General features: G+C 47.9%; 1 protein-coding gene across 3 annotated transcripts; it reads left to right on the plus strand.

The window, feature by feature from the left end:
* The first annotated feature begins 4,983 nt into the window (after nt 1–4,983).
* On the plus strand, nt 4,984–121,650 carry eva1ba (eva-1 homolog Ba (C. elegans)). 3 transcript variants are annotated; one of them, XM_072501940.1, is made up of 5 exons: nt 4,984–5,252; nt 27,758–27,866; nt 81,086–81,255; nt 108,103–108,234; nt 120,139–121,650. In XM_072501940.1, the coding sequence occupies exons 4-5, from the start codon at nt 108,168–108,170 to the stop codon at nt 120,594–120,596; spliced, it is 525 nt and encodes a 174-aa protein (XP_072358041.1). In that variant the 5' UTR covers nt 4,984–5,252; nt 27,758–27,866; nt 81,086–81,255; nt 108,103–108,167; the 3' UTR covers nt 120,597–121,650. The 3 variants fall into 3 exon arrangements, with proteins under 3 accessions (XP_072358041.1, XP_072358050.1, XP_072358057.1); XM_072501949.1 differs by lacking the exon at nt 27,758–27,866; XM_072501956.1 differs by lacking the exons at nt 4,984–5,252; nt 27,758–27,866 and adding an exon at nt 28,003–28,243.
* The last annotated feature ends 246 nt before the right edge of the window (nt 121,651–121,896 follow it).

Here is a 121,896-nt window from a genome sequence, read left to right on the forward strand (position 1 = left end):
ACGTTGCCGCCGGAATTGGGGGTGGCGCCCCTTTTGGGATGCTCTGCCCCCTCCAAGACTGCATACTCTAGGAGTACGCCGCACGCCAAATCCCTGTCCCTGCCGTTCTTGTGTGCGGCGTACTTTTGCGCCAATGTCCGGGATAACCATACTAAGGCGGGTGCGAAGTCTCCGGCCCATTAGTTCTGCGGGAGCTACCCCAGTCACTGCATGGGGGGTGGTCCTATACGTAAACAAAAAGCGAGCCAGTCTCGTGTCCATTGATCCGGAAGACTGCATCTTTAGTCCTCTTTTGAATGTCTGCACTGCGCGCTCTGCCAACCCATTTGAAGCCGGGTGGTAAGGGGCAGTGCGGATAAGGCGGATGCCGTTCATCTTCATGAACCTCGCAAACTCCTCACTCGTGAATGGAGTGCCATTATCCGTGACCAGCACCTCGGGGAGGCCATGCGTGCTAAAGGACAAACGCATCTTTTCAATTGTTGCGCAGGACGTTGTCCCCTGCATCTTATGCACCTCTAGCCATTTAGACTGGGCGTCGATTAATAGAAGGAACATGGATCCTTGAAAAGGGCCTGCGAAATCTGCATGTAAGCGTGTCCAAGGCCACCCTGGCCATTCCCAGTGATGTAGGGGCGCGGCCGGCGGAAGCTTCTGATGCTCCTGGCAAATGGAGCAGTTTTGGGCCACCTTCTCAATGTCGGTGTCGAGGCCTGGCCACCAGACATAACTCCGGGCCAACATTTTAATTTTGGTCACACCTAGATGCCCATTGTGCAAGTCTGATAGTATCAGCTCCTGGCCTTTTTCCGGGATAATTACACGCGTCCCCACAAGAGGATGCCGTCTTCCACGCTGAATTCTGACAGCTTGGAGGAAAATGCCCGCAACTCGCCTGGGAGCTGTCTATGCTGCCCACCATACAGGACTATGTGCCGAACCTTTGACAGGACTGGTTCCGTCTGGGTCCACTCACGGATCTGTGATGCCGTGACAGGCAAGGTGTCCATAAAATTTAGGGTTGCAACCACCTCATCGGTCGTGGGGGTCGACATGGGGCCTGTTGATAAAGGCAATCGGCTCAGTGCGTCGGCATTTGCTATCTGCGTTCCTGGTTTGTGCTCCAGAGAATACTCGTATGCAGCAAGCAACAAAGCCCAGCGCTGGATCCGTGCGGACGCAATGTGTGGTATTGGCTTATCCTCTCTGAAAAGTCCCAGCAGAGGCTTATGATCAGTCACGATAGTGAAATGGCGGCCGTACACGTACTGGTGGAAGCGTTTCACTGCAAAAACCACTGTCAGGCCCTCCTTCTCGATCTGCGCGTACTTGTTCTCCGCTGCAGTCAATGTGCGGGAGGCGAAAGCTATCGGTCGTTCGGCCTTGTTCTCCATCTTGTGGGACAGGACGGCCCCAATACCATACGGGGAAGCATCACATGTGACGAGCAAAGGCTTTCCAGGATCATAGTGGGTTAGTAACCCAGACGACGACAATTGTTGCTTTACCCGCCGGAAAGCAGTTTCTTGCGGCTGACCCCTAACCCAGGTGTGATTTTTCTTTAGCAGAAGGTGCAACGGGGCCAGCGTAGTTGCCAGATTGGGGAGGAACTTCCCGTAATAGTTTACGAGACCGAGAAAAGAACGAAGATGCGAAGTGTCAGTCGGGACGGGGGCCTGTTGAATCGCACGCACCTTCTCTGCGACGGGGTGCAAACCTTCGCGGTCCACCCGATAACCCAGGTAGACTACTTCCTTTGCCTGAAATACGCACTTTGTGCGACGTAAACGGACTCCAGCCTCCGAAAAGCGTCTAAACACAGCCTCCAGATTTTCCAAATGTTCCTGCTCCGACTTCCCTGTAATCAAAACGTCATCTAAGTAGACAGCAACACGTGGTAAACCTCTCAAAATGCCCTCCATAACACGTTGAAAAATAGCACAGGCAGAGGATACTCCAAAGGGCAACCGTGTATATTCATACAGGCCCCGGTGTGTATTAATCGTTACATATGATCGGGAGGCAGGGTCCAGCTCCAACTGCAGGTAGGCGTGACTCATATCTAATTTTGTGAACGAGAGTCCACCTGCAAGCTTCGCGTAGAGATCCTCTATGCGAGGCATTGGATATCGGTTGAGTCGGGAAGCCGTATTCACTGTAAGTTTATAGTCGCCACACAAGCGAACTGTGGCATCTGGCTTCATTACAGGTGCAATTGGTGCTGCCCAGTCAGCAAAATGGACGGGCCTGATAATACCCAAACTCTCCAAACGAGTGAGCACCCCTTTAATCTTCTCGAGCAAAGCACCGGGCGCGTCCGGAAATAGCAAGGCGTGGCTCCTGGTTCGACTTGGATATGGGCAACGGCCCCTTTTATTTTCCCCAAACCAGGCTGGAATACATCTGGGTATCGTCCTAGCACCTCAGCCAATCCTTCAGAAACTGTTTGGAGGATGTGCTGCCATTGCAACCGCAAATGGTGCAACCAGTCCCGACCCAACAGGCTGGGCCCATGGCCACGCACCACGATAAGTGGGAAACGCCCCTCCTGGTGTCCATAAACAACAGGGGTCATTGTAGTTCCTGCAATGTCCAGTGGTTCCCCCGTGTAGGTGGCCAACCTGGCCTGTGAGTCAGTTAATGTAAGGGTCTGTATACCCTGCTTGATGCGGTCGAATGTCCTCTGGGCAATCACGGAGACCGCTGCGCCAGTGTCCAACTCCATCTCAAGCGGGTGACCATTGACCCGTACTGTCACCTTAATGGGGGCCACACGGGGAGCTGCCACACAATGCAGCTGCAGGCAGTCGTCCTCCGTCTCCACGACCTCAGGAGTAGTCACCGCAGGTTCATCCACATGGAAGGTACGACCCCTGGGCTGGTCCCAGTTACGGCCACTGGGCTGGTCCCAGTTTCGGTTGGAACGACGGTGCGCCCCCAGGACTGGCGTCCGTGACGGTGTCGGTGCCTACAAGTTTGACACGGACATGGCTCCTCACCCATTGGTTCTGGAGAAGGCTCCCTTCGGGGAGGAATGTCCGACGGCCACTGGCGTCGGTCCGGACGTTGCCTCGCCCAAGGTACCGCAGGAGCGCGGGGGGACGTTTTCGGACGGAAGGGGTTGCGCCCCAAGTCATGCACTTCCATTCCCTGTAGCTCCTGCACTCCTCGTTCTGCGCTCTCTCGGGACAATACTATTTGAATTGCCTGTTGAAAAGTCAATGTTGGCTCAGCTAACAACTTTCCCTGGGTGGCTGCATTGTTAATACCGCAAACCAAACGGTTGCGTAACATTTCTGACAAGGTCTCACCATAGTCACAGTACTCCGCAATCCTGCATAGCCTGGATAGAAAATCGGCAAGGGATTCTCCAGGAGTCCTCTCAGCGGTATTAAACCGGTAACGCTGGACTATCGTGGACGGGGTTGGGTTAAAATGTTGCCCCACTATATTCACAAGTTCATCAAACGTTTTGGTGTCAGGCACAGCTGGGTACGTAAGGCTCCTAATCACCCCAAATGTATGCGGGCCGCAGGCAGTGAGCAATATGACCACCTGGCGCTCGTTTTCGGTGATATTGTTTGCCCAGAAATAGTAACGCATCCGTTGTGCGTACTGGTTCCACCTTTCCAGCGCAGCATCAAAAACATCCAAACGTCCGTACAGAGGCATGGTATAATAGAAAACAACTTCCAACCTGTATCCAACAAAAATCCAGGGAGGTGGCTTCAGCAGTGTAGACAGCTATTCACTTTTACCCTGGTATGGAGGGCATAAGCTATGAGGAGCGATTGAATAAACTCGGTTTGTTCTCACTGGAACGAAGGAGGTTGAGGGGCGACCTGATAGAGGTATACAAAATTATGAGGGGCATAGACAGAGTGGATAGTCAGAGGCTTTTCCCCAGGGTAGAGGGGTCAATTACTAGGGGGCATAGGTTTAAGGTGAGAGGGGCAAAGTTTAGAGTAGATGTACGAGGCAAGTTTTTTACGCAGAGGGTAGTGGGTGCCTGGAACTCACTACCGGAGGAGGTAGTGGAAGCAGGGACGATAGGGACATTTAAGGGGCATCTTGACAAATATATGAATAGGATGGGAATAGAAGGATACGGACCCAGGAAGTGTAGAAGATTGTAGTTTAGTCGGGCAGTATGGTCGGCACGGGCTTGGAGGGCCGAAGGGCCTGTTCCTGTGCTGTACATTTCTTTGTTCTTTGTTCTTTGTTCTTTGTACCCTCTTCGCCAGTTTTGTAAGGGCCACGAAGAATCCAGCACGAGTTTAAGGATACAAAGTAATAACATTTATTTACAATAACATATATATATATAACAGCAGCAGCAACTTCCCTTGCTGCACACTCCTTCCTGCTGGTTCCTAAACTGGCCAGCTTTATTTCTACTTGGAGTTTACTAATGGTTTCTCCGCCCCCCTCATTGGGGAAGTTCATACCCCCACAGGATTGTGGGATTGTCATTAGTCAATGGTAAGCAGGCAGGTTATAACACATTGGTTCGGAGTGTTTGGAATGGCAAATCCTTGAAAGAGGGAATAACTTCATGAACAAGTGAGTGCTCCTTGTGTAAAAATCATACTACACATTTGGATGTAAAATACGTTTGATGTTTTAATTCCTACTCGTAAGAGTATTTGGAAAAAACATTTCTAATTTAGGATCAAATGGTTCCTTTAAATTGAACTCGGTGTGGATTCCATTGCACGGGGTGGCGGAGCAGTTTTACACTAATTGCTGAATTAGGTAAATGCAGTTGCTCTGTTATAATAGCGCTCCATTGTCCCTTACAACAAACTGGGGACAACCTGGCAGGTCTGTATTCTGTCAATAAGAATTCAGCTGCGTCATTTTCTCATACTGGAAACAGAGAGCATTGAACTTGTCATGTGGAACGTGATGTTCTGACTTGCATTAATCATTTACGAGCAACTCTTGGGTTGAAAGGGTGCTGACAACATTGTCAAAGTCTTAACGTCTGTGGACCCAAGCCGATGTTAGCCACTCTCAGCAGGTACAGTGAGGCCAGGGTCCTGCTTCGTACCCTGAGTGAGGCAGCAGCTGGTCCCGAATTGGCTGGCGGGTCCTAAAAGGGAGGAGGTGGGGCTACACTAAGGAGCCTCGGGTGCAAACATTAAAAACCACTCGTGTTCAGGGACAGCTGCTTCACAAAGCTGAGAATGCAGCTGTGGCTACTACAAGACACAACTTGAAGGGAGCCCGAGAGAACAAGAAACACTCAGGTGAGATGTCAGGGGAGAAGGGACAAGGGAGATTCACTGGCTGGGAATGGCTTGGTTTGGTAACAGCATTTGAAGGGAAAGGGCAGGAAGGGAAAATGATTTGGGTGTAAAAGGGAATGAGAGGATCAGATGGGGAGTGGAGAGATGCAGCAAAGTGGAAAAGGACAGAGTGGGGGGAGTGTGAGATGAGTGAGAGAGAGTGCGAGACAGGAGAGGGTACTGGCAATGCAGAGCCTAGTCATAGGTCAGGGAACCTGTTAGCCAGGATTACAAAATAACCTCAGTGATATTCGTGTTTCCAGCTGCATTAATGAACGGCAGGATGTTATTTTAGTTTAAAGTTTTAAGACAGTCAGCATTCTGTGCTTTGAACCCAACTGAACGCTTGAACCCAAATTAATTTGCTTTACTTTTCAAAAATTTGACTAAGAAATGATTAAAGGAAATACTTTGCCCTCCTAATTGTTGTCAGCTGCAGGTTTGTCACTGTTGATGGTATCTGTTGTGGGGACGCGTCCTGTGTTGTGAAGGAAGTTGAACTGTTTTATTTATCAGTATATTGTATGGGACTGGTAGCTGTTCCCTTCCCGTTACTCCCATTCCCTAAATCCTGAGCTTTATTTTCTATTGTGGTCTGCAGCTTCATGTTGGGCATGGGTTCAGAGTGCCCATGTAAGCCACACCAGGTGGGAATGACAAATTCCCTTCCCGAAGGGACATTAGTGAACCAGATGGATTTTGAACAACAATTGACAGTAGTTTTCAATTCTAGATTATTAATTAATTGGATTCAATGTTCACCAGTTGCTGTGGTGGGATTTGAACCAATGTCCCCGGAGAGTTAGCGTGGGCCGACGGGAAAACTATTGCAGTGACATCACCACTATGACACTGTCTATTCAACCACAGGACTTCACAACTTGTCCTCAGTTGACATCCAAGGAGCCGAGCAGGATGGGAAATAGGTGCAGGAGCTGAACCTTATTTTTTCCCCTCCACTGGCATGGGGGCACTGAGGCAAATTATGGCAATCCAGTCATTGGTTGGATTTGGATCTGTTATCTTGGCAAAGGTCAGGGATCAAACCTTGTCCAGATAGCTCTGCAACGGATGATAGAGTGCTCTGAGTCGTTGGGTAGGGGGCCAAGATCTGCTTGACAGTTTTGAATTCCACAGTCATAAAATATGGCACGCTTCAGGATGAAAATGTGAATGAGTGATTCAATGAGTAAACCTGTTAGGCTGCAATATTGAGTTTGACTCACCAGCTCTATTTACTCAAGAGGGCTGATGATGTTTGCTTTTGCTGGCTGGGTTAAACTCAGACAATGGATATCCTCCTGGTTCCCATGGTGTTAGTCCTTTGTGATATTCGTGCTGATAAATCCGGAGAATATCAATGGGATTTCTGTCTTCAAGAGTGCAGCAGATGGCAGGAAACCCCAACCTTCAAGTGACTGAACTTGGGGCAGGCACCAGTCAGTCTACTGACACGTGGGCTGCAGGTTTCCGGCCGTTCTCGCTGGCGGCATTGGAAGATCCCACTGACGGCGAACCCCGCCACAGATTTCCTGGCAGCATAGAACGGGAAATCCGTTTGACAGTGGCGGGATAAGAAGATCCTGCCACTAGCCAATGGTGAGCCACCTCCGTCGTGGCAAAATATGCGGCTGGGAAGGGGAGGGGGGGGGGGAGCTGCGGAAAATACTGCCCCAGGCTGAATTTAGGCCCAAATTGTCCTGAGCTCCGAGAATAGAAGGAGATGAACCCTTGTCATTGGTGGCAGCCATGTTTGATTCTGGTTTACGTGACTGAAAAAATGAATTTGACTGATCGAGCATTTTGAAAGAGCTCTGTAATGAATGTCGCTTCCTTGCTCTTTCCTCATAGCCCTGCAGGGCTACATACATATTTGATAAGATGGTGGTGTACTGATAATACCACTGGACTAGTAATCCAGAGGTCCAGGCTAATGCTCTGGGGATATAGATTAAAGTCCTATCATAGCAGTTGATGGAATTCAAATTCAATTAATAATCTGGAATTGAGGGCGGCAAGGTGGTGCAGTGGTTAGCACTGATGCCTCATGGCGCCGAGGACTCAGATTTGATCCTCCATACCTGCCCTGCACAGCTCCACTTTTCAAACCCTCCTTTCATGGGCATGGCCCCCCTCGGGCCCTGACCCTTGGCACCAAGGCATCCTTGAACTGGCACCCCAGCACCTGGGCAGTGCTCCTGCCAGTTTGGCACGGCCATCCGGTCACCTTGGCAGTGACCAGGTAGCAGTACTAAAGTGCCAGCTGGGAAGGGCTAAGGTGCCCACGTTCTAGGGGGAGGACCGGGGACCACCCTGCATTGACCCTGACCACCCAGGGATCTACAATGGCTCAGGAGACCCCCCGGGTGCTGTTCCCCCTGGTCCACGTTTGTGTGGACCAGTGCTGAACGACGCCCGGCTGCAGTCTACCTGGGGATGCCGGAGAATCGAAGGAGGCCAGTGTATCCCGGGTGAGTAGGTCCTAAGCAGGTTTACGATATACTTCCGGGAGTGCCGTTTGGTCCCGCCCCTTTTGGATAGAATTCCAACTCCGACGTCCCGTGGGACTTGGGTGAATCCGGTGAGGCACGAAGGCTGCCGGGGGACCCGCTGAAGGGCTCTTCTGAGATTCTAAAAACATAAGGCTTTGGTATTTCTAAAACAAAACTTTATCTGAATACAATATTGAATTTTTTACTTCACACCCAAAAAGAACAGCCTACAGTTACCCCTTAACACAACGATACAATTTCCCATCAAACAACAAGAAAAGAAACATACCGCTCTCAATCCATTTTAAGATTATCAGGGCATGGAGTAATACTTGCTTTATAAAACAGATCTGGCTGAGGTTAGAACCCGTTCAGGCTCTGGCAGAATGTCTTCAAATAGCTGTTTCAACTAGATTGTTTCCGCCTCTTCCTTGACCTCTGACTAGACTGTTCTGCTTTAAAATAGTATTACTCTTTTTTAACTATTTCACTTGGAAAGAATTGTGGACTCAGAGTCAGGCAGAACAGAACTCAGCTCCTCACTCTCTCTCAAAGATTCTCCAAACTCACTGCCTCTCTGGGCTCCACCCAACAATGACCTCATCTCCCCAAGCTGAGAAACAAATGATCTCTGCAGGCTGCAAAGGCACATTAACTCCCCATGTACCTCCCCAGTTGAGTTCATTAACCTGGACTGAAAAACACATTGCTTCATCAATTTCACCTGCTATTCCCTAGAACCAAAACAAAATCCTTTTTAAAACCATGATCACTGCAGCCACACATTATACCCCCAGGCGTTTAACTCTTAACTTGTCCCAATATTCCTCAAGCCCTCCCGTCATCACACAGGGTACTAAAGAAGGTGGACCTGGGAATAATGGCTGCTTTGGCTGTCATCTTCCAAAATGATATAGATTCTGGAACAGTCCCAGAAGATTGGAGGGTGGAAAATGTAACCATTTTATTCAAAAAAGGAGGGAGGGAGAAATCAGTAAATTACAGACTGGTTAGCTTAACATCTGTATTAAAGTGTATTGTAAAGGATGTGATAACAGGGCACTTAGAAAATATTACCGGGATTAGGCAAAGTCAACATGGATTTATTCAAGGGAAATCATGTTTGACAACCCTACTGAACTTTTTAAGGACTTAACTAGCAAAATAGATAAGGAAGAGCCAGTGGGCCAATTGGATTTTCAGAAAGCTTTTGACAAAGTCCCACTGTTATGAATGTAAGAAATTGATATATATTGATATGTTGTATTTTATATCTGTTGCAGGAATGCTTTTAAAAGTCTGGATTCAGGAATATGTATTTGTTGTAGTAATATTATTAAAGAACCTAGAGGAAGGTATCAAACTCTAGCTGGAAAGGGGGCAATTGAGATGTCATAAAAGTGAGTTCATCCTTCATTCCAAGCATGTATGTGTTTACAAAGAGAGGCTTAATGGACTTTCGCTTATAGAAAAAGTAAATAATTTGAGACATTGACTTAGGTAAGCACGTCTAGACATTTGAGTGGAATAAAGATGATGCAGTTAATGGGAGGAACCAGTGGCAGAATTCTTTGACAATGGGCCTATGTTCCCCACGCCCGCGAGAAAACAGGCACGAATCACTCTGGACTTTCCTGGAGAAAGACCAGAATGATTCTCCATTTTGAAGGGGGCTAGCAGAGCCCCGGAGCAGCCAACGCAGCTCCGACTGCCGATACGGGGCCCTGCACTTCCGGCCACGGGTCCGCACATGCGTGCGTCGACGGACCTGTGCAACATGGCGGACCAACACAGCGGGCCGGCCCCGACTATATAGGCTCCCTCCCAGATCACCGATTGGTGGTCCCTGATCGCGAGCCTGGCCGTCCTGCAGCCCCCACTCCGAGCTCACGCCGGGTGGAACCATGAGTGAACCACGCCGACGGGAACTCGGCCAGTTGTCGGCGGAGAATTGCCTCAGGGTCTCTTTCAATGGCCCTCGACCGGCGCCACGTGATTGGCGACGATTCCCTGGTCCCTGGAGAATCGCGGGAAGACTTCGGACCTGATCGCGGGTCCCACGCCAAATTCTCCGCCTCCGCGCCGAGCGCGATTGGCCCAGGTCTGTGGCAGGCAGTTTAGCTTTTAGTTTTGCTCGGAGTTTGAAGCTGAGCAGCTGCTTTTGCCAAAGGCTGTAAAGTTTAATGTTAGTCTCGAAAAAGACTGCCAGTCTTGCAGCTGGTGCCTGAAAGGATTTCTCTCTCCCCTCAAGCAGTATTTCAAAAAAATCTCTATTCAAGTATACTTCAAGTAATCTTGTGTTTGCTAAATTTACAAGTGGCTTTTGACCTTGAATCATAAATTCTACAGTGCAGAAGGAGGCCATTCAGCCCAATAAGTCTGCACTGACCCTCTGAAGGAGCACCCTACCCAGGCCCATGCCTCAACCCTGTCGCATTGCATCGCACCACAGCCCCAACCTATTTACCCCCCCATTTCTCTTCCCATTTAGTCTTGATCCTCACTACTTGAATCACATGGCTATTCTGTGGGAGATGTGGGTTGCTTCCTCTTTCTGTCAAGGTGAAAATCCCCAGAGTGATTCTGTCCAAATCTTATTAAAGGGCCAACAATCAAAAATCAGCTCAGCCGCATGTTTTTATAACTCCCATGACTGAATCCAGAATAAACATACTTCAGTCTGTATTTCCTGGTGTAAGTAAATCATTGCTTTCACTCATTCTTGTCACCTGCTTCTTATTTGAAAGTTAAATCCATGTGAAGTTTCCATGCACCCCAAAAACTGGTCACTCCCAAAGTCATTAGGAGGATGTGTGTGTCTGTAATTTCTTACAGCACAAAGTTCAACTGCTGATAGAAGCTTCATGTTGCAGCCAATTCTCCAAGGCTCCATCAGTTCTGCTCTTCAGCAGTCCAGGTAGCAACTCCAATCAAAGTAGCTTTCATTCAGGAGGGGTGCCTGATTTCTTCTCATTGCCAGGGGAGATTGCCCGCAGCGGGATTCTCAGCAGTGCTGCTGCCCATAATGTGGCCGATTGTGTCAGTCAATTGCCCGTCATTCCCGCCCCCCACTCCCCACCAGCAATTTATTGGCGCCGCGAGGGGCTGCAATCCTGTGGGCAGACCATTGGGTAAAAGCTGGTAGCCTCCCAGTGGGGGAGTTCCTGGTGGGGGCCTTGCTTTATGGCCCCTTCCTGGCCCAGGGGATGGCTTCCTGGCAGCAATGGCTTCCCCCGCAGCTACAGTGCTGCCACTGGAAGGTAAACCCGCACCCTGATCTGTGGGGACGATCAACCTGGTTCCAGCATGGAAATATAATAAACCTACCTGTTTTGAGGGTGACTATTTGAGGTGCCAACTTCATCTTCCTGTAGCATCAGCCCTGGCCACCTCTAACAATGGCACTGCCAAGGCTGCAGTGCTGCCAGCCCTCTGATTGGGCAGGCAGCTCTGGGAGGTGTAACACCATCCTCAATTGGCCAGCTGCCACTGGTAAAATGCCACCCAGGGTCCTAGCGCTCACCAGTTTCAGTTTGGATCCCATCTCTGGTCACAACATTAGTTCCTGACCTTTTATATAAAACTCAGCCCAGGGTTGCGAAGATAGGAGTGAATTTGACAAACACAGACAATTGCATCCATTCAACTGTAACAACCTGTACTGATTTAATATCTTCAACAAAGTAAACAATTTCAAACAGCTTCACAGGCATCATTATGGGACAAAAATATTGACACTGTGTTAAGGAAGGAGAGATTAAGGCAGGTGACCAAATGCCAAAGGGGCCGATTATAATCAGCATCTTATAGGAAGACACAGAAGTGGAGTAGTGGAGGGAATTCCAGAGCTTTAGGCCCAGGCTGTAGAATCCAAGCTGGCGGATGAAGTCAAAACAAAGGCGTGGAGAGGCTGGAGATTTCCGGCTGGTCCTGGATGATGAAATCCCGCCCCACCTTTCTTCATGGAGAGCATTCATTGATTTTATCCAGTTTCATAACTCTCCCCTCATTCACCTAGTGTCCCAGCTGTGCCCTATTTATACTAATTAACAAATCAAATTAAAGTGATAGCCCCTTAAAGAGACACTGCAACAAAGGACATCATCTTTAAAGGAACATTTTGAATTGCATCAAAACATCTTCCAACTAAGGCAGAGTTGATTTTAAGGAAGTTGGGCTGCGATGGAGAGGGGCATGGGGACGGACATTGAGGCCATTTGTGGCGATGATCCTCTGTCATCTAATGGGCAAATTGGCACACTCAGTATCTACAATGTCGGGTACAGGAACTGAGCCAGCCTGACTGCTGGACTAGGTTAAATCATTGAAACAGGTTGGAGACGAATCAGTCAGATTTTCTAAGTGGGCTGTTTTTTATTTAAATCTGGTTTTATGTCTCTCCCAGCGAACTACACGGCTTCCAGGTTTTGTGGGAAGTGTCTGTATTGAGAGGCACTGTCAATTGCAGTTTTGTGGGGAGGGCCGAATGCACCATTGGGTCTTTCCTGTCCGTCAATGTTCGCCTGTTTATCAGGGGCTCCAGGTTCGGTCCCATGTTCCTGAGAAATTGCCAAATGGCAACTGAGGTGGACTTCCAGGTGCTATGAGTGTCTCAGGCTTAAGTGGGGAGAGATTCCATTTTCTCCAGATTACGATCCAGTAATGTGCAGTTTGAAAGAGTGCGTGGATATTAGATGAACATCTTGTTTGAGTGATGCCAATAAGATCCTGGTAAATGCAAGCATGGAGCTCTGTGAAGGAGCATCAGGGTTTTATCAGGAATCTGAGACTTGGACTGTGAAGGCTTGGCAAAGATCCTCCATCAGTAGTGATAAGCAGAACGCAGACAATTTGATGTTATCAACTCTCTCTGCTCTCATTCAGTGGTGTCTAAATACAGGCCAGACAGCTGCAAAGTGCAGTTGTAAAAATAGGCTTGTGTGACTTTACACATTTCCTGCTAAATGGTCTCAGACTTGTTAATTATGCTCCATTTTAATATGCAACTGTGGAGAGGAAGGAAACTAATTCCCACAGCACTCCATTAGATAGCAATGATGCTGTCATGGCAACATCTTTTAACAGGAGTGACAATTTTTGACCTGGAAGCAGTACAGAAAGGAAAAATTGTAATTTCTTTAAAATGTGTCAAGAACCTGAATTGTTTCTAAGAATGTTTGAAAAGATTTTGAAGGGTTTGCATTAAAAGTAAAGAGACCAATTGCAATTTTATTGGATAATATAAAATATTGGTCCATGTGACCTGATTGCCATGTGGCTGGCTGACACAAAGGAGAGCCGCAGACACAAAGGAGGACTACAAGCAGGGGTGCTGGAGGGTGAAGGCAATCAGCATATAGATGCAGATTCAAAGAGAATGCAAAGAGAGACTGAAAGAGAAATACAGAATTTGTCTGAGGAGAAACAAGCAAAGCTCTATTAAAATATTGATTTTCTGTTTAGCAGTAAAATGAAAATAGAATTCCAGAAGTTCTTAGGGGAGCGATGCATGAGCAAGCTAAAAGGGCTAGTCCTAAAAGTTGGTTGAATAGCTCAGGAGTGTAAAGGTGTTTGTATCAAACAACAAGATTGTGACCCGGGTGTAGGTTGATTGGTTGAGGAGGAACTCTGGGAAGCTCCACCATCAGATCTGAGGTGACCTTAGTGAGAGAGGGTGGGTAGATGTGCATGAAAATGGTGCTAACCGTATCCAGAGATCTCAGATGGAATAACCTGCCAGTGAATGCAACTGGAAGGCCGCATCAATTGAGTTGGAAAGAGGGAGATTGCATGTGGTGTTACATATTGATGAGGGTGCTTGTGGTTGTGTAAGGTGCATTTTTGTTGGATCAACTATTTAAAAATTACCTTTTCATTTTAAGTATCTCTTGCCTGCTAATTCATGTTTAATTTATGTTGGTTCTGACTTGTTTGAAGTATAAGTTGCAAAACGTGAAATCTTGTCGCTAATTTCTTCATTTTGGGGTCCTATTGTAACTCGGGTTATTTTGGTTTACGGTTCCATCACGGTATCATAACAAGACATTCCTTTGGCACATTCATGACACGGATTGAAAACAGTGCTGCTCAACATGGTGACTATGTCAAGTGCATCTGGTGCTGAAATGTGTCACCGCTAATGGCTTTGTTAGTTTACCCAGTGGGTAGTTGGCTGATACTGACCAGAAAGGAACCAGCTATGATCCCCAGTCTCACCCTGTTGGTCTGTTCACTGCTCCTTCATCCTCCCTCCAGTACACTTGTTGCTAAATCACCACCATCATCCTGGTTCATTCTTTGCTCTCAAGTCAGTGGGTTGCAAGTTCTGACAAAAAGCTAGTCGAATTGTTCACTGCTTTAACCATGTTCAACAATACCTTTGCCTTAATTCTCAGCCAATTTCTGACATTATACACTACAGAATGAAACTCGAGTATCCATGTCTCCTCTTCCGCGCCCCTCCCCCTCCCGCCCCCCCAGGGTTTGGAAATACCACAATGGTTTATTTGTTATTGTGATTGAAACCATAGTGAAGCTGTTGCTATAACACCCCTTTCTATAACCCCTAGTGTTCCATTCACTTGTCCTCCAATCTCCTGTCACGCTGCATTTTCTGTCCCATTTCACACCCTTCCCTCTGTAACCACATTGCTTCCATATGACACACCCCATGTTTGTTCCCCCAATTACCCAATTCCTCACTGCATAACTATTTCTCCAAGCTCCCATGTTTTGCCAACATTGGTAATGGCTCCCTCTGTTGACTTCTTTCTTTCAAAACCTTTCTGACCGAAGCATTCCTCCTCTCTTCCATGGTACTGCCTTGATCACTCAAACTTACCAGAACTCAGCCAGAGCCTATTGAACAACTCCTCCCGTTCTGCCTTTGCTCAATCATCCTAAAGTCCTTCAAGAATCTACCGTTGACCTCCTCTTCTTTCTGAACTACATGCTGCCCCTTCATAACATCACCTGCAGACATAGGACCAGGTTCAAGGCATATATTGTTACATTTGGCTTTAATTAACCATATTCACCTCTCACCTTTAAGGTTGCCAATATAACTTGGGGCCATGGATGAAGAATTTTACCCAGATGAATTTCAAGAACACCAAAGGCACTCTCTTCAGTTACCACTTTAAAATATACACCTCTAATATTAAATCCTGCCCTTCTCCCAGTCGCTCAACTAGCCTCAATCAGAATCTCCAAAATGAACCCAAAGTGCGGCTACAAATTCTAAATCCCATTCCGCACTGAAGCAGCCCATTTATACATGCATTAAGACCTGAATAATATTCAGGCTTGGGTTGGTAATGGAAAGTAAAATTCACGCCACACAAATGCCAGGCAAATGACCATCTCCAACAAGAGAGAATCCAACCATCTCCCTTGACATTTGTTATGGCATCCTGGGAAAATGCACGGTCAATTCCAGCCCCACTCGCCTTCGAGTCATAACACAAGTGAATTCACCAATAATTCTTATTAAAATTCCCCAAGTCTTTGGCCTTTGGCTGCCCCCAAATTACAGTCACCCGGTTTGTAAGTTGAAACACAATTACTGTTTATTTATAACAAGAATAATGATATATGCAGTAAACACAATTGGATAACAACAAGCTAACCTAATACCCCCCCCATTAACTGTCCCACCCTCTACCCAACCACACAAGACAGACAAACACAGAGTGGGGAAAGGGTGAAAATAATAAGGATGAAGGTCAAAAGATAAGAATCTTCGCTTCAGATGGTGTTTCTTTAGTGCGCCTTCCTCACAGCATGCTGTTGATCAAAGTCCCTGGTTTTCAGCTGGTATTGATCTTCTCTATGGTTTATAAATGTATTGCCCATAGCTTTTCCTGGAGAGGCCCCATTGCTTCACATCAAACTTTGCTTCCAGTGTATTTCCAGGCCGCGGCCTTTTCTGTATCGAGAGTGGTCAGTTCAGGACTCTGCTGCAACAGCCTGTAATGGGTCTCCTGCATATAAATTCATCCAGGCTCCCTGTCAGTTCAGAAACACATCCATTCTGGAGAAAAATGGAAAAGGGAGAGGGCAGCAGCCCTTCTTCTGAGCTGCCAGGAGTCAAGCTGAAACAAAAACTCAACCCTTGAGGCTCATTCCAGTGGGATCAGACCCAACCACCATTTGTTACCAGGCAGAGCACAGCCATTTGGGTTCATTCATTGGCCTCCAGCTAAATCAATCAGCCAAATCAATCAAACCGAGTCATCATTGATGTCAGTCAGCCTAAAACAGCACAGCCTTCTGGATCCTACTATTTAAATTAAAGGTATCGGCTTTTGACAGGCTGTTTTGCCTTAAAGTCACAGGTCCATTAAGCATCCATGGATTAGCTCATAATTGTCAGCCATAATTGTTGCCTGCCTAGCAGTCATCGCTCTGTGGTTTTTAGCATGGCATATTACTATAGGAGGTAGGGAAATCATAAGAGAATGAAATTTCTGAGAGCCCCTTAGGTAGTTTCAACTCCCAATGCTCGTTCCCACCTATCAAAGTTTTTAACCCTTCCAAATCCTGCATAAGTCTGTCCCGGCTGTCTTGTTAAATTCCAAAACTTTTGCCTATATGCTTCAGGAACCAATTCATATGCATCCAGAATAGCCTTTTTACCTCATCATAATTCTTAGACCACTGCCTCTGACAGTGAAGTTGTCCTGTGCCTGCCCTGTCAATTTACTCTGCATGGGTAATGGCCACTTTTGTCTGGACCACTCCATGACTTGCTATTTTTTCAAAAAAGGGTTTCTACCTCCTTCACATCGAACTTTGGGAGGGCCTTTATAATTTTAAGCATATTGCCATTGGTTTCTGTTCTAGGATGACATTCCCCTCTACTTTCTGGCAGCTTCCCACTCATTTCCAGTTCCTTCATCTGGAACTCTCTCTCTTCCGCTTTTTCCTCCATTTCTAGTTCCAACTTCCTCATTTCCATCTCCATTTCTCTCTGCTACATCTCCATTTCTTTTTCTCTTTCTTTTTGCTTCAGATCCATTTCTCTTTGTTTTTGCCGCATTTTGAATTGTTTCATTTGGAACTCGATTTTAACCAATTCGACTGATTGTTGCCATGACCCAGGCTGGGTTTCTTGTTTTTCTTTCAAATTTAAATGTTGAGCAATCGTTTCAACTGTCTCCACCTTCTTAACTCGAGCTATGTTTATAATGCACATACCAATTTGACTTACTTGTCTTTCCGAAGCTCTTTTAAATAATCCGGAAATAAGCCTTCCATCTCAAGAAAGCTCTTACAGCTTCCAGAGCTACAAACCTGGGGCGGGGTTCTCCGACCCCCCCGCCGGGTCGGAGAATCGCCGGGGGCTGGCGTGAATCCTGCCCCCGCCGGTTGCCGAATTCTCCGGCACCGGATATTCGGCGGGGGTGGAAATCGCGCCGCGCCGGTTGGCGGGCCACCCCCGGCGATTCTCCGGCCCGCGATGGGCCGAAGTCCCGCTGCTGGAATACCTGTCCCGCCGGCGAGAATCAAACCACCTCTCTTACCGGGAGGACAAGGCGGCGCGGGCGGGCTCCGGGGTGTCCTGGGGGGGGGCGCGGGGCGATCTGGCCCCGGGGGGTGCCCCCACGGTGGCCTGGCCCGCGATCGGGGCCCACCGATCTCCGTGCGGGCCATTGCCGTGGGGGCACCCTTTTCCTTCCGCCTTCGCCATGGTCTCCACTATGGCGGCGACAGAAGAGACCCCCTCCACTGCGCATGCGCGGGGATGCCGTGAGCGGCCCCTGATGCTCCCGCGCACGCGCCGCACGGCAAAGTCATTTCCGCGCCAGCTGGCGGGGCACCAAAGGCCTTTCCCGCCAGCTGGCGGGGCAGAAATCAGTCCGGCGTGGGCCTAGCCCCTCAAGGTGAGGGCTCGGCCCCTCAAGATGCGGTGAATTCCACACCTTTGGGGCGGTGCGATGCCGGACTGATTCGCGCCGTTTTTGGCGCCGGTCGGCGGACATCGCGCCGATTGTGGAGAATTCAGCCCCTGGTGTCTCCTGTAATTGACACTGTAACCAGAATTCACTGTCTACTGTTCCAAAGATCCTGGACCTGAACCCGCAAATTATGTTTAAGTGTATGGTCAATTCCAGCCCCACTCGTCCCGGAGTCACAACACAAGTGAATTAACCAATAATTCTTATAAAAATTCCCAAAGTCTTTGGCCTTTAGCTGCCCAATAATTAGAGTCACCAAGTTTGTAAGTTGAAACACAATTACTGTTTATTTACAACAAGAATAATGATGAAATATGCAATAAACACAACTGGATAACAGCAAGCTAACCTACTACCCCTTTAACTGTACCACCCTCTACCCACACACACAAGACATGACAAACACAGAATTGTGGGGTGGGGGCGGAGGGAGGTTGAAAATAAATAGGATGAAGGTTAAATTTAAGGGGCTGGTTTCTCCGTTCCTGAGTCTAAGTACTGACGCCAATGGAGGATACGTGGAGTTCCACATCAGAAAAATTGGCGCTAAACCCGCACCAATTACACGACTGGTGAGGGGCTAGTGCTGGCGCCGTGTGGAACACCAGCAGAACACATGGAAAATGATGGACACTCGCAGGGTAGACCAGCTGCAGCCGTGCTTAAACTATACAGCCTCATACACACTGATCATGGCCGAAAAGATGGGATAGGTTGTGCTGGAGCACCCATACAGCTGATGGGTTGGCTGGGGCCAGAGGGCACCCAGGGGGTAGTCCCAGGGGGGTCACCTATACTACGACCCAGGGCACCAGGTTGAGAGCGGCTGTCAGCGGCATGTGCGATTGCATGGTTGCTCTGCCAGCAGCGGTAATGGTGTTACGTTCCCCTCCACACCGACCCCACAGCCCACCTCTTGGCCACCCTCACTGCTCCCCCCGGCCCTGGCAGAAGTCCTCCCGGTCAGCGGCACGACTGTCGGCGAAGTCTGGCGGTGTTGGACAATGTCTGTATGCCCTCTCTCTCTCTCTCCCTTTCAGCAGCTACCATGCCAAGTTCACGATTGGTGAGAGCATACGTGGACCATGCTGTCGGGAACACGGCCTATCGGAGGCGGAGCATCGGGGGTGGGCCCACCAATGAGATGCAAACAGAGTTTCAACTACGTGCGGCGTGTGGTGCAATGGCGCCGTTTTTGAGGAGGCAGAGCATCGCGATTTTTGCCTCAGGAGCTATTCTCTGCCTGATCGCACGCCCCAATTTCGGCACTGGCCAATGGAGAATCCCACCCAAGAGTTTTTGTTTCAGGTGGTGGATCTTTTTTTAAAATAAATTTTGAGTATCCAATTCATTTTTTCCAATTAAGGGGCAATTTAGCGTGGCCAATCCACCTAGCCTGCACATCTTTGGGTTGTGGGGGCGAAACCCATGCAAACACGGGGAGAATGTGCAAACTCCACACGGACAGTGACCCAGAGCCGGGATCGAACCTGGGGCCGTGACGCCGTGAGGCAGCAGGGCTAACCCACTGTGCCACCATGCTGCCTTGATGGTGGATCTTTATCACACTTTCCTCACAGCTTGCTCACTGATCAAAGTCCTCAGTTTTCAGCTTGTAATGATCTTCTCCATAGTTTGAAAATGCATTACCCACAGCTTTTCCTGGAGAAGCCCCTTTGCTTCATATCAAACTTTGCTTTCAGTTCATGGTTTATTTCCAGGCCTCTGCCTTTTCTGTCTCTCCTAGCACAGCCTGTAAAGGATCCTCTGCACATAACTTCATCCAGGCCCCCTATACTGTTTCAGTCAAACTGAAATCAAAATTTAACGCTTGAATCTCTGAAATATTCCATTAGGATCAGATCCAACCACCACCTGTTTCTGGGCAGAGCACAGCCTTTTGGGCTTATTCATTGGCCACCAGCCAAATCAATCAAACTGAGTCATCACTGACATCAGCCAGTCCAAAACAGCTGTTTGAATTAAAAATACAGGTTGCTTTGCCATAAAGTCACAGGTCCATTAAAGAACCATGGGTGAAAAATGTAACAGCAAAAATAGAATAAACAAGAACAAACAGGAAGGACGCTTACGCATTCAGTGGTATTACTGTCATTGAATCCTCCACTATCAACATCCTGGGCAGTTACGATTTACCATAAACTGAACTGGATTAGCCATATAATCTTTTATTGGTGTCACAGGTAGGCTTACATTAACACTGCAATGAGGTTACTGTGAAAATCCCCGAGTCGCCACACTCCGGCACCTGTTCGAGTACACAGAGGGAGAATTCAGAATGTCCAATTCACTTCTCAAGCACATGTTTCGGAACTTGTGCGAGGAAACCGGAGCACCCAGGGGAAATCCGCACAGACACGGGGAGAACGTGCAGACTCCGTACAGACAGTGACTACCCACTGTGCTACCATGCCAGCCGATGATTATACATACTGTGGCTACAAGAGCAGGTCAGAGGCTAGGAATCCTACAATGGGTAAATCATTTCCTGGCTCCCCAAAGCCAGTCCACTATCTAGAAGGCACAAGTCAGGAGTGTGATAGAAAACATTCCACTTCCTTGAATGTGTACAGCTCCAACAACACTCAAGGCTTTGACACTATCCAGGACAAACAAGCTGTTTGAGTGATACTCCATCTACCTTCGAAATTCACTAACTCCACCACAGATATACAGTGGCAGCCATATTTAAAATCTACAAGGTACATTACAGCAACTTACCAAAGCTCCTTCAACAGCACCTCCCAAACCCGGGCCCTCTACACCAAGGAGGACAAGGGCAACAGACACATCGGAATACCACCATCTGGAGGTTCCACTCCAAGCCACCAACCATCCTGATTTTAAACTATATCGCTGTTCCTCCAGTGTCAGTGGGTCAAAATCCTGGAACCCTCCCCAACAGCACTGTGGGTATACCTACACCACATGGACTGCAGCAGTTCAAGAAGGTGACTCATCACCATCACCGCGATGAGCAATAAATGTTGGCCTAGCCAGCGATGCCCACACCCCATAAAAGAATAAAAAGGTATCAATACTCCAATCTCTAATCACTGCCCATTACTGTCCTCCATCAGCTCGTTGCCTCAAAATCCACTTCTTACACTATTTATCACCCAGCAGGAATTGTTTACACCTATGCTATTCTTGCTTGTTTCCATCGTTTATTTTCCATAAAGATGAAACCGTAACAAGTCTGCTGTTTGTATCCTTCCCGAGACACACTGAGCTACAGAGCCTCTCTGTCCACAATCCATTCAATTCATAATCCCTAATCTTTTCAAGTACCTCTCAGTATTGCCTCACCTTATCCCTGTAACCTCCTGCAGTCTTCAAGCTCCTCTTGTGCCCTTCTGCCCCTGACCTCTGGTCTTTTGTTGAACATACCCTTTAGCCCAACCAGTATATTCGAGTATTCAGCAGCTTGGTCACTGCTGTTTGGATGGTGTCGAAATTTCTTCACTTCCTGCTGCACTTTTATTTTGGGAAAAACCTCTCAAAACTTCAATTTTCAAGCAAACTGTCAGTCACCTCCTATATCCATTGCTTATAATCAGAGAATCATACAGCAATTGGACAACATTTGACTGAATATTCTGGCTCTTTGAAAAATTTATCCAAAGAGGCCCAATGCCTTAATCATTATTGTTATTATATTTCCCACTCCCTCTCGGTTTCTGCACAGTACAGGGTTTGTTTCCCTTCAAGTTTTTACCTAGTTTCCCCATTGAAAGTTACTACTGAACCCTTTCAGAATGAGCATTGCGGATCACAACACACTGTTATATTTTCAGCTTCCCATAAGTTAGTCACAATCACCCTTTAGTCTCAAAATGCTGGATCTTCATAGAGTGTATTTCCTGCTGCTTTTAATTTGACTGGCAGACAGGGAGATTGATACATTATTTGGAGTTTTGGAGACTTGGGAGGAGAGATGGCAGCTGGAGTTTGAGCCGGACAAATGTGGGGTAATGCATTTTGGAAGGTCTAATACAGGTAGGGAATATACAGTGAATGGTAGACCCCTCAAGAGTATTGACAGTCAGAGAGATCTAGGTGTACAGGTCCACATGTCACTGACAGGGGCAACACAGGTGGAGAAGGTAGTCAAGAAGGCATACGGCATGCTTGCCCTCATTGGCCGGGGCATTGAGTTTCAAAATTGGCAAGTCATGTTGCAGCTGTGTCGAACCTTAGTTAGGCCACACTTGGAGTATAGTGTTCAATTCTGGTAGCCACACAACCAGAAGGCTGTGGAGGCTTTAGAGAGGGTGCAGAAGAGATTTACCAGGATGTAGCCTAGTATGGAGGGCATTAGCTATGAGGAGAGGTTGAATAAACTTGGTTTCTTCTCACTGGAACGAAGGAGGTTGAGGGGCGACCTGATAGAGGTCTACAAAATTATGAGGGGCATAGACAAAGTGGATAGTCCGAGACTTTTTTCCAGGGTAGTGGGGTGAATTACTAGGGGGCATAGGTTTAAGGTACGAGGGACAAGGTTTAGAGGAGATGTACGAGGCAGGTTTTTTACACAGAGGGTAGTGGGTGCCTGGAACTCGCTGCCGGAGGAGGTGGTGGAAGCAGGGACGATAGGGACATTCAAGGGGCATCTTGACAAATACATGAATAGGATGGGAATAGAGGGATACGAACCCCGGAAGTGTAGAAGATTTTAATTTAGACGGGCAGCACGGTCGGCGCAGGCTTGGAGGGCTGAAGGGCCTGTTCCTGTGCTGTGCTTTTCTTTGTTCTTTATTATTGCTCAGCAGTGCAACATCGAAAACCGCAAGCTGGGATTATATTGTCACATAACAATTAGCTCTTAGCTCTTTAAGAGTAATATAAAAATATAATGCCATGTGCAAAATTCCTCTTTATTTTCCCACTGGTTCCTTTGATAATTATTTTATACCATTGGCTTCTGGTCAACGAACATCATGTCAATGAAAATTGTTTCTTCTTATTTACTCAATCAAAACCATTCATGATTTTGATCACCTCGATTAAATCTCCTCTTAACTTCCTCCAGTCTTTTCACATAACCAAAGTTCCTCATCCCTGGCACCATTCTGGTAAATATCCTCTACATCTTCTCCAAGATCTTGACATCATTCCTAAGATGTGGCACCCAAATTCGATGCAGCACTTCAGCTGAGGCCTAACCAGTGTTTTGTAAAGTTTTAGCATACCTCCTTTGCTTTTGTATACTTTGACTTATAAAACTCAGGGTCCAGAAGCTATTTTTTTTTAAAGCAGCCTTGTCAACTTATCCTACCATCTTCAAAGATTTGGATTTGGATGCATACACCCCAAATGTACCCCCTTTAAAATTGTACCACTTTTATCTACTTTCCTGTCTTTACAATTGTTTGGCATTATAGGGACTGTATAAAAGCTATTTGTTGTGACAGCTCAATACTGGATAGATGTGTGTTTTACATAAGACAGACAAAATTGGAGCAGAAGTAGGCCATTCAGCCCCTTGAGCCTGCTGTGCCATTCAATTAGATCATGGCTGATCCGCTCGTTTCGAATTCCACCTTCCTATTGACCCCGACAACCTTTGATTCCCTTTCCTAATAAGAATCTATCTATCTCTACCTTAAAAACATTCAATGCCATCGCCTTCTGAGGTTGAGTGTTCCAAAATCACACAATCCTCAGAGAAAATAATTCTGTTCATCTCTGTCCTAAAAGAGCGACCCCTAATTTTGAGACAGTGTCCCCGAATTCTGGGCTCACCCACATGAGGAAATATCTTGATTTGTATTTATTCAGAGTTTCCCTGGCACCATCTGCTTATGAATTTGAGAACTCATGGGGAAATAAGCCAATATGAATGGAAACTTAATTTGATCACATCTTACAACTATAGGGCAAAAGTGTTTAAGCTTGTGACCCTTGACGTCTTAAATCAAAGTTGTCAAAAAGTGGCTTTGTGCTTGCAGACCTATCATCTACCATGTATGTGATTGTTGCTCACTGATTTATATGACTCCCAAAGAGCTATATAAATTGATTCTGCATGTGTTGGGATGATGTGTCTCTTCTTTGAGGAATTCAGTTGCTGAACTTCAAACTGAAAATCACAAGCTCATCTGTGTCCAATGTGTGCTGCTTCTGTTCAAGGCTCGAGTCGTGTTTGGCTCCTCATTTCAATATGTTCCCGTAGTGTGCAAGGAAGAAGTTTTCATTTGTGTCTCCATACATATCCCAGGTCCCAGCATTAATGCATTCCTATGAGGGGCAAATATGACAGAGGGAGAAATTAGTTCTGAGACCTCCTAGAGTCTTGCGCACAAAACCCAGACTGTTCCTCTGGTGCAGAACTGAGAGGGTGCTACGCTGTTGGAGATGCCTTCTTTGAGATGAGGCAGTAAGCCAAGGTTCCATCTTTCATCTCAGGGAAAAGATCCTCTTCACTATTTCAAAAAGAGCAGAGGAGCTCTACACAGTGTCCTGGTCAATATTTGTTCTTCAGCCAGGATCTAAGAAGACAGATTGCTTGGTGATTACCGTATTGCCATTTTGTCAAATTTCCTGCTATTTCTTTGGGGTCCCAGGCCACAATTCTGATGTTCCACTTTTCAGCATGGTATTCTGGGACTGACCAGGTATGACGACCCATGTGGTGTTCCCACTGAGGACTGGGAAAGCTGGTATTCACAATGTGTGAATGCCCCACCTGTGTCAATGGCCACATTCCGTCATACGTCAATGCCTGTACTGGAGATAGGCAAAAGCCTCACTCTTAAACGATCAATCAGGGATTCTAACTAAAGTCATAACCCAGGGTATTGGGGCCATGGCCTAACTTGTGACTCTTCTGGTGGCGTCCTGTCACGGTCACCTGTGGAGTGATACAGGAGCGAATCTGGACAGTAGTGGCCCACTTGGTTAAGTATTCATCATTGCCAAGGCACACGCATGAAAAATGGTCCCATGGGCAAAATATGAGTAGCTTCTGGGAACCCAGAAAATCAGATAGCAGTAGAAGAAAAAAAGAGAAACTAATTAAGAAAATTGGAACACTGCTGACTCTCTGTTTACAATATGATAATGATCTCCTGATAAAGTGTGTCTCTGAGCCACAAAGTGATGGTGCACAACCCCATCATGCACAAGAGCCAAACTCAGTGAAGCTGATTCGTGTCAAATCATGCTGTGACATTCAAGGGAAAATTCCACACAGGAACCCTCAGGGAGTGGTGTTGGAATGCACCCAAGAAGAACGGATTTTGAAATGACCTTTCATCAAATTATTTTTGGGGCCTTTCCTGCATCAGATGGGAGACAATGAAGTGAAAATGTACGAAAGAACCAAATCAAGATTTAACTATGACCAGCTAAATGGAGAAGGACGGCTTCTTTGAGATAATCAGGAGAAAGGAACTCTAGTGATCTATTTCCAGCTATAAAAAGTCACGACTATAGGCTAATAATTTAGTAGAAGCTAGTGGCCATTACTATATGGAACAAATAGCCTTGCCAAAATCGAAAGCAAAAGGATTTTGAGTAGTATCAACGCATTGTACTGAACAACATGGAGTGTGCATTGCATGCAAAAGGTTTAACACCACCTTTAATTATCCTCCATAATCTATGATTTCTTCTCAACCTGGCAATGTATTTCAGTCAATTAGCACTTAGTTGTGTCAAGCCCACAATCTCTGACAACTAGAAGATGAAGGACAGAGAACCAATGTTCTCTCCAAAGCTGAACAATTGCACAGCAACCCAAAAACTTCCCCCTCACATGTCAGCGCCCTTTATGTTAAGATGTATGCACGGCTGCGCAAAAAATGTAAAGGGTTTGTATACTCAAACAAGTGAATTGGGACACTGAGTGAGCTACATTGTAGCTTTCCAATTAGAACGCCACCACTGCCAGGTTCCCCTTGAAGCTGCACACCATCCTGACTTATAGTCATAGATGTCTACAACACTGCAATTGTGAACTGATAATGTGCAGTGAGGGAGATAACATCTGGGAACTGAATGAATCATAGCGGGTGAATTCAATCTTAAGTCAGATAGGAAAAGATAAATGGAAAGAGGAGTAAAAGTTGGATTAAGAGAGCGGGAGATTAGAGAGGCAAAGGAAAAGTAAGAAGAAATGTATAAAATTAAAATTTCATATTTTTAAGTTCTCCAACTATTTATAACCTGAAGGAATGAGAGTCCACACATGCAGTAGTCAATTTTCAGAGCCAGGGAGGTTAATATGTGGTAGTTAACATATCACATTGTTGAAAGGTACTTTCACGTATAATTACTAGACTTAAATATCGGCTGCAAATTTAATTCATATTTCTCATGCGAATACAACAACTTCATTTGTTCTGCGCATGTTAGTCATGGGGCAGTCCAGTTCTGCCAGGAACTTTGGATATTTGCACTTAAACTTTCATTTCCCCTCACCTGAAGATGCAGCATTGTCTATGCATCAAAAATGGCGAGCAGCATTAGTCTCACTGTTATTTTGACGGAACAATCTAATGATGACGGGCTGTCTGAAACAGTATTTTTTTTTTCTCCTCACAGGTGATGCCTGACTTAGGAGTTAACCCCAAGTTTCCTGATTTTGTAATAAACACTGATAAAGCTTCCAGCGCATATGTCTCAACCTCAACAGCACCATTGTGGCATTATTCCACTCTCCACCATCTGCATCAGTCTGAGTGAGGCAGTCAACTTGCTGCCAAACTAAGGCACTTCTTACTGCATTATGGAGCCATGCTCACGCGGGAGAACCTGAACCTTCTCAAATGCAGTCACAAGAAAGGGAACTTTGTCCCATCAGTTTCAGCCCAATTTAAACACAGATCATGGAAGTTTGAATGAGAATACATTAAATTAAAACAATCATTTGTACCAGTATTTAATTAAACATCACTTAGGAAAACTGCACAAAAGTTTAATAATCTTTATTATCACAAGTAAGCTTACATTAACACGGCAATGAAGTTACTGTGAAAATCCCCTAGTCGCCACATTCCGGCGCCTGTTCGAGCACATTGACGGAGAATTCAGCTAAGTGTCCAATTCATCTAACAGTACGTCTTTCAGGACTTGTGGGAGCAGCTGGAGGAAATCACGCAGGCACAGGGAGAACGTGCACACTCCGCACAGACTGTGACCCAAGCCGGGAATCGAATTTGGGACCCTGGCGCTGTGAAGCAGCAGTGCTAACCACTGTGCTACCGTGCCGCCTCGCGGAGGCAAGAAATATGTCTCTCATAGGGTTGTGAGTCTTTGAAACACTCTTTCCCAAAAGGTGGCCCAAAAATGTGCCGGTTAGGTGGATTGGCCATGCTAAAATTGCCCCTTGATGTCCAAAGATGTGCAGCTCAATGGGGTACGGGGATAAGGTGGGAGTGGGCCTAGGTAGGGTGCTCTTTTGGAAGGTCGATGCAGACTCGCTGGGCCAAATGGCCTCCTTCTGCGATGTAGGGATTCTATGGCAGAAGCAGTCTTTGAATATTTTAAAGGCAGAGCCAAATAGATTTTTTATTAACAAGGGGGTGAAAGGTTATCGGGGTAGGTCAGGAATGTGGGGGTTGAGGTTACAATCAGATCAGCCATGATCTTATTGAATGGGAGAGGGGGCACGCACGAGCGGCCGGGTGGCCTACTACTGCGCCCAGTTCATGGTTAACTGAAATCATTTGTTGACTTGGAGCTGCAGTATTAACAGCGCTGTACAAAGTGAATCTATAAACATTTCCCTAACTTTCTCTGTGACGTCTTCTCCTCCCGCCGCCCCCCGCCCCCTCCCCCAAATAAGTAGAAAATGTTCCAGCGGCTGTGGGTTAAAATAGACATTAATTACACTCAGTACCAGGGCTTGGACCTGGGGAGACTATGAAATAAGACACAGTGTGTGAGCTGCACTCAGCACAGGGGAATACAGCAAACCCCTTTGGCAAGTATTTCCTGTTGCTGCTGCTGCCTTAATGCTAAACAGATCTCTTCTCTTCCCAATTGCCAGCCAAAGGGCTCCTGTCAACTGATTCCCCAGCTCAGCCGACACTATAAGCAAGCGAGGACAAGGCAACAAGCAAGGGGGAGAGGCTCCGGGGGAAGCTGCTTCTAACCTGGTGAGTGGATACTTGAGCCCTTTTTTTTTTGCCTAGCCCCCCTCTCCTTTTCCTCCAAGTTATGTGGAGTCAACATTCCTTCCTTCCTTCCCCACTTCCTCCCTCCACTCTCTGCAATTAGCTAATGGGTGTCTGGAACATCTGGAAGGAAGTGGGTCCACCTTCAGTTTGCAAGCTGCTGTCTGGGAGAGAGAGTTTCCTGCGGGCAGTGTGAGTGCAGGGACACTTTTTTGCTTCACTGTAAGCCTTTTTGAGCATCACAGCCTGCACACTGCCAGGCTGCTGAGGTAGAGCAGAGAGCTCCCTGAACTTGAAGATCGAACAAGAAGTTGCTTTGGGGTTGCTGAGCTGCAGACGGGGCTGTGAATTTTTTTAAGGTAGGTAAACTGGGAGATATTTTTGACTTTCCTGTCGATTTCTTTTAGTAACCACTGAGTGCTAGTTGAAGACTTGGGGCGGGGGGGAGACATCCAATCAGAACTAACATCGCGTCAAAAAGAAAAATCTCAGTCCAGCATGAGTTGAAGGAATGAATGGTGTCTCATTATTTTTGGTCTGTGATGTGTTGCCGGGTTCGGTGTGAGGTGACTGCGCTGGTAACAGCTCTCGTTTACTTCCCTTTGCCGAGTTAACTCACCGTGACACCAAAGTCTGATTTTAAATATCGTTCAGATTTTGTTTAATGGTGAGAGCTTCCACATGGAACTGAGAGGATTCAGAGTGGAGCGAATTATTGACACTTCTGTCTGAGACACTGACACTGGATTTTAAGGTTACAGTGGGTGTCTGAGAAACTGACACTGGATTTTAAGGGACAGGGGTTGTCTGAGAAACCGATACTGGATTTAAAGGGATGGGGGGGGGGGGGGGGTCTGAGAAACTGGATTGAAAAGGAACCAATTTTGAGTGAACGTGGAATCGACAGGGAGAGGGCAAGATTTTAGCTCTGGTGTAAATGAACGGGTTTTGAGTGAGTTAAAATCTCACTCGATGTAATTTGCTATTTAAATGTTGCTACTTCATACCTCTTCACTACCTGAACAGAGCGGGCTGGCTTGCACAATCTGCCTGAAGGAAGAAAGAGTTCTTGCTGTGAACTGAAATTTGCAGAATTTCGGGAAGGGGAAACAGGAAATATCAGTGCAAAGAATATTCCATGAATTTGATGCAACAGTGAAATTTACTGAGTCTTGTACAGTAAAATTAATCATTTCGATGTTTCAGTTGTCTGCTTGGAAAGACCTTCCAATTTCCAGTAACTGTCCTGCATTAATCAGTAAAACTTGATATTAGGTAGCATGGTGGAGAAAAGCAGCAGTGATGCTTCAGATTGACAGACTGGCAGAAAATCAGTCATGGTGCAAAGACTGACATGTATTCCACCCATCGAGTCTGCACTGACTCTCCAAAAGAGCACCTTACCTAGGCCTATGCCCCGCCCTATCCCCGTAACTCCACCTAAGCTTTTGGTCACTAAAGGGGCAATTTAGCATGGCCAATCCAACTAGCCTCCACATCGTTGGACTGTGGGAGGAAACCGGAGCACCCGGAGAAAACCCACGCAGACACGGGGAAAATGTGCAGACTCCACACAGATAGTCACCCAAGGTCGGAATCGAATCCAGGTCCCTGGTGCTGTGAGGCAGCAGTGCTTATCACTGTGCCACCGTGCCCCTCTTATAGGCCACCTGATAGACAAACACTAATGCAACTTGTTTGCGGGAAACATTAATTGTTTTACTGACTAGCCTTTCTAATTCTGCTACTTGGGATACGGATTTTGGTGTGCTCCTCTTCTCCAATGCAGCCCCCTCCTCCTGTCCCCACCCCAATCAATGCTGCACCAGCCTCCCCTGCTCTGTTCGCATTGGAAGATGTTCCCTGCACTTGTATTGGACTCTGCTATACATAGATTGCCCTCACTTAACTGCACTGAAATCAGAAAGCCTAACCCAAAGGTGCATTGACAGCTCTACACATGTCTATGTTGCCACTGGTTCCAAAATACCCCAGCATTGACACTGCAGAGTATCAGTGACAGTGGAAGGATTATGCATTTGTCATTTGTAAAAACAGTTTTTATTGGTGCATCCATATAAAAGGTATTGTAGCAGAGTTGACACCCTCAGATGAATTGTGACCGATCTGTTACTGATATAGTCACTCAGTTCATTTTCATGAGTTTGAAATATTTAATTTCTCACCTCCATAATTCATAAGCGCAGGGAACTAAGACACCAACTGAGCACAGGCTGCTAGAACTGAGCTAGGTTCAGACATCTGAATGATTGCTACTGCTTCAAAGATTCCCAAACAATGATGTTCAACAGGGCAACTCCTTTGAGATAGTAGACCGCAAAGTCATTAGACGCATCCTTCCTTTTTCATTTCTGCCAAGAAATACAGTTTGACTCACTGCCTTGGATCTTCTTGATGTTTAACTTACCTGCAGGACTGTTGAATTTCATTATCGCGAGGCCCCAAAGTAGGAACATGGTTAAGATGCCAGTTGTGGCCCAATGGGCACCACTCTCTCTTCTAAGTCAGGTGATTGAGGGTTCAGGTCCCAGTCCAGAGACTTGGACACATAATTCAGGATGACGTTTCAGTGTAATGCTGATGGAGGGCTGCACTGTTGGAGATGTTGTCTTAGAGGTGAGACATAAAACAAGGTCTGGCTTCATTCTCATGTGGTTATGAAAGATCCCACCGCATTACCATTAAGAGTTGGGGGGAATTCTCCTGATGTCCTCAACCTACATCACTAAAAGCAAAATACCTATTCTCATTATTTCATTGCTGTTTGCGAGAATTTGCTGTGTGGAAATTGGCTGCCACATTTCTATATTACAGCAGGGCTAAAGTTCAAAATATAAATGCTTTGAATCATTCTGAGGTTGTAAATACACTATTATTTCTTTCTAAACAGTAACCTTCTGCCAGTTGCCTGCCAATAGTGCTCAGATACTCTCCTGATATTAGGCACCAATATGTAGCCTGGAGTCACTTTTTTGTGTTGTCTGAAAGCACTGGCTCCTCTTTTGACTCAGTATTTACATAAATAATTTGGACTCTGGAATCAGAAGGAAAATACCACATCTATGGGGTGTGGTTAATACTGAGAGACTGTGCTGAAATACAATTAACAAAGACATTAATAAACTTGCAGAATAGATGCGTCAACGGCAAAAGAATTTGAACATAATTATGAGGTGGTTGAAGGAAAAATGGGACTACATTGTCCTTAGAAAATATACGGCTAATTGGAGCAGTGGTGCAAAGATATTTAGAAATACAGATTCACAAATTAAAAGTAACGATGAAGGTTAAAGGCACCAAATTCAATAGAAGCAAAGCAGTGTGGTTCAGTTCAAGATTATCAGATTGCAAAAGCAGGAAAGTTACTTTAAACTCAGTTATGTACCACACTTAAAGTACTGTGCAGAAGGTCCCCATATTACAAAAATGGTACAGGAGCACAATTCTCAGTGTAATAAAGATTTATAAGGATAATAACAGGACTGGGAACGTGCAGCTGTCAGGAAAGAAAGAACAAGAGGGTTCTTTTCTATAGAAAAGAGAAGACTGAGAGAGGTCATTGGGATATGAAAGGGATTGATAGGGTAGATGAGGGGAAGATCTTTCTGCTTGCTGGGGAGATGAAAACGAGGGCCATAAATATTGATAAAATCAAATTAGTGCGGATGCTGGAATCTGAAACAAAAATTGAAAATGCTGGAAAATCTCAGCAGGTCTGACAGCATCTGTTGAGAGAGAACTGTGCTAATGTTGTGTCTGGGTGACTCTTCGTTAAAGCTCGAGAGAATTGGAAATAGAGAACTGGCACAGCATAATGATTAGCTCTGCGGCCTCACAACACCAGGGACCCAGGTTCGATTTCAACCTCGGGTGACTGTGCGGAGTTTGCACTTTCTCCCCATCTCTGTGTGGGTTTCCTCCGGGTGCTCCGGTTTCCTCCCACAGTCCAAATATGTGCAGATTAGGTGGATTGGCCATGCTAAATTGCCCCTTAGTGTCCAACGATGTGCAGTTTAGGTGGGGTCATGGGAAGAGGGTGGGGCATTGGCCTACATGAAGTGCTCTTTCGGAAGGCTGGTGCACACGCAATGGGCTGAATGGCCTCCTTCTGCACTGCAGGGATTCTATGGATCCTATGAGTTAGTCACTCATAAATCCAAAAGGAAATTTAGAAGAAACTTCTTCACTTTTAGTTAAAGCCAAGTAACGCTGATGCATTCAGGGAAAAGCTACATAAAATAGAGGGTTAAATGAGCATCAGCACTGGCATAGGTCAAGTTGGGCTGCCTCTGTGTTATAACGTTTATGCAGTTCCACAAAGAAAACTTTTCAGAACAAACCAATTTGGCACTGAACTTCGTCACCACCCCCTCAGTTGTGCAGCCCTTGTGAAAGCTTTGACTGTACTGTAGAGGCTAGAATGCAGTTTTTAAAAATATTTTATTCCTTTCTCAGAGTTACAAAGCCAATGTCCAGAGTGGACAGGGTGAGCCCTTAATCCACCTCCTTGCTTGCTCCAAAAAACAAATTCAAATTCAATCCTATTCATGGTCCCCACAAAAGGGACAAACTAGGTCCAAGCTGACAACAGGCATTGTATCTGATCTTGGGCTTGATCCTACGTTTGATCTTAGCCAAAAGGCTGAGAAGGGATCTACTCGATACCTAGCACGGTAGCACAAGTGGATAGCACTGTGGCTTCACAGCGCCATGGTCCCAGGTTCAATTCAGTGTCACTGGCCACTCCCTATAAATGGATCCAGTGTTAATGTTCCAGAGTTCTTTGTCCCATTGAATCCCTGCAGTGCAGGAGGCCCTCTGAAACCTAACCTGCACATCTTTGTACTGTGGGAGGAAACCGGAGCACCCGGAGGAAACCCATGAGTTGATTCACACTGCAGTGTCTGTTTACATGACAGTCCAGGAAGCCTAATGATGTATCTTCCTTAACATACAAATGGGATGGACTGTACTTCACAGATGTCCTTATGTGCTTTCAGCAGGCAGGATGACTGTCAACTTTAGTGAGATAGAGGTTAAAATGAAACCTTAAGCGGTTTTATCTAGCAGTAAGTGAACATAGAGAGTAATGGTTAAAGATTGGGGTTCGATTTCACAGAATAATACAAAATAGTGAACCTTCTCGGCCACCTCGATTAGCTTAAACAATATTCCCCATTAATTTGCTGAATCCTGGCTTTTTCTGAGACTGCATGAACTATCATTTGAAACCTAATCTTTCAGTGTCTTTACCTTGTCTCCATGCTGGCAGTTAGAGGAGTGGGCTTGTGTCAGACAATTCCTGCTGAGGGGCAGGGGCCAGAGACTTCCCAACGCAATAAGTGTGATTAAGACAGGTTGGCGAATCATTTCTGGTTTTCAATGTTGGCCAAACAATCCCAATGGTTTGACCATTAGCATTTTAGCCACCCCTTTTCCTGTTTTTAAAAATAAACTTATATGGACATTTGCTTTAAAACCACAACTTTATAAAATACAACACATTCCCAAACCTTTCTGTGGAAAAATGGTCCCAAAATCCTGAAATATAATAGTTGCTTCTGAAGACTCATTCCAAGCTGTGCAGAGAGGATTTATCCCCAAAATTAGGAATGCTGCAAAAGTTAAATTTACATGTTTTGCCATATTTACCATGACTTACGGCCATTGTTACTAGGATAACCTGCCCTAAATGCTTGTGTTTAAATTAGCAATGTCCGGTGGGTCTGCAGTTGCTAATCGTGAATAACCTAGTGGTCCACTTCTGTAGTTCTGCACATTCTGGTGCAAGGTATTAATGGCATGATGGCAGTAGTACAGCGAGCACAGGAAGAGGCCAGCCAGCTTCATGATTCTGTTCCACAATTCGGTTAGGTCATAGTTGGTCTACATCTCAACACCATCTATTGGCGCATGAGCAAATCCTGTGACACTGTTAGAAAAATCTCCTGACCTTAGTGTTGAAGATTTTAATTGAGCCCCAGGCACAGACCTTCAGGGAGAGAATTCCAGATTTACACTTTATTTGAGTTAAATAAAGTCCTTCCTGATTTTATTCTGGAACAGCCGAGAGTAGTTTTAACATTATGACCCCTTATCGATCCCTGCAACCCCCCCCGCCCCCGCCCCCCCCCCCACCATCACGACCACCACCGACCACCATAAGAAATAGTTTCTCTGTCTTTACTGCATCTTTTCATCATTGTAGACATCTTGATTAGATCAACCCTGATTAGATCAGCCCTTAATCTTCTGACCTCAAGTGAGAAGACGCCAAGTTTATGCAACCTGTCTTCATAATTTAACCCGTTAAGGCTGGATATCATTCTTGTAAACCTGCAATGCACCCACTCCCGGGCTAATATATGGTGCCCTGTTGAGGTCTGAGTCACTCCGAGCTCACACTCTGTCAACTAATGCAAAGTTATTTTCTAATTGTGTCACTGCAATTTGCTCAATGTTTAACAAAATTATAAACAGTTTTATAAGGAACAGTTGTGATTTTATCTTGAATTGCAGGCAGAGCATACCCCTGCACCCCAAAAGAATATCATTTTGAATTGCTTTTGTGTGCATTCTGGCACATGATCTGTGCAATGCATTGCTGCAACCTGGCAACCATAGCATAGTGTTAACATTTCCCAGAGAGATGCATACATCTTGCATAATATAATTGTAACATCCCACATGGGACTTATGGGGTGGGAATGCTTGTCTTCCCTGTGCTCCGTGCAGAGTACATGCTCCCCTGCTAGGAGCGGGGTACCTCAATTACCAGGGTATATAAAGTTGGCCAGTAAGGCACCGACGAGAGAAGTACCCAGTAGGGGTCTACCAGAGAGTATAAAGATACTGTTTGTAAATAGAACTTCGTTCTTGCTTTTACTCGGTTTTAACCCGTGTCCTTGTTAAAATATTGATGTTTGTTCAGATAACCGGGGTCCAGGGAGTGGTTTGCTCAGCTGGAGCCTGGTGAGAGGTTGGGACGGAGAAAGAATGCTTCTTGTCCATTCCATTGATGTCCATCTGATTCTTCCAAAGTCAATCTGAAATCGCCGAGCGCGAGGAAACAGCAACCTGAAAACCATTGTGTTATTTTATTATTGATTCATTTTTTGTTTCATTAATCACATTTGACATCTGTCAACCTGATCACAAAACGCCACTGATTTTCTACACCCACTGCCAACTTCCAGTAATCCCTGTCGAGTACAGCCTGCACCACTCACAGAATAGAGATAGAGTGCGGTTTTGTAGGCTCAGTGCAGATCTGATGGCCTTCTGCACTGTAAGGATTCTATGGATGCAAAGCCACTGTTAGCTGTATTTGTATTCTCATCTCTAGGTCAGAAGATTGAATGGTATCTGGTGGGCAGCATGGTAGCACAGTGGTTAGCACTGTTGCTTCACAGCGCCAGGGTCCCGAGTTTGATTCCCGGCTTGGGTCACTGTCTGTGCAGAGTCTGCATGTTCTCCCTGTGCTTGCGTGGGTTTCCTCCGGGTGCTCCGATTACCTTCCACAAGTCTCAAAAGACGTCCGGTTAGGTGAATTGGACATTCTGAATTCTCCCTCAGTGTACCCAAATAGGTGCCGGAATGTAGCGACCAGTGGATTTTCACAGTAACTTAATTGCAGTGTTAATGTAAGCCTACTTGTGACAATAATAAAGATTATTATTATCCACATGGACCTGTTTCTTCTTGTGTGAGATGAGGCTCAGCTAAAGAACTGAAAAGCCCCTGAGCTGCAGGATCTCTGAGTTAACCTGCGGCCTATGTGGAGTTAACTGATCTCCAGCAGGTTGGCTGAAAGAATGGCCCTGGTTAGTCCGTGGAAGAGCCAGGCAGGGTTCCCACTGCTTTACATCTAAGCATTACCCTTGCTGGAAACCACCCACAGATGTGGATGTTGAGTGAGGATAACAAAATGGAAGCAGGTGTGATTCACCAGCTTCCATGGTCAGGCACCGAGCTGCTGCCTTATCTTCTCGACTCCATCTCTTTGGTGAGATATTGCTGACTGGCAGTGCTTGCACGAGAGAAGGAAAATACAGACAATAGCTACTTCTACAGGCAAAAGACCAGGTCAGGAGTGGAAACAACAACCTCAAACCTTGTCCTAATCTCAGCGCACTTTTATGCTGTTAAAAGAGGTTTCTGTTACGCCACCCTGGGCAAGTGCACGGTCAATCCCAGCCCCATATGCCATGGAGCCATAACACAAGTGAATTAACCAATAATTCTGATAAAAATACCCGAGATCTTTGGCCCTTGGCTGCCCAATAATTACAGTCACCAGGTTTGTAAGTTTTAACACAGTTACTGCTTATTTATAACCGGAACCAATATGAAATATACATTAAGCACAGCTGCTTAATGTCGAGCCAATACCTGACTCCCCTTTAACTGCCCCACCCTCTACCATACACACAAGACAGACATGGGGGAAGGTGAAAAAGTAATAAGCATCATGAGAAGCCAAGAGTCCTTGCTTGAATCCCTCACTGCACTTCCTTCACAGTATGAGTGTGGATTCGTCTATGGAATACAGCATGTAATGATCTTCTTTGCAGTTCAGCAGGATATCTTACAGCTTTTCCAGGAGAGGCCTCTGGCTTCACAGCAGCCTGACCTTAGAGTTATCAAATTCTGGCCCCTACTTGCACATCAGCCTCTTGTAGAGAGAGTTATCCAATTCTGGTCTCTGCTTCACATTTTGTGGAGAGAGAGAGAGCTCTTACTCTGGATTTCTGGAGAGAATTAATCAGATCTATGAGAGAGAGAGAGTTAGAACTCCTCCATCCAGGTTTCAGAATCATAATGAAACTAACTCCAGCCTTGTGACACTGAGAAACATGTCAGTGAGACCAGAACCAATCACCATTGGCCACCAGGCAGGACAGACATTTGAGCCAATTCATTGACCATCAGCCAAGTAAATCAAAGCAAGTCATCAATGACACATTCTGGATTCTTCCTGCTTAATTCAAAGATACAGGCTATTGCTTCTGCTTGAGTTGAAGATACAGATTGCATTAAAGTCAAAGGTCCTGTACTCATCCATCGATCAAAATGGTAATAGCAAAAATAATAAAAAGGACAAATAAGGGAATAAAGAAGAAGGACCCTTACATTTCTGTCATGGTTATGGCAAAGGTATACCAGCAGAGCGGGAGAAGCCTTAAGGAAGTTCGCTCTCAGTTGAATGTGAAACAGGTGATACTGGAAACCTTCCTTTGGCATCTGTGGTGAGAATTTGACCTTATTGCTGCAGGCTTTCTTTAAAAAGCAGAGCATAAGGTACACGTGATGACATGTCAACCCCTCTGTTCTCACTCCACAAGTGCTGCTGGACTTGCTGAGAGTTTCTAACATTTTCTGAGTTCTGGGGCTGGATTCTCCGGTTCCCCAGGTTTCCCGGCGGCGCGCCTTTGAACCCACCCTATGGTGCCGAGAAACCCGCGGGCGAAGGTGCGCTGCCTGCGGGAACAGAGAATCCCAATGGCCGGAGAATCCTGGGCCTGATGTGCACCATTTCTGTGTTTTTGTTGAAATGGAACCTTCATTGTTGGCTTTAATTAGACGTGGGCAGCAGGGTAGCACAGTGGGTAGCACTGTTGCTTCACAGCTCCAGGGTCCCAGATTCGATTCCCGGCTTGGGTCACTGTCTGTGCGGAGTCTGCCCGTTCTCCCTGTGTCTGCATGGGTTTCCTCCGGGTGCTCCGGTTTCCTCCCACAAGTCCCGAAAGATGTGCTGTTAGGTGAATTGGACATTCTGAATTCTCCCTCTGTGTACCTGACCAGGCTCCGGAATGTGGCGACTAGGGGCTTTTCACAGTAACTTCATTGCAGTGTTAAAAATGCCTACTTGTGACAATAAAGATTATTATTATTATTATACGGGGTGGTAGAGGCCTGTGTTATATTGAGAATTCTTACCAGGGTGTTTTTTAAACCAAAGTTCAACTTATTGAAGATTGTGCCACTAGGTCTGGAGGGGGCACCTACTGGAAACACGTCAATCACACTCCCAGCAAAAAACTAGCCTACTGCAAATGCAAACCAGAAATCGGGTCAGGCCAGCCCACATAGTGTGTGACCAGAGTTTTGACACATCCTGCCTGATGGGTCAGTTCCTGAATGAAATCAGAAACTTCCTCTCCGTCCTAGAATAAGGCAGCCATCAGGACTCATAAAATCAGTTAGTGAGGCGAGTGATCAGTATCGTGTTAATGTGGTTGGTGAAGTCAATGTCCAATTACAAGAACTTGCAGATGAAATCAAGTTGCTGCCAAGGCCTGCAGTTGGGGAATTGAACTTGTAGGCCAGTGAGGACATGCCTCTTCCAGACATTTCCTCAGCATTGCTGCACCATGAGATCACTGCCTGATGAGTGTAACATTCTGTTGCAGGACAGTGGACTTTCACGTGGCGCCGTCCACACACTGCCCCTTCTGCGTTTGCAGAACGATGCAGAGGAATTCAGCTCTTCAGACAGGAAACAAAGTCTGACAACTTGTGCGATTTAAAAGGTGTAAGAAATCCTGCTCCCAAGCCTGCCTTGCACTGCGACACTTACAAATTTGCAAACATGGAAATTACAAACTGAGACGGGTGATGCAACCCCACCAGTCCCTGTTGGCATGTACCATCCACGTGAGCAGGTTCTGATCACATTAACCTGCCCTGCTTCCATATCCCTTCCATTCCTATTTTTCTTCATCTACCTATCTAACCTATTCAGGAATGTTGACCTGGAAAGAGCTTGCATTTGCATTGCACTTAATTTGTCCCGCCTCATTCCCCAAAGTACTTTTTTGTTGTTGTTTCGTTTAAAATTTAGAGTACCCAATTCATTTTTTACAATTAAGGGCAATTTAGCTTGGCCAATCCACCTAGCCTGCACATTTTTGGGTTGTGGGGGCGAAACCCACGCAAACACGGGGAGAATGTGCAAACTCCAATGGTAACCAATTTGCACACACAGCAAGGTCCAAGTGTTATGGGCCAGGGTTTAGAGAACCCCAAAGTGTATCATGGAGTTCACCTGACACACAACTTTTACTAGATTGTGGTATGGGGAGCACACAGCCCACTCTACAGGTGTGGTACAGCAGAAATGGAAAAGTGTTTTTTAAAGCAAAACAGTGTTTATTCTATGAACTCAAGTTAACCTTTTTAAAACATACAGTGAACATCTTAGCAACCATTAATTCAAATACAACCCCCAAAGAATACAACACTAAGTAATCCTTTAAGCTTTCCTTTTAACATCCATACGACTTTAAAAACAAAACCTTTTTCAGAAACACATCAGGTTAAAGCCACTACTGAAAACATTTATAATTCTGAATTCACCAAATGATCAAGAGATAGTCTTTTGATAGCAGAGAGAACAGCAGTACACCTGCTTAGTCTGGCTTCAGCTCCAACACTGAAAACAAAACTAAAACACGCCCTGCAGCAAACAGCCGAAAACAAAAGTAAAAAGCTGACAGACAGCCCAGCTTCGCCCACTCTCTGACATCACTGCAGTAGTAAACACCCATTTCTTAAAGGTACTCTCACTACAGATATTTATATACATACCTATTTATAAACACCCATTTCTTAAAGGTACTCTCACATGACACAAGGCTGCACCAACAGCAATGAAGTAATTAACCAGGTAATTTGTTTTTAGCTCTTGTTTGAGGGCTAAATGCTATCCAGGACACTTGAGAATGGCACCCCTCTTTAGACAATGCTGGGGAGCCTTTAACTTCTACCTGAGTGGAGTGAAGCCTGACGCATCAGCTTGGGGTGGAAGTTGAACACACAATCCTCTGACTCTGGCGAGATGGTGACCAGCAGTACAAGATTCACACTTTCATATAATTTCTTCCTCCGCCATTAACTGTGGAAGTGATTTTCAACACCTTCCTACTCTTTATAAGGAAGTCTCCCTTGCACTCTGTTCTAAAACTCTTAAATTGAATCTAATATCCATGCCCCCTTGTACCTGAACCTGCAACTACTTGAAACGATCTACTTCTAGCTACCCTTTAGTACATTAACATTTCATATTGTTCCATAATTTGTATGATTCTAATGAGGGGACAAAAGTCTTTGTATTTGTATTATTCCTCCTAGACAGAATCCCAGTAATTCTACATTGTACCCCGAATGAAGCCACATTATCTTTCCTATCATGTAGAGCCCCTCCTCTGTCATTGCAGGATATGGGTTTGTACTAATGTCATGTGAGAGTACCTTTAAGAAATGGGTGTTTTTTATAGAATAACTGTAGTGGGTGTACCTTTAAGAAATGGGTGTTTATTACTGCAGTGATGTCAGAGTGTGGGTGGACCTGGGCTATCTGTCAGCTTTTAGTTTCACTTTGGGAAAAAGCTTGGGTGTGTCTGTGTTATTTTGGTTTCGTTTCAGTGTTCTGGAGCTGCAGTCAGCCAGAGAAGGTGTAATGTTGTTCTCTCTGCCATGTAAAGACTATCTCGAGATCATTTGGTGAATTCAGAGTGATAACTGTTCTCAGTAGTGAATTTAAACCCGATGTGCTTCTGTTAAAAGTTTTTTAAAATGTCTTACGGATGTTAAAAGGAAAGTTTAAGGATTACTTAGTGTTGTATTCTTTGGGGGTTGTATTTGAATTGATGATTGCTAAGATGTTCACTGTGTTTTTAAAAAGGTTAACTTGAGTTCATAGAATAAACTTGTTTTGCTTTAAAAAGTACTGCCAGATGTCTGCTGCACCACACCTGTAGAGTGGGCCGTGTGCTCCCCATACCACAATCTATTTAAAGTTGTGGGTCAGGTGAACTCCATGATACACTTTGGGGTTCTCTAAACCCTGGCCCATAACACTAAGAATAGGATTTTACTCTGGCCCTTGTCTTTCATTAAAAGACGCAATTAAGATTTTTAGAACTGCAATATAATGAAGAGTGAGTACTGGCTGAAATGGTACTGGAGAACTGTTTAGGAAAGAAATTCAGGGGGCAGCACGGTGGCAGAGTGGTTAGCATTGCTGCCTGCGGCACTGAGGACCCGGGTTCGAATCCCGGCCCTGGGTCACTGTCCGTGTGGAGTTTGCACATTCTCCCCGTGTTTGCGTGGGTTTCATCCCCACAACCCAAAGATGTGCAGGTTAGGTGGATTGGCCACGTTAAATTGCTCCTTAATTGGAAAAAATAATTGGGTACTCTAAATTTTAAAAAAAGGAAAGAAATTCAGCGGGAGGGGTTTGACTGACTTGGTCTTTTTTTGTGGCTCTGACTCACGCATCTCGGGGCATGGAAGAACGATTTATCACCAAGGTGGGAGATGGACACGGGCCTTTGGTCGAAATGTACAACTCCTTCCAAATGCTGCCACGGCTACCAGCTGGAAAGACAGTTTGACATTAGCAACATGCTTTAAATAAAACAGTAGGCATTCATCTGACAGTCTGCGTGAAAATTCACCAAATAATGTAGCATCAAACTACAAGATGGTTTTAAGTTATTTTGCTCAATCAGTTGACCACGACTGGATGAAAAGTTTGACCGTTACAATCGCTAAATCTTCTAATGGTACCTGCTACTCCTCCTCTGCATGCTCCATATAGACTGGTAAATTCTCTTTTCCACTGTAACTGTGGTTGGAGAGTCGTAGACACCTTGCTACTCATTTCCTTATGGCTGGTAAGGGGCTCTCTCCTGCGACACAAACACACTGTGATTGGACAATCAATCACGGGTTTCCAGGTCTGTGTGGCATTTGTCGAGTGAATCTTTATGGGATCTAGATATTGGATGGTGTTGGCAGCTCCAAGAGGCAACTGGGCAGGTAATTGTCAAAAATGGGAGATCCAGTCGTGTATGGTATCCTTTCAGGTTTGGAAATGGCAAGCGGAGGTTGGTAAAAATATTTTGGGCTGTGTATATAGCTGATTAATGATACTTAACATCTAGCACTGCCATTGAGCCATTTAAACGAGAGTCACTCTGCCCTCTCTGAATGACATAAAGGACCCCATGGCACCCTTTTGAAGAGGCGCATGGAGCTTTCCTAATGTCCTTGCCTATCTTCCAATAACATCGCTTAAACAGATAATCGAGTAGTTATTGTATTGCTGTTTCAAGGATCTTTTGGTGCTTAAATTGCCTGCTGTCTTTCCTTTGTTAGAACAGTTTAAAAAAAAAAAATTCTTTCATGTGATGTGGGTGTCACTGGCTAGGCCAGCAATTATTTTCCATCCCTAATTGCCCTTGAGAAGGTGGTGGCAAACCACCTTCTGGAGTCGCTGCAGTCCATGTGATGTAGGTACACCCACAGTGCTGCTAGAGAGAGAGTATGAGGATTTTGACCCAGTGACAGAGGGCGAATGGTGATACAGTTCCAAATCAGGGTGAGGAGAACTTGCAGTCGTAGTGCTTGTCCTTCTAGGTGGTAGAGATCGTGGGGTTGGAACGTCCTGTCGAAGGACCCTTGGTGAGTTGCTGCAGAGCATCTCGTAGATGGTACAGGCTGTATTCACTCTGCGTCAGTGGTGGAGGGAGTGGATGTATAAGGTGGTGAATGGGGTTCAGATCAAATGAACTGCTTCCTTCTGGATCACACTTCAAAGGTAAACTTTAAAAGTGAACTGGCTGTAAATATTCTTTCCTTCCCATGACTTCAGACCCATGGTTCCCAAGTATTTCCCGGCAGGTTTCGCTCCCTTCATTCCTGCATTTGTTGTGGATGATTTGATAGAGATTGATTGCTCTGATTCACCAACAACTTCATAGTGCTTTACCACGTGGCTACCAAGGTTGTGGAAAGCAAACTAGATGGAATCTCGCCTTTGTGCTGTCTACAAATTCCTAGAACTGTCGCCCCAAGCTCCGCAGAGTCCTTTGTTCATTTGTGTGTTAACTGAATTGAGTGGAGTTCCCCACATGCTTGACCTAGTGTGCCGTTGCAGGATTTCTTCTACAATGATGATACTGGGTTTCATATTAATAGTTTCATCAGGAACTGTGCACAGGATTTTCCTGTGAAGTAACAAGCTGTTATATCTAACTATTTTCTTTGTTTTGGGCTTTGGGCAATATTCAATCATTTCGAGGGTCAGATGACTCACTCCACAGTGGATCTGCTGACCTCAACCAGTCTGGCTTTGAATGTTCATGAATGTTGATGTTTTGTATGAATACTTTGAGCATTGTTTATTTTTCTCCATGTGCCTCACTCAGCAACTCCCCTTCAATACCACCCCCCCTCCCCGCCACCACCTTTTTTCTGTCACGAGACTCCATAAAATATGAATCTATTCCTCAGAAGGCTTCAGGTCAAGGATCAAAGCAGCACGAGTAAGATTTTCAGGAGCCCTTCAGACTGTAAAACTTTATTTCACTGTGGAGCTCTGCATGAATAGCCTCAAGACCTCGTTTTCTCTGAGGCAGTGAATTAGTGTTTTCAGGCAGACTCTGCTCGTGGCTCATTTCCAGCAATGAAACCTCTTTAGCTCTGCCAAAAGAACTTATGTGGCACCTTTCAGTGCGTTTGACTCTTAACCGCCCTCTGAAATGGCTTAGCAAGCCACTCAGCTCAAGGGCAATTGGGGATGGGCAACATACGTTGGCCTTGCCAGTGACGCCCACATCCCATAAATGATTTTTTTCAAAAAGGTCGTAAGCCATCCTAAAGTGCTTTACACCCAATGAAGTGCTGTTCTTGTAATATAAGGATGGCCGTGACAGAAGCAGGAACCTGCAATTTAAACTCCTCTCTCTTGTTGGTACAAGACTTTCCATTTTATGTTTAAGTGAACTTTCTGCACCAAGACATCGCTTTATTAAATTGCCTACACCATTCACTAGCTAAGAAGATGGTTGCGTGTCTGGGTTAATTGGACACCAGAGCATTTTAATGGACCCAAATAGCCTTCTCTCATCCTTCCAATAATAATAATAATCTTTTATTGTCACAAGTATGAAGTTATGTGAAAAGCCCCTAGTCATCACATTCTGGTGCCTGTTCGGGTAAGCTGGCATGGGAATTGAACCCGCGCTGCTGGCCTGCATTACAAACCAGCTGACTAGCCCACTGAGCTAAACCAGCCCTGTCGATTTTGGTGATCTGAACTAAAAACAGAAAATGCCGTAAATACTCAGCAGATCTGGCAGCATCTTTGGAGAGAGAAACAGAGCTAACGGGCGGGATTCTCCCATTTGGTGACAGAGTGTCCACGCCGTCGGAAATGCCTTCGCATTTTACGACGGCGTGAACGGGCCGCTGGGAGTACCGATTCTGGCCCCGACAGGGAACCAGCACGGCGCTGGAGCGGTTCATGCCGCTCCAGCCTCCCATTCCGACGGGAACTGTGCGCCGCGGGATCCGCGCATGCGCAGTGGTGCCGCCGTCAACGAGGACATGCGCAGTGGCACCGGCGCCAACCCGCACATGCACGGTGCCCTCCCTCAACGCGCTGGCCCCGACGCAACATGGCGCGGGAGTTCATGGGCCGGCGCGTAAGAAAATAGGCCCGGGGAGCGAGAGGCCGACCCACCGATCGGTGTGCCCCGATCGCGGGCCAGGCCCAATCGGAGGCCCCCCCCAGGGGTTGGAGCCCCCAAATCCCCTCCCCCCCCCCCCCCCCCCCCCCCACAGGCTGCCCCCCCCCGGACCCTGCGCGCAGAGTTCCTGCCGGCTGCGACCAGGTGTGGACGGCGCCGGTGGGACTCTGCCTTTTTAGAGCGGCCGCTCGGCCCATCCGGGCCGGAGAATCAGCAGCCCGGCCGCGTACAGCGGCCCGTGACCGGCGCCGCGCCAAAAGCGCCGGTGCCAATGGTGGCGATTCTCCGCTCCGTGGAGAATCGCGTGCCGGAATCAGGGCGGCGTGGCACGGTTGGGGGGATTCTCCGGTCTGGCACGGGGCTGGGAGAATCCCATCCAACATTTCAGGTCTATGACTTTTCTAATGGAAGTTTCTAATGAAGGTAATCAATGTGGTTAACTCTGTTTCCTTCTGCACAGATGCTTCTTAGCCTGTATTTCCAGCATTTTCTGTTTTTATTTATTTTCTCATCCTTGATTTTTTCTTCTGTTATATGGACTCTTTCCAGACCTTTCCATCAAGGCAAAATACTGGACTCGTAATCTATTCGCCTGGACTTAATCCCGAGAATATAGGCTGAATATTAAGAGATCCGCAGTGACAGGACTGAGATGGAACTAGGAAAGGTTAAATCTGCTCAGTGGCCCAACGCATTCCTGAATCCAGGTGATCTTGCTAGCCACCTCTCCTGGTAAGGCTGCCAGACCTCCAATTGGATTTGCAGCCTCGTAAACCCCCTTAACTGGAAGCAGAAGCCAATCATGGGAAGACCTCATATTTGGTGTGGGGGTGGTAACGGTGAGGGATCTCACTGACTTTGGGAAGGGGACTTGCGTTTGCTCTTGATGGAAGGACACTTTCAAAGGCAGTAAGATTCTGCTCTATTGGTTCAGAGCCAACCTGGCAGTTTACGAATTTGGATTCAATTAAAAATATACCTGCCAATAAAAAGCTGGTTTCAATAAAAGTGACTATGAAAACTTTGGATTGTTGTAAAAGCTCAGCTGGCTCATTATGTCCTTTGGGAAAGGGAACCTGTTGTACTTAACTGTGTGGCCAACGTGGCTAACTTTCAGCTGCCCTTTGAAGTGGCAGAGCAAGCCACTCCATTGTATCAAGCTTGTAGTGATTCAAGAAAGGACTATCACCGCCACCTTGGGACAATTAGGGATAAGCAATAAATGCTGGCCTTGCCGCACGACCAAATCCACACTAGAATGAGTTAAAAAAACAGACACTGTTGGATGTCTGGGGGATTCTCGTTTGCTTTCTGTGAGGGGATCTTTGGATTCCGATCTGTGTTTCTACACCAGCATGGTCAAGCTGGACAATTCATTGACAACTGGAGATACAAATGCAGAATCTACCTCCAATCTTTATTATTTTTTAAACGGTGCAAAGAATTGGCTGCAGCCTTTGACAAAGACAGCAAGAGAAAACTGCTTTATTAGAAAGGGGTGCTATCCCTTCAATAAAAATACATTTGCTTTCCACTTCATCTTTGGTTTTCCTTTGATGAGAGGCTGAGTAAATTAGACCTCCACACCCTGGAATTTAGGAGAATGAGGTGTTGTTAGTTAGTTGGTTAGTCAATTGGTTGGTAGTTAATTAGCATGCAGAATTCCTCATGAGAAAGCAGTGGAAACACCCAACTCTCTGTAATCATTATTTTAGCTGTTAAATTGGGCTGTTCAAGATCTGGACTTGCCGATACCGCTGGAGGTTAAGACTGTTGGTGAGGGCAGCACGGTGGTGCAGTGGGTTAGCCCTGCTGCCTCACAGCGCCGAGGTCCCAGGAGCCCGGCTCTGGGTCACTGTCCGTGTGGAGTTTGCACAGTCTCCCCGTGTTTGCGTGGGTTTCGCCCCCACAACCCAAAGATGTGCAAGGTAGGTGGATTGAACACGCTAAATTGCCCCTTAATTGGAAAAAAATGAATTGGGTACTCTAAATTTAATTAAAAAAAGACTTGGTGAACTCAACCTTTTGTTTTGAATATTATTCAAGAGAATCAAAGGTTATCGGGGTAGATGGGAATGTGGCACTCAAAGCTAACAGATCAACCATGATCTCATTGAATGGCAAAAAAAGGCTCGAGGGGCCAAACAGCCTCCTTCTGCTCCTATTTCATATGTTCGTATTATACTATGTACAATACAGGCTCAGCACAAGGCTCGACATGGAACTGTCTCTCTCCATGCTCTGTTGTCATGTCACATTACGTCACTGATGATGTAGACTATATAATTTGCATATTTAACATTAACCCTTTATACTACATACTCCAGCTCCTAATTTGTATTTTTGGACATATGTATGAAAATTCTACTTAAAATAAAGGAGCTTTATAAAATATATACCCCCTCTGAAGGGGCTTTATTGGGTAAACATTGAGAGGTTGTTTTCGCTGGTAGGTACGTCTAGAATGGGGGGTGGGGGTGGGGGGTGGGGGACGGGTGACAGAGTTTCTAAGCAAGCGGTGATCACTTAGAATGGAGATGACAAGAATTGTCTTCACTCTGGAGCAGGGATATAGATGCTGCATTGTTGAGTATATTTAACATTGAGATCAATGGATTTTTGATCTGAGGAAATCGGCAATATGGGGAGCAGGCAGGGAAGTGTATTTGTGGCAGAAGATTAGCCATGGTCGTATAGAATGGCAGAGCAAGCTCGTGGGGCTGAATGGTCTTCTCCTGTTCCAACTCACATTCTTATGTTCATTCTTATATTCTTATGTTCAACAGAGGTACAGTCTCACTCAAGTGACTATTCCTTATGAATGAGGCTAAACAATTGCCCGGATCTTCTGCAAAGCGGTCGTGTGATTGGCTCTCCATTCTAACCTTTCCACACCTAGACACTGCTCCATGTTTCTTGCCTGTTCTTTCAAGCCAAGCTTCTCCAGAAATGAGGCATGCAGTGCCCGTCAGAGAGCTCCATTCTAGCACTGTAGTGTTGGAGGAAGAGGAGACAAGCCCTCGTTTTACAGCACTAAGGGGAGGGGGGTGGGGGGCGAAGGACGGGGGGACAGTTTCAGTCCCATATCCAGACTCATGCACTTGGCAGCAGAAATGACTGGTGGTGGAAAAGGACCGCAAAACGTTCTCTGCCTCGTGCTCCAACTCCGACCTTTAGAAAATAAGCCAATTCTTTCATCTCCATAAGCAGGGTGAACTAGCTTAACTGAACACAGACCTGTGATTGATGTTGGGACCCTCCTGCTAGTGTATTTGAATACCACACCTACTAATACATCTTAATGCGTGGCCATGATTTTTCTTCACTCAGCTTTACATGTCTACCTGTTGAAACTTATCTTCACTGGATCTTTCCACATGCCCTATTTGAGTCTAGACAATAATTGCAGAGTCTGCTGCCTGATGCAAATCTGATGCTGGTGGTTGGAGGAAAACCCATCAACTAGTTGGAGCCTGATTTTTTTTTAAACATTCCGACCACTTAAAATGTAGTTCACCATAGATGGCAAACTACAGGGAAATGTTTTTGGGAAGTTTTTCAGGATTGGCTCAGTTTTTGCCAGTCAGTCCACCCTGTCCTATATCGGCTTCAGTAGCCGATGGGTTTTCGAGCCTGCTCTTCCATTGAGGAAGATCATGGCTAATCCCCCTACCTCAAATACCCCTCGATTCCCTTGATAACCAAAATCCTAATGATTTCTATCTTGAAGATACTCCACGGCTGAATGTCCACCACACTCCAGGTTAGAGAACTCCAAAGATTTACAACTTTTTGAGTGAAGAAATTTCTCCTCATCTCAGCCCTAGATGCCAACCCCCCCCCCCCCCCCACCCCCTTCCCCATTCTGAAACATTGATACACAATCCAGGGGAAGGAATCACTTAAATGCAAAAAGAATGTTGAACATGTTCAACAAAAACAAATCAAACATTATTTCCAAAATTCCAGGAGTTGGGAAAATTGGCTGTTTAACAGTTAAGAATCATTTAATTGCATTGTGAAGATTCTGTTGACTTTCCATTTGGTGTGGGAAGATTGTGTATGGTGACGAGGGATGTGTTGGGTAGATCAACAGAGCAAGTGCGGGAATATGCAAAATATTGCAGGAGGCTTCATTCCATTAGAGTTGGCAACCTTTGCTTATGATGACAGTCCATAACAGCCCTATTCAAGCAACTGATTGATTGGGTCCAAACGGCCTTGTTGGTACTTTTTCTACAAGATCAATTATGAGTTCTTATTTATACAAAATCTTGGCCTCAACTGCAATATGATTATCATCTGACATTCAGCAGGGTCCCTGAATGACCCAGCATAATATCAAGCTAGGGTAGCGTTCACTGAATCATTTGCTGAGGAACAGGAACAAAACATTCAGCTCCTTGGGCCTCTTTTGGGTCACTACTCAATTAGATTCTGGCTGATCTACACCTCACATCCATTTTTCTGGTTTTGCATCCTATCCTTTAATATCCTTACCTCCTGAAAAGGGTATTCGAGGAGCCTTGAGAAAGAGATGTGGATTTCTGTCCGGCATGGTTTTATATCTCAGTCTCACGATACGTTGAATCTCAGTAGGGGGTTATTCGCACCCTGTTACCCTTCCCTCTTTCCACTCACCTCTCTGTAACCCACAGGAATGTATTGCCAGTTAGCTGCAAGAAGGCTGCCTCCCTGTTCTCTCAGGTTGGGACAAGTACGCGCTATAAAAACACCTGAAATAGGAAAGAAAGAATAAAACCTATCACCCGCTCCAACAAGAAACAGTTGTGTTGGACCCAAGTTTCTGGGTGGAAACTCTGCCTTTGCTGTTGCTCTGTACTTACTAAAAGTAGCTGGAGCCTGAGCTTTGACCTTTTCCTCAGGAAGCTGTGGGAGCCAAACCAAACAGTCCAGTCACAGTAATTCATTTTAAAAATATGCTTTGCAACATTAATTGCTGTGAGCATCTTTGCCATTGCCTCATGAGGAGGGGGAGAGGATTCTGTATTCAGTAAAACTTTGCAGCTGATGACACAAAGCCAGTCTCTTTAACACTTTCCATTTTCTCGGTTGAACTGATTGCTTTCTGTTGGAGCTATTTTTGGGTTCTAAGTCGACTCTCAAAGATTTGCTTGAGAATTAGTTGCACATTTTCAAAAATACACAAACGGTCGTGATAGCTGCTTGAGCCAAGTACTCGTAGGCCGTCGATGGCGTCATGATTTTCCCATAAACTTGCTTCCAGTGCGGATCACCAAACAAGGGACCTTAACACAATCTGACAGCCCTGAAGCTGTTTCCTTTCAACCTCTCTCTCCACCTCATTACAATAAAATCAAATCAGTGCAAACTAAGCTGGACAAAGAAAATGGAAAGTTTGTATGGTTACAGCGCCTTTCACAACCTCCTTACTTCCAACAACGGGTTACAGCTAATGAGGTGCTTAGAAGCGTGGTCAGTTTTTGATGTAGGGAATGGGACGGCTTTTTTACACACCGGAAGATCCCACAAATAACAATATCAATACATTTTGGATTGAGGGATTAATATTTGTTGGGACAGTGGGAAGACATAATTTTGAACACCTATTAAATCTTCCTTGACCATTTCTGCTCTAAGGAGAACAACCTCAGTTTTGCGGGTAGCACGGTAGCACAGTGGGCAGCGCAGTTGCTTCACAGCTCCAAGGTCCCAGGTTTGATTCCCGGCTTGGGTCACTGGCTGTGCGGAGTCTGCATGTTCTCCCCGTGTCTGCGTGGGTTTCCTCCAGGTGCTCTGGTTTTCTCCCACAGTCCAAAGATGTGCGGGTTAAGTGGATTGGCCATGATAAATTGCCCGTAGTGTGCAAAAAGGTTAGGTGGGGCTACTGGGTTTGGGGGGGGTGGGAGGGTGGAGGTGTGGGCTTAGGTAGGGTATTCTTTTCAAGGGCCGAATGGTCTCCTTCTGCAATGTAAATTCTATGATTCTGTGATTCTATAATAACTGATGTTCCTTACCTTCATGCTAAGATGGGATTTTTTTTATCTGTCTGGCTGGGAAAGCAGTTCTAACCCAATTTCAAGCTTACCAATCCATTCAACAGCTTCACCTTGCACAGTGTGAATGGTGCACAGCGTGACGCCACCAGGAATGGATCTCCCGGGGCAGAAGTTCAGAAGGGTGGCACAGTTGTTAGCATTGCTGCTTCACAGCATCAGGGATCCGCGTTCGATTCCGGCCGTGGGTGACTGTGTGGAGTTTACACTTTCTCCCTGTGTCTGCGTGGGTTTCCTCCAGGTGCTCCGTTTTCCTCCCACAGTCCAGCGATGCACAGGTTAGGTGAATTGGCCATGATAAAATTGAGCCTTAGTGTGCAAAGATGTGCAGGTTACGGGGATAGGGTGGGGAGTTGGCGTAGGTTGGGTGCTCTTTTGGAGGGTCGGTGCAGTCTCGATGGGCCAATTGACTTCCATCCGCACTGTATGGATTCTCTGGATTCTGTGAATGTGGATGATGGTCTGGCTTGAATGGTCACAGTCACAATCTGAGCAGTTCCTCATGTTCCATTTGTGGAGTAAGTGCTCACATCTTCCCTTCACCGGCCTCAAACAGCTGAGGGTAGTCCAGATTTTTCTGTGGAAGGTTGAAGCCTGGGAATTCACCACGCGAGTCAGGTACTAGGTTGTGGTTGGTGATGTTTTCAGTCAACCAGGAGGTGTGCTATTTGAGAGGTGGGGTTGTGATCAGTTTGTTAAGGTGTGGCGTGTGTCCCAGGAGGGACTATGAGAGTTCTAACAAGCGCACCCCATGTCAATGGGAGTGTTTCATTAGTCGGTGGTGCTCTTTGAGGAGGATATTTTCCTGGCGGATGTCAGGAGATTCAATGGGCGAGATTCTCCGACCCCCCGCCGGGTCGGAGAATCGCCGTGGGCTGCCGTGAATCCAGCCCCCGCCGGTTGCCAAAGTCTCCGGCACTGGAGATTCGGCGGGGTCGGGTATCGCGCCGCGCCGGTTGGTGGGCCCCCCCGCTCGATTCTCCGGCCCGGATGTGCCGAAGTCCCACCGCTAAAATGCCTGTCCCGCCGGCATAAATTAAACCACCTACCTTACCGGCGGGACAAGGCGGTGCGGGCGGGCTCTGGGGTCCTAGGGGGGGCACGGGGCGATCTGGCCCCGGGGGTGCACCCACGGTGGCCTGGCCCGCGATCGGGGCCCACCGATCCGCGGGCTGGCCTGTGCCGTGGGGGCACTCTTTCCCTTCCGCCTCCGCCACGGTCTCCACCATGGCGGAGGCGGAAGACACTCCCTCCACTGCGCATGCGTGGGAAGCTGTCAGCGGCCGCTGACGCTCCCGCGCATGCGCCGCCCGGAGATGTCATTTCCGCGCCAGCTGGCGGGGCACCAAAGGCCTTTTCCGCCAGCTGGCGGGGCGGAAATTAGTCCGGCGCGGGCCTAGCCCCTCAATGTTGGGGCTTGGCCCCCAAAGATGCGGAGCATTCCGCACCTTTGGGGCGGCGCGATGCCCGTCTGATTTGCGCCGTTTTGGGCGCCAGTCGGTGGACATCGCGCCGTTTCCGGAGAATTTCGCCCCATATGTGCCAGCACTGGAACTGTATTTGTCTCAACGTCCCAAAAATAATTCTCATACTTTCTGGGGGTGTATATCTACCAGGTTTGTGTAGCGGCTCCTGAGCCAGGCTGGGCCGCCGTACTCTGCTGTTGGGTGGACCAGGGTAAGTGAAGCAGCGCAAAGTTTGTTGGTTCCGCCTGCCCCAGGTGGTATCCACCATTTCTATCTGAGATTCACTCATGACCTAAACTTGACTCTCGTTTCTGGAGGTGCTGCTGTAGGGTAAAGAGTGGATGCCAAGGTATTTTGCGGGGAGACAGCTACCTTTGTGTGGACCTCCTGTTAAAGTAAGCTTTCCAACCTGAAACTCTGCAAACTAATGCTGTCAAGGTGACCGAAACCCAAAACTCAGACACTTAGCTCCTGTCCAGGCAATACAAACCCATGTTAATTTGTGAACTCTCTTTAATCCCCATGGAACCATCAGTCTGACTTGCTGGTCAGTTAATAGGTTAATGCAGTGTGTTATGAGTCGGGTATAACCCAGGTTCGATTCCAGCCTTGGGTGACTGTCTGTGTGGAGTCTGCACATTCTCCCCATGTCTGCGTGGGATTCCTCCGGGTGCTCCAGTTTCCTCCCAAATTAGGTGCATTGGCCTTGCTAATTTGCCCCTAGTGTTCAAAGGTGCGCAGGTTAGATGGGGTTGTGGGGATGGGTGAGGGTGTGGGGCCAGATGGGGTGCTCTTTCGGAGGATCGGTGCAGACTCAACAGGCTGAATGGCCTCCTTCTGCCATGTAGGGATTCTATAGGAGATGAGTCAGCCCAGGTATACAATTTGTCGGAACCATTGCGATGATGTTGCAAGGTCTTCCTTTCCTCCGAACTATCTGAATTTTGGATCCATCATGCCCCCATGACCTCTTCAATAAATGGATCTAGAATTCATTTGAGTTAAATAGTTATCCTATCATTAAGATGAAGTTTTAGATGATCTGCTACTGCAGTTGCACTCTTCTTTCCTACAGTAACATTGTTAGCAAAGTAATTCAGAACTTGATTAACATTGAAAAGAGAAACCTTTTGTTGAAGCTTTTCATTTTGCACTTATCAGGCAAATACAAGGATGCCAAATTTCAAATGAACACAATTGAGTACTTCTGAACAGAACGGTTCTGAAACAGAGAGGCATCTGAACAGAGTGGCTTAATTGGGAATTTAGAGGCAGCAGGAATTTGGAGGAGAGGGGATAGGACCTAATATGTAGAATCAATATATATAAACAGCTGAGGAGTATGGATAGTAGCTGACTTGTGAGGGAGCAGTGGGGCAGAACAGAGCACTCCTGACACTCGATGGCACTGGAAGAGTTGACATCAATTTCTGAAAAGTGACGTCAGCACAAGGGAGAGAGCTGACTGGTAGGTAGTAGGTAAGTTGTTTTCTCCCCTTTGAATCTACATTAAGATTGTTTAAAATAAAAAACTTAAATACATTTTTACTAGCATAAGTTTAAGGCAAGAGTCTTTTAACTAGAGTTATGGCAGGGGAGCTTAGTCCTTTGTGTTGCATCGCCTGCAGTATGTGGGAATTTGGTGACTCCCCTTGCAGCCTGGATGGTCACGTGTGTGGGAAATGCCACCGGTGTCACCAACTTGAGCTCCTGGTTCCAGAGCTTGAGTATTGGCTGAGGGAAAAAAGGTGCATCCGTGCGGCTGAGAGGTTTGTGGATAGCACGTTTTTGGAAGTGGTCGCCCCGTAGCTTAAGGAAGTGCAGGCAGAGAGGGAATGGGTAACCACCAGTCAGACGAATGGGGCCAGGCAGGTTGTTAGTAAAGCCCCATAGTCAATCTCACTGAAGAACTGTTTTTCTGTGTTGGAAAACAGTGAGACCGGTTTCCTCTGGGGAGCATGCCAGAGCCAATGTCACGGCACTGCGGGTGGGTCAGCTGCACAAGGGGGAGGAATAAGAGTGGAGAGCAATAGTGGTAGAAGATTTGATAGTGAGCGGTGCAGACAGGTGTTTCTGCGGCTGCAGACGTGACTCCAGGATGGTGTGTTGCCTCCCTGGTGCCTGGGTCAAGGATGTCACTGAACGGCTGGAGGACGTACTGAAGGGTGAGGGTGAACAGCCAGAGTTCATGGTTCACATTGGTATAAGTAGAAAGAGGGATGAGGTCATAGAATCCCTACAATGCAGGAGTCCATTCGACCCATCGAGTCTGCACCAACCCTTTGAAAGAGCACCCTACCTAGGCCCTAGATCCACTTCCTCGCCCTATCTCCACAACCCCACCTAACCTTTCGACACTAAGGGGTAATTTATCATGGCCAATCCACCTAACCTGTAAGTGTGGAAAGAAACTGGGCACCCAGAGGAAACCCACGCAGACACACGGAGAACACACAGACAGTCCTCCAACGTTGGAATTGAACCCAGGTCCCTGGTTCTGTGAGACAACCGTTCTAACCACTGAGCCATCCCTATTTTTGTCTTTTCCTGTACTAACAAGCTCAGCACGTCAATGCACAAAGAGATTGGGGCGCCTACAATAGGTATGCAGGGAGCTAGGTAGCAGATTGAAAAGCTGGACCACAAAGGTTGTAATCTCTGGATCACTCCCAGTGCCATGTGCCAGTGAGTGTAAGAAAAAGAGGAGAGAGCAGATAAATGCATAACTGAAGAGATGGTGCAGGAGGTAGGGCTTTAGATTCCTGGATCCTGGATCAGTGGGTCCTTCTCTGGGGAAGTTGGAACCTGTACAAGTTGGACAGGTTGCACCTGAACTGGAATGGGACTAACATCCTTGCGGTGACTTTTGCTAGTGCTGTTGAGGGGTTCAAATTAATTTGGCAGGGGGAGTGATATGGAGTGGATGTAGAGTAGGGTGTGACGCACAGCCACAATAGAAGAAAAAACAAGTCAGTCTGGAAGGCAGAGTGATTATAGACGAGTTAAGGCACAAAGGAGTAGTATGGCTAGATTGGATTGCATTAGTATTGGGCTGGTTTAACTCAGTGGGCTAGACAGCTGGATTGTAATGCAGAACAAGGCCAGCAGTGCGGGTTCAATTCCTGTACCGGCTTACCCGAACAGGTGCCGGAAAGTGGCGACTAGGGGCTTTTCACAGTAACTCCATAGTTGTGACAATAAAAGATTATTATTATTATTTATTTTAATTCAAGGAGTCTTGCAAGTAAAGCAATGAGGTGAGGGTGATGGGAATTTGATATTATTTCTATCACAGGGACATGGTTGAATAAGGGGCAGGATTGGCATCTCAATATTCTGGGGTGTAGAATCTTCAGGCAAGACAGAGTGGGGTGTAAAAGAGATGGTGGTGTTGGAATATTGATCAAGAAGTCAATTACTGTAGAAAGGAGGGATGATATCTTAGAAGGTTCCCCAAATGAGGCCATATGGATAGAACATAGAAACAAAAAGGGGGCAATCACATTCCTGGGAGTATACTAAAGGCCCCCAAACAGTCAGGGAGAGATAGAAGAGCAGATTTGTAGGCAAATCTCAGAGAACTGTAAAAATAATAGGGTAATAACAGTTGGGGCTTTCAACTTCCCAATTATTAACTGGGATAGACCGGGTGAAAGGCTTAGGGGTGTGTGGAATTCTTAAAATACATCCAGAAGAGTTTTTTATACCAGTCGGTAGAAAGTCCGACAAGCGAGGGGGCAGTGCTGGATCTAGTTTTAGGGAATGAAACCGGGCAAGTGGTAAACTTTTCAGTGGGCAAGCATTGGGGTGACAGTTACCGTAATTCAGAAGGATTTAAGGTAGTTATGGAACGAGACAAAGGTGGACTGGAAATAAACGCTCTGAATTGGGGGAAGGCAAATTTTAATAGGATAAGTCAGGATCTTGCCAAAGTAAACTGGGAACAGCCACTTGCAGGAAAATCTACATCAGAACAGTGGGATTCATTCAAAAAGGAAATAGAGAGTTCAGGGCCAACACATTACTGGAAAGGTGAAGGATAGGAGCAGCAGGTCTGAAGAATCCTGGATGTCAAGGGTGTATAAACAAAAAAAGAGAGGGTTATGGCAGATACTGAGGGCTCAAAAAGTGAAAGCCCTAGTGGAGTATAGAGAGTGCAGGGGGTTGCATAAAAAGAAATTAGGAGAACCAAGAAGGGTCATGAAAAAACACTGGCAGGTAATATAAAGGAAAATCTTAAGGTGTTTTACAAGTATATTATGGGCAAGAGGATGACCAGGGAAAGAGTATTAGGGACCAATGTGGCAATCTGTGTGTGGAGCTGGAAGATGTAGGTGAGGTTTTAAATGAGTACTTTGCATCTGTGTTCACTATGTAGAAGGGTGATGTAGGAATAGAAATTAGAGAGGGGGACTGTGATGTACTTGGACAAATTCACATTGAGAGGGAGGAGGTATTAACAATTTTAGCGGGTTTAAAAGTGGATAAATGCCTAGGTCCAGATGCGATGTACCCCAGGCTGCAGTAGGAGGCAGGATTGCAGAGGCTCTTGACAATATTCAAATCTTCTTTGGCTACTGGAGAGGTGCCATGGGCTGGAGGATAGCTAATGTGGTACCATTATTCAAGAAGGGAGGTATGAATAAACCAGGATATTACAGGCCAGTGAGTCTAACTTCAGTGGTAGAGAAACTATTGAAAAAGAATTCTGAGAGACAGAATTAATTTTCACTTGGAGAGACAAGGATTAATCAAGCACAATCAACATGGCTTTGTCAAAAGAAGATCATAGTGTACAAATTTGATATAATTCTTCGAGGAGGAGACTATGTGCATAGATGAGGGTAGTACAGTTGGTGTAGTCTGCATGGACTTTGGTAAGGCTTTTTTTAAAAAAATCTTTTTTATTGGCATTTCTCATATTTATAAACAGTTTGGTAAGGCTTTTGACAAGGTCTCACATGGGAGACTGGTCAAGAAGGGAAGAGACCATGGGATCCAGGACAACTGGGCAAAATGGGTCCAAAATTGGCCTAGTAGCAGGAATCAGAGGGTGATGGTCGAAGGTTGTTTTTGTGACTGGAAACCTGTGTTCAGTAGTGTACCACAGGGATCAGTGCTGAGTGTCTTGCTGTTTGTAGTGTACATCAATGCTCTGGACATGAATGTAGGAGGTATGATCAGCTCGTTAATGGGTGGAACAGTGGTAAATGGAATTTAAGCTTGTGTGAAGTAGTGCATTTTGGAAGGACTAACAGTGCAAGGGAATATACAATGAATGGGAGGACCTTCGGAAGTACAAAGGATCAGATGGCCCTTGGTGTGCATGCTCATAGATCCCTCAAGACAGCAGGTCAGTTAGATAAGGTGGTTGAGAAGGGGTATGGGATACTTGCCTTTATTAGCTGAGGCATAGAATATAAGAGCAGGGAGGTTATGGTGGAGCTGTATAAAATACTTGTTGGGTCACAGCTGGAGTATTGTGTTGCAGTTCTAGTTGCCACTGATAGGAAGGATGTTATTGCACTAGAGAGGATGCAGAGGAGATTCGCCAGGATGTTACGTGGGCCGGAGGGTTTCAGCTATCAAGAGAGACTGGATAGGCTGGGATTGTTTTCTTTGGAGCAGAGAAGGCTGTTGGGGACCAGATTGAGGTGTATAGATAGGATGGAGAGGAAGAAACATTGCCCCTGAGTGACGGGGTCATTAACCAGGTAGATTTAAGGCAGGAGGTTTAGAGGCAATGGGAGGAAAACCTTTTTCACCCAGAGGGTGGTTGGAATCTGGAACTCACTGCCTGAAAGGGTGGTAGAGACGGGAACCCTCACAACATTTAAGAAACATTTAGATGAGCACTTGAAATGTCATAGCATACAAGGCGACGGGCCAAGTGCTGGACAATGAGGTTAGAATGGAGAGGTGCTTGATGGTCAGTGCAGATATGATCGACAGAAGGGCCTCTTTCCGTGCTGTAAAAAGCGATAGCCTCGGCCAATCAGAGTCAACTTGCCAACCAATCAACACCCTTTTCTCCTGTAGTATAAATTGTTGTGTGAAGGTTTGAAATTTGGCACTCTTGTGTTTGTCCTGATGATTGCAAGAACCTTTAGCATGAGAATTGGGGTTCTCATATCACAATACCAAAGTAATTTTGCATGTGGAGCCAATAACCTTCGAGGAGAAAATCACACTCAGGTTTCTGGTTCCTTAATACTGTGTCATGTAATCCTTTAGTGATGCACTTGTTCAGGGCAACACGGTGGCGTAGTAGTTAGCACTGCTGCCTCATGGCACCGAGGACCCGTGTTCTATCCTGGCCCCGGGTCACTGTCCATGTGGCATTTACACATTCTCTCCGTGCCTGCATGGGTCTCACCCCCACAACCCAAAGGTGTGCAGGGTAGGTGGATTGGCAATGCCAAATTGCCCCTTAATTGGGGGAAAAAAAGAATTGGGCACTCTAAATTATTTTTTAAAAAGGTGATGCTCTTATTCAGCTAAAATTGCTTCCATTGCTATCTCCCCATGGTAGATAGCCCAATCTGGCATGGCTGATCTTCAAAACCAGCCAGGTTTGAAAAGAAAAAGTCCACACTTGATCACGTTTACACTGAGGCAGCAAAGGTCTTGAGTGTTGATCAACCATAACTGCGTTGCCACGTTACAGTTGGCAGAGAGTCCCACTGGATCTTCATCAATCAGATATCTGCAGGTTTAACCAGGGTGACTCTGTCACCAACTCCAATCTGGAGACGGTCGTTTCTCGTTAATAACCTCGATCCAAGCTTGAGTGCCATGTTGACAGGAGCTCGCCCATCTCGGAACCCGAGGTAGATGAAGCCATCATAGAATTAAATAGAATTAAAGAATCCCTACAGTGCAGAAGGAGGCCATTCAGCCCATCAAGTCTGCACCGACCCTCCTAAAGAGCAGTCCATTTCCCTGCCCTATCCATGTAACCCAGTAATACTGCCTAACCTACACATCTTTGGCCACTAAGGGGCAATTTAGCATGGCCAATCCACCTAACCCGCACATCTTTGGACTGTGGGAGGAACCGGAGCACCCGGATGAAACCCACACAAGTGCAAGCTCCACACAGACAGAAGGCCAAAATCGAACCCAGGTCCCTGGCACTTTGAGGCAGCAATGCTAACCACTGTGCCACTGTGCGGCCCCTTATTGAGCTGGGTATTTTCACACTTCAATATGTGGAAACGATTTGAACAGAAACGGACTGACACACGACTGTACCATCCCATCTCTTGGTCAGGCTGAATTTGTTCTTAGGATTTTAAAACAAGAGAATTTGCATTATTCTGTCCTCCATTTTATTTTTGTAAGGTCATCCTGATCTTGGCAGCATGACAACAGGGTACAAAATAACCTTGCTGCTAGGGAGCTGGCGGTCGTTCATTTTTTAACCACTATATGGGGAATTGTTTAAAAGTCACGTACAGTCTGGTTGGTGCGAAGGCTTTTGGAGTTGCTGATGACCTTTTGTGATTTGTTCTCCTTGGGATCAGCTTTCAATCCTCCTGTCTCCTGATGGTAACATATCAAATGTCACTCATATAAAAGGTAAATTGAGTGCAAAAGGAAAGCAGCAAAAGAACAGGAATGGGTCATTTAACCGCTCAAGCCTATCCTGCCATTTAATGAGATCATGGCTAACCGGTGACTAAATCTGTGTACTTGTCATTGGCCCAAATCCTTTGAACAAAAATGTATCAATCTCAGTTTCAAAGTTGGACCCAGTATCAATTTCCAAGGAGAGTTCCAGGTTTCTCTCATTTCTTTGTAGAAGTGATTCCAAACTTCACTCCTGAAAGGATCGGCTCAGTAATGTATAGCAATGTCCTCTCATCCTAGAATTCCCAACCAGCAGAAATGGCTTCTCTCGATCCCAAGTGTTCCTCCAACACATCGTGAAAGCTTTGATCATGTCACCCCTTTGCGTGTAAATTCCAGGGAATGCAACCCTACTTTGTATAATCTCTCTCTCTTAATTTAAGCCAGGTACATTCATGGTAAATCTACATTACAGTCCCCCCCAAGGTCAATATATCCTTCCTGTGATGGTGATGCCCAGAACTGTTCACAGAACTCCAGGGGCATTGTAACCAAGACTATTACGGAGCTGAAGCATGACTTCCAGCTCCTTGTATTCTAGTCCTCTAGATATAAAGGCCAACATTTCAGATTATTTATGCACCTGTTCATGACATTGTCATGATGTGTGCACCTGACTTCCGGTTGCAGCTATGCTGAGCTAAGCCGCACGTTCGGCAGCTCCCGCCCAAAACGGACTTTTGGGCTCCTTTTAGGGGCCCCAGCGGCATTTGTTCGACGGTTCCCAGTGTGGGAAGGTGACAGTATGATTCCCCCGGCACTGTATGGATTGGACCAGGGGTGGAGCGGTGAAAAAAGTAATTCTGGTGCAGCGAAAAGTGCGAGGGAGGAAAGCCAAGATGGCGGTGGGTGGAGACCAGGCAGCATGGGCGCAGTGGTCGCAAGGGGGGCAGGAGTTTCTCAAGCGCTTGAGAAACTCCTGCTGCTCTTGCGACCACTGCGCCGACGCTGCCTGGTCTCCACCCGCCGCCATCTTGGCTTTCCTCCCTCGCACTTTTCGCTGCACCAGAATTACTTTTTTCACCGCTCCACCCCTGGTCCAATCCATACAATGCCGGGGAAATGCTTCACGGAATTGAAGGCAGAGCTGCTGGAGCCAATGAAGGCTTCGATCAACAAGCTGGTCGAGACCCAGAAGGCCCAAATGGGCGGCGATCCGGGAGGTGCGGCAGAAGGCCTCGGAGAATGAGGACGGGATATTGGGCCTGGCGGTGAAGGTGGAGGCGCACAAGGCGCTGCATAAGAAATGGCAGGAGAAGTTTGAGGACATGGAGAATTGGTCGAGGAGGAAGAACCTGCGGATTCTGGGTCTCCCGGAGGGAGTGGAGGGGTCGGATGCTGGAGCATATGTGGTCACGATGCTGAACATATTGATGGGCGCCGGTGCCTTCCCGAGGTCCCTGGAGCTGGATGGGGCCCACCGAGTCCTGGCGAGTGTGTGGGCGTCGGTGGTTGGAAGGACGGGGCCCCATTGGGGGGAGGGGATATGGGAGGCCCGAGGTGGGGGAGCTGGGATTAGGCCGCAAAAGGGAGCAGCGCCAGAGAGGGCGCGGCCTGTTTGATGGAAAGCGCGGGCTTTTTCCCGTGCTAGGGAAGGAAAGGGGCGGGGCTGGGGGGAAGGGCGGTGTTGGAGAGGAGCGCCCGCTGATGGACAGGGGGGGGAGACTACCATACTGGGGGGTCGATGGAATGGCTGGAGTGGCCGAAGTCAGCAGGAGTCAGCTGACTTACCGGAGTGCTATGGGGGGAGCAACACAGCTAGGGGGGGGACCTAGCTTTGGGGGTTGGGGGGGGGGGGGTGGTGGGAGCTTGGTTGCTGCTGCATTGGCCAAAGGGGAGGTGGAGCTCGGAGAGAGAATCGGGGCGGGGGTCTGCCTTTGGGGGAATGGAGAGTGTGGGAGGCGCGGGCATGTGTGGCTGGCCTAGAAAAGGGGATGGCTAATCGGCGGGGGCGGGGGGGGGCAGGAAGCCCCCTGATCCGGCTGATAACTTGGAATGTGAGAGGCCTGAACGGGCCGGTCAAGACGGCCTGTGTGTTCGCGCACCTGAAGGGACTGAAGGCAGATGTGGCCATGCTCCAGGAGACGCATTTGAGGGGAGCAGATCAGGTTAGGCTGAGAAAGGGGTGGGCAGGGCAGGTTTTCCACTCGGGGTTGGACGCAAAGAATCGAGGGGTGGCGATTTTGGTGAGGAAGCGGGTGTCGTTTGAGGCGCTGAACAACGTGGCAGACAATGGAGGTAGGTATGTGATGGTGAGTGGTAAGCTGCAGGGGGTGCGGGTGGTGTTAGTGAATGTATATGCCACGAATTGGGACGATGCCGGATCTATGCAGTGCATGTTGGGCCGGATTCCGGACCTGGAGGCAGGGAGCTTGATAATGGGGGGGGGGGGGGGGGGGGGGGGACTTCAACACGGTACTGGATCCAGCATTGGACCGCTCCAGGACCAGGACGGGTAAGAGGCCAGCGGCGGCCAAGGTGCTGAGGGGGTTTATGGACCAGATGGGAGGAGTGGACCCATGGAGGTTTGTCAGGCCGGGGGCCAGGGAATTTTCTTTTTTTTCCCTCGTCCATAAAGCCTACTCCCGGATAGACTTCTTCGTTATGAGCAGGCCACTAATCACAAGGGTGGAGGACACGGAGTATTCGGCCATAGCCATCTCAGACCATGCCCCGCATTCGGTGGAGCTGGAGCTAGGGGAGGAGAGGGACCAGCGCCCGCTGTGGCGCCTGGATGTGGGCTTGCTGGCGGATGAGGAGGTCAGCGGGCGGATTCCGGGGGTGCACTGAAAGCTCTCTAGAAGCTAACGATAGTGCAGGTGGGGGTGGTCTGGGAGGCGCTGAAGGGGGTGATTAGGGGAGAGCTAATCTCCATTTAGGGCCCACAAGTAGAAGAAGGAGAGGAGAGAGAGGGAGAGATTGTTGGGGGAGAATTTAAGGGTGGATAGGAGGTATGCAGAGGTCCCCGAGGAGGGACTACTCTAGGAGCGACGAAGCCTCCAGGCCCCCAAGCGTGGAAGCCTGGATCAGCGACATGGCAGGGTTCATTAAATTGGAGAGGGTAAAATTTGCCTTGCGAGGGTCTGTGCAAGGGTTCTTCAGGCGGTGGCAACCGTTCCTAGACTTTCTAGTGGAGCGTTAGGAGGTGGTCAGCAGCAGCAACTCCGAGGGGGGGGAGGGGGGGGGGGCGGGGGTGGTGTACTTTGTGTTATCTACTGTGTTTATTATTGCTAAATGGGGGGTTTGTATATTGGCGGAATTCGTGGTGTAGTTGTAAAATGTTTATTTATGTGTTCTTTCTTTTTCATTTTTTTGTAAGGGGGGGTTTGTTGAAAATATTAAAATTTGAATGAAAATATTTCTTTAAAAAAATGATGTGTGCACCATGGCCACTCCTCTCCCGCGATCAACACCCACCCCCCCATATTTCTTTGGTCCTCCACTATTACCAGCTTTCCACCATTTAGAAAGTACAATGAACTGCTGTATTCTTTTAATGTCCCAAGTGAATGACTTCACAGTTTCCTGCACTGAAATCCATTTCCCGCAAATTTGCCACTTAACCTATTGGTATATTTAATAATAATAATCTTAATAATGTTTTTATTGTCACAAGTAGGCTCACATTAACACTGCAATGACGTTACTGTGAAAAGCCCCTGTTCGGGTACACCGAGGGAGAATTCAGAATGTCCAATTACCTAACATCACGGCTGGGATTCACCGGTATCCGGCGGGCGGGCCGTACAGGCGCCGAGGAGCGGCGTGAACCACTCCGGCGTCAGGCCGCCCGGAAGTTGCGGAATCCTCCGCACCTTCGGGGGCTAGGCGTGCGCCGGCGGGATTGGCACCATGCAAACCGGCGGCAAAAGGCCTCCACCGGCCGGCACGAGTTGGCGCACGCGCAGGAGCGTGATCCCAGCTCATGCGCAGGGGGTTTCTTCTCCGCGCCGGCCATCGCGGAGCTTCACAGCGGCCGGCGCGGAGGGAAAGAGTGCCCCCACGGCACAGGCCTGCCCGCAGATTGGTGGGCCCCGATCCGGATCGCGGACCAGGCCACTGTGGGCCCCCCCCCCCCCCCCCCGGGCCAGATCCTCCCGCGCCCCCCCCCCCCCCCCAAGAACTCCGCAGGCCACCCACAGAGCTAGGTCCCGCCAGTAAGGACCTTGCGTAATTTACGCCGACGGGACTGGCCGAAAACGGGTGGCCACTCGGCCCATCGCGGGGCGGAGAATCGTCGGGGGGGGCCGTTGCCAACCTCCGCCGACTGGCGCGGCGTGATTCCCGCGCCCGCCCCGCCAAAAAACCAGTGCCGGAGAATTTGGCAGCCGGCGGCAGGGCGGGATTCACGCCGCCCCCCCCGGCCATTCTCCGACCCGACGGGGGGGCCAGAGAATCCCACCCCACGTCTTTCGGGTCTTGTGGGAGGAAACCGGAGGACCCGGAGGAAAACCACGCTGACACGGGGAGGATGTGCATACTCGGCACAGACAGTGACCCAAGCCGGGAATCGAACCTGGGACCCTGGCGCTGTGAAGTAACAGTGCTATCCACTGTGCTACCGTGCCGCCCATTTAGTAATTTTAACTTCCCATTTACGTTGCTTACACTGCTGTCCATCTTTGTGCCATTGGCAGAGATATGTCGCTCTCCATTTTGTCAACAAATTTGTGAATAAATGTTGTAAGTAGTTGAGGCCTCAACACAGATCCCCAGGGGACACCACAGTTTGGATTTAGTCAGCCTAACAGGGGTCTTGTCCACCCTTGTCAGCACCAACAGGGAGGCCCAGTGGTATTCAATGTCCCTTGAGTACTTAAGTGGTCACTATCAGCCTTTCCAGGGATTCAGGACCCCAGGAGTGAAAGTCCCACTCACCAAGAGATTTTGACCATTCAAGTGCTGGCAGCTAGCTATTGCTCGTCAGCGCCAGTGGGAGCAGTGGCAACTGCTGGCAATGCACCCACCAGATGCTCAGGATGGATCAGGGGCCAAAGGTGAATGAGGGCGGGATAATTTTAATATTAAACAAAGCTCTTTGCAGTTCGGGCACCATGATTCGGTGGGGGGGGGGCCAGGGAGCCCCTCCACAGGGTGACCCCTCCACAGGGCGGCCTGTGACTGTTGCTGAATCGTGCAGAGCGGGAGGACCTTACAGCTTTACTGTAGCATTAATCCCGATCCACCATCGTCATCCACCCACCCAACTTTTAGTCTGCTACCAGGAGGTTGTTCCCTAGTGCCTCTGGGGATCTGGAGGTCAACTGGAACGTTCCAGTTAGCCTTTACCAATAGGTCTGACTAGGCCATTCGTCAGGTGAATCGGCTTGAGGGTGAGTGGCCCTGCTGTCCACCACCCGCCCTATGGGAAAATGATCCGTGAATGGGATGGTTCCAGGGAACAGGAATGCCGGTCTGTGGTGTCAAATTCCGCACCCAACACCCTCTGTGCCCACCTCTATCGAGTCCTAAAGATTCATCCCTAAAGGAAACAGACTCTGCCTGCTGAATAAATAGGCTTGGTTTGGTCCTGCCCACCTCCATTTTCTAGCACAACGGGGTTGATATTAACTCCCACAATCAGCTGGAGCAAGCCAGGACGGGGATTCAAAATTGAAAATCAGGCAACCCATCCCCTGTCGGCACCTGCTGCCATTTTTACAGTGGCAGGTTTGTAGCTTCCATGTCTTGCCTGGGAGAGGGAGAACAGTTCATTTTAGTATTTCACACCGGCTCCATTGGTGCAATTGGGAACCCGATTTTAAACCTAACAGAACTGAACAGGATTCCTGGGCCTTGGAATACCCTGCAGTGACATGGAGGCAAGAGAAACCCACTCCAGCAGTTTAGTGTACTCCGAATAGGCAAAACTTCAGCCTCGCTCTGCAGCTGCAATCGGTGACCTACCTCTACCCTCCAACCCCTGACCTGTCCCGATTGGCGGTGACCCTTTCCAAACGTAAATTTGCACAGCTGTGGGGCGAGAATGGAAAGAGGAAAATCATGATGATGTCCTGCTGTTAAAATTGGCCAGTGAAGTATAGTCAGCGTTGTAACGAAGGGAACCAGGCAGCCAAATGGCACACACCAACTCCCACAGACAGCAACGTGATAATGATCAGATAATGGCTGGGCTTTCTGACCCCCCCCCCCCCCCCCAAAGCAACGGGATCTTCCTCTGGGGTTTCCTGGTGTTCACACCCCGCACAGGGGCTCGCCATCGGTGGGACCAGATGATCCTGCCAACGGGAATGCCCGGAAAATACCACCCAATCTGTTTTAGTCATGTTGGTTAATGGATAATTTTTTAAAAATTCATTGACGGGATGAGAATGCCATTGGCTGGGTGCACATTTTCTGCCCATCCTTGTTGCCCATGAGAAGGTGGTAGTGAGTCACCTTCTTGAACTACCACAGTCCATGAGGTGTACGTACACCCACAGTGATGTTAGGGAGGGAGCCTTTGACCTGCTTTTGTAGCCACAGCATTTATATGGCTTGTCCAGTTTAGTTTCTGATCAATGGTAACCCCCAGAATATTGGCCAGGAGACCAGGGAGATCTCCCCTGCTCCACTTTAAAATATTGCTGTGGTTTAAAAAAATATTAGCCTGTGCGAGTTTAAAATTTCATCCAAAAGATTGCATCTCCAACAATGCCACACTCTCCCAGGATTGCACTATCAGTGTCAACCCAGATTTTGTGGGCAAGTCTTTGGAGTGGAATTTGAGAACCTGATCTTCTGGCTGACAGCGGGCGGCAGGGGGCTTGGTTGGGGGGGAAGGGATGGTCAAGAGCACCACTCACTGAGCTCGGGTCGTAAGCGTATCAATGCCTTCTGGTGCCAGGTGCAGCCCTTGAATTACTCAGTCCATTTTGGCAAAAACCCTCCACTGTTCCTTAGTTAATGTTTCCTCGGGGATCGGGTAATGATCTCCTCGCTGCTAGGAGTCAGCATTGCACAAGCCCATCAGCAGCAGCAATTCTCTCACCATCTCAGCAACCCAAGCCTCGTCGCCCTGTCACCAGTCAACTAATGTTGCAACTTTAATCTGCAAGAAATTTCACAGGAACATCCAGGCCACTCTGTGGTCGGTTAGACATTCAGGAATGCAAATATATCAAGTCAATACTCCCCTCTTGCTCTGTCCTTTTCACTGTCTCCTGCCTAACACTTTTAGAAATTCCATATGAAAAGACGATATTCCAACTCATTAAATTTCCTTAACTTTTCTTGACTGTTAATGTATTTATTCTGTGTAAAACCTGGCATAACTGAAGTAGTATGTGCAGTTATTTAAAAAAAACAAAGAAATTCCATACATTACAGTGGTTACATTCCACGGAAACCCACAGAGGGATGTCGACTTGCTTATTAAAAAACAGAAGAGCTCAAGTTGTATAATATATTGCCTGGTTCTGGGATTCGCGGTTCTTTTGGCATCTTTTTTAAAAAAATATTTTTAATTGAGTTTTTGTTTTATAAATTACAAAATAAGTATATCTATACAAACCAAAGACAATTTACAGATTAAAGACATTAAAAGTAACATTAGCACAATCCCCTCCCCCCACACCTCCCCCAACAACTGACGGTGATCAGTTCCTTATAATAAACTATGAAAGGTTGCCACTTCCAGTTGAATCCCTTGGCTGACCCCCTCACAGTGAACTTGACCTTCTCTAGGTACAAAAACTCCATCAAGCATCCCAACCATACTGAGGTGCTGGGTAGAGACGCAGACCTTCACCCCTGTAGAACCTGCCTCCGGACAATCAACGAGGCGAAGGCAAGACCATCGGCTCCTGCAGTCGGGCCCGGCGAATCCGACATCCCAAATATGGCACTAACGGAGAAGGCTCCAATTCAATCTTCTAAATCGGTGACATGATGCGAAAGAAGGAGAGCCAAAAGCTCACAAGCTTGGGGCAAGTCCAGAACAGTACCCCAAGCTCATGGTGTTGGAACGAACACTAACCAACTGAGCCTTGTATAACACAACACGAACCTTGGGCCCTACTCGAACCCCTCCAAAACCGTAAAGAGGTACCTTCATTCTGCTCTGTTGAATGCCTTTTCGGCGTCAAAATATACAATCACCGCTGGATCAGGCCCGGCAGGGGGTTAAGAACTACTTTTAACAATCACTCGTTACAAATTCTGTCTGATCTTTGCCTATCACCTCAGGAAGGCAAGGTTTCAACCTGTCAACACCTTAGCAAATAACTTAGTGTCCACATTTAGCAATAAGAGAGGACGGTATGACCCATACTCCGTGGGGTCCTTATCCTTTTTCAGTAGAAGGAGAATCGACGCCTACCCAAGCGTTGTGGGAAGAGAGCCCTGGGCCTAAGAGTCCTTCAACATTTCTACTAATAACAGAAACAACTGCGCAGCACACTTCTTATAAAACTCCACCGGGAACCCATCCGGCCCAGGGTCCTTACCTATTTACATCTGCCCTATCGCTACATAGACCTCCTCCGGAACCAATGGTGCCTCCAACATTTTGTGCCTTTCCTCCCCCACCACAGGAAACTCTAAGAACTCCGACATATATGATTCTCCCCCCCCCACTCCCCCACACCACCCTGTTGTGGTATGCTGCTTCGGATAACACAGGCTGCTACTTGATGCAGTCTTAACTAAAGGATGCTCCAGACTCTGAAATTAGTTCAATGTGTTTATTGAACGATTAACACAGTTCTCAAATGTGTTCGACTCTCTGCTAATCTAACTGTAGTAACTCAGTCTAACTGTACCAGCTTGCTCTAAGCCACCTGCTGGGGTGTGATGCTGCTGATCAACCCTGTCTGACTCTCTAGATGTCTGTCTGTGGAAAGAGGCAGGGTGTGAGTGCCTCATCCCTTTTATAGTGTTTATGTCATGCCCCCTTGTGGTGATGCCACCTCTGACTGTCCTGCTGCCCATTGGTTGTGTCCTATTCTGAGTGTTCATTGGTTGCATGTTGCTTATCACTCAACCACCACCGTTGGCGGCACTGACCTGTAAAGCTTTGTATCGAAAGTTTCAAATGCTCTGCTAACTTTTTCCGGGATGGACACCAGCTCGCCACTCGACTCCCTAACCTGAATAAATTTCCAAGAAGCTGCCTGCTGCCTCAGCTGGTGAGCTAAAAGACTTTCTCCCCATATTCGTAAATACCCCTCTCGAACGCCGCAGCTGGCGTATCACCTTACCCATTGACAACAAGTCAAACTGTGCCTGCAGCTTCTTCCTGCTTGCCAGGAGCTCCGAGGTTGGGTCTTTCGAGTACGTACGATGCACCTCCATAATATTGTCCACTAGCTTCTGGGGCTCCTCTCTGGACTCCACATGTGCATTATGTGGTATAATCTCCCCTCTAATCATCGCCTTCAGGGCCTCCCACAAAATGGAGGGCAAGACCAACTCATTCCCATTAAATCCTACGTACTTGTTGATAGCTTTTGATATATGCCCACAGAGCCCCATGTCGGCCAACAAGCCCCATCATGGTCTGAAATGACTATAGCCATGTACTCTGCTTTCCTCACCCCGGGAAGAAGGGACCTTCCCATCACAAAAAAGTATATTCTAGACTATACCTTATGCACTGGAGAAAAAAATTAGAATTCTTTATCCCCACAGTGGGTGACCTGCCATGGACCTGCCTCCCTTGTCTCCTCCATATACACCAACAGTGCATTTGCCACCCCGAAGGAGCCAACAACTTTGTATTCCCCAGAATCAGCTGTGCGTGTCCAAGTTTGATATTGAAGCCTACAGCTTGCTTGTAAATGCTACATTCTCCCAATTCGGGGCATTTACATTTACCAGTGTCTCCAGCTGACCTGCCAGTGACCCAGTGACTATCACATATCTACCACCCTGATCCGCCACCACCTTATCCTCTAGAAAACAGACCCTTTTGTTTACTAAAATTGCCACCCTCAGAGCTCTATTATCGAAGCCCAAATGAAATACTTGGCTCACCAACTTCCTCCAGAGCCTGGTCTGGTCCCTCAACCGCAAGTGAATCTCCTGCAAAAGCACCACATCAGCCCTTAAATTCTTCAGGTTAGAGAAAACTCCCAACCTTTTCACTAGACCACTTATGTTCCAAGTGACGGGTCCAATCGGGGCCTCTCACCCCCTCTCAAACCCGAGTCAGCCATTTGCACCGTGAAGAAATATCCAGTTCTTACGTCAAATACCTAGGCCCAAGGCCCATCCAAGATGGCCACCAACCCCACCCATAAGGCGAGACAAAGGAAAACCCTTGGTTACCGTCAGATCTCTACCCCTCCACCATCAGATCTCCTTCCCCCTCCCCAACCCCTCCTTCCCATGAACCTGCAAATTGCCTAACTGAGAACAATAATCCCTCCTCCGCAACCCCCTTCCATTTAGCTTCTTGTACCATGTAAATATGCAGTCCACTACAATAACCGTTCCCAGTAATGCACACTATCCTATCCTCAGTCTACTCCTGCTCTGTGGTTACCCTATCCCGACTCCTCTCAAAATGCCACCCCTTGTATGCCCCTCTGCTCTGTTTTCAGGGTACTCCCCTCTCCTGTCCTCCATCTGCATCATGCTCTGCCAGCACTCCGTCCCCTGTCCTGCCCCTATATGGCCTGGCCCCTGCCCTGCATTTTTGTAGTATGTCCAGTTTTTCACTGTACCAGAGGTGATGGCCCTTATTTTTGTCCTTGCCAAGCTGTGAGATGTCAGTGCTGAGGAACAGAACATCTTATGTACCCAATGTTGCTGTCAAGGACTCCTGGGTCATGTTACATTCATTCCAGGGCAAAATTCCCTGAAAAAAGCATTGTGGCTCCTACTGCAGCAATAGTTTCCATTCTTCGCAGAGGCTATCTTGTGTCCTTTCTGGATGTCCCTTAGCTTCAAATGGACTGTGATTATGTGGGCAACATTTGACTCATTTCACACTGGAGCCTTATATAATCGGTGAACTGCTCTTGTATTCCTCACTGAGACAACATGACAAATGACCCAAGGTCCATGACCAATTTTTGGAGAGCGTTTCACAACAGGATAAACTCAACTAAAAAAGTCATGATCCAGTCACTAACGATAATAAGTTTTATTAATGTCACAATTAGGCTTACATTAACACTGCAATGAAGTTACTGTGAAAATACCCGAGTCGCCACATTCCGGCGCCTGTTCGGGTACACAGAGGGAGAATTCAGAATGTCCAATTCAACTAACAGCACGTCTGTCGGGAAGTGTGGGAGGAAACCGGAGCACCCGGAGGAAACCCACGCAGACACAGGGAGAACGTGCAGACTCTGCGCAGACAGCGACCTAAGCGGGGATCGAACCTAGGACCCTGGTGCTGTGAAGCAACAGTGCTAACCACTGTGCTACCATGCCACCCTTGAACAACTCCTTAAACAACTCTTCCGTGAGTTTTCCCTACAGACTGGCAGTGATGTGGCATGGATGGTTCCATTTCGGACAGATATGTAATGACTTTTTTCTTTCTCTCGCATTGTTCAGGCAAATGGGGGGGAATTTTCCATTCCCATGAAATGTGGGTGGGAAAGCCGGTGGGGGCGGAGAATCCAACAGGATTCCCCAAAAGGCTTTTACACTGGTCAGATTTCCTGTTGAAATTTTTCCCAACCCATCAATGATGTAATGGGGTTCCTGCCAGGAAAGATTGGGAACCCCATTACCATACGTTGAAATATTCTCCGCTGTATTATTCCCCCACGTAAGGAATTCCCAGGGCTTACAACAGGTCTGCACCAACAGGAACCTGGCGACTGGTCCCCAATGGGGACACACAGGTCAGTACAGGCCCCAGGAGGGAGAGGCAGTACCTTTGCACTGACCCTGACACTGCCCCCGGCACTGCCAGGGGGAAATGTCTAGGTGCAATACCAGGGGCAATGTCATGGAGGGGCTTATATTGAGGCAGATCGGGGAGGGGTTGTTCACTGGGGTGGGGTGGCTGTGTTCCGTGGGTGGAAAAGTTTCAGCGTTGGGGAGGGGGTGAAGAGAATCTTTTTAAAATTCTATTTCTTTCAAATCGGGGCACCCTTTCATCTGTCAAGGGTCGAGGTTGTTGGTGAGAGCCTGGCAAGCCAGCCAATTCCGCTCCTTTCATTATATTTTCAAAATGTTGGAAAATTTGGTTGGAAAAGCTGGTAAGGTAGCAGGCGGGCTGCCCTCCCCTTTTCCTGCCCAAGACAACAGTTTATGGGCAGAAGTTTATGATTTTCTTTTCAATGTCTCTGTATAGGCCATTGGCCTGTATGGTGATGGTAAATGACTCCCTCATTAAAATGCTCTCTTTTCATAACAAGACTTTGGACCGATTCCGGCTTTCCTCTGCTAACCTGGATACTCCCCAGTGTGAGAAGCAATGGAGATTTAATTAGTCTCCGAAAGTATTTGGAGGACGTGGCCCAGGCAGGTCAAAAGGTTCTCTCATAATAACTCTTTCCTGTTTTTTCAGCGCAGTCCCAGCCAATTTGTTTAATTGGGGCTTTGTGCTGGTTCGAGTTGCTGGATAATTATGTGTACAAAGTACATGATGCGAGCCTTCTGGCTTTGCATCAGGGGGAGCTGAGATGGCAAAACCACCCCCCTTCCTCTCCTCACCTTTTATTAACAAATGCAAATTCTTAATTCGGTAAAACAGTCAGTCTCCTAATAGGGTGGCTAATCCTCCAGCATTTTTCTGGAGTTTCTAAAGGTGGGATTTTCCAGCCCCTCCCTCTGGTGGGATCTTCCAGTCCTGCCGAAGTCGATGAACCTTTGGCCGGCACGCCGCATTGCGCACACGGGAACCCGCCGCGCCTGTGCCAGAAAAACTCAGCCGAAGACTGGTCTCTGCTTTGGGAAACGCAGGAGATCACTGGAGTATTTTAAAATAATTTTTTTACATATGCTTTACGTATTATGAAAATATTGGAGATGGGAAAGTGACATTAACCTGACCGTCAAGGGTCATGCAATTGAGGAATGTCTGTTTGATATGCAATTGGCGTTAGAACCTGTACATGGCCAATGGTGCAGGAATGAGGGTGGGGTAGTTGGTGGCAGGTGTTATGTGATGAAACCACCTGGGATCGATCTGCCAGAGTTGGCAATGACATTCCCTGGTGCCCATGTCAAGAGGATATACAACCCCCTTCAACCCCTCAATCACTGTGAGTTGAAATGAAAATATTATTAGAGGATTTGCTGATCATATTCCACCTCAATTCTTTGTAAACAAAACTGGTAATATTAGGTCAGACTCCATGCACAGGGACACCTGCTGGCTCAAATGGGATTTAAGCCTTCTGTAGTAATAACCAAATCAGATAGAGCACAAGGTCTCTCGTGTCAATCTCTTGTCTGTGTTGGGCTTTCTTTTTTTAAAATAAATTTAAGAGTATCCAATTCATTTTTTCAATTCAGGGGCAATTTAGCGTGGCCAAGCCACCTACCTTGTACATCTTTGGGGTTATGGGGGCGAAACCCACCCAAACACAGGGAGAATGTGCAAGCTCCACACGGAGTGACCCAGAGCTAGGATCGAACCTGGGACCTCGGCGCCGTGAGGCAGCAATGCTCACCACTGCACCACCGTGTTGCCCTTGTGTTGGGCTTTCTGATCACTGTTATATTACAGAGAGTTAGTATATATATTATTCATTTGTCTTGCCAAGTTGTATTTAACTTGATGATAAACAGTTGAAATCTTCCAGTTGATGACACATTATTTATTGAGTAACAAAATAATATACTTGTGAGTTCTTTTACTTTAATACTTTGACCAGTAATAGAATTAACTAAGATTAGATTAAACTAACAATTAAAATAATACACTACACTCTGAGCTGATCACTTCTATACTCTAGCGGCACTACACACACACTAACACTAAGAAAGAGCGGGAAATTCCATGGGCGGGATTCTCCAATCCCGCGGCAGTGTCCACGCCGTCGCGTTTTACGACGGCATGATCGGGCGGCTCCGACGTCTAATTCTGGCCCCTATAGGGGGCCAGCACAGCGCTGGAGCGGTTTGCTCCCCTCCAGCTGCAGATCCCGGCGCGAACTGGGTGCCACGGGATCCGTGCATGCGCAGTTGCGCTGGCGCCAATGAGGACATGCGCAATGGCACTGGCGCCACCGCGCGCATGTGCAGTGGCCTCCTTCAACGCATCGGCCCCGACGCAACATGGCACAGGGTACAGTGGTCGCGCATAGGAAAGGAGGCCCCCCAGCCACAGAGGCCGGCCCGCCGATCGGTGGGTCCTGATTGCGGGCCAGGCCACATCGGAGGCCCCTCCCCCCCCCCCCACAGGCCGCCACCCGACCCTTACAAGCCGAGGTCCCACCGGCCCAGAGCAGGTTAGAACAGCGCCGGCGGGACTCGGCTCCTTTCCTAAGGCCGCTCGGCCCATCCGAGCCGGAAAATCGGCGGGCCGGCCACGTAGAGCGGCCTGCAACCGGTGCCGTGCCAACCACGCTATGGCGCCGATTCTCCGCACTGCGGAGAACCGCATGCCGGCCTTGGGGCGCCGTGGCCCGTTCGCGGGGATCCTCCGGCCCGGCACGGGGCTGGGAGAATCCCACCCCCTATATAGTTCCTGTTAGTGTTGCTATCTAGTGATCATCTGACTGTACTGACTGCACATTAACTAATCATGCATTAACATATACAGAGGTCACTACAATCACCAGCAGTGGTTGCTGGATGTGGGAACATCAACGGAAGGAAAACAGTGGCGGAAAGTGTGCATATGGAGATTTTGAGTCAGGGTAGAATTATGTTTAATGGTGCTTATAGCCCCCCATGGTGCAATAGTCCATTGACACTGAAGAACGCAGATTTGGACATGTTACAGTTGATACCAGTGTCCATTGAAGCGAATGTCACCTGAGGCACATTATCCTCCCCGCCCCCCCCTCCTCCCCCCAGTCACTGCAGCCTCCCACCCAAATTCTAATAATTTTTTGGGTAACTAACACCACCAGACATTGAACTGATGACACCTGGTAAGTGTTAATAAACAACAACTACACTTTGACAATAAGCCCTTCTCGACTTCATTCTTTTCCCGCTCCCTACCCTGTTTCTCAGGAGGCTCAGTAGCAATTGTTTGATTTGAAAATCAACCCCCTGAATATTTTGTTGAGAGGTTAAAGACACAACGGGAAATATTTTCAACTTGGCTGTCCTGCCAAGAACGCTGCAGTACATCATCCAGACCCAAAGCTCGGGAACTGGGAATTGCATTCCACAAGGACCGTTGGGTATTTACAGAAAATAGAAATAAATGAGTTGATTTAATATAAAACAGACCCTTGGTGACATGTGGTGTGTTTTTAGATATGGTAATGTATCTCTGTTATTGCAACAGCATTTTTCACAGCCAGTCAAGCACAGTGTCATTTGAATACTGTGCTGTAAGTAAGTACCTTTAACTGTTGAAGGTTTTCCCATTGAGTTGACAAAGATACTTCCTCAGGCAATTTTCTTTTCTTTCATTCTTGGTGTTGGAAGTTATTGGCAATACCGTTGTTAATTGTCCTTCCTTAAATTTTTCCAGCTGGGTGGTTAGTTGCTTTGGAGAGAAGCTCAAAACCAACCAGGTTAGTTGGGACTGGCATCATGCCTAAGCCCAACCAGATAAGGACAGTTTTTTCCCCAAAAGTACATTGTGAACTAGTTGGGTCCTTGCAACTTCCTGGTCACTTTTCTTTACTGATTCAAGTATTTGGCACATTGGGGGTCGGTAAGCTCAGTTGGTTGGACGGCTGGTTCGTGATGCGGAGAGTTTATAATAATAATAATCTTTATTGTCACAAGTAGGCTTACATTAACACTGCAATGAAGTTACTGTGAGAAGTCCCTAGTCACCATATTCCGCCACCTGTTCGGAAGAGGAAGAATTCAGAATGTCCAAATTAGCTAACAGCACATCTTTTGGGACTTGTGGGAGGAAACCGGAGCACCTGGAGGAAACCCATGCAGGCACAGGGAGAACTTGCAGATTCCATACAGACAGTGACCCAAGCCGGGAATCGAACCTGGAGTCCTGGAGCTGTGGAGCAACCGTGCTATCCACTGTGCTACCGTGCTGCCCATTGCTAACAACACGGGTTCAATTCCCTTACCGACTGAGATTATCAGCCTTCACCTTGCACCCTCACCTGAGCTATGGGGACCTTCAGGTTAAATCACCAGCAGTTAGCTCCCCCTCTAAAAATGGGAGAGCAGTCTTTGGGCCTCGGGGACTGTGGCGACATTTGCATTTGGCGCATAACTATTTGCAACATGTTGGCAGGATATATATCAGTGATGGACAACCTGAGGCCTGGGGGTCACACGCAGGTCATCAGGGTTCTGAGTGTGGCCTAGTCAACATTTTGTTGACTGTTGCCCGTGCACAGGATTGTTAGATTCCACTGGTTTATGTCCGCAGAGATATTTTTCTTACTGGTATGACTGAAGTGATGGGCACATGAAGTGAGATGCGTGCTGATTTGTCACATTGACTTTGAGAACCGTGTATTCCCTCTGTGTCCAATTAAAACGTAAATATTTATTTTGTTTTTACCATTTGAAGTTGATAATTCTAATAATATATAAATGTTTAAGCATTTTCTATAACTTATTGTGAAATATTCAACATATATTCAATCTTATTCCTGGGGTCATGGTTAGTGACCAGGCCTGATTTCAAGCTTGTGGCCCTCTAAGATGACAGGTGGCCACTCTTGTTGGCCACTCAGCAGCCGAGCTTTCCGATCGCTGATATACATTGTTCTGACCTGAAAGGGGCAACACAGGTGAAGAAGGTAGTCAAGAAGGCATACGGCATGCTTGCCTTCATTGGCTGGGGCATTGAGCATAAGAATTGGCAAGTCATGTTGCAGCTGTATAGAACCTTAGTTCTACTATACTTGGAGTATAGTGTTCAATTCTGGTCGCCACACTACCAGAAGGATGTGGAGGCTTTAGAGAGGGTGCAGAAGAGATTTACCAGAATGTTGCCTGGTATGGAGGGCATTAGCTATGAGGAGCGGTTGAATAAACTCGGTTTGTTCTCACTGGAACGACGGAGGTTGAGGGGCGACCTGATAGAGGTCTACAAAATTATGAGGGGCATAGACAGAGTGGATAGTCAGAGGCTTTTCCCCAGGTAGAGGGGTCAATTACTAGGGGGCATAGGTTTCAGGTGCGAGGGGCAAGGTTTAGAGTAGATGTACGAGGCAAGTGTTTTACACAGAGGGTAGTGGGTGCCTGGAACTCGCTACCAGAGGAGGTGGTGGAAGCAGGGACGATAGTGACATTTAAGGGGCATCTGGAGAAATACATGAATAGGATGGGAATAGAGGGATACGGACACAGGAAGTGTAGAAGATTGTAGTTTAGTCGGGCAGCATGGTCGGCACGGGCTTGGAGGTCTGAAGGGCCTGTTCCTGTGCTGTACTTTTCTTTGTTCTTTGTCCCTGTGCCCATATGAGGGGTATAACATGTGGGCACATGGTGCACTGACCATTTGAGAAATTTCCCGCGTGCTCCAATGAATGGTCCCATGAATGGCTGGATTATCGGCAACCCGCCTTTCCCATCACTATCCTGAAGGATTCTGCAGCCTTTTAGGGGAACCAGTCCTCTCCTGTATATGGAGGACTGAGGTTTCCTTCCTTGGGGACTGTTATAACCCATACAGGTTTTATGCGGTAGGGATAGTCCACTACCTCGTGGAGCTGTAGAATATGAGCTCCCCCGATAAGGGCGCAGGGGACTCTTAACAAGGTTCATATGCCTGTGTATAAATACAGTCGGCCAGTCATTCACCAACTAAAGAAGACCCAGGAGGGAGCTACTGGAGCTGTACAGAATAGTTACCATGTTAAATAAAGAAAGTTTTGTTTTCTCTACCAACTCAGTGTGGACTCTTCATTGCTCCTCGCAGAAGGGGCTTAACTAGGATCACCAAGCCTCTTTGATTTCTTTAAAAATATTTGTTCATGTTGTGTGGGTGTTGCTGGCTAGGCCGCTGATGTCAGGTGTTGTCGGGACACCCACAGTGCAGTTAGGAAGGGAGTTCCAGGAGTGTGACCCAGCGCCAGTAAAGGAACGATGATGTAGTTGCAAATCAGGATGGTGCAGGGCTTTGAGGGGCACTTGTAGGTGGTGATGTTCGTGAGTTTGGTAGGTGCTGTTGAAGGATTCTTGGTGAGTTGCTGCAGTGCGTCTTGTAGATGATACACACAGCCGACACTGTACGTCTAGGATTATCTATGAATGTGCAGGAATTAAAGATTGATCTCAGGGACGCAGAAAATTATAGAAAGAATTTAAACTATATTGGAAATGGGAAGAATGGCTGATCCACAGACAATTGAGAAACATCCAATTGGATAACAATTCTGTCTGCATTCTGATTGGCTTGGGAAGGCAGTAGGGATGGATATGTCGGGTGTGGCAGGATCATGAGATCGCAGCATTTGAATGTGGGAAGCCATGTCATAAAAGCTCCTGGAATATATCCAACAAGATTGGGCAACCTAGAGGTTTATGTTGAGCAGTGAGGGTGACGCATGGTCCTGATGGGCAATGGGTTTGAATGTTTGAAGGGCAGAACATTGTGGGACTAACTCAGATGTGATTGATTTGACTCTCTTTGACTGAGGACGCTTTGGCGATGGTGCAATGGTGTGTGGCTTCAGGTTCCCAGGTGCTTTTTCAGCTGAATTTTTGAACCTGTGACAGCTGGTTGTCAGGAAGATGTGGAGTGGGGTGGGTGTGAATATGAATAATGAGGAGCGGTGTGCTTGCTGTAGGTAGACATCAGTTAGGACCGGGTAAGGTTTACGCCTTTAACTGTGTACAGGTCCCGCTGACCGACCGACCAAACCACAGAACGGGGGAAAAAACAGGCATGGCTTAGGAACTGGGAACATTTATGGAGCAGATGGGGTGGTGGACCCGTGGAGATTCCTACACCTGGGAGAAAAGGAATTCTTGTTCTTCTCACAGGTGCACAAAGTGTACACCCGTATCGACTTCTTTACAGTGGAGAAATCGGTGCATCTAGGAATCACAGGAGTGGAATACTCCGCGATAGTTATCTCCGACCATGCTCCACACTACGTGGATGTGAGTTTGGAGACGGGTCGTGCCCAGCGCCCCACACAGGCTGGACACGGTCCTCCTGGCCGACAAGGCCTTCTGCCAGAAAACATCACAGGCCATAGGCGACTAGGTAAGTAACAACCGGAACGGGGAGGTCTCACCCTCCACGTTCTGGGAGGCATTGAAGGCTGTGATCAGAGGGGAAATCATAGCCTACCAGGCAAGCAGAGATAGGGAAGAGAGTGAGGCCAGGCAACCATTGACGACTCCATCCTGGACGGCGACAGAAAATACTCTGAGGCCCCGACCATAGAGCTGCTGGCGGAGAGGAAAAAGCTACAAATGGACTTTAACCTGCTATCCACTAGGAAAGCAGTGTACCAACTCCGCCAGACATGGGGGACGTTTTACGAACACGGGGACAAGGCTGGCCGCCTACTGGCTCACCAGCTGAGAAAGCAGACAGCCATGAGGGAAATAGCACAGGTAAAAGATAGCAGAAAAAGACTGGTAGCGGAACAAAAAGAGGTTAACCAAGCATTCGAGACCCTCTACCGAGGGCTGTACACCTCCGAGCCCCTCAGTGGGGATGTGGGGATGAAACAGTTCCTCGACGGACTGGAAATACCAGTTGTCGGGAAGGATAGATGGGGGGAGCTGGAAGCACCAATAGATCTTGGAGAAATCATGGAGAGCACAGCTCCGTGCAGGTGGGGAAGGCATTGGGACCAGACGGGTTCCCGGCGGACTTCTATAAAAAATTTGCACAGGCCCTGGCCCCACATCTAAAGGACATGTTCGCAGACTCATTAGCAAGGGGCACTTTGCCTCCTACATTAGCACAGGCCAGAATTTCATTGATACCCCAAAAAGACAAAGACCCGACGGAATGTGGATCATATAGGCCCATTTCGCTGCTAAATGTGGATGCAAAAATACTCGCAAAATTCCTGGCCAAAAGGCTGGAGAAATGTGTACTAGAGGTGGTCGCTGAGGACCAAACGGGCTTTGTCAAACAACCGCGCAACTTCAAATAGACCATTGTTTGCAACAAACTACCCAGCCACCAGGAGAACAGCGACCACGACACCACACAACCCTGCCATGACACTCTCTGCAAGACGTGCCAGATCATCGACATGGGTACCACCATTACACGTGAGAACACCACCCACCTGGTATGTGGTACATACTCGTGCGACTTGGCCAACATTGTCTACCTCATATGCTGCAGGAAGGGATGTCCTGAGGCGTGGTACATTGGCAAGACCATGCAGATGCTGCGACATGAATGGATATCGCGCGACAATCGCCAGGCAGGAATGTTCCCTACCAGTCGGGGAGTACTACAGCAGTCAAAGGCAATCAGTCTCTGATCTTCGGGTAAGCGTTCTCCAAGGTGGCCTTCAGGACACGCGACAATGCAGAATCGCCGAGCAGAAACTGATAGCCAAGTTCCGCACACATGAGCACGGCCTCAACCGGGAACTTGGATTCATGTTGCATTATATTCACCCCCCACCATCTGGCCTGGGCTTGCGAAATCCTACCAACTGTCCTGGCTTGAGACAATTCACACCTCTTTAACCTGTGATCATCCCTCTCTTCAGTCGCTCCATCTGGATCTGTAAAGACTTAATTACCTGCAAAGACTTGCATTCAAAGTACCACCTTGCATCATTGACTCTCTCTATATATATGTTTCTGGAACCCACCTCTTCATTCGCCTGAGGATGGAGCTGCACTCCGAAAAATAGTGATTCAAAACAAACTTGTTGGACTTCAACCTGATGTTGGTAAGACTTCTTATTGTGCCCACCCCAGTCAAACGCCGGCATCTCCACATCCTTAAGATTATGTTGTTAATGGGAGGAGCTGGGGGTTGAAGCAATCAGGTGTTGAGGTTCAGTTTTAGTTTGTGGCTGGAAGGCAAGCTGAGAAGTTTCTGAAGAAATACAGCCAGAGATTCTGCTTTGTTCTGACAGGGTTCAGGTCTATCTTTTCAAACAGCCTCAAACGACATCTGGGCACAGCAAGTATTCCTGAGTGCTAACTGTATTGAAAAGTGGATCGGGATCTGAGATAGTTTTGTTGTTTGAGTGATAATAAAGATAGCAGTTAAGGGTTATTGTGTCACTGTATGGATTAGCATTGTTTAAGGGGTAATTGTAAGCTTTTTTGTGTGATGTTAAAGATATTTTAATACTGTGTATTAATAAAGTTTGTTTCAATCTACCATGTCCTCATTTTGTGTGAAAGCACTTCTGGAGCGAGGTATTATTTCCCCACTGTCTTACAAAATTAAAATAAAATATTGGGGTTTCTGTCCATTAACCTAGATACTGTTGGGGTCTGGTCCAGGATCATAGTCGATTCTATGATGAGCTGATTTATTTGTCTTTCAGAGCTTGGACACTGGAGGAAAGAAACTATTGGATAAAGCAATGCCAACACCACATCGCATTGTTTGGTGTGTTATTTCTGCCCTTTAGTTTATTGGACAATGCAAATGAATCATCAGCAACACTCTCCTGCTTGAATTCCTCCACCACAGTTTACTGAATCCATCATTCCAGTGAGTAATCTCATCTATTCTTTTCAATTTTGAAAGGGACAGCATTTGTTGAAAAGGTTCCATTAATCTCTCTGGAGGTCATGGTGGGTGATTGCATCATGTCACTGTGTTGCTGACTCCCATGGACTGGGACGTTCCTTGGTTTGAATTGTGGTTTGGACAGTATAGATGCAAGTCGCTGTTGTAATGGCAAGCATACAACAAGAATTCCTCAGTGAGAATATGTCAGTGAACCGTCCAGCAACAGCTCCCCCCCACCGCCCATTTTCCTTGCCCTCACCCAAGCCCACCATCACAAAGGCAGGAATATTCAGCCCTAAGTGTTCAAGTTGGCATGGAGGAACCTGGAGGTGACATTACTGCTCCTGTCCCTCTGTGATGGAGGTGACAGGCAGTAAGCTACCATCTTGATTCAAGAGCAAAGGAAAGTAGCTCATTCTGTGTCCAGAGTTACTGAAGTGCATTATGTCAATGATGCAAACTACAGTCTCAGTATACTGGGGGTGGAGTGTTGTAGCTAGGTATTGAGCCCAGCAGCAATGGCATCATCCATGTGAACTCTTTCCTGGATTCTGAAGCCCCATCCATGCAGACAAGAGGTACGTGTTCCATCAGAATCCTGACTTGAGCCTTCCAGGTGATGGAAGGGTCGTGAGGGAGCACAAAGTGGACTATACCTTGCAGAATATTCACCCTCAGCTGCACTGTCAATATAGTTGCTGGCTCTGTTAATATTCCTGCATAACTATCAAGAGCGGAAACCCGGGATTATTTTTTGTCCTTACCTATTCCAGCTTTTACCTCACCCTGGGCTAGGTCACGATCAATTCCAGCCCTCCTTGACCACAGTCACAACGCAATTGAGTTAACCAATAATTGTTAGGAAAATACCCCAAGTCTTTGGCCTTTGGCTGACCAATAATTATGGTCATCAGGATTGTAAATTTAAACACAATTGCTTTTTATTAATAACAAGAACTATAATGAAATATGGAGCAAATACAACTGGTTAATTATTATACAATTCCTAATTCCCACTTTAACTTGCAACCACCCTCTACACACACACACACACAGAGGACAGACCAACACAAAGGGGAGTAAAGAGGGTTGTATAGAAAACTGATAAATAAAAGTAAAAGATAAGCATCTTTGTTTCAGATAGTTGTCTTCAGCACACTGTCCTTTAAACCAGGCGTTCACGTCAAGATTCCTACTTTCCAGTCTGCAATGGTTTTCAAAGCAGATTCATTCAGGTCTCTACAGATTCAGAAATACAGCAACTCGCAGCATTTATGAAGGATACATGAGGGAAAGAGAGGAGATCTTTCCCCTGAGTTTCCAGGATTCAAACTGAACTTCCCCAAGCTCTCTGAAAATTATCGTACTCAGGCAGGACCCAATCACCTCCTGTTACCGGGCAGAATAAGGCCTTTTGGCCAGTTCATTGGTCAGCCAACCAACCGCACCGAGTCCCACCCCATCTCTCAGCTGCCACAAAGTCTAAGTTCTCCTGTTTGAAAAATCGGCACCTTACACCATGTTGCAACTTTTTGAATTCCTCATTCTCTCTGCTGCTTGACTTAAAGATGCAGGTCCATTAAGCATCCATGGATCAAAAGTGATAATGGCAAAAATAAAGAAAGGAAAATAAGGGAATCAACAGGAAGGGCCCTTATCCAACCCAGTGAGACCAATTGTAGTTCAGCCTCCCCACCCAACTTGTTCAGTACAGAGAGCGATTCAATGCTGGGAACTTACTGATCTGCCTGGATCAGGACATCTCCCTTAAGACAACCAGCTTCATCTATTTCACATGTAGATTAGTTTAACTGAGAAAAATCTAGGTTGGTTGTTAATTAAGCCCACAGGGCAACTTACTGTAACTTCACTGCAGTTTTAATGTAAGCCCACTTGTGTGGGTTTCCTCCGGGTGCTCCGGCTTCCTCCCACAAAACCCGAAGACGTGCTGTTAGGTAATTCGGACATTCTCAATTCTCCTTCCATGTACCCGAACAGGCGCCGGAGTGTGTTAACTACGGGCTTTTCACAGTAACTTCATTGCAATGCTAATGTAAGCCTACTTGTGACAATAAAGATTATTATTATTATGCACAGGTGAAGGGCATTGTTTAATTAAATACTTTGATCAAGTATAAATAGGGGACCACTGGGACACTGGGTGTTGAAGAAGAGGTTTGAGATAGAATAAAGTCAAAAAAACTCTTTCGGTAAAGAAAAGCTCTGTGTTTTTGTTTTTGACTTCACCAACTAGCTTAGATTCCGTTAATGCCATTGACCAGTTAGATACTTCAATACGGTTGCCTTTGGGATGTCTCTCTTAAGGGGTTGAAAAGCTGCAACATTTTCCAATGTCTTCTCACAGCTTGAACCTTTGATACTAAAAGTCAACTTCACTCCTCTTTCTTTCCAGACCTTGAATGGCTCCCCTGTGTCCTGGTGAGCAGACAGTATGGCAATTGCAAACTGATAGCTTAATCACAAGCCCCCCTAAGCTGTGCTCCACTGCTTTGGTTATGTAATTCCACATGCTGGAGGCATTCTTGATTGATGCTTTGCATTTTTGAGACATTATTAGCATTGAATCTATTAAGACTTCTAAATCTTTTATGACTTCTTCAATTAAGTCAACCACTATTTACGGTGTACATGTGTTGTCTGGTTTCCTCTTCCTGTGTGCAGTGGTCTGCATTAAATATCATCTGTTGTCCTGACCGTTTATAAGTTTTTTTTCCTGACCAATTATGTAATTGGTGCCAACAGCCAGTAAAGTCACAATACTGAATATAGTCCAAAGTCTCCCGCAGGCTAACCCATGTTTCACAGCTGTTTTTATTAATATTTCTCTGATATAATGTTCCAGAAATATACTCCAAATGCAAATGTATCACGGAGGATTATTGATGATTCAAACAGACCAACCAAACACACGTTGATTCAACATGTTGCTCTAATAGACTTCCCTCACATCCAATTATTCACTGTAGAATTTAAAACAAAAATATAAGTACATGTTCCTTCTCCCGATATCAGATTTATTTTTTAAAAAGCACAGTTATTTTTAAACAATGCCTTATTTCATCTCCAAATTGGACGAACAAGAGTGTCCCGTGCTCGGAAGCCATGTTTGTTTAGTTTGTTAACCTCCAGTAGTCCCCACTGCTCGGCAGTGGCTAAGCCTTGGCTCTTGGCAATCTGCTCCTATTCCCAGTGTGTGCAGACAAGAAAATAATTAACCCTAAGATTCATAGTGAAACTACTAGTGCTGATCCTTGTTAACCAGGCTGGTGGGCAGATAAGTGGGTAACCGTACAGCCTCTTGGAAGGACATTTACTTTTTCCGTGAGCGGTAACGGGGGAAAATCGCAGGCTGAATGTTGTGACGTACACTTTTGGCAAGAGTCCAGGAATCGTGTATAGGAATTCTTACCTCAAACATCTGTGAATAAAACGGTAGGTTTTTAAAAACAACCGTTGTAAAATCTCAGCCTCAGTTCCAGAATTGTTTTATTTAGAAAAAAATTATAAATGGAAGTCTTAATGTTCTAAACATTGCTGCAGAATATTCCACACAAAGACATTCAGGATTAATGGCCAAATCTCAAGCTTGCAGGGTGAATCCCCACGGTGGGTGGGAAAGGAATGATATAATGATGAAGTGAAGTCAGAAGCTAATACAAACACACTTGCACAAGCACTTGCACACACGCACATACATACACTAACATTCAGTTACTCAACTGCACATTCATAAAGATACAAAAACATTCACATACAGCTGTTTACACACAGCTGCAGATATACTTGCACAAACAAGCAGATATGTACACTTAGGTACACAACCATGGAAACACACAGGCAAACAGATAGATACACATAAAAATATACAGATATAACTATATAGATGCACACAAAGGTACACAGATGCAAACATGCAGCTACACGCACACATACATGCGGATATGTGCTCATATACAATTAGCTAAGCACAAAAGCATGCAGATATGAACAAATATGTATATACTCACACAAACCTCTACACTGTTACATACACAGAGATACCGCTACGCGCACACAACCTAAGTCAACCTGGTTATAAGTTCAGCATGTTCATGTTGTGGTGATATCATGGTCATGTTGTAATTCACCGACTAACCACTAGGAGCCTCATTAGTATATAAGTGAATGCTAGAGTCAGGTGACCTCAGACTGACTAGGGAGCTGGGAGAGAGATTGCTTGTGCATGTTCATGGTATTATTCATCTGATATTTTGGTATATATTTGACCCACAGTTAATGTTAATAAATTGTTTATAGCTTTAGCTTCAAGTGTAGTTGTAATATAAATCAGGCCATCCGACAAGAACATTACATATGTGTGTGGTTAGGGGCCTGTCAATGGATATATATGTTAATTGAAACATTGAAATTAGGAGCAGTGAGAGGCCATTCGGCCCTTTGAGCCTACTCCGCCATTCATTATGATCTTGGCTGATCATCCAACTCAATAGCCTGATCCCGCTTACCCCCCATATTCTTTAGCCTCAAGTGCTATATCTAACTCCTTTTTGAAAACATACCGGGCGGGATTCTCCATCCCGCCACACCTGTTTTCTGGTGCGGTGCGCCCCTGCTGGCAGTAGGATCTTCTGTCCCACCAGCCGGCCAGTGGGGTTTCCCATTGTGGGCGCTCCGACGCCTTTGGGAAATCCGCGTGTGTGAGTGCGCTGCCTATGAAGCGGAGGATCCCGCCAACGGAGAATCCAGCCCACAATGTTTTGGCATCAACTGCTTTCTGTGGTAGCGAATTCCATCACCTCAGTTCTTAATGGTTTAACCATATCCTTAGACTGTGACCCCCTGGTTCTGGACTCTTCGCCATCGGGAACATCCTACCTGTCTCGTCCTGTTTGAATTGATTGGTTTTTATGAGGTCCCCCTCATTCTCCTGAACTCCAGCAAATACAATCCTTACCGACTCAATTTCTCCTCATACGTCAGTCCCACCATCCCAGGAATCAGTCTGGTAAACCTTTGCATCATTTCCTCTAGTCTATAACAAGAACATCCTTCCTCAGATAAGGAGACCAAAACTGCACAGGATATTCGAGGTGTGGTTCACCAAGGCTTTGTATAATTGCAGCAGGACATCCCTGCTCTTATATTCAAGTCCTCTCACTATGAAGGCCAACATACCATTTGCCTTTACCGCCTGCTTCACCTGCTTATTTTCAGCGATTGTTGTACAAGAACACCCAGAGCATTCCCTTCTTTCAATCAGATAATAATCTGTCTTCCTGGTTTTGGTACCGAAGTGAATAACCTTATATTTATCCACATTACACTGCACCTGCCATGCATTAGCAGAGTGGCACAGTGAGTAGCACAGCTGCCTCACATCGCCAGGGACCCGAGTTCAATTCCAGCCTTGGGTGACTGTCTGTGCGGAGTCTGCACGTTCTCCCCGTTTCTGCGTGGGTTTCCTCCAGGTGCTCCGGTTTCCTCCCACAGTCCAAAGATGTGCAGGTTAGGTGGGTAGGCCATGCTAAAAAATTGCCCCTTGTGTAGGTTAGGTGGGGTTGTGGAGATAGGGCAGGGGAGTGGGCCCAGGTAGGGTGCTCTTTCAGAGGATCAGTGCAGAGTTGATGGGCCGAATGGCCTCCTTCTGCACTATAGGGATTCTATGGATTCACTCAACTTGTCCAAATCACACTGAAAGATCGCTGCATCCTTCTCACGCTTACCCTCCCACCCAGCTTTGTGTCATTTGCAAATTTGGAGATATTGCATTTTGTTCCCTCATCTAAATCATTAATATATACTGTGATGGCTGAGGTTCTGTCACCAATCCCTGCGGAGTCCCACTAATCACTATCTGCCATTTGGAAAAAGATCCATTTATTCCTACTCTTTGTTTCCAGTCTGTCAAACAGTTTTCTATCCATCTCAATACATTATCCCAATACTTTGCACTTTAATTTACACACTAATCTCTTGTGTGGGACTTTGTCGAAAGCCTTCTGAAAGTCCAAATAAATCACATCCATTAGCTCCCTCTCTTCAAACCCACTGGGTACACCCTTGAAGAATTCCAGTAGATTTGTCAAGCACAATTTCCCTTTTGTAAATCCATGCTGACTCTGTCTGAACTTGCTACTGTTTTCCAAGTGATCTGCTATTAAATCTTTTATAATGAACTCTTAGCATTTTCCCCACTGCAAACATCAGGCTGACTGGTCGATGATTCCCTGTTTTCTCTCTTCCTCCCTTTTTAAATAGTGGAGTGGCATTAGCTATCCTCCAATCTGTAGGAACTGTTCCAGAGTCTATAGAATCTTGGAAGTTCACCACTAATGCATCCACTATTTCTAGAGCCACTTCCTTAAGTACTCTGGGATGTAGATTATCGGACCCTGAGGATTTATCGGCCTTCAATCCCATCAATTTCCCAACACCATTTCCCTACTAATACTGATTTCCTTTAGTTCCTCTCTCTCTCTAAACCCTGTGTTCACCAACATTTCTGGTACGTTATTTGCGCCCTCCTTTATGAAGACAGAACTAAAGTATGTATTTAGTTGGTCAGCCATTTCTTTGCCCCCCATTAGAAATTCCCCTGTTTCAGGGACTGTTGGACGGACAACTTCTTGGTGTTCACCCCATTGATTCAGGCGATGATTCACAGACGGGATCCTGGAATTATTTCCTTGATTTGTTCCCTCTTGGCCATCAACCAGGAATGCTGGACCCTGATTCAAATGTGCCAATCAGTAGATTCTGGAATCAATCCTGACTGGGCTGAGTTGAATATGTTTAGATCCAAGGCTTCCCTCCAATCCCGATTTAACAGAAGCACTGAGAGAAATTTCTCTTTCATCAATATGGTCTTTCCACTCTTGAGTGACACTGCCAAAAAATGAGCAATTTTTTACAGTAAACCATTTTCTGAGAGGTGCTTGGTTGAGCTTTACCAAATGTAGTTCACTTGGGACCTGTACAAGGGTAGATTTTATCAGACTGTAAGACTGTAAGACTGAAAGAGGCCCTTCGGTCCATTGAATCTGCACCGATGCATAAAAAAACCCTGACCTGCCTACCTAATCCCGTTTTGCCAGCACTTGGCCCATAGCATTGAATGTTATGACGTGCCAAGTGTTCATCCAGATACTTTTTAAAAACTTTTTTTTCCCTAAATTTAGAGCGCCCAATTATTTTTTCCAATTAAGGGGCAATTTAGCATGGCCAATTCACCTAGCCTGCACATTGTTGGGTTGTGGGGGTGAAACCCACGCAAACACGGGGAGAATGTGCAAACTCCACACAGACAGTGACCCAGGGCCGGGATTCGAACCCGGGTCCTCAGCGCCGTAGGCAGCAATGCTAACCACTGTGCCACCGTGCTGCCCTCCCAGATACTTTTTAAAGGATGTGAGGCAACACGCCTCCCAGTCAGTGCATTCCAGACCATCACCACTCTCTGGGTAAAAAGGATTTTTCTCAAATCCTCGCAAAACCTCCTGCCCCTCACCTTGAACTTGTGTCCCCTCGTAACTGGCCCTTCAACTAAGAGGAACAGCTGCTCCCTATCCACCCGGTCCATGCCACTCATAACCTTGTACACCTCAATCAGATCGCACCCTCAATCGTCTCTGCTCCATCGAAAACAACCCAAGCCTATCCAACCTCCCTTCATAACTTAAATGTTCCATCCCAGGCCACATCCTGGTGAATCGCCTCTGCACCCCATCCAGTGCAATCACACCTTTCCTATAAAGTGGCGACCAGTATTGCACACAGTATTCCAGCTGTAGCCTCACCAAAGTTTTGTACCACTCCAACATGACCTCCCTCCCTGCTTTGGTAATCTATGCCTTGATTGATAAAGGTGTGTCCCATACCAACAGCACTGAGTACAGAATTGTAGTGTGCGATTCACTGGACCAAAGTTAAAGTCCGATTTTGGGCACGTTTGGAGGGGAGTTTCACGACCGCCATGTTGGCGAGATCGTGGCCCGTAATCAACGGCACTTAGTGCCAAAATCAAGCCCTCACGAGATCCTCGACATTACTGGCTCCCTTGCCGTCTGATTAGCCCAACTCACGCCTCAGCTACTTGCTGCGAACAAGTGGGAGCTGTTTTTTTTTCAAATCTTTCCAATTAAGCGGAAATTTAGAGTGACCAACCTAAATTATTCCGGTTGTGGGGGTAAGGCCCAGGCAGGCACGGTGAGAATGTGCAAACTGCACACTGACAGTGACCCGGGACCGGGATGAAACCCGAGTCTTCGGCACCGTGAGGCAACAGTGCTAACCACTACGTCACCACGCTGCCCTGTGGAGCTGCTTCTAAATGTTCCCTCACCACTCACTCCCAGTGAATACACAAGCATGGCAATGCGCAGACCTGTTCCTCGCTTTGGCGATGGCGACCTCACATGCTGAGGATGAGAGACGGGGCACCCTATTCCACCGAGGTGGTCAGAGGACCAGAAGCCGAGTGAGCAATGTCGCATGGGGGGCAGTGGCAGCGGCTGTCAGTGCGGGTAGCACAACCAGAAGGTCCGCCATCCAATGTAGGAAGAAGACCAACGACCTCCATTAAGCTGCAAGGGTAAGTTATCATCTCTCTCTCCTCGCATCAGTTCCGCCTACCGTCCCTCAAATTCCCACCCCACCCCCAAATCCTACTGACTGTCACCTTGCACCCTCCCCATATTCAATCTCCGTGCTTGTTCTACAGAACCTCCTGGCACCCACCAGGTGCGGTGCCACCCACGGAGGAGAGCTCCAAGAAGACTACCGGCAAGGCATCACAGCTATCACCCCCACCTTTCACCAGCGCAGAGAAACACACCTTGGTGGGCAACATTAGTGGACAGGCTCCTGGGGCACAATCTGGTGAGCACCACACAGTTGCTGATGCACATCACGTGGAGGCAGGAACACGCAAAGGCGACAACAGTCAGAGATCTGCTGGATCCCAGGATACAGCTGGGTCCCAACCAGATGCCAAGCCTCTTGACAAGATTCTCTCAGAGCTGATGCAGATGATAGGACACAGCCGTGAGATTCAGGAAGGGATGTTAACGGCATTCCATCGATTGCAAGGCCGATTGGTGGAGTCCCAAAGTCTGCAGGTGCAGGAGACAGTGCTCCCAATGCGGCCAGGGCCCTGCGGCTCCAGGACCTCCATAAGACATTCACCAAGGGATTCAAAGGCCACAGGACGTGGAAATCAGCAGGCTGCCCCCACCTCTCCAGGTGCATCCTGGCGACACACCTAGACGCAACACTGGACCATGACAGACCAACAAGAGGGAGGGGCACTGAGTGGGCATTGCTGAGGTCACTATCTGTAGCTGGAGGGAATGGAAATCTGTCACAGTCAAATGTTCACTATTAAAACATGTCACACCTCATACATGTGAAGTTTCTGTCGCATTAATCTTCACCGCGGGCCTGCCTGCACCCACACCCCCTGTTCCCTTCCACTCCCCCCACTCCTCCAAGCATAGTGGTCCAACATAAAAAGCACCTGATGCAGAGCCCGCTCAGAGGGTGGGTGTGAGCGTGCTATCGGCAGAAAGACATCAGCAAAAACCGATGAGCACCAGAGTTTTCCTCACAGCGTGTGTATAGTGACCCACTGACAGTGCTGACACACTGGAGACGATGTCACACACACCTTGGGGAGGAACAGGGTGGTCAGGGAGGGGGCGGTGTTAAGGGAGATGGAAATTGTGGGGGAGGGGCAGAGGAAGATTGTGGGGGGGGGAGAGGAGATTTTGGGGGGAGATTGGAGCGAGGGAGATTGCGGGGAGGAAGAAATAGGGAGGTGGGGGGATATTGAGCTGACAGACACAGCCTCGTTGTAGGAGAATCTGGAGACGATGAGGGCCTCCCTGCTCCTCCTTGCATGTCAGACCCTTGCTGAAGTCTGTCCTTCATCCTCTGGCTCCTCCTTGGGCCTGTCCCCCAGCCCCTCCTAAGGCCTTCCTCCAACCCCTCCTGGTCCACTGCCTCTTCCTCTAACGAGGCTACATGTCCCTCCATCTCCTCCTCTTCCAGCATGCTACCCCGCTGCTGTGCCAGATTGTGGAGGGAACAGTAGCCCTCCACAAATTGGGAGACCGTCGGGGGGTGGGGTGGGGGGGGGGGGGGGGGGAGGGGGGAGTACTGCAGGGCACTGCCAGAGGGGTCAAGGCATTGGAACGGCATTTTCAGCAGCCTGATGCACTGCTGATGTGGTAGACATCACTAGTAACATATTGTATGTATTACGGCACTGCCCGTATATTACAGGTACGACGGTAAATCCCTGCCTGCTGGCTCCGCCCAGCAGGCGGCATATAAAAGTGTCTGCTCTCCTGCGCCAATTCCATTCTGGTTCCAGCTGCAGGAGGCACAACATCTTGTGCAATAAAGCCTCGATTGTTTCACCATTCTCGTCTCGTGTTAATTGACGGTGCATCAATTTATTGCACAAGGTGTTGTGCCTCCCGCAGTTGCAACCAGAATGGGGGAGAGGGAGTTCCAGGAGGGGGCTAATGCGGTCGGGGTCGGACCCGAGGACTCCATTTTCCACTACATAGCCAAGGATGGCTAAGCGGTTGGTGCAGAACACGCATTTCTCCTTATTGTATGTGAGGTTAAGGCGTTTGGCGGTATGGAGGAATTTTTGGAGGTTTGCGTCGTGATCCTGCTGATTGTGGCCGCAGATGGTGACGTTATCTAGGTACAGGAAGGTGGCCCGCAGCCTGTACTGGTCAACCATTCGGTCCATCTCTCGCTGGAAGACCGAGACCCCATTGGTGATGCCGAAGGGAACTCTGGGGAAGTGATAGAGGCGGCCATCTGCCTCGAAGGCAGTGTATTGGCGGTCCTCCGGGCGGATGGGGAGCTGGTGGTAGGTGGACTTCAAGTCAACTGTAGAGAAGACTCGATACTGCACAATCTGATTGACCATGTCAGATATGTGGGGGAGGGAGTACGCGTCGAGCTGTGTGTACCGGTTGATGGTCTGACTGTAGTCAATGACCATCCTGTGCTTCTCCCCAGTCTTCAGTACCACTACTTGAGCTCTCCAGGGGCTGTTGCTGGCCTCAATGATCCCCTCCCGCAGAAGCCGTTGGACCTCCGACCTGATGAAGGTCCTGTCCTGGGCACTGTACCGTCTGCTCCTAGTGGCGACGGGTTTGCAGTCCGGGGTGAGGTTCGCAAACAGGGAAGGTGGGTCGATCTTAAGTGTCGTGAGGCCGCAGACGGTGAGGGGGGGCAGGGGTCCGCCGAATTTCAAATTCAGGCTTTGGCGATCGCACTGAAAATCCAGCCGAGCAACAGGGCAGCGCAGAGGTGGGGGAGGACGTAGAGCCGGAAGTTGCTGAACTCTATGCCCTGGACGGTGAGGGTCGCGATACCCCCGTATTTCAACGGAATGGGATCCGGAGGCCAGGGAGATTTTCTGGGTGACGGGGTGTATCGGGAGGGAGCAGCGCCTTACCGTAGTGGGGTGGATGAAACTCTGTGTGCTCCCGGAGTCAAAGAGGCAGGTCGTCTCGTGCCCATTGATCTTCTCCGTCGTCGTAGCGGTCGCGAGGTTGTGGGGCCGAGACTGATTCAGGGTGATGGAGGCGAGCTGCGCAAGATGTTGGGAGGTCCCGGGCTGATCAGTGGTGGTGGAGGTAGCAGTAGGCGATGAACGGCCAGACGAGCCGGGGTCCTGAGGCGCAGTCCAAAATGGCGGTGAAGATGGCGGCGCCCACGGCGGGCGGCATGAAAGATGGCGGCGCCCACAGGCCACACGTGGCTTGTGGTGAGGAAGATAGCGGCGCCCACGGGCCGCACCTGGCTTGTGGTGGAGAAGATGGCGGCGCCCCTGGGTCACACGTGGGGGGTGTAGAAATGCCGAGCCTGGAAACAGCGGTGACCGACCGGGCCTGGCAAACAGAAACGAAGTGTCCTTTCTTCCCACACCCGTTGCCGGTCGCGCTCCGCACCGGGCAGCGCTCCCTTGGGTTTGCTTTGTCCACAAGAATAACACTTGGACCCCCCAGAGTTGACTGGCTGTCGCGCGGCGCAGTCTTGCGGTGAGCTGGAGTCGGCAGCTGGTGGGGCCCACGATGCCCACGAGGGTGCCGCGCGTTCGGGGGTTGTAGGACTCCAGGTTACGGGAGGCCACTTCTAGTGAATTTGCAAGCTGCCTAGTCTCCGCAAGATCGAGCTTACCCGCTTCCAGTAGTCGCTGGCGGACGTACGTAGACTTCATGCCCGTGACATAAGCGTCTCTGATTAAATGTTCGGTGTGTTGGACTGCCGAAACTGCCTGGCAGTCACAGTTCTTACCGAGGATCTGTAGGGCCCGCAAGAAATCGTCCAGATTCACCCTGGGGAGTTGCCGTCTCGTGGCCAGGAGGTGCCTGGCGTACACTTGGTTCACCAGTTTAACGTAATGTCCCTAAAGGAGCGTCATCGCTTCTGAGTAGGTGGGCGCATCCCGGATGAGGGGAAAACTTCATGGCTCACCTGCGAGTAGAGGACTTGGAACTTCTGTGAGTCCGAGGGTTCTTCAGTGGCTGCTCTGAGGTAGCCTTCGAAGCAGGCTAGCCAGTGGTCGAAGGTGGACGTGGCATTGGCTGCATGAGGGCTCAGCTGCAGGCGATCAGGTTTGTTTAGGAGAGCCATCTTTTAAAATCTTCATGGACTTCAAAGGGCCCCTCCCGTCCACTGACCGCAACGTGTACTTCCTCAACGTAATTGACGAGTACTCCCGGTTCCCTTTCGCCATCCCGTGTCCTGACATGACTTCTGCCACGGTAATCAAATCCCTGCACAGCATCTTCACCCTGTTCGGTTTCCCTACATCCACAGCGATCGGGGATCCTCTTTCATGAGCGATGAGCTGCGTCAGTTCCTGCTCAGCAAGGGCATCGCCTCGAGCAGGATGACCAGCTACAACCCCCGGGGATACGGGCAGGCAGAGAGGGAGAACGGGACGGTCTGGAAGGCCGTCCTGCTGGCCCAGCGGTCTAAAAATCTCCTGGTCTCCCGCTGGCAGGAGGTCCTCCCCGACGCGCTCCACTCCATCTGGTCGCTCCTCTGCACCTCCACTAATGAGAGCCCTCACGAACGTGTGTTTGCCTTCCCCAGGAAGTCCACCTCCGGGGTCTCGCTCTCAACATGGCTGACAGTCCCTGGACCCGTCCTCCTTCGGAAGCATGTGCGGAGCCATAAATCGGACCCCTTGGTCCAGCAAGTCCACCTCCTACATGCAAACCCGCAGTATGCCTACGTGGCACACCCCGAAGGGTGGCAAGACACAGTCTCCCTCCGGGACCTGGCACCCGCTGGGTCCCCAACCACGACCCCCGGCCTGACACTGCACCCCCCCCCACCCCCCCCCCCCCCCACCCCCCCGGTTGCCTCATCCACCCCTGCCTCACCCACACTACCACCAGCGAACCTCACCGCAGCTTCCACTCCAGCGGGATCCGTCCTCCCACTGGATCCACTCAGGGGTGACGAAGACGAGGGCAACATGCTCCCGGAGTCGCAGGTAACCAAGTCGGCGCCCACATCACCACCAGGACTGAGGCGATCGTGGAGGAGGGTCAAGGCCCCCGACAGACTTGATTTGTAATGTTTCGGCACCCCCGCCGGACTTTTTTTTTAACAGGGGTGAATGTGGTAGACACCACTAGTGGTATATTGCATGTATTACGGCACTGCCCGTATATTACAGGTACGACGGTAAATCCCTGCCTGCTGACTCCGCCCAGCAGGCGGAGTATAAAAGTGTCTGCTCTCCTGCGTTGATTCCATTCTGGCTCCAGCTGCGGGAGGTACAACATCTTGTGCAATAGAGCCTTGATTGTTTCACCATTCTCGTCTCGTGGTACATCAGCTGAACCACAGCAGAGGTGGTAACATGGCCTCATTGGGCATCCGCCTCGGTCTCAGGCCTCTGCACCGGCATCATCAGCCATGTCCTCAGTGGGTATCCCTTGTCCCCCATGAACCAACCCGTCATCCTGGAGTGGTCCTTGAAGACACCTGGGGTATTCCAAATGCCCCAGAATGTAGCTGTCATGCACGCTCCATGGGTAACGAACACACACTGTATGATTCTGAGGTGGTAAGTGGAACCTCTTCCTGTTAATATAGGGCAATCCCTGATGCCCCAGTGTTCACAAGATGACTTGCGTGCCATTGATGGCCCCCTGGACCTGGGGCATCCTCGCGATGGAGGCAAAGCCAGCTGCCCGGGCACCTTGATTGGCCTGGTCCAGTTCGAAGGTGATATATTTCGATGCCGGGGCATACGGAGCATCCGTCACGTCCTGGACGCACCTGTGGATCGGAAGATTGGGATATGCCACACGGGAACCCCCTCGAAATGACCCGGTATCATAGAAGTTGAGGGCTGCGGTGACATTCACAGCCACCAGGAGCAGGTGTCCTCCTCCATGGGGTGCGATGTCTGCAAGGATGTGGCATAGGTGGCACACTGTCTCTGCTGAGACGGACAGCGGAATTCACCGTTCCTGAGACTAAGTGTTGACGCCGGGGCAGGATTCACGGACTTCCACAACAGCAAAACTGGCACCGGACCTGGACCAACTCAGCGACCATTGTGGGTCGAGCACCTGCACCGCATGGAACACAATCAATTCCACTGAGAAACGATGCGGGATTCGGCGGGTCCGTGATTGACACTCAGGAGGCTGACAAGCTGCAGCCTCATATACACACTGCACTCCCCACACACACCATCCAGCCAACACGGTGGCACTGGTTACACTGGAGCGCACCCATCCCGCCGATGGGTCGACTGGGGCCAGAGGGCACCTGGGGGATGGCCTAGGGGGACCCCACGTTCACAGTGGGCAGCCAGCGGCATGCATGGCTACCTTGCAGGCCGCGGCAATGGTGTTCCGTGCCCGTCCACCCAGACCCCACAGCCCACCTCCTGGCCACCCTCCCCACTCCCCTCCGCCCTGGCAGAAGCCCCCCTGGCCAGTGCCACGACTGTCAGCAAACTATGGCGATGTTGGACATTTTCCATACCTCCTCTCTCTCCCTCATCATCCCGGGTAAGGCGGAGAATTGCGGAGGCCCCAGAGAAAAGCAGGAGGCCCCAGAGAATACCAGGAGGCCCCAGAGAATACCAGGAGGCCCCAGAGAATACCAGGAGGCCCCAGAGAATACCAGGTCATACCTGCTAAAGATATGCCAAGGGTGTTTACTGTATGTGCGAAGTGGAAGGCATTGACTCCACTGTCGAGGCACCGGAGAATTACGGTTTGGCATATGGCATCCATCGGCTCATGGAATGTCCAACGATGCCTGTACACCTTGGGTCATTTCTGGCCTCCCCTTCTGGCTCCTTCCTCAGCCCGATGTCCGGCTGCCTGCACAAGGGGTGCCGCCTCAAGCCTGCGTTGACGCTGTTGTCTTCCATGGCGGCTGCCCACCTCGGTTGTCACAAACAGGGCAAGGACAGCCTCCGTGTGATCCACACATGCAAAAATGTTTTACCTGGAAGGAATTGGAGAAGGAGACAGACAGACAATCTGTTCGGGCTTCCATCCTGGGACCCTCAAACCCCCCAAACTTCCCCACCCTTACCATGACTGTGCCACCTTCTCTCAGAGGGCCGTCCAGCGAGCCAGTTGTACTGGCAAGCCTTGCCCTGCACACTCACACCTGGCCAGATCAGGAGATCCTCGACCTTGGACCCCAGACATCTGCCAGGAACATTAGGCAGACTGTGCTCAGCTGCCCTCCGCTCACCCACACACTTACCCTTTGGCCAGGAGAGGATCCTCAGTGATGAAGCTCTGCTCTTCAGAGTTTGATTGTTGACTGCTTCTTCAATGGTGCTGATGTCCCTAGAGTTCCGGCACACCGTTCAGGCATCAACATTTGCTGGACATGCAATCCACTAATCTTCCTCTGAGGCATGGTACCTGTGACTTCGAGAGTTCAGGAGCGTGAACTGTTCTCACAACTAACAAGGGTAATTCCTCATTCGGCTGCGAAGCTAGAGGCTGCCCATAGTCCAAGGGGTAAAATTGACTGTCAGGTGAGAAGCTGCAGAAGGGCTCTGTCCTGGGCGAGCTTGGTAGGATATACAGGCTGCAACTTTGGTTGGTCCTGTTATGGATCTCCACAATATTTAAAGATGGCTTGAAGGCCTCACAGCCACAAAGCCCCTCCCCCTGCCAGACCAAGAACACTTCAGCCCCCCAACCAAGCCCACCCCCTGAGGGGCATCAATTTTGTTAGTGGGATTGAAATGAATGCAAATTAGGGTTAATGATATTCTCACCATTTTTGGGTTTAATGTGGAACTCGTCATCGGGAGCGGGGCGGGTGAATCACAAAATGGGATTCAATTTTGCCATCTCCCGCTATTCACCTGCCGCGCTCCTAAGCGCAACATGGTCGCTGAATCACACCTGTAGTCTTTACAGGAACAAGCCCAATGTCACTTAAAGCTTCCAACGAACTTGCTTCTCCTTATTTCCCTGAGTCATAACATGCATTGTCCATCGAAAGTCCATAGTTAAAATTTCCTGATTTCTGTTGTCAAAGAGTAAGCGATCAGATAGATGCCAGTCTCATATATAGGGCACGATCTACTGGCCGAGTTGCGCTTGGGCGAGAGCGCAATGCGGCCGGTAGATTCCGGGAGAGGCCTCCCACGGACATCCAGACAGCCTTTACACCCAGTGGGATATACCATAGACCCACGAGGCGTTGGAATCAGAATCCTGCCCAAAAGGGGCGTGGCCATAGGGTACGCACTGAAGTAGGGTTTAAACCTACTTGGGCAAACCTACCTGGGATCTACTGGCCTCCCCAAGGCGGTCGCAGCTGGGCACTGTCCATGGTCCACACAAACGTGGACGAGGTGGAACGACATCTGAGGGGTGGGGGGGTGTCTCCACTTGCCCGGATGAGTGTAGTTCCCTCAACATTCAAGAAGCTCAACACTATTCAGCACATACCAGCTCACTTGATTGCCATCCCATCCACCACTTTAAACTGTGACTTCCTCCACCACCGACTCACATTGGCAACAGTGTACCATCTACAGGATGCACTGCAGCAACCCAGCAGATCCTTCAGCAAACCCATGACCTGCACCACCAAGAAGGACAAGGGCAGCAGATACATGGGAGCACCACCACCTCCAAGCATGTTCCTCTCCAAGCCACTCACCATCCTGAAATATATCACCGTTCCTTCACTGTCACTGGATCAAAATCCTGGATCTTCCTTCTGAACAGCACTGTGGGTGTAGTTACACCACGTGGACTGCAGCTGTTCAAGAAAGCGGCTCACCTCGAGAGCAATTATGGATCGGAAAGCATTCCATGAATTAATAAAAGTGAAAAAAAAGTTAACTATCAAGTTATGAAACTCCAGACCGTGAGGCACCGCTTCAAACATGGAGTCCCTTTACATTTGAGTTCTCGATTTTGGCAAGGTCAGATAGACAGTCATCTCGCGCTGCCTAGAAACATAGAAAATGGACAGCACGGAAGGGGACCGCCGATACTTTTTTCTGTGCTGGCCGTTAAAGCCTAATCCCACTTTGTAGTTCTTTGTCCGTAGCCATGTAGATTATGGTACAAGTGTGTGTCTAAGTACTTCCTAAATGTGACAAAGGATTCTGCCTTAATCACCCTTCCAGCCAGTGAGTTCCAACCCCCTCTTCAGTGAAAAAAATTCTCCTCGACTCTCCTCTAATCCATCTACCAACATTTTAAAATGCATACCCCCCGGGTTCTTGACCTCCCTGCAAAGCGGAATATCCTATCCATTCTCTCTTGGCAGGAGGCAGGGCAAAATGAGAATCGGAGGGTGAAGTAGTTCTGACACTCCATTGGCAGCTCACATCCTCACCACAGGCAGACAGGAAGAGCTACCTGTTGGAGTAAATGGAGGGAGGCTGTAGGGCTGAGGGCAGCCATTCCAGAGAGTGCACTTACTCATGGAGATGGTGACTGCCTGCTTTAATACTTGTGCAGCCCTAAGCCTCAGTGGCCCCCTCCACGTCAAGTGTAATTGTAGCTTTTGAAAACTGCGCAGAAACATTTGAGTCCGATTCAAAAATGTGTTGGTTTATTTAAGTCAGTGGCTTCAACCCTGGGCTCATTGATCAGTGAATCCGGAATAGGTTTTCTAAAAGGGGAAAGAAATGTTTATGAATGTGTTTTCAATGCATCAGGTTTTTCAATCTGATGCTTTTAAGTGTTATCCAACTTGTTGGCGCAAACACTAGGGGACGTTACTAGGAAGGATCTCACCCTCTGAGTGTTCTTTGCTCCAGACTTGCTTGACAGGAAATGTTCTGCCGAGACCAAGTTTTTGAACAAACTGAATAAAATTGGCCTCACGCAAACATTTGTTGACTTAAACTCCCATTGCAATGCAATCTCAACAAAAGGACATTCAACACAAATGTTGAACAGATTCAGCTCAATAATGTCCAATGCTGCAACCTCTTAGACGACTTTGCTGTGTTTTATGCATTGATGCAGGGTGACACCCTCAGTGTCTCATTGAGTAAGTGAAGCACCCGGCGTAGTTTTAAGCCTCATTGACCTGTAAACCTCTCATGTCCTGCCAGCGCATCTCTCCCAGAGGTGCAATACATTAATACAGTTGACACCAGGGAGCGAAAGCAATGTCAGCCAGTGTTCCAGAAACCCTGCTAGAAAATATAATTATGCAGACAGCAGTGAGCTTGGAATTAATGCACATGAGGACCCCTGTTTAACCCAATATATGAATAACAACCTTTGAGCTGGATAATAGGATTGGCAACTCTTTGCGATCACCCTGGTGTTCCTAAATGAGTATGATTAATCTACTGAACGTTTCAGCAAAAGAAACTCAAGAGCAAAACCATAGGGGTTGTGGTAGTCACCACTGATGTATATATTAGGTGCTTTGTGGTAAGGCCCTGTACTACAGGTACAGGGGTAGTTCCCTGCCTGCTAGCTCCGCCCAGTAGGCGGAGTATAAATATGTGTGCTCCTCGTACAGCAGCCATTTCGCCAGCTGCTGCAGGAGGCCACGCATCTCAGTGTAATAAAGCCTCGATTGCATCCAACTCTCGTCTTTGTGTAATTGATCGCGCATCAATTTATTACACTAAAGTTTTCAGATGTTGGACCTCTGCATCAAGCCGGATCGCTTGCAGCTGGATCCGCAATCAGGCAACACCAAAAAGGACTTTGAACATTGGCTAGCCTGTTTCGAAGCTTACATCAGGTCTACACCAGACCCAATTCCGGAAGCTCAGAAGATTCAGATCCTCTACACGCGGCTGAGCTCCAACCTCTTTTCACTTATCCAGGACGCGCCGACCTACGAAGATGCCATGGCGCTACTGAAGGAAAACTACGCTCAGCGGACTGTCATGTGAGAGTACTTTTAAGACATGGATGTTTAAGCAATGTACTTTTAAGAAAACAGTGATGTCAGAGAGTGGGTGGGGCTGAGATGGAGGATGAGGTGGATATTTTTAGTTCAGGAAAATTGGCGGAGTTACAACAGAAAGATGTAGAAATAAAAAGGATATATATCAGAAAGCATATACGGAAGAGGAATCTGAGAGTATACCAGAGTGTTATTACCGTAAAAATGATGTCTTGATGAGAAAATAGAGACCTGTACATATGCAGGCGGATGAAAAGTGGGCAGAAGTTCATCAAGCAGTATTGCCGGCAGGGAATAGAAAAGAGGTGTTGCGAGTTGCACATGAGGTACCAGTGGGAGGTCATTTGGGAATAAGGAAAACTCAAGCTAAAATCCAGAAACATTTTTATTGGCCTGAACTACATAAAGATGTAGTTAATTTTAGTCAATCATGTCACACATGTCAAGTGATAGGGAAACCTCAAGCAGTGATAAAACCAGCGCCCTTAATACCCATTCCAGCATTTTGAGGAGCCTTTTACAAGGGTCCTAATCGATTGTGTAGGACCGCTTCCTAAAACAAAAAGTGTGAATCAATATCTTTTGACTATAATGGCTGTGTCTACTAGGTTTCCAGAGGCCATTCCAGTACGTAATATTGCAGCTAAAAGGATTGTGGAGGAGTTACTTAAATTCTTTACTAGATATGGACTACCCACAGAAATTAACTCGGATCAAGGAACAAATTTTACTTCAAAGTTATTCAAAGAAGTTGTGGATAGCTTAGGAATAAAACAATTTAAATCAACTGCGTACCATCCAGAATCGCAGGGAGCGTTAGAAAGGTGGCATCAGACATTAAAGACAATGTTGAGGGCGTATTGTCAAGATTATCCAGAGGATTGGGATAAAGGAATCCCATTCATATTGTTTGCAATTCGGGATGCACCGAATGAGTCCACCAAATTTAGTCCTTTTGAACTAATTTTTGGTAATGAGGTAAGAGGACCACTGAAATTGATTGAGGAAAAATTGGTGGGTGAGAAATCGAAAATTACACGATTGGATTACGTGTCAAATTTTAGGGAATGATTAAATAGAGCAGGTGAATTGGCTAGACAACATTTGAAAGTTGCACAAAATGCGATGAAATGGGTAGCGGACAAGAAATCCAAAGTTTGTAGTTTTGCCAGTGGGGATAAAGTTTTAATGTTGTTACCAGTGGTAGGTGAGCCTTTAAAAGCTAGGTTTTGTGGACCGTATCAGATTGAAAGGAAATTAAGTGAAGTGAATTATGTGGTTAAAAACACCAGTTAGAAGGAAGACTCACCGAGTGTGTCATGTGAATATGCTTAAAAGGTACTTTGAAAGGGAAGGAGATAAAAAGGAGGTTTTAATGATTCTAACTCAAAGTGACGAACCAAATCCAGATGATTGTGAATTTGACATACCTCAAATTAAATGGAAAATGAGGATGTTCTTAAAAATTGGGATGAATTGTTAACTTACCTTCCAGAGGGAAAACAAACTGACCTGAAAGAGTTATTGATATCACATGGGCAAGTTTGTAGAGATAAATTGGGAAGTACTGAAATGGTTATACATGATGTAGATGTGGGAAATGCTGTTCCTATCAAACAACATCCATATAGACTTAATCCTTTAAAATTGGCATAGGTTAACAGAGAGATTGAGAGTATGCTGAAGAATGGCATAATTGAAGTGGGTTGCAGCCAATGGAGCTCACCCATAGTGATGGTACCTAAACCAGACGGTACCCAATGGTTGTGTGTGGACTGTCGAAAAGTGAATGCAGTTACAAGAGCGGACTCTTATCCAATCCCACGTTTGAGGGATTGCATTGAGAAATTGGGACAATCTGCTTTTATTTCCAACTTCCAGCCATGGAAAGAGCATTTAAAACATCGTATGGAGTTCTTCGATCGACTTCAGGAGGCGGGTTTGGTGATGAACCTAGCCGAAAGTGAATTTGGAGAAGCCCAAATCATTTTCCTTGCAGAGTTTCCAATACCCTCAAGACAAAGGGAAATAATACGATTTCTTAGCATGAGTGGATTTGATCGAACAGCGGTGCAAAGGTTTTGTGGCGTGATTACTCCACTGATGGACTTGCTAAAGAAACGTAAAAAAATTCAATGGACAGCAGACTTTCAACAGGCATTTGACAGCCTGAAAGCTGTGATCACCAATGTTCCTGTATTGGAGAAATGCAAGGGACTCTGTGGTCAGATTGAACTAAAGTATCTGATTTTGAAGAGAAATGCTGAGGAGTCGAGGAATGGATGGATCGTGCAGAGACTTTGTTCAAAGAGACTGTCAATCGAGAAGGATTTCGGTTGGAGGAAGAAGAACAAAGAAAAATGGACTATATTATTATACCTGTTTGCATGTGTTGTTTTCTTTAAATGAAAATGTATATTTACTGTGTACATTTCTTAGTGGATGGTGCAAAAGTGAAAAGTGAAACCATCTTGAAGTTGATGGTTTATTTTATTTTTCTTGGGGGGAGGTGTCATGTGAGAGTACTTTTAAGACATGGATGTTTAAGCAATGTACCTTTAAGAAAACAGTGATGTCAGAGAGTGGGTGGGGCTGAGGTCAGGTCAGCCATTTTGATTGTTTTTAGTTTCAGTTTTGAAAAGAGCTGGGTGTGTGCCTGTGTTTTGCAGTGAGCTGGATCTCTGCAATGAAAGACTATCTCGGGATCATTTGGGTGATTTAAAGTAAAGCCTTTAACCTGATGTGATTTTGTTTAAAGGTGTTAAGTCTCTTGGAAGTTTGAAGGAACATTTTAAGGAATGATTTACTGTTGCAATATTTTCTGAGTTATCTTTGAAGTAAGGGGTGTTAAGAGATCCAATGTTTATTTAAGATGGTAAGGTGAGTTCATGGAATAAACAGTATTTTGTGTTTAAAAACCCACGTGTCCATAATTGTAATCCCACACCTAGGGAAAAAGCCGTGTGCTAGGAAAAGCAACAAATCCATTAAAGGGAGAGGTTGGTTGAACTCCATGATACATTTTGGGGTTCTGAAAACGCCTCGCCCATAACAGGACTAACACGCTCTACGCCAGACACATCCTCTCCACTCGTAGTCAACTTCCTGGTGAGTCAGTGGACGATTTCTAGCGTGCTCTAATTCCCCTAGTCAGAGACTGTGACTGTCAGGCCGTCACGGCCACGGAACACTCGAACTTGCTCATGAGAGACGCTTTTGTTACGGGGATCGGGTCGGATTACACCCGCCAGCACCTCTTCGAAGGGGCCACGCTCGACCTTACGGCAACCAAAGGGCTAGCGCTCTCACTGACGGTCACTTCGCGCAGCATCCATGCCTACACCCCCAGCCACGCGGCCCACCCCTCCTATGCATCGTGGACTCCGCAGACGGCTACCATCGGGGACCCCACTCAGCCAACCCCACGCCTGTGCCGCGACAGCCAACCAACCCCGGGAGCCCCAAATGTTACTGCTGTGGGCAGTCAAAACACCCCCGACAACGCTGCCTGGCCCGGAGCACCCTTTGCAAGGCCTGTGGCAAGAAAGGACACTTCACTGCGGTGTCCCAGGCCCGCGCAGTCGCTGCTATTGTTCCGAACCCCCCCCCTTCACTTTCGGCCAGTGGGCGTCGCCATTTTCCCTCCCTGGACCACATGTGGCCCTTGAGCGCCGCCATCTTGTTTGACCCCCACCACGTGTGGACCGTGGGCGCCGCCATCTTGTTCGACCCACACCATGTGGCGGCCCATGGGCGCCGCCATCGTACCAGGACCCATGCCCCCCGGGCACCACATTGTCTGCCACCACTGACGACCAGCCGCGTCTCGCCTCGGTCATGATTGACCAGTCCCACCCACGCAACCTAGCAATGGCCTCTACCAACGTGAAAATCGATGGGCATGAGACCTCCTGCCTGCTGGACTCCGGGAGCACTGAGAGCTTCATCCATCCCAATACCGTAAGGCTCTGCTCCCTCGCGGTACACCCCGCCAACCAGAGAATCTCCCTGGCCTCCGGATTCCATTCCATGGTGATCCAGGGGTACTGCATCGCCACTCTCACTGTCCAGGGCGTGGAGTTCAGCGGCTTCCGCCTCTATGTCCTCCCCAACCTCTGCACTGCCTTGCTACTCGGCCTGGACTTCCAGTGCAACCTCCAGAGCCTAACCCTGAAATTCGGCGGGCCCCTACCACCCCTTACTGTATGCGGCCTCACGACCCTTAAGGTCAACCCACCTTCCCTTTTTGCAAACCTAACCCCGGATTGCAAACCCATCGCCACCAGGAGCAGACGGTACAGCGCCCAGGACAGGACCTTCATCAGGTCTTAAGTCCAGCGGCTGCTTCGGGAAGACTTCATCGAGGCCAGCAACAGCCCTTGGAGAGCCCAAGTGGTAGTTGTGAAAACTGAGGAGAAACACAGAATGGTCGTGGACTACAGTCAGACCATCAATCGGTACACGCAGCTCGACGTGTACCCCTCCCACGCATATCTGATATGGTCAATCAGATTGCACAGTACCGGGTCTTCTCGACTGTCGACCTAAAATCTGCCTACCACCAGCTCCCCATCTGTACCACTTTCTTAGGGTTCCCTTTGGCTTCACCAACGGGGTTTCGGTTTTCCAATGGGAAATGGACCGAATGGTTGACCGGTACGGGCTGAGGGCCACTTTACCGTACCTAGACAATGTCACCATCTGCGGCCACGATCAGCAGGACTATGACGCCAACCTTGCCAAATTTCTCCACACCGCCACTCTCCTCAACCTAACTTATAACAAGGAGAAGTGCATGTTCAACACGAAGTGCTTAGCCATCCTCGGCTATGTGGTCCAGAACGGAGTTCTGGTGTCCGGTCCCGACCGCATGCGCCCCCTCATGGAATTCCCCCTCCCCCACTGCCCCAAGGCCCTCAAACATTGCCCAGTGTTCTTTTCTTACTATGCCCAGTGGGTCCCAAATTATAAGGACAAGGCCCGCCCACTCATTCAATCCACTCTTTTTCCCCTAACGGCCAAGACTCACCAGGCCTTCAACCGTATTAAGGCTGACATCACAAAGGCCGCGATGCACACAGTCGATGAGACGTTACCATTTCAAGTCGAGAGCGACGCATCTGACGTCGCTCTAGCCGCCACCCTCAACCAGGCAGGCAGGCCAGTGGCATTCTTTTCACAACCCTTCATGCCTCCGAAATTCGGCACTCCTCCGTCGAAAAAGAGGCCCAAGCCATCGTTGAAGCTGTGCGACATTGGAGGCATTACCTGGCCGGCAGGAGATTCACTCTCCTCACTGACCAACGGTCGTTAACTTTCATGTTTAATAACACACAGTGGGGCAAGATCAAAAACGATAAAATCTTGAGGTGGAGGATCGATTGCGTGGAATGCAAACCGCACTTCTGCCAGCCAGACCGTGCGCGCCTGGTGAAGGCCCCCTGCCCCTTTGAACGCCTCAGCGTGGACTTCAAAGGGCCCCTCCCCTCCATCGACCGTCACACGTACTTCCTCAGTGTGATTGATGAATATTCCAGATTCCCCTCTCGCCGTCCCATGCCCCGACATGACGTCCGCCACCATCATCAAAGCCCTCAACACCATCTCCGCTCTGTTTGGCTTCCCCGCCTACGTCCACAGCGACAGGGGATCCTCATTCATGAGCGATGAGCTGCGTCATTTCCTGCTCAACAAGGGTATCGCCTCGAGCAGGATGACCAGCTACAACCCCCGGGGAAATAGGCAGGTGGAGAGGGACAATGGGACAGTCTGGAGGGCCGTCCAGCTGGCCCTACGGTCCAGAAATCTCCCGGCCTCCCGCTGGCAGGAGGGCCTCCCCGATGGACTGCACTCCATTCGGTCGCTCCTATGCACAGCGACTAATGACACACGCCATGAATGTCTCCTTGCCTTCCCCAGGAAGTCCACCTCCGGGGTGTCGCTCCCGATTTGGCTCGCAGCACCAGGTCACGTACTCCTCCGTAAGCACGTACGACTCCACAAGGCGAACCCATTGGTTGAGAGGGTACAGCTACTCCATGCCAACCCACAGTACGCCTACGTAGCGTACCCCGACGGCCGCCAAGATACTGTCTCCCTCAGGTACCTGGCACCAGCTGGTTCCACACACACACACCCCTCCTGCCCGGCACCACCCTCCCCTCCCCCGGCGCATGGACAATCCGTCCTCCCCCTGCCCATGCCCGAGGATGAAGAGGATTTTGGCAGTCTCCCGGAGTCACCGAAGACCAGACCGACACCGGAATCGCCACCATCACTGCGGCGCTGCCAACGGCAGACCAAGGCTCCGGACCGACTGAACCTGTAACATGATCTTTAAAAAAAATCATCCTTCTGTATAACTCTCCTCCACCCCCGCCGGACACAATTTATTTTTCTGTACTTTAAAACATCTACTTGTATATAGTTCTCCACCACCCCCGCCGGACTCAATTTTAACAGGGGGTGAATGTAGTAGTCACCACTGATGTATATATTAGGTGCTTTGTGGTAAGGCCCTGTACTACAGCTACGGGGGTAGTCCCTGCCTGCTGGCTCCGCCCAGTAGGCGGAGTATAAATATGTGTGCTCCCCGTACAGCAGCCATTTCGCCAGCTGCTGTAGGAGGCCACACATCTCAGTGTAATAAAGCCTCGATTGCACCCAACTCTCGTCTTTGTGTAATTGATCGTGCATCGGGGTACAACTTGCTGTGTTCTTGTTTAAAAATATTGGTGATGTTGGAAAAAGACTGTTTGAAAGGGTGGGTGGTGTCATGATATGCAAACATGCAGATAATGATATGCAGACATGCAGCTAATGAACACATAGAATAGGACACAGCCAATGAGCAGTCAGGACACTCAGGGGTGGTATCTCACTATAAAATGGATGAGGCACTCACACCCCGCCTCTTTCCACTGACCAACATCTACAGAGTGAGACAGGGTGTATCCTCATCATCACACCCCAGCACGTGGCTTAGAGCAAGGCTGGTTCAGTTAGACTGAGTTACTAAGCTTAGATTAGCAGAGAGTCAAACTCATTCAGAACTGTGCTAAACGTTCAATAAAACACATTGAACTTACTTCAAAGTCTGGAGCATCTTTTACTCAAAACTGCATCAAGTTGCAGCCTGTGTTATTCCAGAGTACATAACATGGCAGGTGCTTGGTGGCAGGAGATCGTATGATTAACTCTCCAGGAATGTGTCCAAGCAGAGTTGGCAACTCAACTCAGTGCATAGAGAACTGCCCAGAAAACCCTGGCCAATGCTTGGAATACAGCAGAAGGTGTGTTTACCCACCCCTGTACCTGAGTGAGGCAGTAAACCCTGACAGCTGAAAGTCACTACAGTGTGTTCTGCATTTTCAGATTGTCAGACCAAACGTTTTCTGAAGCTGACCAATTGGTGAGTTTGCCGATAACTGCTGAACTGAATGGATGTCCCAAAGGCAGAGGTGGCCCTCATCACCAATAGCATCCAGGCCTACATGCACATCAAAGGTAAGTACTCGGCTGCTGCAACTACTCAATCTATCTTGGAGATTACTCCTGAAAGGTCCATGACACTGGCCAAATGTCAAGCCCACAGTTTGGATCAGTTGGGACATGGGCTTCTGGGTAAATGATGGGGGACACAAGAATACGCATACGCAAACACAATACGCATGCACACACATGTGTGACGCAAACACACAGACATGCACATACATGTGCGTGCACACACACACACACCAATACTACACATATATACACGTGCACACCTACGTATGCACACAAACACACACACACCTACACATGTACACACACACCTACCTACACACACAAGCTGACACGTGCACACACCTGCCTACTTACAGAAGCACATATGAACTTTCACAGGACTCAGTTACAATGATGTACCTTCACTGCTGCTTATTCCCTTAAAGTTGGTGAAAAAGAATCAGAGGCCCATTACGGGCTAGAGGAGGCCATTCGGCCCATCGATCCCATGCCACCTCCATCCCTATAACTGTGCAGGTTTATTTCTCTCACAAGTTGCCCTTTGACACACTGCTCACCTTTGTTCTGCCATTATTATGTTTGAACCTCTTTATGTGCCACTATCGGCACCTTTCTTAGCTTAATTGCCTCCATTTACATTTCTTTTGTCTTCTGTCCTCGACATCTTTGTCACTTTCCATCTATCGCTGACCCCCTTCACCCGTGTGCCCCCCCCCCCCCCTCCACCAGTATAAATCTGACTCTATTTCCAGTTCTCTCCGGCTTTCACAAAGGGTCATCCAGACTGGAAACATTAGGCCCCTTCTCTCTCCACAGATGCTGTCAGACCTGATGCGATTGTCCAGTATTTTCTGTTTTTGGTCCAACATACGTGTAGCTTGAAAAGATGGGCGGACCTCCAGGAAATCAGCCATGAATTTGCGGGTCTATCTCCTGGGTCTATCCCAAGGCACCTGGGAGTTCATTTTGAAGGCCTACAGAGTTTCCGGGGCCTTTATTTGCTGCTCTTCACACCATAAAATGGCATTTACTCTGGAATATCCACAGATATTCCGAGTGTTAATTGGCTAGAGGCTGTACTTCTGTCTCTCACTCGGGAGAAAGTCCCCCTCGCAGCGGGCTACCGACCGAGACCCTGCAGCACCAGGAGAATGGGGAGGCTGGGGAGGCCCAGCGGGGTGGGGGGTGGGGGGGGGGGTGTTTGGGGAGGGTGTGAGTGGAGAGATCAGGTGGGTGGATAGAGGACTTGCCGGGGCTGGACTTTAGGTTGGTGGGGAGGATGGGTTGAGGTGGAATGGGGTTGGTGTCTGAGGGTGGGATGGGACAACTAATTGAGGCACTTCTCACTTTCTCGCCCAAGGCCTGAACCCACTTTATTTTTGGGCTTCCCCACCCTTCCCTGAAGCTCCTCCCACCGGCTTCTAAATTGTGGCTGGCCAGGAATCGGCTTTAAAGCGGTCAATAATTGGCCACTGAAGAGCCTCAACTGGGGCAAAGATGGATGGCGGACTGACCTCGGCCTCCTTCGCCCAAGTGTAAAATTACAGAAGGTCAGGCTGGGTGGGAACCCAGCGGAAAGCCCATCTGAGAAATTCAACGCTCTCCCGACACCCGCCTCCCCCCACCACAATGTACAAACCCGCAGGTGGGAGAAGGTAAAATTCTGCGCCATAAAGGCTGTTAAATGTGAGTGGCAATATCACTGCTGTGGTCAGAAACTCTGATCAAGCTATTTACTGCCCATTTAATCTAAATGCTGCTGAATGTGTCTTCCTCAATAACTCCCTTTAGTACCTAGAAACGTAATGGAAAACACCGTTACAAGGTTATCTTCAAGGGCATCTTACACAATGGATCCAGCCTCAGGGAGAAAACGGGATTGACGCTGGCAGAATGTTGTGTGTGGAGTCTGAAGAGATAGGCGAGATACTAAATGAATATTTTTCGTCAGTATTCACTCAGGAAAAAGATAATGTTGTGGAGGAGAATGCTGAGATCCAGGCTAATAGAATAGATGGCATTGAGGTACGTAGGGAAGAGGTGTTGGCAATTCTGGACAGGCTGAAAATAGATAAGTCCCCGGGGCCTGATGGGATTTATCCTAGGATTCTCTGGGAGGCCAGGGAAGAGATTTCTGGACCTTTGGCTTTGATTTTTATGTCATCATTGGCTACAGGAATAGTGCCAGAGGACTGGAGGATAGCAAATGTGGTCCCTTTGTTCAAAAAGGGGAGCAGAGACAACCCCGGCAACTATAGACTGGTGAGCCTCACGTCTGTAGTGGGTAAAGTCTTGGAGGGGATTATAAGAGACAAGATTTATAATCATCTAGATAGGAATAATATGATCAGGGATAGTCAGCATGGCTTTGTAAAGGGTAGGTCATGCCTCACAAAACTTATCGAGTTCTTTGAGAAGGTGACTGAACAGGTAGACGAGGGTAGAGCAGTTGATGTGTATATGGATTTCAGTAAAGCGTTTGATAAGGTTCCCCACGGTAGGCTATTGCAGAAAATACGGAGGCTGGGGACTGAGGGTGATTTAGAGATGTGGATCAGAAATTGGCTCGCTGAAAGAAGACAGAGAGTGGTGGTTGATCGGAAATGTTCAGAATGGAGTTCAGTTACAAGTGGCGTACCACAAGGATCTGTTCTGGGGCTGTTGCTGTTTGTCATTTTTATCAATGACCTAGAGGAAGGCGCAGAAGGGTGGGTGAGTAAATTTGCAGACGACACTAAAGTCGATGGTGTTGTCGACAGTGTGGAAGGATGTAGCAGGTTACAGAGGGACATAGATAAGCTGCAGAGCTGGGCTGAGAGGTGGCAAATGGAGTTTAATGTAGAGAAGTGTGAGGTGATTCACTTTGTAAGGAATAACAGGAATGCGGAATATTTGGCTAATGGTAAAGTTCTTGGAAGTGTGGATGAGCAGAGGGATCTAGGTGTCCATGTACATAGATCCCTGAAAGTTGCCACCCAGGTTGATAGAGTTGTGAAGAAGGCCTATGGAGTGTTGGCCTTTATTGGTAGAGGGATTGAGTTCCGGAGTCAGGAGGTCATGTTGCAGCTGTACAGACCTCTGGTACAGCCGCATTTGGAGTATTGTGTACAGTTCTGGTCACCGCATTATAGGAAGGACGTGGAGGCTTTGGAGCGGGTGCAGAGAAGATTTACCAGGATGTTGCCTGGTATGGAGGGAAAATCTTATGAGGAAAGGCTGATGGACTTGAGGTTGTTTTCGTTGGAGAGAAGAAGGTTAAGAGGAGACTTAATAGAGGCATACAAAATGATCAGGGGGTTAGATAGGGTGGACAGTGAGAGCCTTCTCCCACGGATGGAAATGGCTGGCACGAGGGGACATAGCTTTAAACTGAGGGGTAATAGATATAGGACAGAGGTCAGAGGTAGGTTCTTTACGCAAAGAGTGGTGAGGCCGTGGAATGCCCTACCTGCAACAGTAGTGAACTCGCCAACATTGAGGGCTTTTAAAAGTTTATTGGATAAGCATATGGATGATAATGGCATAGTGTAGGTTAGATGGCTTTTGTTTCGGTGCAACATCGTGGGCCGAAGGGCCTGTACTGCGCTGTATCGTTCTATGTTCTATGTTCTAATGGTTACCTTGCATCGGGTCGCCCACTCAAAATGGCAGCCCGATAGCAGGGATTCCCTGAGGAATCCCTCGCAATCCTCGCCATGCATAAATTTGCAGGGGAAAGGTATTCCTCATCATTAGCTATTTTCATTTTGACACTAATGGGAATGCACAGATCGATGCACAGTATCAAAACATTCCCAGTGCTTTTCACAACAGAAGCGATGAAGGGATGAAAGACTAGTGTTCTAACTTAGTGAGGCATTCATTCCATTATTGTAGTAGCCGGGGTTACGTTAGTCGGCTATTAGGCCTCGAAGCCTGGATTAACAATTCAGAATAAGTGAGTTTAAATTCCACCAAGGCAGTTTGAGAAGTTGAATTCAGTTATTTCAAATTAAAATCTGGAAAGAAAAAGCTGATGTCAGTAAAACTGATCACGCTTGTGACAAAAGCCCGACTGGTTCATTTATAAATGGATAGGGTGGACACGGGGAGGGTGTTTCCTCTTGAGGGGGAGACTAGGGGCACAATTTAACTAAATGGGATCAGAGTCCCATAGCGAACGCGTATAGCCTTGTGTTTCCTGGTGCTCGCAGCACTGAGAAACATCCTGCTATGCAATGCACTCCAAGTTAGATAGGGAGCTTCAGCGGGAATACGAGGCCAAGGCCACACATTGCCCCATTTTGTGCACTGAGGAGCCCCGCCGCCGGAACTCCTCGAGGGTTGCGAGAGAACGGGAGGCCATTTTTAAATGGCACCATGATCTCTGGAGCCCTCAACGGGACCCCCGAACCTCCAAGCCCTACCGTACTATGGGATGGTCCACGGGGCCCCCTCGCATCCCTCAAACACACACACAGGGAACCCAGAGCCCGATTGCCACCGCGTGAAAAATGCCAGGATGGCACCTTGGCAATGCCAGCCTGTCACCTTGGCAATACCCCTGCCAGCTGGGCAGTGCCAGGCCGACATCCAGGCGGTACTGCCAGGGTGCTAGGCTGGCAGTGCTGGGGTGCCAGGGTGACACCAGCAGTGCCAAGGTACTACCCTGCCCAAAGGATATGCACCTGGGGCCTCCTATCCCCTGGGTGACCCCCACAAGTGCCGTTCAGTCAGGTCCCCGTATCTGGAGACGAGTGCTGAATGGTGCTCACCCGAGGTCTCTGAGGCAAAGGAGATAGATTCCACCCCATGGGTACTTCGGGAAACTGCATATTACAGTGAGATAAGGACCTGGAATGACCCCAATATGAAACAGGAGTCTGTTTTTTTTGGCCTTGGTAATTAACGCCCCAGAGGCCGTCAGTACAGGATGAGATCAGGGTGCCATTTTTATATGCCGCCCCGATCTCTCGACCTCCCTTGGAACCCCCACCGTAGTCTCTGGATCCTCCCAATGCCCCAACCTACCTGTTAGGGGGTCCTCAAGGGCAGGATGCCCCTGGGCCTGATCCCTTGCATGGACAACCTGTCACCTGGTCACTGCCAACCTGGCACCCTGGCAGTACCGCAGCCAACCTGGCAGTGCCACCAGGGCAGGTGCCCGGGTGGCTGTGCCAACGTGCCAGGCTGGCAGTGCTGAGGTGTCTGAATGGCAGCGGGAATGCCAGGGTAACATCCTGCCCAAAGTCCAACCATCCAGGGGCCTCTGATCGACTGGGAGACCCCCCTAGGTGCTGTTATGCATGGCCCATATTTGTGTGGACCAATGCTAAATGGCGCGATGGAGAGGTCTCCCAGAACTCAGGAGCATTGAGCGACGACATATTTAAGTGAGCCTAACTGCTCACTGAACTATGTAAATCTGGATCTTGCCCAGCGACGGTCCGATGATGAGGGTCTGTTTACTATTGATGCTCACTGTGCTTGATTGATTAACTGTGAAAGTGGCACAGAGAAAGGTAAAATTGTAGGAGTTTGAAGGAATTTGGAGCTGTAAGCATGAGAAAACAGACATTTTAAAACACTGTGAATTAAAACTGTTACACACATAGTGCACGATCAAATAGCCCTCGTCGCGCCTGACTGGGTGACGCGACAAGGCCATTAAATCACCTGAGAGGTCTCGCGTGGTATTTAACGGTCTTATCGCATCACCCAGTCGGGCGCGACGAGGCCGTTCGACCGTGCCCATAGATGTCGCTCTGGTGCAGTGAGCCCTGGACAAAGGGAAAGTTCCAGTTGGTGGCCAAAGTTACTCCGGACCTGGGAAAGTGCGATACTGCCACTCACCTCGGAGAGTGAAAATTTAACAGTTGTAAGGGGTTTCACCAAACTCCTGCCATAACTCGGGCAATTGCAGCCATTTAGTTGCAAGTTGCACCAGAGTTACGGTGGGAGACTGATGAACCGTTGTGATATTTCAGAGCTCATGCATAGGGACATCGGAACAGGAGTAGGCCATTCAGCCTGTCAAGCCTGCTCCGCCATTTAATGTGAACATGGCTATTCGGACATATCAATGCCCTTGACATCCACAATCCCCATAACCCTTTATATTATTGTTAATCAAAAATCTATCAATTTCTGCTTTAAACATGCTTAGTGACTGAGCTTCCACAACCCTCTGGGGGAGAGAATTCCAAAGATTCACAACTGTATGAGTAAAACAATCTCACCTGGTCACGGTCCTAAATGACGACCCCTTATTTTGAAATTGTGCCCCCTGGTTCTAGACTCCCCAACCAAGGGAAACATCTTACCTGCATCTACCTTGCCTATTCCTTTAAATATTTTGTAGGTTTCAATGCGATTACCTCTCATTCTTTGAAACTCTAGAGAATCCCGGCCCAGTTTCCCCAATCTCTCTTCGTAAAACAGTCCCACCATCCCCAAAACAAGTCTGGTGAGCCTTCTTTACACTCCCCCTATGGCAACAATATCCTTTCTGTGATAAGACGATCAAAACTCTGCATCCTAAATGTAGTAACCGCCAACCGATGAAGCGAGGGAAACGTGGCGGTCTGCAGGTTAGACTGAAGCAACGCAGTTTCAAGACCCCTCTCCCCAGCATACTCCTGGCAAACGTCCAAGCGACCGAAAACAAGCTGGATGAACTTAACGCCGGATTTACCTCTCAGAGGGAAGTAAGAGACTGCTGTGTGCTCTGTTTCACAGAGGCATGGCTCACCCCCGCCTCACCGGACTGTGCCGTACAACCTGAAGGCTTCTCAATTCACCAGGCGGACCGCACCGCGTCATCAGGCAAAGCGAAGGGTGGAAGGGTTTGCCTCTTCATCAACTCCACCTGGTGCTTGGATGTGGTGACCCTGGCGACCTACTGCTCCCCGGACCTGGAATACCTGACCGTGAATTGCCGCCCATACTAAATTCCACGTGAGTTCACTTCAGCCATTATCACAGCGGTCTACAACCCACCCCAGGCAGAAGTGAGGAAGGCGCTGGATGAACTGTACACAGTTATAAACAACTACGAAACAGAACACCCGGAGGCCTTGTTCATCGTGGCCAGAGACTTCAACAAGGCTAACTCAAGAATGTACAGCCAAAATTCCACCAGCACATCTCCTGTCCCACCAGGGGCGACAAACTCTTGACCACTGCTACCATTCCATCTCCCGACCGTACTTTTGGAAATCAGACTATAAGACGGTGCTCCTTCTCCCGCATACAAGCAGAAACTCAAGCGGGAGAATCCAGCTAAGAAGATTGTGCAGTGCTGGTCCGAGGAAACAGAAGAGCGCATACATGACTGCTTAGAGACAGTGGACTGGTCCATATTTAAGAACTCAGCGACCAACTTAAATGAGTATGCCACCACCGTCACAGACTTCATCAGCAAATGTGTGGACGACTGCGTGCCAAAGAAAGCAGTACGTGCGTTCCCCAAACGGAAACCATGGCTCAATCGCGAGATTGACTCCCTACTGAAGGACAGATCGGAGGCATGCAAGTCACACGACCCTGACCTATACAAGAAATCCAGGTATGACCTCCGCAAAGCCATCCAAGATGCCAAGAGAGAATATCAAACCAAGCTAGAGTCACAGACAGGCTCCCGGCGGTTGTGGCAAGGACTAAACAACATAACGGGCTACAAAGCGAAGCCGAGTAGTATCTCCGGCAGCAGCGCACCCCTCCCCGATGAACTCAATGCATTCTGTGCTCGGTTGAGCAGGTAACCAACAATCCACTGGCGAGTGCCAGCAGCCCATAACTCACCCATACCCACCATCACAGCTTCCGAAGTCAGATTGGCCTTCCTGAAAGTGAACCCTCGGAAGGCGACGGGCCCGGTCGGGATCCCTGGTTGTGCACTCAGAGCCTGTGCGGACCAGCTGGCAGAGGTGTTCGCAGACATCTTTAACCTGTCCTTACTCCACTCCGAGGTCCCCACCTGCTTCAAGGAGGCCACCATCGTACTGGTGCCAAAGATGAACCAGGCAACGTGCCTCAATGACAACCGTCCAGTGGCCCTGGCTTCAGTCATAATGAAGTGCTTCGAGAGGTTGATCATGAAGCACATCACCTCCATACTCCCAGAACGCCTTGATCCACTGCAATTCGCATAGCGTCGCAACCGGTCCACAGCAGACGCCATTTCCCCGGCCCTACACTCATCCCTGGAGCATCTCGACACAAGGAGTCCTACATCAGCATCCTATTTATTGACTACAGCTCTGCCTTCAACACCATCATCCCAGCCAAGCTCATATCAAAGCTCCAAAACCTAGGACTTGGCTCCGCATTCTGCAACTGGATCCTAGATTTTCTGACCAACAGACCACAATCAGTAAGAATGAACAACAACACCTCCTCCACAATAGTCCTCAACACCGGCACCCCGCAAGGCTGCGTACTTAGCCCCCTACTCTACTCCCTGTACACACACGACTGCGTGGCAAAACTTGGTTCCAACTCCATCTACAAGTTTGCTGACGATATGACCACAGTGGGCCGGATCTCGAATAACAACGAGTCAGAATACAGGAGGGAGACAGAGAACCTAGTGGAGTGGTGCAGTGACAACAATCGCTCCCTCAATGCCAGCAAAACTAAAGAACTGGTCATTGACTTCAGGAAGCAAAGTACTGTACACACCCCTGTCAGCATCAACGAGGCCGAGGTGGAGATGGTTAGCTGTTTCAAATTCCTAGGGGTGCACATCTCCAAAAATCTGTCCTGGTCCACCCACGTCGACGCTACCATCAAGAAAGCACAACAGCGCCTATACTTCCTCAGGAAACTTAGGAAATTTGGCATGTCCACATTAACCTGTACCAACTTTTACAGATGCACCATAGAAAGCATCCTATCTGGCTGTATCACAGCCTGGTATGGCAACTGCTCGGCCCAGGCCCGCAAGAAACTTCAGAGTCGTGAACACCGCCCAGTCCATCACACAAACCTGCCTCCCATCCATTTACTCCATCTCCACCTCCCGCTGACTGGGGAAAGCGGGCAGCATAATCAAAGACCCCTCCCACCTGGCTTACTCACTCTTCCAACTTCTTCCATCGAGCAGGAGATACAGAAGTCTGAGAAAATACACGATCAGACTCAAAAACAGCTTCTTCCCGCTGTTACCAGGCTCCTAAATGACCCTCTTATGGACTGACACTACACCCTGTATGCTTCCTCCGATGCCGGTGCTTATGTAGTTACATTGTATATCTTGTGTTGCCCTATTATGTATTTTCTTTTCTTCCCTTTTCTTCCCATGTACTTAATGATCTGTTGAGCTGCTCGCAGAAAAATACTTTTCTCTGTACCTCGGTACACGTGACAATAAACAAATCCAATCCAATCCAATCCAATGTGCGATCTAACAAAGCTCCTATATAATTGAAGCTAGATCTCACTATTCCTGAAACTATAATGTGGAGGTGCCGGCATTGGACTGTGGTGAGCACAGTAAGAAGTCTTACAGCATCAGGTTAAAGTCCCAACAGGTTTGTTTCAAATCACTAGCTTTCGAAGCACTGCTTCTTCCTCAGGTGAATGAAAATGTAGGTTCCAGAAACATATATCTCGACAAAAGTCAAAGATACAAGACGATACTTTGAATGCAAGTCTTTGCAGGTAATTAAGTCTTTACAGCTCCAGATGGAGCAGGTTAAAGAGGTGTGAATTGTCTCAAGCCAGGACAGATGGTAGGATTTTGCAAGCCCAGGCCTTTTGGTGGGGGGTGAATGTAATGCAACATGAATCCAAGGTCCCGGTTGAGGATGTACTCATGTGTGCGGAACTTGGCTATAAGTTTCTGCTCGGCGATTCTGCGTTGTCGTGCGTCCTGAAGGCTGCCTTGGAGAACGCTTACCCGTAGATCAGAGGCTGAATGCCCTTGACTGCTGAAGTGGTCCCCGACTGGAAGAGAACATTCCTACCTGGCGATTGTCGCACGATGTCCGTTCAGCCGTTTTTGCAGCGTCTGTCACAACGGATGAACGGACACCGCGTGACATCACCAGGCAGGAATGGTCCCTTCCAGTCGGGGAACACTTCAGCAGTCGAGGGCATTCAGCCTCTGATCTCCGGGTAAGCGTTCTCCAAGGCGGCCTTCAGGACGGGCGACAACGCAGAATCTCCGAGCAGAAACCTATAGCCAAGTTCCGCATACATGAGTACTGTTTCAACCGGGACCTTGGATACATGTCGCATTACATTCATCCACCACCATCTGGCCTGGGTTTGTGAAATCCTACCAACTGTCCAGGCTTGAGACAATTCACACCTGGTATTAGTGAGCGGCAGCATGGTTTTGTGAAGGGGAGGTCGTGTCTCACTAACTTGATAGAGTTTTTCGAAAAGATCACAAAGATGATTGATGCAGGTAGGGCAGTGGATGTTGTCTATATGGACTTCAGTAAGGCCTTTGACAAGGTCCCTCATGTAGATTGGTACAAAAGGTGAAGCCACATGGGATCAGGGGTGAGCTGGCAAGATGGATACAGGACTGGCTAGGTCGTAGAATGCAGAGAGTAGCAATGGAAGGGTGCTTTTCTAATTGGAGGGCTGTGACTAGTGGCGTTCCGCAGGGATCAGTGCTGGGACCGTTGCTGTTCGTAGTATATATAAATGATTTGGAGTAAAATGTAAGTGGTCTGATTAGTAAGTTTGCAGCCGACACAAAGGTTGGTGGAATTGCGGATAGTGATGAGGACTGTCAGAGGATACAGCAGGATTTAGATCATTTGGAGACTTGGGCAGAGAGATGGCAGATGGAGTTTAATCCGGACAAATGTGAGTTAATGCATTTTGGAAGGTCTAATGCAGGTAGGGAATATACAGTGAATGGTAGAACCCTCAAGAGTATTGAAAGTCAGAGAGATCTAGGTGTACAGGTCCACAGGTCACTGAAAGGGGCAACACAGGTGGAGAAGGTAGTCAAGAAGGCATACAGCATGCTTGCCTTCATTGGCCGGGGCATTGAGTATAAGAATTGGCAAGTCATGTTGCAGCTGTATAGAACCTTAGTTAGGCCACACTTGGAGTATAGTGTTCAATTCTGGTCGCCACACTACCAGAAGGATGTGGAGGCTTTAGAGAGGGTGTAGAAGAGATTTACCAGGATGTTGCCTGGTATGGAGGGCATTAGCTATGAGAGCGGTTGAATAAACTTGGTTTGTTCTCATTGGAACGACGGAGGTTGAGGGGCGACCTGATAGAGGTCTACAAAATTATGAGGGGCATAGACAGAGTGGATAGTCAGAGGCTTTTTCCCAGGGTAGAGGGGTGAATTACTAGGGGGCATAGGTTTAAGGTGCGAGGGGCAAGATTTAGAGGAGATGTACGAGGCAAGTTTTTTTACCGAGAGGGTAGTGGGTGCCTGGAACTCGCTGCTGGAGGAGGTGGTGGAAGCAGGGACGATACTGACATTTAAGGGGCATCTTGACAAATACATGAATAGGATGGGAATAGAGGGATACGGACCCAGGAAGTGTAGAAGATTTTAGTTTAGATGGGCAGCATGGTCGGCACAGGCTTGGAGGGCCGAAGGGCCTGTTGCTGTGCTGTAGTTTTCTTTGTTCTTTCTTTGTTCTTTAACTTGGGGTTACCCCTATCTCTGGATCTGTAATGACTTAATTACCTGAAAATGCTCGCATTCAAAGCATTGTCTTGCATCTTTGACTTGTTCCTGGAACATACCTCTCCATTCACCTGAGGAAGGAGCAGTGCTCCGAAAGCTAGTGATTTGAAACAAACCTGTTGGACTTTAACCTGGTGTTGTAAGACTTCTTACTGAAACTATAAGGTAACGCATTTCAGAATTCATGTGTCACTGCTGGGAGATTGCTGTTAAAGATGGGACTAACTTTGGTGCAATGCTTCCTTTTTTCGCAGCAAACCCAGAAAAGGCTGCCTTGTACTTCATCACTGGGGTGTGCTTTGGCCTCATCCTGACTCTGTGCCTGCTGGTAATCCGAATATCCTGCCACACTCGCTCAAGAACAACTGCCCCAGTCAAGAGGAAGGTCGAGGAAGGTAGCGAGGAGGAGGACGATGAGGAGGACGAGGAGGAGGATGAGTTGGACAGCGTGCCGCCCACAACGACGGACATGACCCTGGCCAACCACACCCAGACCAACACCAGCTCCAATGTGAACGTCTTCACATCTGCTGAGGAGCTGGAGCGCGCCCAGCTGCTGGAGGAGAGAGAGCGCATCATCCGTGAGATCTGGCGCAGCGGGCAGCCAGACATTCTGGGCAGTGGGTGCCATCAGTTTGAATTGGAGCTGTTACCCAATGGAGGTCAGAGAGAACATCGGACCTGGAGCCCAAACTCTGAGCATAAGTATTAGGAGAAAAAAGATATTACCCGTATATTAAAAGAAAACACATATTTTTTAAATTAGCCACAGACACATGGACAACACAGAACCAAAGATGAGTAGATAAGAATTTCAGAGCGAGATTCTCTGGCCTCTCTGCAGCGTGTTTCTTGGCGGCGGGAGGCAGCCTGCCATTGGCCGGTGGCGAGAGCCTCTGGTCCCACTGCTGCCAATAGGATTTCCCATTGCATCCACCCTACCCCGCAGGGAAACCTGTGACAGGGAGCGTCAGCAGCGAGACTGGACGATCCCGCCCTAGGTGTATGAAATTACCAAAGTTGGAAAGCACAAAGAACCAAAATAGAACCAAACATTTGCAGACTAGGAATTGCAAGCAGGCTATTCATTTAGTGTAGATTTGTATGTCTAGCCAAGCTGTGTTGGTAATGCTGTTAGTACCCAGTTATTGGGTTGAAGTCACTGCCTGTATATGAGCTGGATAACTCCCGACTCATTCGACCAATGGGGAAGGAGCAATGCCTTCACCAAGGGAAGTCCACCTGGTTGGAACCTGTTGTTTCAGATCGTGACAAAGCAACCTCCTCCCAAAGAGGAAGTGACCCAATCGCGGGGCCACTTGAATGTGTTGGCTTTAACCGTCACAAGCAATAGCCACTGATTCTAGAGGGAATTTCACCAATTTTCTTTGAAACCTCCCCAATCCCCTCTAGACGTAAGACCAAATCAAACTTTATATCTAATATTTTTGTTTATTCATAAACACTATTTTCTGATGGGCTCTTGACAGCTTGATATTTTAGAATATATAACTGGTGCAATGATCTGGATTGGTTTCCAGAACCTCATTGCCTATGGTGCTTGGACTCTTTAAGAAATGCACTTGTGGAAAATGGTACTGTTTTTATAGCTTTACCCACAATGGGACCAATGTGTTACATGTCACTTACCTGTATAGTCCAATGTGTTACATGTCACTTACCTGTATAGTCCAATGTGTTACATGTTGACTTATCTATATGTATCTTATCTATATGATCAGTACATTACACGTGTCATACCTTCATTGACCAATGTGTTGCATGTGATGTACCTGTATGGACCAGCTGGTTACAAGTGAGTGTATAAACCAGTGCATTACATGTAACTTACCCACAAGGAAGACATTGCTGCATGTGACTATTACAAGTTCCTTATTATTTGTGTCTTAGCAACACAAAGGGCTGGACTTTTGCTACCAAGAGATTTTGAAACTCACCCAAGCATTTGTAGTGACCTAATAATAGCTCTTGGGAAAATGTCAACAAAGAAC

The sequence above is a fragment of the Scyliorhinus torazame genome, chromosome 1 (assembly GCF_047496885.1).
Source record: "Scyliorhinus torazame isolate Kashiwa2021f chromosome 1, sScyTor2.1, whole genome shotgun sequence".
Classification (NCBI taxonomy): Eukaryota; Metazoa; Chordata; class Chondrichthyes; order Carcharhiniformes; family Scyliorhinidae; genus Scyliorhinus; species Scyliorhinus torazame.

What these genes read in the sequence shown, in the direction of transcription:
- eva1ba (XM_072501940.1), top strand. Translation starts at nt 108,168, where the DNA reads ATGGATGTCCCAAAGGCAGAGGTGGCCCTCATCACCAATAGCATCCAG. An exon ending in GGCCTACATGCACATCAAAG is followed by an intron (nt 108,235 to 120,138) that starts GTAAGTACTCGG and finishes CTTTTTTCGCAG; the next exon opens with CAAACCCAGAAAAGGCTGCC.